General features: G+C 37.9%; 1 protein-coding gene across 2 annotated transcripts; it reads right to left on the bottom strand.

The window, feature by feature from the left end:
• Positions 1-41,325: 41,325 nt before the first annotated feature.
• Positions 41,326-100,680, bottom strand: TFAP2D (transcription factor AP-2 delta). Of its 2 annotated transcripts, XM_090280476.1 has the most exons (8): positions 100,642-100,680; positions 99,120-99,617; positions 95,468-95,528; positions 85,311-85,476; positions 85,014-85,132; positions 67,291-67,432; positions 60,124-60,237; positions 41,326-42,102 (listed from the first exon to the last, which is right to left on the bottom strand). In XM_090280476.1, the coding sequence occupies exons 1-8, from the start codon at positions 100,678-100,680 to the stop codon at positions 41,883-41,885; spliced, it is 1,359 nt and encodes a 452-aa protein (XP_090136602.1). In that variant the 3' UTR covers positions 41,326-41,882. The 2 variants fall into 2 exon arrangements, with proteins under 2 accessions (XP_090136602.1, XP_090136600.1); XM_090280474.1 differs by lacking the exon at positions 100,642-100,680 and having other exon boundaries at positions 99,120-99,668.
• Positions 100,681-110,344: the final 9,664 nt, after the last annotated feature.

The raw sequence follows: 110,344 nt of genomic DNA, 5'->3' as shown, positions 1-110,344 counted from the left end.
AAGCGAATCCACCTAGTATGGAGCCCTCTGCTGGCGGTTTTTGGACGAGGTTTATAACTTAAAAAAAAAAAAAAAAAATGTTACCGAAAAATACAGTATCATCACATTCAATCAAGGTCAGCTATTAGCACTGCCATGTCTTATATCTTCTTTCTTCAAAAAATGTAATTATGAATTATCTAAATTTCTTAGACTTCCTTCCTTGGTACCTATGATTTAAGGCTTTCATAAACTATCTCCTTTTGCGGCTGCCTGATCGACGGCCTTTTATTTTACACATTGAACGAACGGTTTGCCAGGGTCTCCCTTTTTATCTTTCCCAAACAGAAAAATAATAGAATGGAAAAAGACAAGACTTAAAATTATTGTGTCAAGACAGGACCCTGATGCTTCTCATTCTCAGGGATGGGGCAAACTACTTAACAGCGTGAACTTCAGTGTGCTGAGCTAGGAAATGGAAATGGTTGTGAAAATTCATTAAAACAACACTTGTGAAGGAATATTTGATACTGTTACTTTTTACAGCAATTTAATTTCTCAACATTGACTCAAGACACTGGAGCTGGGTGTCAACAAAGTGAAGACTTCCATTAGCCAGGGACTTGCTAAGCTCCTTGTTAGAAAGTGGAGGTTGGAATCCCAACTAAAGTCTTTCCACTAAGTCCACAGAACCTCCCCCACAGCTGTTTTCCTTCCTTTTTTCCTTCTGAAATTAAGAAGATAGTATTTGGGGACTATTAAATTTTTCCAGAGTTATTTTTGTCCTGGATTTATAAATAGGCAAAGGAAGACAGAAAAGGGAACATTGACTTACTTTGATGTACCCAGATACTACCCCCCACTTCTTAACCATCAGAAGCATTATTGTCCACTAACTTGATTAATAAGACATGACAGCTACATTTTTCATTGTGACAACCTGACTCTATTTTTCTTTCATGTTTCTAGCTTCAAGGTTTCTCATGATCCTATTTTGGGGGAATCTTGGTCATGGGTTTTATCATCAATTTGGAGAAAGTATTGTTGAATGTGTGGAACTATAATTCAAGCACCTGCCCTTGGATTTATAAAGCTACCACTGAGGTTTTGGTGACGTGGGTTTGAGGAAACAAAATAGGAGGGACTAATGTTTGTATTAACAGTGTTTAAGAAATTAAACAAGGGCGGAATTAGCTTTAGATCGACTCTTTATGATTATACAGATTGAGGCAAACATTACAAAGGAAATAGTATTTCTTACTTTGACCATAGTATTTAATCAATGAACTTGTACAGCTGAAATCACTTGTGAGAGTGAAAATCATTGGGACTGTAGAAATTCCTACTTTCTCTTGGACTTTGGAGGAACATGGGTAATTTTATTACATATTTTTGGTGTTCTGAAGTCCTTAGGCTTTTCTGTTTAATTGTAGGGTATAAAGTTGCCAAGAGGACAGTTTTTAAATTCCTGTCTCCTGGAGATAAAGCAGTTAAGGAATGGAAGATTGAGGTGGGTGGGGGATGGAGTGAATGATGCAAACAGACATAGCACAGTTGTTTCCAATACCAATGGATATTTGGCATAAAAAATGTGAGAGGTATACTTCTTTCCTGGCATGACTAATGCAGGACAGGTATTTACATCATTGTGGACATTTACTATGTTACTGCTTCGAGAAGGAGCAATCTCAGAGGGTGAGAACACTAAACAACCTGGCTTCAAAATGCAACCAATAGACCAATACATATCTGTGAGGAAAAATTTGCAAATAAAGATGTGGAAAGATGTAGAGCAGAAATATAACCTTTAAAGCATGAATAAACACATACAATGTACAACATCAGAGCTGAAGTATCTCTTAGATACAAGGGACATTTAGAAGAAATTAGCACTATGTTGGAACTACTTCCTAAAGCTCACATTTGTAAATTTTGATAATAATAGAAAATAATATTCACTTTATGACTCCTTTCATTTATTTAACATAGACAATTTCTTCACTTACTGGCTAGGTTATCTTGGGCAAGTCCTTTGGCCTTTCCAGGACTCTTTCTTTTTTTGGTCTTTAAAATGAGTTTAATTTATTGGGTGGTATCCAAGTTTTTTTTCCTTATAAATGGACTTTATGAGATTTATGGAAGTATCAAAAAGAAGTTAATGAAAAGTTTAAAATGAAAATATTCCTTAGGAAACAGGTTGTCACAAAATCTCAGCTTTCTGGGACCCTCTGGGGGACCGTTTAAGAGAACTAACCTGATCTTTTGATAAATGCTAATCACACACTCACACAAAAAGTTTTTAGGAATACCATCTTAGAAGAAAGTAAACACAGAAAAGACTACAATTGAAGGAAGAGGATATGATTTTAATAGTTAGTACCTAATAGGCACTTTGAAAGAAGTTAAGCACTTAAGTCTAGAAGAATGACATCCTAATGTAGTAAAAGAGTTCGTAGTTTTGATCTTGAAATTATGGCCAGTAACCTTTGGTTAAGTATGTGAAAAAGAAGCAATATCTACTGGTAGAAGCTGGAAGACACTTCATTTTCAGAAGGAGGGAAAATGATGGGTACTGGGTACAACAGATGAGGAAGCATGCTAGTGTTTCCCTCCAGAAATGGTAGTGTAGTTGTCAGAATGGTTAGTCCTGCACTCTGGAAGGGAAGGAGATCTCTAGAAACCAGCATGATTCGGGAAGAACAGATCATTCTGTGTTCTCCTTTGCTTTTTTCTTCTTCTTTTTATTTACTAGACAGGGGACAAATGTCCCTGCAGATCACAGAGACATTTCAGAAAGTTCTCATTGGCTCCCCCATCTGAGTTGAGTGATGACACTTGGGGGCAGTCTGCCTTTTGATGAAGGACATGAGCTTTGGAGTGGATCAGATGTGTGTAAGTTCCAGATCTTCCACTTACTCTTCTGGATATTTGGAAAGTTACTTAACCTCCCTGAGCCTCAATTTCCTTATAAGAAGACTTTGAAACATATTTCCATGTATAAGACACATTCATTGTATGAAACATGTACATAGCAATAACCATTGCATGGGCATGGCCATGATAAAGAGATAATACATATAAAATGTTTATCGTTACCTCTAGTGGAAAAAAACCACTGTTACCATCACAAATTTACAACTACTTGAATAATTCTTCCCCAAAGAAGTTGATTGATTAATAAAAACAAATTAGAGACAATTGCTTTAATAGTTTGCCATGGAACTTTGTTCTTATTCTTTCTAATATTAAAAAAAGAAAAAGAAAAGATGACTTGGAAGAATTAGGCAACATTTCATTATTTTGTATGTGGTAAACATTGGAGGGAATAGCCAGTATACTGGATTACAGAATGAGGACTCAAGAATATTTTGACAGGCTAATAGTCTGGAACAAGTCCCAAAAGCTATAATTTAACAAAGATAAAAGCTTTAACAAAAACACAAGTGTAAAAGGGAGGATCAGAGACTGACAGAGAAGGACGTGAAAATACTTCCAGTTTTCCACTGCTCAGGGTTCTTCTCATTGTTTCTGGAATACAATATTCACAGCAGCATCACACTCAACAATTTGTTGAGACTGGTAAATGCAGGTAGTGAGTGAAATCCCATGTTGCAGTAGCAAAGATTATATGTTAAAATTTAGAGAAGTTGCAATCCCACAGCCATGTAAACTGGTCAAACTGGATTTCTGACATTGTGTTCAACTGGGGTGTCCTGCTTTAAGATTGTCCCTGATAAACCGAAGGTCTCTAAAATAGAGCAATAGGATTAAAGAAAGTCTATAAGCCATGTCAAGGGAGGAAAGGTTGAGAAAACTGGGAGTCATCCAAGAACAGAGAAAACTTGGGGATGTGAACTCTGTCTTATACTATTTGGGGTTGCTTTGGGGGAAGACAGAGTAGAGGAAAAATCAGCATTTGTTTTGTTCACTGGTGTATTACACTGGGGAACACAATTTTCGTTGAGTTAAATCTAACACTTGTTTTTGACTAACTTTTGACATCTGAATCGAAAAATGACCCCAGTTTTTCCTCTATCACATCAACTTTTTAAGGTAGAGGATGCCCTCCCTTTGTCCCAAAAATCATACAAAATGTACACACGAAAAAAAAAAAAGAAAACATGACATGATCATACTGTTTATTTAGAGTTATTTTATTCATATAAAGGCTATATATTGTTATTGTAAGTCAAATTGTGTACAAGTAGTAAAGTTCTGCTACCAAACATACATATTAAGGTATTTTATCTTTTCAAACGACAGGCTAGGAAATGCCAAAATGAGATACTTGAAACAGTCTTCTTCAGTTGGCAAAACTTTAACAAATTGCTTCGTGAGACCCAGTTTTATGTGCAGAGGTGGGGATATAACCTTCTTTTTGTCAGCAAGTGGCTCATGTAGAATGTTTGGATCACCAGGTTTGAGGTCAGATTGTGGAGGCCAATTTGACCCCACCCAATGCTTCTCATGAGCTCTGTTGTCCCACATGAACAGAAAACAGGGATACTTGGTATATCCACGTTGCTGACCAAGAAGGAAGCAGACCATTTTAAGGTCAACACAGATGATCCAATTGTGCTCGTGATATTGCAACAGATCAATGACTCTCTTTATGTCTTCATATTCTTCATGAAAGCAAACTGAATGGCCAATTAGGACTGCACAAAATAAACTGCCATTGTGGAGGAGGACACACTTCAAGCTTTGCTTTGAGCTGTTGATGAACAATCACCTTCAGTTGCGTTCTAGATTGAAATTCCAAATTCCTTCATTAAACCATGTATGTTATGGCAATACACAAAGCCACCATCACTTTGAAAGTACTGTAGAAATGCACTTTCTCTTGCTCAAAAGTAGGATACCTCTGCTCCCTTTTCAAGCAAGTTTTTCTTGTGAAATGTTGATGCTAGGAGTTCTGGAGCTTCTTTGGATAGTTCCAAATCTTCTGCCAAATCATTCAACTCATGCTAATCAAGTCTCTTATGAACTGAGTCATCTTCAATTTCAAAATCTTCATCATTGCTGTCACTTAGTTCTTCACCATATTCCTGTTTTTCAAAAGAGGATAGTTCAATGAAAACTGGCACTGGGATTTCAGCTGAATGAGGCACTGGGTGGGTAGCTGATGGTGGACTAGGACACTCTATTTTACATTTATTTTTCTTGTTCTACCCTGACATTTTCACTATACAAAAGTAACAGTCACTTGAATAATCTCTGGGCTCTTGCCAAACCATAGGTATACCAAATGGAAATTTATCACATGTTCCCTTCATCCACATCTGTAAATGCTCAACACACTGCTTGCACTCCTTGTGAGTGTCCCAAGACTTATCTTGATCACCAAGTTTTACTTTAAAATATGCAAAACAGGCTTCCGTGACAAATGTGCTGATGTTTGTCCTTCGACTGGGAATGGTGAAACTGCCACAGATAGAACAAAATAAATCAGGGTTGTTTAGGCACTTACGATGAGAAATAGCAGACGCAGACACGATATGAAGGAAAGGAAATAAGTATGTATGTAAATAAAAAAATAAATTCTGCTAACTCCTTGTATACAGACAAGAACTCGGACTACACTCTGGAATATGATTCACTAGATAGAGCGGCACACGACCTCTCACCACACTGTCTCGTGTGTAACTGAATAGCCTAGACAAGTATGAAACTGGTGTCTGAGGTCATCCCCCACCCCTCCACACTTGAGGAAGGTTTGCTCTCAGCCAATAGGAGAGCACTAGTGCTTCCCTTGACCCACGCTCAATCCAGCCTACAATGGTCACATTAAGAAAAAACTTGATGTGATAGAAGAAAACTAACTGCAGTTTTGAAATCTGCATGCCCATTTAAGTCTAAAACAGCTGAAAAATTGAACTCAACAGGAATTACGTTAAAAATTGTTCCCATATATTATCAGCACAGTTTAGTGGCTGACCCAAATTCACTCTAAAGCATTTTAGGTGAAAAAAAATCTCTTTCCCTCTAAAAAACAGGAAAAAGATCAGTAGAGTGATGTTACTGATAGGCTGATTTAACTCTGTGAAGAGAAAATGATTTCTGAAATTTGAAGGACTGGACAGGGGGGCAGCTTTGATTGGGGTGAACTTTCAGTCCCTGCAGGATGCTAACAGAGACTGGATCACCTTTGTCAGGGGTAGAATGACACTGGGCAGTAGGTCCTTTACAATACCAAAGTATTATGATTCTACTTCACAGGCTCAGCATTGTGAATTTAGCAGATTCATAATTGTAGAGAACTGGGATTGAGATGTGTATTTGGAAGATCCCATGATTTCCATCTGTGTTCAGAGGTCTGTCAGGACAAAGTTGAGCCATTGTTAATATAACAAGAACAGTTTGTGTGACATTGATGTTACCTGGTAGCCAAGGAGAGTGGACTGGAATGCACATGTGTGAACAATGATGACTTCACTGTACTAGCTGGTGGGGGGCAGTAGATGCTGTTGAATGAGCATGTGTACTGTGTGGCCATCATATTCAAAGTGAACAAGGAGAGCAACCAATCTGCATCAAATTCTGCATTAAGCTTGAACATTTCTCTGCAGAAACTATTTGGATGATTCAGGAGGCTTTCATGGACAATGCAATGACTGCAGCACAAATAAAAGTGGGGCACGAATGCATCAGATGTGGTTGAGAACTTGTTGACAGTGATCCACATCCTGAAGGGCCTGCAACAAACAGAACACCTGAGAATGTTGAATGTGTATGGACTGCAATCAACAAAGATCTGTAACTGACAGTGCAAGATCTAGAAGCTGATCTGGGGATTCCTAAAACTACTGTGTCCGAGATTTTGACGCAGAATCCTGGCATGAAACATGTCGTGGCAAAATCTGTTCTGTGGCTTCCACTACCAGAGCAGAAGGAACATCGTGCTGCAGTTGCCAATGACTTGATGCAAACCTCTACCAATGAACTAGATTTCCTCGTGGTCATAACTGGAGATGAATTATGGGTCTATGGCTATGACCCTGAAATGAAGGCCCAGTCATCCCAGTGGAAGTTGCCTGGTTTTGCATGCAGCAAGATCATGTCAAATGTGTTTTTTGATTGGGAAAGTGTTGTCCATCATGAGTATGCCCCTCCAGGCCAAACAATTAATAAGGAGTTCTATGTCAGGATTCTTCATCTGTTGAGAGATACAATACAATGAAAATAGCTGCAGCTATGGGAAACTGGTGATTGGCAGCTTCATCATGACAACACACCAGCTCATGCATCACTACTCATGCAGATTTTTGGAGAAACATCAAATCATCCAGGTGACTCAGCACCCCCCTACAGGCCAGATTTGGCAACCTGTGACTTTTGGCTCTTCCCAAAACTAAAATCACCTTTGAAAGGGAAGAGATTTCAGATGTTGATGAGATCCAGGAAAATATGATGGGGCACCTGATGGCTATTGGGAGAACTATGTGAGGTCCCCAGGTGCCTGCTTTGAAGAGGACTGAGGTGTCATTGTCCCATGCACAATGTTTCTTGTATCTTGTACCTTCTTCAATAAATGTTTCTTGCATAGTGCATGGCTGGATACTTTCTGGACAGTATTATCCTATTGGGCAATTGTTCATTTACTGAGCCTGTGTCTTTATGTACTGTGTATGCTCTCTGATTTCTATTAGTAGAAATAACATCAGACAGTAATTATATACTCAATGGCCTTATGGGTCTATCCGCTTCTGATTGTTTTGCTTCTGTCATTATCACTTTTCCCCATATTTAATAGGATTTCTGTGGGTGGCTTTATAGAATGGAAAAAAAAAAGAACATTTATTTATTTAGGATATGGATAAAGGGCCTTTTAGGCTTTCATTTGCAATCATTTTTAAGGGACATTTGTTTGATTCATAAAAGAAATAAATCCTTTGCTGAAAATTTATCCAGTGATCACACTCCAAGTCAGAGTCCCTTTGAGCAAGTTTTTAAAATCTTTAAGCTATTAGTTAGAGCTTTGTCGCTCTAAACAATGTACAGTAACTTTTATTTCTGGGGTTTTTTTGTGTAAACAAAGCTTTTTGCTCTTTGTACTACAGTAATACTGTGTCACTGTAACTCATCAAAAGTATATAAAATCATTTTAAAACAACAACAAACAATCTTTAGGCAACTTAATAAGCACACAACTAATGGAACAACAATTTTTTGTAAATCTTTTCTTAATTGCAGAGGAATGTAAAGACTCTTTATTAAATATCTACTGTTATTTATAAAGAAAGTATGAAGTATATTCTTTTCCTGCTGTATGTAAAATATTTTTACTAATTCTACCATCATGACCTAAACAAAGTGAAAAACGTTTTAAGACCCAACTAAGCATGGCAGTTAGTTTTTAATCATCTTTCTCTCACCAGCTTCCTTCGGAATTTTGGTCAATACATTAAATGTGGAGTTTTCAGCATGAAAACTATGTGAAAGTTTCCAAGGAATTGAAATAAGAACTTGAGTTATGTCATGTTTATATCTTCTGAAGCCATCTGATGATTTTGTGGGGCTCATTTTTTCAATAAATATGTATTAAGGGCGTATTTTTTGCAATGCACTATGCAGACATGAGGATAATTTAGAGAAGTACATTTTTCGGCAAGATTTTACTATCTTAGTAAAGGAAATGAAATATCAGACGATGACTATGAAACTATATTAAGTGGTATCTTAGTTTCTAAGTTAAAATGTTAAGTAACTTATCACATTCTATCTAGTGTTTAGGTATCCTAATACTGACAATTTTTACTTTTTTGCTTAGCAGTTTTGTTTTATTTTAAATAAAAATCATGATTAGTGTTATTATATGAAATGCATAGGTATGTGGGGGGGGGCCTATTTGTTCACTGTCAGGCTCTAAGATCCCAAACTTTTAAAAAAATTAATTTATTGAGATTACATTGGTTAATGGCAGTATATAAGTTTCAAGTGTATAATTCTAAAATACATCAACTGTATATTGCTTTGTGTGCTCACCACCCCAAGTCTAGTCTCCTTTTGTCACCGTATATTTGACCCTCTTTACCATCTTTAACCTTTCCCCCTCCCCTTTTCCCTCTGATAATGACCATATTGTTGTCTTTGTCTGAATTTGTTTGTTTTGCACTCTGTTTTTTATCCCACATATGAGTGAAATTATATGGTTCTTAGCTTTTTCTGACTGACTTATTTCACTTAGCATGCTATTCTCAAGGTCCATCCATTTTGTGATAAATGGCAGTATTTCATCCTTTTTTATGGCTGAGTAGTATTCCATTGTACATATTACACACATATTCTTTATCCATGTCTTCGCTACTGTGAATAATGCTGCAAAGAACAAAGATGTATATAGATCTTTAGGACTAAGTGTTTTCAATTTTTTGGGGGGTGGGGGTGTAGATATCCAGAAGAGAGATTTCTGGGTCATATGGTAGCTCTGTTCTTAATTTTTTTTTTTTTTTGCGGAACCTCCATACTGTTTTCCATAATGGCTGTACCAATATGCATTCCCACCAGCAGAGCACTAGAGTTCCTTTTTCTCTGCCTCCTCTCCAACACTCGTGATTTCTTCAGATTTCATTTCTCCCATATTCTGCCAGTGGTGACTTTGCATCATAAAAGTCTCACCTAAGCATTCCCAGGTCTTGGTTTACACAGTCACCAGTGAAAGCCTATCTTCAAGGCCACATCTCTTATCATCTTTGTAGTTCTTGGCCATTGCCCCAAGGAAAACAAAGAGCATTCAGTTGTGAACTGATGAGGAGGTTTGTCTTGGCCTGAACACCACTATATTATCCGGCCTTGGCTGGTCTTTTACCCCACTAGGTTTCAAAATCCAGGATTGGGATTCTGTGACTGAGTGTGTCCATGTGTTGAATGACAACACCTGGAGAGAGCTGGATCAGGCAGCAAGCAGTCAGTTACTTAGAGATGCTAGAAAGGATCTGTTCCAGAGCTTATAGTTTTACGTGGCAGAAACTTTTCTGACTGTCACAAATCTGTAATGCATGTATGACCATGATTCGTTCTTAACCTGGTATCTTGGGGCAATGACTTTTTATTGATGTTATTTTTGCAAATACTTTTCATTTTAGTTCTAGTTATGAGGACAGTACTAAAAAATGAGAAACACAAGTTTAGACCATGGATGATGTTGGCTGCAAAGTGACCTTTTGCTTGAGTGACTCCAAAGAAACAGATGACATTGGCTACAAAGACAGACCAGAGATCTAAGGTCTCCCAAGTCATAGCACATATGAAGGGAAGCAGCGTATCAGCTTTAGCCTTTTGAAATCAGTGTGTTTAAAAAGTTTTCTCCAAACATTATTTGTTTCCAGCTAAAACTTCTTTGTCTTCAAAAGAAGAGGGGAGCCATTACTTTTGGAATGATTATTACACAGGTGTGGGCAAAAGTGGGTTTACATTTGTGAGCAAACAAAACAGTTTATTCTTGTATTATTCATTAATTATTGTATTATTTTCCAATGAACAACTGTAAACCTACTTTTGCCCCACCCTGTATTAATATATTCTAGCACGACACACTTACATTTAGGAATAAATGCAGTTGTTCCTATGTGAAAAGTCATATTACAGATACTTTGATTAAATTAGCAATTCTTGGATTTAACTGGGCAGAAAGAGACAAATGATAACCATCATTAACTTTGCATTTTATGTTACATTATTTTCTTTAGACTTAATAGATTCTGCCTGTTTTGACAGCTAACAATAACAATGCTCTAATTTCTATTATGAGCTATTCTTAAAATCTCTTCACTGTTATTAAAGTATAGTTCCTTTTTTTAGTGACCTAATATTATTCAGTAATAGTTGCCACTTATTGAAACCTCACCATGTCCCATGCCCTAAGCTAAGCACATTAAACATTTTTGCTTACTTAATTTAATCTTCAAAAGGTCTATGATACAGGTATTATTCCCCAGTTTTTTTAGATGAAAAAGCAAGGCCTAAAGAGATCAAGCAACTTTCCCAAACTGCCATGGACTAATAAATGACAGAAATTGGATCTGAGCCCGACCTTGATTTTAAAGTTATTCCCTTAGCCTTACAGCCATTTTATGAGTGTTCATCAAGGCCCAGAGTGAACTTGTTTTTCACTGCATGGGCCAGTGGTTAGGACAATGACAAAACTAAATCAAATGTAGTACAGTCAGACAAAAAAATTAAGAGTAACAGGAAGAGATAAAAGAAATCAAGTGGAGGAAAGGAAAAAAAGATGAATGGGGAGAGAAAATGGGTAGAAAAGGTAGAAAGCAGATACAATACGTGGCAGGCTGTTGACGTTCTATCTATGCAGTGGTCCTCAATATGGTATAATCCTGATCTCCAGAAGACATTTAGAAATTTCTGGAGAGATTTTTTAATTGTCACAGTTTTGGGTGTGGGGGATGATACTGGGATCTAGTGGGTAGAAATCATGAATGCTGCTAAACATTAAACAATGCATAGGACAGCTCCTTCAACAAATAATTATCAAAATAGCAGTGGTGCTGAGGTTGGGAAACCCCAGTCTAAGGTTTGCTGGTTCAGCTATTAAGATGGGACATTTGGAATAACTTTGTACTTTTCTAAAATATTTTAAAATATAATTCTCAAACAAATTTAAGTACACAAAACAAAGAAGCTTTAGTATTATTAATCATTTTCTTCTCTGCAAGATTTGAGAGAAAATTATATAATGTTATTTTAGAATGATACATTTTATATAAATTGAGAATATATATTGTTCAATATAAACTTTAATTAAACTAAATTAAGCAGTTCTAAGAAAGCAGAACAGGGTTGAACAATTGGTTCTAATTGTTCTGTGTGAGGAACATAAGGAACTACAATGCCACGCCCATCATTTTACAGAAGAGAAAGGTAGGGCTCAGAGGGTGAAGTGACTTGTCTAAGGTCATATGTAGGTTGAGACAAAACCCCCGTTCTTCTACCATTTAATTCTTAGTACTTTTCCTCCACCAAGTTTGCTTCTGAAATTCACTACTTGAAGTGCCTTAAGTGTCTTTCTCTTTAATTCCTCAGGTCTGTTGGTTTAAAGCATCCAAGGACACAAGTACATATCCTAATACACACTTATTAACATTTACGGACTCTCTTATAAGTTTTGTGATGACCCCTGGCCAAGTAGTTAGGTTGGTTAGAGCGTCATCCTGATATACCAAGGATCCCTGGTCAGGACACACACAAGAATCAACCAACGACTGAATAAATAAGTGGAACAACAAATAAATCTCTCTCTCTCTCTCTCCCCTTTCCTCCTTCTCTCTTTCTCTCTCTCTCACCTTCCCCCTCTCTCTAAAATCAATCAATAAAAAATTTGTAAAAGTTTTTTGATGAGTGATAAAACATTTGCTCTTTCTTCTGAGAAGAGAAATGCAATAATAATGAGGTACTGCATTTGATAGAACAAGATTATAACTTTGCTATGATGGTAGTTTGTGAACTTTTATAACTTACAGTAACTAAAGAAAACACAACTAACTCACCATTTCTCCTCCTTTAATGCTGTTTACAAATGTGTCTAACTTCCTTATCAGTGTAACTTAACCATGGGAGAATGGAGCTCAACAATTAAAATCACATACTTAAATAAGCCGCGCATTAATACACAAACATTCTTTAGATGCCTGTTACTTGTCTTCAGCACCTTAGGTAATGATAGTGAAGCTAGTACTTAATAGGTGCTTCTCTGTGTCAGGCAAAGTTCTAAGTGTATTTGTTGTATGTGTTATTTCATGTATTGCACTAGCCCACTGTACAATCTGAAGATGAGAAGAAGTTGAAATAAGATTTCCTTGTCTTCAGGGACAATGTATATGAGGGAAAAATCCACTTACATATGGAAATACCTGACCCAGTCTGAAAGGGAAACGGATAGGAGGGAAATCCAGTAGTAGTCAGAATATAATTTTATTCAGAGAGGGTTCTTAGAAGGTGGGTACACAGCTAAAATGTAGGAGGAGAAAGAACACAGAGACACAGAAGAAATGGCATTTCAGGCATTGTGAAAATATGAAGAGCTCCCCTCCCAACTGCAACTAGAAAATCATGTTAATGATATTAAAAGGTGCATTTGACTGATAGATGTTTTCCCATGGTTATATTTGAAGATGGAATTCTAAAGCTAATGAAATAACTCAAGATAAATTGTATTCAACTTGGCCCTCTGGAACTTGGTACATGAAGCTTTTGTGCGCTAGCCAGAGAGAAGCCGGCCAGAGCTAGGAGGGGCTCTGAGCAGAGGGACTGAGAATCTTTCCTGGTACATAAATGAATGAAATTTTCTTTCCAGGATGGTGCTAAGGAGTCAGTTCACACCTTCTAGTGCATCTAGAAGTTTGTTTCTTCATCCAGCCAACAATTTCACTCGTGGGAGGAAGAGAAAAAAACTTCCTGGCGACAGAAATGTATTAGGGATGGTGGATAACTTGGCTCACTGATATAGTTAAATATTTTTGTTCAGAGGTATATAATTCACTGAAATATTATATAGAGTGAGATAACTTTAAAAAGCAGCAAAAACACCACCTTTGTTTTACTAACAGTACTTAATTACTTTAAAACAATATTTTAGAGAAATTGTAACAAAATAGTCTACTATGCTACCATAATAATTTATAGGGGTGCTGCCTGTAGTTGAACAAATATAGAGAGGCCTGGTTATTTTCTTTGTTATGTAGAGAAATAGGGTAGAAAGAAAGGTTAAGGGACAATCCTGGGTTTATGCAGTGAGAGAGAGGCATCTTTTGTCTCATTATGGCGTAGACTGTCCTGTTTTGAAAGTAAATTCTGCTCTATTTTCACTTACTGATTTATGTTTGCTTTTACGTCTTTAACTTTTTCCAGTGGTTCTCATTTGCCCCATTCCCTGGATCATTAACTAATGTAATCTTTAAAGGGAAGTTATCTATTAAAAACTGTTGAAACTCCCTGTCCACAGGATTTGAAGTAAGGAATAAATTATATTAAAATCGTATTTAAAAAACTCTGTATAAAGGAGATTTGGAATTAAAATCAGACATTCCCAACTAATTCCTGATATAAAATGAAACAAATTAAAATGAGTGAAAAATGGTAACGGAAGATAAATAACAAATGTTGATAAAGAAAGCATGTTTCTTTTCATTATTATGTAGCTTGGGTTTCATAAGAAATGAAACCCCATATGGGTCTGAAAATTTAAATTTTGGCACTGTTTGCTATTAGACAATAGGAAAAATATAGCTTTCATTCTCTATGCAAATAATTGCAATATTATACTTTGGACATTCATCGAAGAAATACATAAAATTCCTTTCAACAAATATTTTAAATCTTTTTTTGATATTTTGATTTGAGTGAAGAAGCCTAAATCAAGTTTAGGTATTGGTTCAAAAATAACACAATGAGAAATATTGTTCTTTTCAAATTGTGTAACATTAGATGGGAACTAAATTTTTCCTTTAACTTCCCAGATTCTGGGTGTACATATTTACATCAAAGGAACAGTGACATAATTATGTATCTAAGATAATTGGTTAGATACAAAGGTAGAGGAAGTTAGAGGAGCCTGGAAATCCAGATGCATTTATCATGAGCAAAAAATATATACTTGGTATTCTCTTTCAAGCACTCACCCTTCTTTTGCAAACTAGATTTTGAACAAATGAGGTGGATGACCTCAGTACTTGTGATATAAACGCACATGGTAAATCATGCAATTAAAACAGATTGATGAGCGAAGCATGGAAGTCATTTTTGAGTGGTTTTATCATATTACAAGAAGTAAGAGAATTAAATTAGACTCAGGTTATGCATTTTTGGCAGGAATAGCATAGAAATTGTAGGTTCTCATTGTATCATGTCAGAAAGCACATGATGCCAATCTTTGTGAAACTGTTCCATATTAAATAAGATTAAAGAGATATGCCAACTGAATGGAATGCATAATCTGATACCTTTTTTTGTTTTAAAAGATGTCATTAGTATAATTGATGAAGTCTATATAAGGTTATAGATTATAAATAGTGTTCTCTTAATACTAAGTTCCTGGTTTTGAAAACTGTGCTGTGGCTGTGTAAGAGAACATCTTTGCATTTAGGAAACACGAGCTGCAGTATTTCAGATAAAGCAGCACCACTTCTGCAACTTATTCTCAAGCTGATGTATATAAAGCAAGTGAGGTAGAATATTAATAATTACAGTATTTGAGTGAGTCTATATTAACACACACTTTAGTAATCTCTAAGGCAGGAGAAAAGGCTCATCTTTGGCAGCAGATTTTTGTTGTAATTTCTTGTCTAACTCTGGGAAACATACTTAGACATCTTTTTCTTTACTTACCTCAACTATTGCTCTCAATATTTTTCACATTGTTCTGTTTCTATTTGTAAAGACTTTATATTCAGACTTTCAAATGCAGTTTGGTTATAGCCTTAGTGAGCTCAGTTGTATAGACCTTGCTGAAAGGTTGTCTTTTCCAGACTCTGATGGTCATATAGGCATATGGCCAGTGAACCCTAAGTGCAGTGTAGTATGAGGTTTCAGGAAGGGTGCTCAAAGAGAGCAGACTCAGCTGGGAAGGGTATATTTAGAGTTTTCTAAAGTCTCTTCTCCATTCTTCTTGCCTGCATTGTGAGTCTGATGGCATCATCTTGGACCATGAATTGAATCTTAAAGAGGGAAGCCAGGACTTGGATGGGAACAGCCTGAGCCATTGACAACTGGAATCACTACACTAATGCTAGGCTACCTACCTCTGGATTTCTTTTATATAAGAGAAAAACTAACTTTTATCTCACTTAAGCCATTTATACTTTAGATTTTTGGTTAAACCTTTTCCTAACCAATTCACCACATTACCCTGAGATTCTCAACAACACAGTTTCTCCAGGCACTTACTATATTAAAGAATCCAACCTGCAGTAATTAGATTTTTGCTAACCTTTTAAATTTGGCATGCCTTATGGGTATATGACTAAAGACTAAGACATCCATTTTTAATTTGATAGAAGACGGTTGAATCAAAACTTTTGCTTCACCATTTGGATAGTCCCAAATAGGTACAGGTGGAAGACCAGAGGTGTAGTGATGATAGTTTTCTTCTGGGACACAGCGGGTACATATGTTTCTCCCCTTCTTCCAAGACTTCAGAATATTACTAGATCTGGAAAGGGAAGGCTTTTGATCATTGGGAGAGGTGAAAAATGTCAGGACATGCTGATCCTTAAGAGAAACACTGTAAATTCAGCATCCAGCACAGACCCTCCTACAAGAGCACTTTCAGTATCTCTCCTTCATGCTTGAGGATTCAACTGGCTCTCTGTTGCATCAAACCCTCTTCTGGACTTTAAGACTTCCAAAATGTTTTCCACTTAATTTTTTTGGTTGATTATTTTCTCAATCTTTATCAAGCAATTCTCATCATTGTACATCAGTCTCATCATTCCTATTTCTGTCTCTAGACATTTCCCCCTTTCTAATTTTAATATTACTAGGAACCAGTCCAAGTTCCACCTTCTCCTCAAATTACCTGCCAGTTAGTTGATCTCATTGATTTCTCCAAGTACAGTTAGAGTCATCAGCACACAGTTTAGTAATTAATCATCATTATATTTTTCTTAATATAGCCATCTCCTTGGGCAAGATAAACACTTCCTTATGGGTAGACCACATGGCTTACCCCTCAGTATATTCCATAGATATCTCTTAAATTCTTCTGTGTGCATAGCTTTTTGTACCCATGCCATTATATTAAATCTCAAAACATCCAAATGAAGTGGGTAAAAAGTCTTTTAAAAACAATAATTAAATAGGAAGGTTAGCTGTGAGGTTAGGAAAAGTAAAATGTTTAATAGAGAATAAGTTGGAAAATAAGGATTAGAACCCAAATCTCTAATTCTAGGTCATTCTCTTCCATTACACAACACAAGTTAGAATGTAAGCACTACAAGGGCAGGGGCATTAGCTTTTGCTGTTTTTTCAAATTTGTTGATATATCCTCAGTGTCTACAAGAATGTCTGGAACATAGTAGATCTTCAGTAAACATGAATTAACTGAATGGAGCCTCTTGAAACTAGACTATAATCTGGCTCTTTATTAACAAGGACCATAGACATATAGCTGAGAAGTTTAGCCTCTTTGACTGTGGGGAGCAAATAAAATAGTAAGATATTTATAACAAAGAAAAATATGCACAAAATAAATAGCATGAAGCACCTATTTTTTTTCACTTTTTAAAAAAAATATGTTTTATTAACTATACTGTTACAATTGTCCCAATTTCCCTTCCCTTCACTCCCCTCCACCCGGTGGCCCCCTCCCTCCAGTTGTCCCCCCCTTTTAGTCCATGTTCATTGGTTGTGTATATAGTTATTCTAACCTCTTCCTGTGTATTCCATTCCCTCCTACTATGCTTTTTTATTCCTGTACTATCTCTCTTCCTCTCCCCCTTCCCCCTCCCTGCTGACCTCCCCCCAGTATGTTCCCATACCTATAGTTCTTTTTCCACTCTCATTGCCTATTTAGTTTGCCTTTGTTTTGATTCCCTAGCTTCTGTTGTTGGTTGTTGTGATGCAGTTTTCATTTTAATGTTCATAGTTTTGATCCTCCTTCTTCTAAACCAGTCCCTTTAACATCTCATATAATAGTGATTTGGATCTAATGAACTATTTCAGTTTTATTTTGTCCTGGAAGCACTTTCTCTGCCCTTCTATTCTGAATGACAATTTCGCTAGATAGAGTATTCATGGCTATAGGTTTTGGATTTTCATTGCTTTGAATATTTCTTGCCAGTCCCTTCTTGCCTGCAGGGTCTCCCTTGAGAAATCATCTGATAGTCTAATTGGGACCCCTTTGTACATGATTCTTTTCTTCTCTCTTTTTTTAAAGTATATTTTATTGATTATATTGTTACAATAGTTCCAATTTTTCCCCTTTGTCCCCCTCCACCCAGCAACCCACCTCCTAAAGCAATCCCCCCCCAAGTCCATGTCTATGGGTCGTACATGCAAGCTCTCCCGCTTCACCCTTTCATATATTTTTCTTCTTCTTTTTTTTAAATAAATAAATGATTAATTAATTATTTTAGCAGTAAAAAATAACAATCCCTCCCTCTCAGACTTAAGACCCTTTATAATCTTATAAAGGATAATGGGCAAAGGTCTCAAGCTCCTCTAGCTGCTTCAAGCTGAACATGGTCGTCGTCCTACCTACCCCTGGGTCCAGAAATCCCTAATAAGAGTGGGGGTGCGGAGGGGAGGGTGGCCTTCCCACATGGGGAAGGATCGTGCAGACTCCAGGTCAGTTGGCTGTCTCCAGACAATGGTGTGCTTGGTTTAACAGGCTGACATCTTTGTTGTATTCTGGGGGCAACAGATTTGGCAACAGGGTTAAAAGACATCTTTCAGTCCATAACCACTAGTTAACAGAAGGCAGGGATTAATTTTTCAATTTCCCACATTAGAGAAAAAAAGGGCTTCTTTGAAGCCAGGCACATTTCACCTGTCCAAAACCATTTTGCCCATTATACTTAGTTTGGGCTGAAGGAAATACTTTAGGTTTACTCCCTCTCCCTTTTTTTCTCTCTTGTTGCTTTTAAGATTCTCTCTTTATCTTTAATTTTTGACAATTTGATTATAATGTGTCTTGGAGTGTTTCTCCCTGGGTCCAGTTTTTCTGGAACTCTCTATGCTTCCTGGACCTGTAAGTCTATTTCCTTCCCCAAGTTTAGGAAGTTCTGCTTCATTACTTTTTCACATAATTTTTCAATTTCTAGTTCTTCTTCTTTGCCCTCTGGCAATCCTATAATTCGTATGTTCAATCTCTTATAGCTGTCCCAGAGGTTTCTGATCCTCTCATCACTTTCCTTGCTTTCTGTTTCCTCTTTCCACACTGGCTGATTGTTTGTTCCTTCCCTATGTTCCGGTTTGTTAATTTGATCTCTGGATTTTATTTCCTCACCACTTGTCTCGTATGTGTTTTTGTTCTTTTCAGCATGAGTGGCTTTCAATCCTTTCTCATCTTGTTCCAAATCTTTTGTTAATTCTGTAAGCCACCTAATGACTATAGCTCTGAATTGAGCTTATGATATGTTTCTTATTTGTTCATCTGTTAGATTCTTCATCTGCTGTCTGTGAGCTGAGTTGCGGGGATTTCTATAGTTGTCTGCCTCATTTTGACAGATTTGTGTTTTGCTTTGCTTCTTGGGCTGGCTATAGGGGACAGAGCCCGTGTACTTGTCACAACCCAGCGACCGGCAGCAATCTGCAACCTATTTCGAGGCGCTGTGGCGCTTTGTGTGGGGGCGGGGGTCCAAGATGGATTCCTGCAGTTATTCTCCGCTGGGAGACCAGGATCCATCCTCCCGCCCTCTGGGCCTCACCGTCCAAGGCAATGCGGGGGCTGCCTTTTCCAGCATTGGGGTCGGGAGCAGCTGGGGCTCAACTGCAGCTGGGATTGCTCCCCCTGCCACTGTCCCTGGTGCTACCGCAGACAGCACCACCCACTTTCACTCTTCCTACCTGCCCAATGAGCACCGCTGGTTTATAACTTCATACGTTGGGCTTCCATGTAGTTTTGTTTTCTGGAATTTCTAGTTATCTTTTGTTTTGAGGTAGTTGTATTCCTTTCTAGTTGTAGAAGGAGACCGAGCATGTCAGTCTAAGCCTCCATCTTGGCGGGAAGTCCCTCATGGTTTTAATTAACTAATAAAAGAAGCCTTCAAAAACATGTTCCTAAAATTGCTATTTCTTGTGTTTGTGAAACAAAACCTATACTTTTAAATTTTTTAAAGAGATCATTTATAAAAAAGAAAATTGGTCATTTATTTTGAGAAGTTAAGAATTCTCAATAAATTGTGACTTTATTCCTATATAAATTTGCACAGTCACCTGACAGGTTTGCTGGAAGTACGGCAAACTGAAAATGGGGGAATGGAGACCAGATATTTTACCTATCAACCTTCTACAAATATTCTACATATATTAATCATTCCTCATTATTGATAGATGGAAATATCTCCTAGATGGAAATATTTACAGGAGGAAACATTTATGTATTTTTTAAAAAAAAACAGAGATATCACATGCAGCTCAAATTTTTAATTGGCACCATGAAATCTAACCTAAAGTTAAATGGAAACCCCCTCAAATTTTCCAACTTAGAATCATAAAAGCCTATTTTACCAGAGGGTTTATGCATGAACCATATAATTTTGTGGCTCACAAGTAAAGTGTAGTAATGACACCTTCTCATATGTTATTCACTCATACAGGTTGGAGCAGCAGACACAGGAAGAAAGATCAGAAGAATATCATTTCAATCTTTTGGACGAACCACATCAAATAATCAAGGCCACCAGAGAGTATAAACACTCTATACAGGAAGAGACATTATGAACTGGTTAACAGAGTAATCAGGGCTGAAGACATGCTGCAAGGAAACAAACAACATCTCTCCTGAAACCACGGACACTGCAGGGAGGACGCTTGGGTTGCCTAGTAGTGCTCTATGAGTCAGGATGGCAACTTTAAGGTATCAGTACTGTGGTCTCTAGGCCTTACATTGCTTCTTGATAATGACTCATGAGAATAAATAGATTTTCACCCAGTCTATGCATCTGGGACCTGTAGATGCTTATAATAACTTATTAGTTCAAAAAGGGTAGGCTGATCCAGATCTAGGTAATTTATGGGATTGCACCTATAACTTAAGTAAATCATGGGGTAATTAAAGTGTGACTGCTGGAGAAAGAAAAATGTCACCTTCATAGACAGTCTGGTTGTGTACAAAATATCAGTTAGGTAGGAGAAGGACTGTATCTAACTCTCTGGACATGGATAGATGAGGGGAATAGAAGATCTAGGGAAGCCATAGCACATGTGAAGAGAAGGGTATTTTCTTCTCCCTTTTCAATGCCCCATGGGCACTCCATTTTCTCCCAGATAGCTACATTCTCATAGGTCTCCACTGCCCTCTCAATCAACCTACCTCCATCTTTCCTTTAGCATGGCCTCCCTGGAAGTACTTGAGCTACCTGAGGCAAACAGGTGTGCTTTTGTATGCTTCTTTTTGTCCTCTGAGTTATCTTCTCAGCAGACTGGCCAGAGAGAAGTCCTTGAAACCCACAAACCCTACAAAGTCTTGAGATGACCTTATTCTGGGTCATCCAGAGCTGCCTAGTGATTTCCATGGAGATTTTGCCAGTTTTATAAAGAGTTGTAATTTAATTCTCAATATGTTGCAATAAATTAAGAAATGTGATTAAAACCAACAGTCCTTAGCACACACTTATATATATCGGTAAATACTGCTCTGAAATTCATAGGCATATTTTAACATATACAGATCCCATTTTTGTCAAGAAGGGAAAATGCTAAAAGGAGAGAGAGACACACAGAGATAGAGAAAGGGACACTATGGAGGGAGGGGGTGAAGGAATGATAGGAGCAGAGAAGAAAGGGAATCTAGTCTCCTCAGTCCTGGGAATGCAGGCTTCAGGGATGTACTGGGCCACCCCTGCATATGACCTCAGTTCTGTGCTCTGAAGTGGTAGCTTTCAAACCTTCAGGTGCTTTAATGGAGAGAGCACAGTTAACACAAATTCTCAGGATTCACCCTTAAAATACTGAGTCAGCAAATTAGAAGTAGGGCCAAGGAATTTTCCTTTTAAAAAAGACTTCAAATATTTCAGATTCAGGTGGTTCTATGAAAGTTTGTAGGGTGTGTGTATGTGTGTGTAACTTCCTTTCAAATAAATGTGCTCATACTGGAATTCAGGGTTCAGTTATCTTGACAAAGAAGAAAGAAAGGACATTTGCATCAAGGAAGGAGAGGGGAGAGTTTTATCAGATGCCATGAGGTCTAATAATCTAATAGGGAAGATATGCTATAATTATTTTTCTGTTGTGCTTTTTCACTTGACATATGTGATTTGATTAGATTTAAGATCTGGCAAAAAAAAAAAAAGGCAGTCTCAACTTCCTCACAAAGCTTTCAGAGGTGAGGATATTCAGAAAATTATATTGGGCAAAAAAAAGCAGAGTGATAAAAATTGCAAAGCATTGACAATGATGAGTTCTGGGGTCCAGTTTTGGTGCTTCTTGGGACAAAATTTTACATTCTCTAGACATCATTGTTCTAAAATGAAGGCTCTGGGAAAGAAGGTCATTGGTTCTCTTTTAGTGATGCATTCTGCAGGAAGACTTTGTACTGGCCTTATTGACTGACCCCTTGCCATCAAAAACTGGATAAGTGTCACATAGTCTATAAGCACCAAGTTGTCAAGGGACAAAATACTAGCAAAAATTTTATTCAGTACTTACTCAATACAGGATCAGTGCTTCATACTTTACATATATATTTTTCCCAACCTTCCCTCAATTCCAGCAAGCTGAGTTTCTTTACTACCACTTTATAAGTGAGAAAAATATTCAGGGAAGAGTGGTGGCATAATGTTAGGGACTAAGAACAAGGATTGTAGTACCCTGAGCCCTGGGCTTGAGTCCTGACTTCACCATTTCCTAATTCTGTGACTTAGGTATGTGAAAGTTATTTAACACTCTTGTGCCTTAGTTTCTTTATTGGCAAATGAGGATTATGAGTGGTACCTCCCTCATGGGGTTCTTATACATGGTACATATTATGCAAGTGTTTGCTCTAACAGTTATTACATGTTTTTATTCGAGCAGAGATTCAAACCCAAGTTTCTTTGAATCTGAAACCCATGCTAGTTCCTTGCCCAATGATTGGAATAACATTGCTGAGCCAGTGCTCAAGCCCAGACACAACCCCAGTGAGTCAAGAGGCATCATTCAGACATGAAAGCGACCGTCAACAGTACCTGGCAAGGGAAGTTACAACATGTTCCTCAAGTAGGACTTATTAAATTTTAAGCCATTATATTTCACATAAACCTTTGAATGAAATCCATGGTTCAAATAAAATTAGGAGATTAAATATAAAATACGTATTTTTAAAAAATTCATACACACATTGTCACCATCAGTAAGTTTGTAATGTTGAAATAAAAACTTTAAAGGTGGATGAATTAACGTACAGAGCAATGCAATTATTCACTGAATGTTGTTATTAAGTGCTGTCATGGACTTCACAGTCCCATGGGCTTATAATGAGTAGAGAAATGTAATAAAGAATTATACTGCTCTTGTAAGGTCTTTTTTACCCACTAATTTATTCTTTATTGAACAACAATTTTTATGTTTTAACCTAGATCTTTTCCCCTGCTGAGCAGCTTCAGTTCATCATTTATCTGCACATTGTTTAAAATCAACTCTTTCCATGTTCCCTACTTGTCAAATGCTTATAATTTTTAAAGAAGTATACTGGTTTTATTTTGCACGTTTGTTGAAGTTTAATTTATTTCTGTAAATAATCTAATATAATTGCAGTCTTCTGTCTGAATAATATTCTATTATCTATCATCTATATTTACTTGTCATCTATATATCAATCATTATTATCATAATTATCATGTATCTGTCTATCAGCTATATTAAATGGTATATCGGCTGGCAGGTGGTAAATAACTAGTTGTTTAATGAATTATGGGGAGGGCAGCCATTTCCTCCGCTTGTTCTAGCAATCCAGGTGATGGGCGATAACTCTCTCCATTCGCCAGCAGAGGGCAGTAGAATACACTCTCTAGCTTACCAAGGCCTTAGGAGCCATGGCTGATACTTTGTAAGGAAGTGTTGTGTTCAAATATATTTAAAGAAAGAGAAATGTGAGTTTTTAGTGAAAAAAAAATTGGAGGAAAAATGGGGGTTACGTTGATTCCTGATATGAACCAGAATAAAAAATCATTCCTCATTGTGACTTTTTTCTTCAGCAAATTGGTAATTGGTACGTGACTCAAAAGAATTTATCACCATATAATACTGCACTTTTTAAGTATCCTTGTTAATTATCTTCTATATTTAAATAATATTTTATACATACTGTATTTCCTTGTGAAATAGGTTTATAAGACCAATAAGTCTGCCCCTATGTTTACTCATTTATTTAGAAAGGTAAATCTATGCCTTACAGTTACTAAAACATTAAGTAATCAGATAAATATGTGTTCTATAATTATTCATTTATTTATTAGTCAATCAAGAAACATTTAAAAATAAGTTTAAATCATTTTTATGACAGAGATCCTTTTCTAGAGCCTCACCTCCATGGTTAACTTTTTGCAAAACTTGCTCGTTTGTGGCATACCTATAAACATGTTAGGATATGCAGAAAGTTCTCCCAATCCTCACCCTTTGATCTTTCTACCTGTTTGATCATGTTTTCATATCCTGTCACTCACATGTATACATCTCTATTATCCACAAACATCCACACTGTCCCTCCTTCCACTGTGGTTATCACTGTCTATGCCAATTTTCAAGTATGAAGATAGAAAGCCAAGAAAGTGAGAAAATCTAAATATTTCCCTAGATCACAACTCCTCAGGGTATCCTGGTGTTGGAGACACTCAGCTGCTTCTTAATCATGGTGAAGTGGAAATAGGAATTCGGGGAAACAATAGATAGGAGAGAAAAATGGGCCACAACAGAAGAGATAGGAAGAGTTTGCTGAGCAATGACACAAACATGGCATTTTTTAAAATTTCTTTTTTTATTGTTGTTCTATTACAGTTGTCCCACTTTCCCCCCATTGCTATCCATTGCCCCACCGCACCCCACTCCCACAGTCAATCCCCACCCTGTTGTCTATGTCCGTGGGTCATTTATACTAGTTCCTTGACTAGACCCTTCTCCTTCTTTCCCTCCTTCTTACCCCTCCCCCCATAGTCCCTGTCAGTCTGTTCCTTGTTTACATGCCTCTGGTTCTATTGTGATCATTTGTTTGTTTTGTTTATTAGGTTCCTATATTAGGTAAGATCATACGGTATTTGTCTTTCACTACCTGGCTTATTTCACTTAGGATAATACTCTCCAGTTCCATCCATGCTATTGCAAAATGTAGGAGTTCCTTATTTCTGCTGTATCGTATTCCACTGTGTAAATGTACTACAGCTTTTTGATCTGTTCCTCCACTGATGGACACTTAGGCTGTTTCCAGCACTTGGCTATTGTAAATAGTGCTGTTATGAACATAGGGGTGCCTAGGTTCTTTGGAATTGGTGATTCAGGATTCTTCAGGTATAATCCCACCACTGGAATCACTGGATCAAAAAGCAGTTCCAGTTTTCGTTTTTTGATGAAATTCCATACTGTTTTCCATAATGGCTGCACCAGTCTGCATTCCCACCAACAGTGCAGTAGGGTTCCCTTTTCTCCACATCCTGGCCAGCACTTGTTGTTTGTTGGTTTGTTAATGATGGCTATTCTGACTCCTGTGAAGTGGTATCTCTTTGTGATTTTAATTTGCATCTCCCTGATGGCTAGTGATGTTGAGCATACTTTCATATACCTATGGGCCCTCTGTATGTCCTCCAGGGAGAAGTGTCTGTTCAGGTCCTTTGCTCATTTTTTAATTGAATTGTTTGTCTTCCTGGTGTTGAGTCATGTAAGTTCTTTATATATTTTGGAGATCAAACCCTTGTCTGAGTTATCATTGGCAAATATACCTTTTCAAATGTTTGGTTCCCTTTTCATTATGCTGATGTTTTCTTTATCCATGCTGAAGATTTTTAGTTTGATGTAGTCCCATTTGTTTATTCTTTCCTTTATTTCCCTTGCCCTAGGAGCTATATCGGTGAAAATATTGCTGTGGTGACATTTTTAAATAGCTGTCCTGAATAAGATTTAAAGTCTATATCATCTCAAATATTATATTAATTCTTTTGGGGGGCAGGGGAGCTAAGGGACTGGATTTGATTACATCTGTGGTTCATTCCAACTCCAAATTCTTTAAATATCACCTCTTACCTGAGTGTGTAATTGAGTGGTTTGATGTAACAATCTTTATCAACAATTTTTTCTGCTGTCCCAGACATTGTTGGAATTAGATAGATGAGGTCCCTTCTCTTTTGTGGATTTTATAGTCCAGTAAAGTTCAAAAATAAAATGGCTAATGTAATAAAAAGGTATATTGTCCCCCCATTTAGCCTTTGCTTATTTATTTGACTGTTACAATATTTACTGATGATCTACTTTGTGCCAGCTAACCCACTTTCATGGTGACAAGAAATATATCACTAAAGAAATGAACAAGATAATTTCTAACAATGTTATAATAAAAGTAAACAGAGCAATACAGTATGGAGTGAATGGGAGAAGAGTGTGCTCTGATTGCATCTGACCTTAATTAAGATGGTAGTTTTCGTAGTTCTGAGGAATACCGCAGAATGCTTACCAGAGAATGTGATATGTAAAATAAGATCCAAAGATTCATAGGTGTGTGAGGTAAAGGGGAAGGTGGTGGGTGGAGACCATTTCAGTGTGTGCCAGATCTAGATAGTATGACTTGTCCTCTCAGGTTGTTGAAATAGTTCAGAATCTTCCCAGGAGCTCTGAGTAAATATGGTGAGTGGTGGGGCTGGTGAGAGGAATGGGCCAAATATAAATAAATAAATAAATACATACATACATACATATATGCATACATACATACAATTAAAGGGTCCCTATGCCTTGTTAAGGTATTTGGACTTTGTCACAAAAGTAGTGGGAAAATGAATATTTAAATATTCATTAAAATGGAATTGCTTAAAGTTTTAAAAAATGTTTTCTGAATATGCTTTGGTACAGGGTGCCATTTTTTATTTTGTAAATTTCTACTTTGGGGATGACAGGTTTTTGTTTGTTTGTTTTTGGTAAGGATCCTGTATTAAACATGTGTTGTCCAAAGAATGCTTTTAATTTAATTTTTTCATTTATCAATATTTAAGTGAACGCTTTATGTCAGGCAAGGTTTTGCATGTTAGGGATATATCAGTGAACAAAACAGATTAGACTTCCCCACACATGGAAGTTCCTTTCAAGGCATAAATTAGAAGAGAATTCCTTAGGGGATGATTTTGTCAAGAACCGTGAAAGGTCTGAGATTTTACCTTACTTGAACACTAGCAAGTTAGCCTGCCACAGTTTCACCAAAGCTGGTGGAAGAGAGAAGACTACTAGATCAGAGACAAAAGAGTTCATTACTCATGGTAATAGCAGCAGCCAGTGTGTAAACATTTGTGCAGTTCTTGGTTTCCACAAGAAAATGTGAAGAGGACCAGATAACATCTACATATATAGCAGGTTGTATAAGAACAGAGGAAACCTGAGCTCATGAAATACAAATCTTCTATAAGGGGCAATAAACAAACATGACTAGTCCCTGCTCCAGAGGAAGATGTCATCTCTACCTTTCATGACGGTTTACCGTATAAACATCCTTGAAGAGATAATCCACACCCAAGCAGCCAGTGTAAAAGACACGTAGAAACACAAGAGAGCCATGGAGAATTGTCTCCTGACAAGCTGGTCTTTGTTATACTCAAAACATGGGCCACAAAACCATTACATGGCCAAAATGAGACTGACACTTCATTTGCTGCTTTTATTTAGAAACAGTGTATCTGGATATAGCCTTAGTGTGTCTGCATAGGTGAGCTTTTGTAAATAGCTGGCCTCAGTGCATTCAATATGTAAATTTGATCCTGTCTACAGACATGTACTCACAGCAGTTGGGGCTTTGAGGGTATTCTGTACTCCCTTTTATGACTGCTTGACATTTGTTACAGTGTCAAGGCTGTCTTTACTGTTTATGTTGAGCCTATGTAAACATAAAGCATATGAAAACTTACATAAGCATGTGTTAAAAGGTAAGAATGAGGTATGAAAAAAATATAGGCAAAAATACATTTCCAATCAAAAATTAATTTTTAAGACTATCAAGGTGGTAGCACTTAAGGAATTGTCATAGAATTTTTGGCCTAAATTGACGATCCTTTTTGATGGCTACTTGTCAGTGCCCTTAGGGATTTTTTAATCATATAAATAATATTTTAATTATTATTTATTACTTTGAACCTAGAAGTCTAGTTAATTTGAAATTTAATATTTATCTAATTGTTTTCATAGAACATATATTTAGTTCTTTATGCAATAATTACTATGAAATTTAAAAATGAGAAATGCTACACTTATCAAATATACAAAAACATCCAATTTTGGGGTTGCATAATGAAAGGATTTTCAAACTACTAGAGCAGACAAGAACAATGGCTTACTTAGATAGGCATGGGACTATTTAGAAACAAAATCACAATTGAAAAATTTATTTTGTTTAAACCATTGATCAATCCAAAACAACATTCAACTTCACATACTGATTTTTCGTAAAATTCTTGTCTTCTCTTTTTCTGGATAAAAAAGTTACATGGTAAATATATCACTTTTACCTCAAGGATTTAAATGATAGTAGCTTTTTCCTGTTTTGGTCTAAATGACAATAGGGTTGGCATTTCTATACTGATATCATCAATATTTATATTTCTTGATATCACGGGAATATTCATAGTTCTAAAAACTAACATATCTGACCCATGAACATGGACAACTAAATGGGAATGGACTGTGGGAGAGGGGGGCGGTGGGTGGAGCAGGGGAGAGCAAAGGGTGAAAAATGGGACAACTGCAATAAAATAAAAAATAAAAAACTAACATATCATGGACTGGAGTACCTTAGGCCAGTCTCAGAGTTTTCCTGTTTACTTTGTGTGTCAATTGGATGAAGACCTCATCCGTATGAAAACGTTAAACTTCCCCTGAGCTCTGTGTTCTTGGAAATTAGCAACAGTTAAGAAATCCTTGTACTCTTTTGTGATTGACTTACTGCAAAAAGCACTCTTTCCTATATGACCTATGATAATAGTAGATATACACCATCCAAAATCCCATTCCTTGTCTCATAAATGGTTAGTTGACTGGCTTGTACCCACTGACTAATCTGAACCAAATAGCTGACTTGACCAAACTGTACTTAAACTGCTCTCCTTCATCCTCACCCTTGAACTTGAACGTACTCTCATGAGAAGCCAGTGTACACCCCCTCCTTAAAAGACCCTCTGAGAATGGTTGATGAAAAGGAAAGCCATTCCTGAGTTAACTGTCCTGTTACTCCACCCACTCTCCCACACCAGATTCTTTCTAGCTTTGCTTATTATCCATATTAAAGAAAAATCCTTTTCTGCTTGACCTTTGAGACCCTGCAGGTCTTACAGTTAGATTGTTCTCCCTAAAGCAAGAGGCCCCCTTCCCTTCTTGCAATGATACCTTTGAATGGAGTTTCCCCTTAATTAAACCTAGATTAGTTTTTATTGAACACATGTTAACAGCATGTTAACATACTGTTCTCTTCACCACTCTGCAAGAAAATTGTGGATCTTGTCTGTGTGGAAAATTAGGTTCAGTTCACAGACATGTTCGAAACACTTGACTATGTATGGTGATGGGGGTTAAGTACACTTACTGTGGTGATCATTTCTAAATATATACAGCTATCTAATCATTCATTATGTTGTATACCTGAAACAAATAAACTGTTATGTCAATTTTATCTCAATTAAAAAAATTAAAAACCTGACTAATGTTTTGACAAATACTTGAATACACATAAAATGTTAAATTCACTTTCAAAAGAATCCACACTGAAGATAAAACATGACACAGGTGATGCCTGAGAATCCACTGGTTGGGAGATCCACTATCAATAGTCCTCCTCACAGGCAATTAGAAACCTTAGACACTGAAAGGAGCAGCTCTGATGGTCTTTGCCTGAGTGTCAGCACTGAGGGCTTTAGCAACCTTTGTTTTTGAAGATGAGGATTATCTTGCTCATGGCTGTGGCTGAGGGTCAGGATGGGTGCTGGGGGCAGGACAAGTACTAGAGCCTTCCCTCAGGATTTAGCCAGTGCTCCTTAGCTACCTGGTCTCAGAGGCACACAGCTGTTTCTTAAGAAGACTTTTTTCTGATTTGCATTTCCCTTATAGCTAATGAAGTTGGACACCTTCCTAATAAGATTTTAAAACATTTATTCCCAAGCTCCCCAAGTCACCCAACTACTTCTCAACTAGAAGGGAGGCTGAAGGGAAAAAAAACTTCCTATTTAAGGGATATCAGTTTGTTAATCTAAGTACAACCCAGAATTGTTAGACCTGAGTAACAATGGCCGAGTAACCAAAAAAGCCTTGTTTTCACTGAACTGTGTTTTGCTTTGATGTCATTCATCTAAGCAATGGTGCTTCTCCTTGATGGATCTGTTGGCAGCAAAATGGCAGCAGGTGTTAAACCGGGGCACTGAGACCAGACCTCGGTTCAGCAACCTCAGTTTCTTGAGTTCTAGCTATGAAATAGTTTGAGTCTTGGCTCTGAATTCTAAGATAAAGTTTATTTAGAAAGTCACAGAGGTGGGAGAAGTGAGATGTAGAAGAAATGGGCTCAGAAAACAAGTTATAGAGGCAACAGAAGCGTCCTTGGAGCTTGGGCACTGGGTCCTCCATGCTGAGGGCTTTTATCTGGAGTTCTCAGGGGAGGATCCCAATAGAGTTTTCATTAGCTTTCCAGCTATGTCTCCTTAGGGTCATGGTCTCCACTGGTTGGTTGGTGCCAGGGGGTCATTAGTCAATGTAGCTGGTCTTGACATCAGCCATGGCATTGCTCTCCCTGGTTTTGTTGCTTTTCCAGGCCAGAAGGTAAAACACAGCTGAAACCTAGATGTCATCTCCAAGGATTAATTCTTAAGGGAGTGGTTGTGCTAGGGTTTATAATTTTGCCCACTGCTAGGCACTCAGGGTTCTCCACCCTGGTGAACCTCTGCACCTGGCCTGTCATTGCTACCCTGCTCATGCCTGTTTGACTGCCTACTACAGATCTACTACAGTGGTTCTTAATAGGCAGGAAATGAGGCGGGGGGAATTTTAGCCTCAAGGGGACATTTAGCAATGTGTGAAGATATTTTTAGTTGTCACAGCTAGGGGAGGGGTGCAACCATCATCTAGTGCAGAGAGTCCAGAAAGTATTGCTCAATACCTTATAAAGCACAGGACATTCCCCCACAGCAAAGGGTTACCCAGACAGTATGTCAAAGGTGCCGAGGTTGAGAAACTAATCTGCTAAATGTTATTCATAGTTCTTTTTCCAAGGATTTTTTTCCCTAACCTAGGTGTCAGAAATAGTTGTATTTCTGCTGAACAATTGTTTTGGCTTAGTCTTGGCCACAAATACAAAAATAAATAAATGATAATTTTGCGATGGCTATTAGAAAGCTCAGAGTTAAATTTGTTACCCACTTGTATATAGCAAATGCAACTCTATCTTTTATTAGCCTCATTCGTGGCTCTATTTTATAACTTCACCATTAATTTGCCTTTTTATTTCTCAGCTATTTCTCATTTATAGTGTTTTATTATTTGTATAAGTTTCTGAAAGCTGCATTAAATCTAATTTTTGAAAACTCTAGGAACATACATAAATGCATAAAATAAAGTATTTCTAGTCTGTGATGTGGACTTAAAAATAAGTACATAATGAGAATTGCTTCATAGCCACAAGAAATGAACATGAGCTCCCAGACCTAAGACTTGAAATTAAGATAAACTTAAAGAAACAAGACCAATGGAAGCAAATGATTGAATAAAATTTAAAGTTATAGTGATGAACTTATTCAGCATCTTTTATTATATATTTGACCTTGTAACTGACATATACTAAATTCTAAATAAGTATTTTTTAAATAAATGAATAGATTTAATTGGCCTTCATTTGGATAAAGAATGTGAAAACAAACCCTGGCTGGTGTGGCTGAGTGGATTGAGCATCAGCCTGGGAACTAAGTGTCACTGGTTCAATTTCCCAGTCAGGGCACATGACTAGGTTGCATGTCAGGTCCCCAGTTGGGGGCGCCAGTGATAGGCAACCACACAGTGATGTTTCTCTCCCTCTCTTTCTCCTTTCCCCCTCTCTCTAAAGATGGATAAATAAATAAATAAATAGATAGATAGATAAACAAACAAATTATTTTTAAAAAGAATGTGAAAACATTTTATTTTAAAATTTTCTGGGTTCAAGAAAGTCTCTTTTGATTAAATATGATTTGTTGCTGATGGTAAGAATTTTAGATTTACCAATTTGCAAAGAAGTCTGGGATTTCCAAAGTTATCATTATATGTTCTGGGAGTCTAATGTTCATATAACAAGTAAATCCATGCTTTCATACAGAGTAAGTTTAGCAAGGCAGTAGGGGAAAACTATCTGTAATATTCTCTGCACATATTACTACTTTTTCCTCCATGTTCTGTGGAAGTCATAGGCAATCTTCTCCAAAACTCTTTCAATAGAACCATTACAACAGTCTTCTGTCTCAACGTCATTATAATAGCTTTATAACCTCTAGGATGAAAGACTACAATTTCCAGTGGAATCCTGTCATTCATTAAGAAAACAAAAACTTATCTACTATAAAATGGAAGTTAACTAATTAGAGAAAACACTTATGAAGCCAGAAAAGAAATACAGCTTTTCTATACTCTCTCAACCAGCCTCAGAAAGAAAATAATCCATCTTGACTGTGCTAGTAAATAGGCTTCAAATAGATAATTAGGATAATTAGGAGCAATAAGCATTTATACTTAGTTTAGTACTATTTAAGAGTATAATATTTTGTACAAAGAACGCTTTTCTGTAGATGAGACAATAAGTTGTCAGTTTTATTTTCTCTCTTTTATTTAAATCTTAGCTTTAACAATGTACTCACAGAATTTAAGCATTGGAGACTGTGTAAAAATGACTTTTTGTGTTAATGCAGGAGATATTTTATACCTATCACTTTTCATGTGGCACTGTGAATCTGAAAACAGATCTAGGGCTTCCAGTAATTTTTGATTATCTCCATTTATTTCAGAGAATATTACTCTATAGACCTTCGGTTAGCCCTTGAATTCCATATTCATTTGCCTATAATTCATTCCTGACTGATAGGAATATGTCAGGTTGGCACTGGGCTAGATGCTGGGAATAAAATGAATAAGCAAGATACATGGATTCTCTCTTCAAAACCTAGTGATATTTAATTCTAGCAATTCCAATATTTGCAGTAATATAAACAGCTAACATCATTTGGGCCCTTAACTATGTCTCAGGCAATGTTGTCATTGTTTTACATGGAAAAATTCATTTAATTCTTATAGCAATCTATTAATTCAAATGCCATAATTATCCTCATCTTAATTTTGTGGAAACTGGGGATCATCTCTATTAAGCAAATGATTATAAGAATGTCTTTAACAAGTGATACAACTTGGGTAAATGATGGTAGAAGAGCACAAAAGGGAGAAAAGCACCCTGGTTTGGAGACTCAGAGAAGGCCTCTGTGGTAGGCAGGATTCTAAAGATGAACTCCCAAGATTTCCAACCCTAATCTCTGGGAGTTGGATATCACATTTATAATTATGTTACCTTAGGTAACAAAGAAATTTTGCAGATGTAACTATTGTTACTAATATGTTAACTATGAGCTATTTAATCCAAAGGAAGATCATCTGGATGGATATAATCTAATCACGTGAACCTGTTAAAAGCAGAGCATTTTCTCCACTTGGTAGCAGAGGAGAAGTCTGAGAGATACTTACTGGCTTCAATGCACTGTCATAGGCTTTGCACATGTAGAGGGCCATGAGATAAAGACCTGAGAGCTCTAGTCTCCCCTAGCTGGCAGCCAGCAAGGAAATGGGGACCTTAGTTCTACCACCACAATGAAATTTCCCTTGCCAACCACATAAATGAGCTTGGAAAGGGATTCTTCCCTAGAGGGTTCAGACAAGAGCTCAGCTAGTAAATAAGTTTCATATAGATAATTAAAATAATTATCTTATCTTGAGTTCAGCTTTATGAGAGTCTAAGCAGAGATCCTGTCGAGTGTGGCTGGACTTGTGGCCTATAGCAATAGGCACTAATAAATGGTTGCTTACTTAAGCCACTAAATTTGTGGTAATATGTGATGCAGCAACATAAAACTCATAGAGTTGTACTAAATTAGTGACTTTTAAGATGAGTAGGAGCTGGCTTGGTGAAGGAGGTTGCGTAGAACATAATGTTGCTAGCTAAAAGGACTATATAGGCAAAGTCTTAGATCATGGAGAGCTTCAGGAATTCAAAGAAGTTTAGTGTGACTACTCATGGAGTGTGTAGGTGTCGGGAGGAGGGACTTTGATGAGGGAAATGGGGATACATGATAAAGATGAAGGAGGCTGAGGTAGAGAGTCAAGACCAGGTTGGAAGGATATTATAAATCCTCTAGAATAGTTTGACGTTTTTAAGGGCAACAGCCAGCCATGAAGAGTTTTATTTGAGATGTGCAAATCAGGTTTATTTTTCAGAATGGTTCTCTGCAGTGTGAAGAAGGGAATAAAGAAGAGCAGGCCTGGAGGCAGGAAAAGCAGTTAGGAGGCTACTGCAATCATGACTTGATGCTGCCCTAAACTACGGGAATGGCTACCTCATACCGTCAATCACTAAGCTCTAAAAATATGTAATTATAATATTATATTAATTTGTCAGAAACTAGTGATTAACTGTAGGAAGGGGTAGAGAGAGGGAAAAAGAAAGAGCTTGCCAAAGCTGGTATAGACATATACCTAAGACAAAGACCCTAAGTAGACTTTGTGAGATGGCTATTGGTCTTTGCCATAAGAAAAGACATGATAGTTGAAATTATGTTAGAAGATGATATTGCCTAGGGAGAATGCATATGGTGAGAAGAAAAAAGGGTTTCTGTCTTGGGTAACTGTATGAGGGCATCATTAATATGAGAAGAAAACTTGGGAAGGAGAAGAGTTGGTTGAGGAAAGGGATTGCTGAGGAATCCATATTTTGATATATGATCAGTTTGAAGATGCTGTTTTTCATAATGAGCTACCCAAAGGAAATTGATTACATGGATCTAGAGTGCAGAAAAATATTCTGGAATGTAGATATAGATTTGTAATTCATCAGCATTGGGTTGGGCAAGGCAAGTCTAACAAACTGTGACAAATACAACCTCCTGTAACACCACAGTTCCAGTGGTTTGACGTAACAGAAGTTTAGGTCAGAGTCATGCTCACTTCTTTGTGGTCATTTAGGGATCCAGTTACTTTCTATCTTGTATTTATGATGTCTCCAAGACAGTGGTTCTTAACTGGGAGTGATTTTGTCCCCCAGGAGACATTGAGCAATGTCTGGAGACAATTTTGGTTATCACAATTAGGAGAGATGCTACTGGCATCTAGTGCATAGAAGCCAATGAACTGCTACACATCTGACAGCACACAGGACAGCCCCTCACAATAAGAAATTATCTGGCCCAAAATGTCAGTAGTACCAACTTTGAGAATCCTTGACCTAAGGCCTCATCATCTTATGCATCCGGTAGTGGCTGCTTTTTATTGGTAAAATCTGAAAGTGGCAAATATCACTTCCTCTCCCCCACTGAAGAGAACTTAATCACATAGCTACACACAGAAAGACATACTGAGACATTTAATCTAGGGGTAGCAAACTGCAGCTTTTAGGACCAATCCAGCCCAATGCCTATTTTTGTAAATAAAGATTTACTGGAACAATCATGTCCACTTGTTTAAATATTGTCTATGGCTACTTTCATGCTTTCAAAGTCATTATAATAGCTTTATAACCTCTAGGATGAAAGACTATAATTTCCAGTGGAATCCTGTCAATCATTAAGAAGACAAAAACTTATCTACTATAAAATGGAAGTTAACTAATTAGAGAAAACACTTATGAAGCCAGAAAAGAAATCCAGTGGCATCATTGAGTAGTTGCTACATAGACTATACGCATGGCTCATAGAGACTAAAATAATTATTACCCGTCCATTTACAAAAGAAGTTTGCCAAGTCTAATATAGATATACCTAGGACAAAGACCTTACATGGACTTTACAAGATGGCTATTGGTTTTTGCCACAAGAGAAGACATGACAGTTGAAATTATGATAGAAAATGATATTGCCCAGCGAGAATGTATGTAGTGAGAAGATAAAATATTCCAATATTTATGCATAGAGTTAGCTTTTATTTACAGTAAGGACATCATTATTTAACTTGGAATGAAGATTAACATAAATTTAAATATCATCTTAGTGTGTATTCTTCAAATATCTTTTGACATGAAAGAAATAATTAAGGAAACATAATGTTAAAGGAAGAATAGCTTTGAAAACTTAATTAGATTTTGACAATAACTATGTTTACTTATTTTTATTCTTTTCTGCTTTTGTGAGTAATTGTTATTTCAAATTTTCTTAAGTGTCTTGATTTTTTTAATTCTCTTTGATGCAGATGGTAAGTAGCTAAAATATAGTTTTTAAGTGCAGTATGAATGTATGTCTTCCATTTTGGATGTATGAAAAATGTCACTGTATTTTCTATAACCTGACATTATTTATATATTTGACCCTCATTTTAAATGTGGCAGAAATTTAATCAATTCCATTTAGGGTATTCTTGGGTTGTGTCTATGTCCCAGAGTTGGGTGGGGAAGGCTTTATGTAGCACCAAGTTGTGTGGGGGAACATATGGCCTGAATCTTCATCTACTGATGTTGACATTTGTAGAGGTGCCAGGGCTGGAAGCCTGCAAACTATCTTTCTTACAATCGTTTGTCCCCTGGCTCCTAATCAGGTTCTGATATTGGAAGACACTTGTGGGAATTCAAAGGAAGAAGAAAAGGAAAAGGATGCTCCATGTACTTCCAGTTTCTGTCAGCATTCCTTGAGCAGAAGAGGAAGGTTATGACTCCAGCCTCTAGCTTCTTCTGCATTCCCAGCCTTAGTCATGTCTACCTCTTCAGAGGCACCACCAGCACCAGTCTTCAGCAACAACTGTGGGGAGGAAGATGTTCTCCTCCAACATCCCAGATGCATTAATCTCACCTTCTTCCTCTTGTTTTCCCATCCAAAGGGATAGTCACTATTTTTTTCAAATTACTAGTATTTAGGTGATTCAATGTCTCATTTTTGCTCTTTCAATCTCTTAAAACCCGTTTAACCCATTCTTTTTTATCAAGTTTCTTCTCTTTGAAATCCCTAGAGAGGATTCTGTTCTCCTGACTGGACTCTGACACATGGGAATTTCCATCTGGTCTTTGATTGGCACATGTCTTGGGTTTCTCCTGTGTGACTTGAGTCCAACCTGTGAGCCTGCTGCATGCATGTGAGCCTGGGTTACTACTGGATACAATATGCTTTTGCTCCTTCTTTGTTTTCTGCTTGAACCCATGTCACCCTGGTCTCTCTGTGCCATGTTGTGATAAATTCCTTGGGAGAAACCCCATGAGGCTGTCTGAGAACCATCTGCCTAGACACACAGCACATAGTCATCACTTCCGTTTCTTCACTATGCTGGATGTTCTTCCTCCCTGGGCTTTTCTCTGAGATGAGGACATAACTCCCTCTGTCCCCCAACCTTACCCCCAGGACATGGCCCCTTCTCAGAGAGATGCAATGATAGCTAAGATTTCTTTAATTAATCTCTTAGTTTTTTTCTTTTTCCCCCACCTGGGAACGATAGTCTCCAGTGTGTGTGTGTGCGTGTGTGTTTGAAGGATAAAAGTCCTGATAGATATGCTTTTAAACCTCAAATCCTCCTTAGGGCCTAGAATTTTGAAACTGAAACTTGTACAAAAGTTCAGTTCTCGTTGCCTGCATTCCATTGGGTCACATTTCTGCCCTGAGGCAGGCCAGACAAAATGTTAGCTGCCCAAAAATGGAAGAGGAAGGTAGGAATGACCAGAAATACAAGATGCATCTGTTAGTTTTCAAAATACCATCCTGTCCCGTGTGTTTTTAATTCACCCAGAACCATAAAGTCCCTTTTTATTTTTCACTGATTTTCCCCTTCCCATTTCCTGATCACAACCCCTTTCCTTGGTTTTCTATCCTCCTATCTACCCTTCAGACCCTCCCCACGTCCCCAGACCCTGGTCTGGTTAATGTTGGGACAGCTTGTGCACAGTCATCATGGCACTTACCATATGCTAATGTCTGGGATCTTCACAGGCAACTCTGAGAAGCTTGCAAGAAAAATGTTCTAGTCTATGCTGTATCTTTAGGACAGAACCTGTCATATAGATGGGGTTCAAATAACTGAGGACAGATTGATATCTAGACAAAAAAGAATAGTTTGTCTAAGTTTTAAAGTCAATAGCTAACATGCAGTGCTAACCATGCCCCTGTTCTGTTCTCAGCAGTTTATATACATTAACTGCTTGATTCTGACTATAATTTTGTGAGTAGATATCATTATTACTCTCATTTTACAAAAAGAAAAATGGAAGCAAAGAGAAATTCAGCAATATGCCCAAGGTCACACAGTAGGAAGAGAAAGAGCCATGATTTAAACCCAGGTAATTTGTTTCAGAGTGTCTGCTCTTAATCAGTAGGCTATGGCACCTCTCCTGTGTTAACTTGGCTTACAATTTGTAGGGAGATGGCATGCTCATTGTGTAGAACATCCTGATACATTTTTAAAATTGCACTTGTCTAAAATACCTCCAAAGAAGCATAACATGAAAAATATATAGGGAAATGAAATTATATTGTTTTATCCATTATTAACAAAAATAATTCATTGACACATTTACCTTAAAAGCACCAGGTGAAAAAAGGTCAAATTCTTACCACTCTCATACTAGGGTCAGGTTGCTCATAAATACTAAAGGGTCATGTTATGCCCTGGATAGTGAAGTGAACATAACCTTAAAAGATGGGAAAGGCAAAAAGGGAACTGCAAACCCAGAAAGAATTATCCATTTTTTGAACCATCTGAAAAAAGTGAGCAGGAAAATAAATAAGGCATCTTTCCAGGGTTCTCTACTTTCCAGAGAAGTAAAAGTAAATAGCAGTTTTCATTTATTTTTCTAGAACCATCAAACTTAAATGGTTATCCTAATGAAATAGCCATAGAGCTGGTTCTTAGATTGATTATTGAAATAGCCTTAAAACAAACATTTCTTTTTTATAGGAATTTGACCTAATCTTTCACAAATTTAAATATAAAAATTTTACATTAATGTCATTATCAATTATGTGTAATTATGAAGGTTTGCACAATAGTTAATCTGAAAAGCTTTTTCACTGCTTTATTACTTATTATAACACTGAAAATCAGGTAGATTTTTGTGAGCTACCTTCCATTACTATAAAACTATGATACTGATAATAATTGAAACTTAACTTTTGTTGAAATTATGATACATATCTAATTTTCTTTAATGTTCTCTATTAACTATATGTACTCGATATAGTTAATATCCATGAATAGCCATGAATGTGATATAGTGGAAATATTTCCTTATTTAAATAAAAATAATTATCCATAAATTACCATGGAAGAAGCAAGCCAGATTGACACACTGAATATTAAAAAAGAATCAAAAGTAAAAGGTCCTTTGGCCCATTTTGGACAAAGAACACACACACACTCATTTATTCATTTATTTAAAAAGTGTTGAGTACCTATTATATACAAGGCAAAAGTTGGTATGTTAACAATGTCTATTAGAATATGATAATAAATAATGATTCTAAACATGACCAGACCATCAATCCATGTCTGTCCTAATGGCTGGTTAAGTTAAATGTTGGGTGTTGTCCATTTAAGGCTCTTAAGACACCCAAAATCCTGGTAAATAATATGCACTGTAATTACTTATAGTTATACTTTTGTTTCCAAGGCTAATAAATAATAACACCCCATTGAGGTATTAAGAACCCCAACTAGTCACAACTATGGGTGGAAAAATAAGCTGGTACTATAAGTCAGATCTAATTTTTCATCTGATTATTGGCAAACATTTGACATGGTATATAACTACATTAAGTACCTAGCAGATATGCATATCAAAATGCCATATTAAATACTGATGCATTGTTAATAATAAAAGAAATGAAAGAGAGTTAATGTGGAAATTTTATTAAGGAAATATTAGTGGTCCACATTATCTGTATATAGCTCTCCTACTACTTATGAAACTGAAATACTCATCATTTTTCATGTGCATATTTTACAATATGGAAAATTTCATGTAAAATGGAATAATTTATTTTGTGATGAAATTTGGAACTGCAGCAGAATCTCAGCTTTATTCTACTTTATTTAAAATATTTAAGCCTTAAATAATGGTAAAATTTTAAAAATGGATTTAGATAAACATAGGAAATCACAATTCATTTCTTTATTTTAAGCTTTTCTACTGTGTCACTATAAAACCCCTTTATTATAGAATTCCTTAGTAATGTCTTCTGTTAATTGAGTTTAATCTAGAAAATTTAGATTTTTATTGGTTATGTTTCCTCTTTTCTGTACAAGCCTGAAGATAAAGGTCAAATAATTTTAAGAATTACTGTCAGGTAAAAATATTTTTTGTGATCTCTACATAAAAAATCTTGAGCAATTTTCTCCCAATTGAAAATAATACTAATATTCCCCACGGGGTTATGTTATGGCAGACACTTAGCAAAAGTAATTGAAATATGTTAACAATAGGACAATACTTTCATTCTACACTTAGTGTTGGGTGTCCACACATTATTACAATATTTCTTCATAGATGATGACTTACATCTTTATTTGTTTAGAAGTTGGAAAAGATTAACAGTAGAAAGGTTAGAACAATGTGGTACCAATCAGGTTTCTTGGCACTTCCTGGTTTAAATGGTCCTAACTTTCACTCAATTATCCTCTGGCCTTTGCAGCCTAGAACCTCTTGTTTTCAGGGTCTTAAAACTAAAGGACAGTGAAGCTGTAAGAACAAGCCATTTAAAAAAAAGAAAAAAGAAAGGAAGCACCTTAAAAAGTCTTCTCTGATCATTCTGGGTTTTTTGTTTTTGTTTTAATTAAACACAGACCTGAATGCTTCTGTGCTTCTAAACATTTAGAATACGGCTATTGGGCAGACAGAAAAAGCACGAAGGTAGAAAAAGGAGGGCTTTCATTCTAATGATACAATGATTGGCCACCAGCACTTCAGTGGACCTCCAGTGGTCCCCTTGGCTCTTCCCCTGTCTCTTAAGGGCAGGGCTTCCTGGAAAGATTACAGCTCCCATTCCCATGTGTTCCCAGCAAACACAATCCCACTGCTTTCCAAGTGGCGAAGCCGCCTTTTCCGTCATGCCCTGACCATTGGGCATGTGAGGAGAACAGATAGAAGCGTTCATTTATTACTTATCTCTTTAATATTATGCCAACCTTCTTCTTAGCTATTGGGGAAAAATAAAGAAGGACTTAGGGTGAGGTGAAAATAATCATACATAGAGGGGACAGAGTTTTCTGGAATTTTTAAATACCACCAAGGCACTGGTAGTTAAGTGGGCTGGGGGTGACCAGAATTTTGGATTTTCTGTCAATTCATAGGACAAAGATTCATGACTGCCCTTTTGAGTTCCCAAAGTATTTATTGATGGACTGATTGCCAGATTGGTCTAGTTAATGGAAAGAGGCACTCTTGTTACAGGGGACTGAGTCAAGCAAGATTGGAGCTGTCAGCTCTGGTGGTAGATTCCAGTTTGCTCATGCTTTTTGATCCCTACTTCTGGTGCTGGGTAAGAAAGTGCATCAGTCAGCTGTGAAAAAGCATGTGCTGCCTCTCCGAAGTCCAGAAGTGCTTAAAACTGTGATGTATATAATTCAGACAATAAATTACGTGCACAAAGGAGTTTATCATAACATAAAATTTAAAAAGTGACAATTTCATCACACAGTTACACTGCTGTTTTCCTTTTTTTCTCTTTTTTTTGTGGTTTTGTCCTTTTTTGTTTCATTTTTCATTTCCATTTTTGTTTTTTATGACGGTTCAGGGGAGGGTAAAGATTTAGTCCACTGAAGATTAATCACCCTCAATGATATATATATTAGAAAAAATATCAGCAGCAAGACTCTCTGGAAATAGATTCTGTTGGATGCAGCTAGTCTGTCTTTTCTGTTTTGCCCTCTTTCACTGCAGCCTCTGAAGCTTTCCGCAGGGGGGCTTTCTCCGAGTTGGCATGTCCTTGTCCAGAATCTGCCGCTCCGCCGTTTTTGTGGGCAGTGTGTTTTTCCAAGTAGTTCAGCATCTCACTGAGGACCGTTTGGAAAGTGCTTAGGGCTGCGCATATTGCTGGAGTCCCAAAGCCGTGAGTGATCAAACTGAAACGAGAAGTGGAAGGGAAAAAGAGATGAACAACTTACAGTATGATATCGGGTAGCAAATCCCCCATTCATCCACCTCAATCAATTTAACAGGCATTTATTATGTTCCTAAGTGGTGCCAAGCATTGTGGAAAGTAGAACACAAGTCAGTGTGTTGCTTTTAACCATAAGAAATGTGAGATGTATTTAGAAGAAGGTTTATCCTTGACAGATTTAACATGCTTTAATTATTAGCAAGTCTGAGTATTTAATACATGACTGATTCTCTGTCTCATTAAGAAAGTCAGAAAATACAACTTCCCACGAGTGGGAATCATCTCATTTTAAAGGATGATACCCACGCTTGTATGGGTGTACATCATACAAGAAGAAATAAAAATTGGCTGAGAATGCCAATTTTGTTTCTGACTTTATCCTTCCTTTCTTCATAGTAATTGAGTTTTACCTGAGCAGCTAGGTTTGAACATGGGACTAACCCTCCCACCTGCTTAAAAAGAAACCGAGTGTCTTTTATGTCCTCACAAAATAGTTAAGCAGTTATGCAGATAAGAATAATCACTTTGGTGTTGGTAACAAAACAAGATGGAAAGAACCCACTCACCCCCAGTCTCTTTAATGAATAAAATTATATCTTATGTAAACCACTCTGTGCTTGGGTGTTAGCAGTTGACTAATTAACTAATAACCATAATTAAGGAGCAAATTAGGATATCATGGCAACCTCAGGATAGGTAGCCCTTCTAACCATAACAAATATCATTTCTACTTGAACAAGTAACTAAGTGCAGATTCACCTTCTTGTGAAAAAAAGCAACCTGGGACATTCACTTGGTCAGTTATTTCTAAAGTAATGCTGCAGGTTGCTTCCCATAATTCATACTTGTAGTAACACAGAAAAATATTCTGACATATATTATGTGTGTTATAACATATACATGACATGTTATATATATATTGTATATCAAAAAAACCAAACTATTAACTACTTACAAGTCCTAGGTTGTTAATAGTTGTTATGACTTGAGCAGTTTTTAAATCAGATAGAATCATCCTCCATTATATGTTCACTAGTTAGTGACCCCTCTTAGGGTATGTAATCTTTAGGAACAAAGGTAATGAGATTTTAAAACAATGAAAATGAGGGGCTTAGGGTCTTAAACTGCCTATTGCTATGTCTCAGTAGTGATAACAATAGGATGTACCACATGGAATTGCCATTTATCTTAATATATTTAATGGGCTCAGAATACTGCTGGACCTATAGTAAATGTTCAATAAATAATAAATATTGTTGGCTGTGGGGTTTTAAGGGTGAGGGTAGGATTTTATGCATGTCCCTCATTATACTGCACAGGTTGCTAACATCCTTCATGTGAACATTTTACAAAACTTGCTCTATGCCTAGATCATAATTCACATATATTAAAAAGGAAAAAATAAACACTTTAGTTTCCAATTATTAAGAAAACAAAAGTGGTCAGTGCTCATGCAACTATGTACACAAAACTTGTAATGTTAAGACATCAGGCCCTGGCTGCTGTGGCTCAGTGGATTGAGCGTCGGCCTGCGAGCCAAGTGTCGCTGGTTCGATTCCCATTCAGGGCACATGACCAGGTTGCACATCAGGTCCCCAGTTGGGGGCGCGAGTGAGAGGCAACCACACAGTAGAAAAAAAAAAAAAAAAGACATCATCATAGTTCAAGCATATGCATATCTTTGCTGCAGTGTCTTGAACTGCTGAGCAGAAATACTGACTTCCACTCCATCTCTACAATGAAATAACTAGAGAGTAATCCATATGCTTTAGGATCTATCAGGGAGTCTGGACAACAAATGGAATTGATTGGAGTGGTGGAGGAATTATCATGACTGTACTCACAAAAGGAACTAAGTGAAACAATCCATTGATGTCTAGATGCTTGGCTCTGGGTAAAAACTACCTCTTTTCTCATGCTTTATTCCTGTTTTAGGGCTCCTTGTATCATCAGATGAATTTTATTTTCCTCTCTACCATCACATTCTCTTGGCTGTGACTGCCTTCTTCATCTATTGCTGAATATGCAGAATCTAGTTTTACTAGGTTAAATATTAAAGTTAATAGCCATTGTTTGAGTTCTGACCATATGGCAGGCCCTGTTCTGAGTGTGTTAGTCTCTATTGCCTCATATAATCCTGTTATCAACACTAAGTAGGTATTATTATCTCCATTTTATAGAAGAAACTAATGCCAGAGAAGTTAAATAATTTCCCTGAGAAATCTGATATTCTGTATTGCTTTTGTGCTTATGTTCTCCTAGGCTGATGATTTGTTTTATTCGTCTTCTTTGAGAAATCACATTATGTTAGCAGTTTTTGCTTAGTTTCTCTAACTTTGTTCTGTAGGCAGACTTAAGGTCCAGAAGATGTTAATTCTTGCGGCTTTCTTTCCTGTATAAGACCAGGGTTTTAAAAAATCAAGTACAAAGTAGATAGGTCTGTATAAATGCTTGAATTCTCCATGTCCAGAAAAGTTGTCATTATAATGAAAGATTCTTAAGTTGGTATCCTTTTTGGCTGTTGGCCTTTCTTGCTTCTAAAATATGTATCTGCTCATTAGCAGCTTGCATTGTCATCTTTGCCCTGCATTGAGAACCACATGTACCAAGTCTTCACATTGGCTCTGACCTAGTCATTTTCTGATTTGGAGGAAGTTATGTAACCTTGTAAGATGATAATGGTCTAACTAGAACATCTGCAAGGTTCTTTCCAACTCTAAGCTTCAATTCATCATTATTAATGCTTATGGTGCTTTTCTTAAAATGCAGGACATGAGCAGAAGGTGATGGAAGTTGAAAGACCACTGAGGTTAACAGAGAAGTCAAAAGTTGATTGTGGAATATTCAACATAAGAAAAGTAACTACTTGAACTGTTATCTTTCAACATTAAAAACATTATGTAAATTTTGCTAGTTTCCTTAATTTTACATTACCTGCACATCAAAAAATATGCATGGTACACTTCATAGGATGATTCTAAATGCAAAGGATAGCCTCTGTTCTAGCAGTTTTCAGTGAAGTTTCTGAGTCCAAATAATTAAAGTAATCTAATATTTATAGAATAGCACAGAAAAAAGTATAAAATCACAAATGATTAAAAAATTTCTGGGAATATCATGACATTTTGTTAGCCCCAACCACTCCAGAAAGACAGGTGTATATCTTCCTCTTAGTGACGTACAGAGAGGAAAAAAAGAATAATATAGAATATACAGAAAAACAGAAGAAAAACAAAACTGATAATGCTGACTTTCAGTCCTAGACAGAAAATAAACAAGGTTATCTGTCAAGTAACATACTATAGTCAAGTCTCCAGTCTTTAATGACAAAGACTGCTTTTGATTTTAGAAAATATTAGCTTTTAACTATAGACTTAATATTTAAGTTATACTTGGAATTTGCATATATTTTCAAAAGATTAAGAGAGTAGTTCATAAGCAAATATTTCCTAAACAGTAGCCATGATGATTTGAAGTAGGTAGTCAAAATCTAGAAATTCTAAATTCAAATTCATATAAAAATTTATCCTCAATGAGACAAGTGAAAAACATAACTAGCAATGTGTCATCTTCATGACACATTGAAAAAAGTTTTGCTGAATAATGGCAGAGCATACAAATGTTGTATCTGATTTCTTAACACATCTTGCATTTCCCAGGTCTCCTTTCTTCATCCTTTGTAATCATGTGTTCTATTGTTTTACTTCTAAAAGGCTTGTTTCAGGCTTATGTCCTCTCCATCCCCAAACTTATGACGCTCATTCTCAGTTGGGTACCTTTGTTTGTCCTCTCTCATTTTTTTGCCCAAAGTCCACTCACCCTTCAAAACTCCTTGGATGATCTTGGAAAAAAAAAAAAGGAGTTAGTTTCCAGATCCCTTGATCAAAATATTGAAAAATATGTGCTCCTGTCAAAGTGATAAGAAGACTTTAAATAGAATTCTGATGAGAAAGGAGTAACATTCCTCCAAAAATGTGAAATAAGCAGAGAGAAGACAATGGGAAGAAAATAGACTCATGAAGGTAAGAACTCAGTCATCAAAGTGAGGAAGAGGATGGGTGCCTTACAGCATACGTCACCATCAAAGTTCACCAAATTTTAATATAAGTGGCAAATAAGAAGCTATGTATCTAAAAATTTGTGGTTTGGGCTCTTACTATAAACTGGTAATCACAATTGTAGTCTAATCTTAAAAAAATACAAAGAGTGTTAAAACAAACCACAACCCAAAGCAAAAACAAGACTGAGGTGGGCACTACTGTCATCTACACCCTACCTGACCTTGTCTGCTGCCAACATTTGGATAACAGTCACCTCCAGGAGGCAGCAGCCTCAGGGACAAGGGATAAGGACTTCAATGTGTGGAATCATTTGCGTTTACAAAGGCTCAAGTTTCCTTGGTTCCCTTTGGCAGTCTCTGATGCCCAAGCCAGTAGGCTTTAAAGTTCTGTTTCAAGAGTGAGGAAAAGGAATAATGAAGGGATAAGCCCAAGGTTTTGGGGGAGATAGTGCTATGTTTGCATATGAAAGATTAAATGGTAATTAGGATGGTTTGCTTTCTTAAAACTGTCAATAGTATAATTGAGTTGAAATTCTTTTAAAGTGTAGAAAATGCCAATTTCAGGATAAAGAAAACACAGGAATGTGTTTCAGAAACATTGGCGGTGTTAGGTAATCTTTGAAAAATCATGGGACATGAGAGAGGAAGTAATGAGATGGAACAGGGAAACATGCCTACATAACCAAAGCAGGGGAAAAAGAGATAGATTTGAGAAACCCTGGGTTTTTAAATTATGATTAATCGGTCCCTTAACAAACTTCTTATAATGAGGTATTTGTAAAATCAGGTTTATTTAGTTTAAATACTTACTCTTTTTTGGTATATAGTTCACTGACTATCTACAAACTCAAGAGTCATGTAATCACCACCACTATCCAAAAAGTATTCTTGTGCTTCTTTACAGAATTCACTCTCCCTAACCCCAGCTACTGAGAATCAATGCTCTAATTTCTAACCTTAGAGTTTTTACTTTTTCCCATAAATGTCATCTAAAGTGAATCATAAAGTCAATAGAATTTTCTGACTCCCTCTTTTCACTTCACATAATAATTTTGAGGTCCATCCATGTTGTTGTATTTATCCATAGATTCTTTTTACTGCTGTGTTACAGTAAAGGAATTTATCACAATTTGTTCATGAAATAAGTTATTACAAATCTGAAATGCTAATATTTAAAAACATGGAGGTGATCACTAAAATGCTGCCTGGTTCCATAAGGAACCCAATAAAGTAACTGTATTAATTTTTCTATAAAAGTGTTATTAAAGCAATAACAATGCAACTTACTATAGAATTTTAGCAAGGCATCTGACAAATTCTCTCAAAATACTACGTGATAAGTTGGGGGGTGGGGGAGAGATGGCAGCAGAGTAAGGAAGAGTCACAGCTGGTTGGAGAATGAAACCCAAAGTGTGGACTTAAGGGCAGTTGTCAACCTTGAAGGACATCTCCAGTGGATCACTGCAACACTCTCTCATTAATTCCACTCTGCTCAACACGTTAATTGACAATGTGGTTGAAGGCATCATGGATTTGTAACTTAATGGCTGGCATTAAAATAGAGAGGAAAATTCCTGCTTTGGATAGCAGAACCAACGTGCAGAAATACCTTAATGTGGTAAAAAGCTTAGTTGGTGGGCCAAAATCAATGATGTGAAATTTAGGGGAGATTAAGGAAAACATATCCACTTGTAGTACACTGAGAGAGATCTGACTGAAGAATAATTCTTAGGAAAATGTCTTGCCAAATCAGTAAGTCTAAACTAAAGAAGCAAGGGTCAAAATTTGAGGTTTGGATCCTAGCTAGTCAGGCTTAGTAGCTATATTTACTTTGAACTCTTCTTTCTGTCTCTAACTAGATTCCAGCTCATTGATTTCATTTTCCCATTACTAATTTCACACTGAAGAACAGGAAGGTTCTGACAATTGACTGTGAGCAATATAATCACCTGCTGAGAAAATCTAGACTGCTATTGTTATGGCACCTGATGTTAGAGAAAATGTAACTTATATTTAACAATCATCTTCTTAACTTTATTCATGATTTTAAAAACTTATTTTGCTAGCCCTCCCAATTAACATTCTCTAGAGCATCTTTCTGCAACATAAACCATCTCTTCAAGTAGACTGAGTTCAGGAAGGTAGCTGCTATTTGCTCACCCAGAGGTGAAGCTCTATTACAAAATGGGGGGGGGGGGTCTCCAAAAATTCCCAGAACCTGAGGGTTGGGGGATGGGAAAAAGGGAACAGTTTTTAAGATGCCTTTGCATGACTATGGCTAGTAGCTAGTGTCTCAGTTATACAAATGGTTTGGTTCTTCCAAGGCCCCAAGAAGATGGGAGGGGTTTTGACCATAGGATGGTGCGAAAAGAGCACACAGAGCCTGCACAAGTTTCTGCGAATGGTCAGAACTGGTTACCATGCCCACTGCATCACAGGATATAGTCAGGGGTTTAAAAATAGGTGGCAACCATTTTAGAGAGGAGGAGAGGAGATCCACGAGGTTCACAAGGAGAGCAGAAAAGAACTCCATGCAGTTTTGAAAGGGAGAATACCATGTGACTTTGAAAGGGCAAAGCACATGTTTTCCTGGGCTGTTATATGGAGGCTGATGACATCGTACCCCAGATCCTGCAGGAGAGAGCTGACAGATAAAGAATGGGGAACTTATGGGAATGTTTTTGGCTTATAATAGCCTTTTGAGGAGCAAGGGAAGTGCTGGGTCCCGTGGGAGAACAGGGCTCTGAGCTGAAGTGCTCACTGCCCTCCCCAGGTTGGAATATTGTAAATAAAGTCCTGTTTTCCTCAACACTAGTTGTTGGGTTTTACACCAAGGTGCTATGTGAAAGAACCCCCTTTCTCTCTGTAAGAGCTCTACTTTATGACTTCCCTAAGTGTTGGGGTATGTTCACATTTCAGCAATTGAGGCGACACCCCAGGGTAGAGCACCTTTTCTGGAAAGATGGTGTGTGTATGTGTGTGTGTGCATGTGAGCACACCTGCGAACTAATACAATTTTTGTCTTTTTATAAGGTGGCTTCCTAACCTCTTCTTGACCAATGGGCTTGACAAATAAATTCTGATACAGACTTTAACTTTTAAAAGGAAAATATATTGCAACAGTTCAAACTGTATTATCAGTTGGATTAAAATTGAAGAAATCAAGACTCAGAAATGAAAAGGTAATAGAGGATGAAAGAGAAGAGACTATTTGAAAGATAATAAATTATAATTCTTCTTTTTCCAGTGTAGTTTTGTTAGTCAGATGTTAGTAACACCCCATCTTTAACTCAGTGTTTATACTTATAATCTATAGTCACGTGCCACAAAATGATGTTCCAATCAATGAAAGACAACATATGCAAAAGTCCTACACCATCTATGTTTCTGTAAGTACATTCTATGATGTTTGCCCAGTGAGGAAATTGCCTAAGGATGCATTTCTCAGAAAGTATCCCAATCATTAAGGGACACATGACTGCACTTGACATTAATGATAAAGACTATCAAGAAACTTCCATACAATAAAAATTTCACAAACTTTTCTTCACACCTTGTGATCCTTGGTTAGAGGCATTTTTTTTCTTGGAGCCAAGGCTTTATGTGTTTATCTTTAAAATCTCAAAACCTTCATTGCTTGTTTGAGATGGAAGTTATAGGATTCTGAATGTACAATCTACTAAAGGGAAAGGAGCTATTTTACTTTCCTTAATCTGAGTAAATATGGCTTACATTTCATTAGCTTTGTTTTTGTTGTATACTAGAGAAATGTTACAAAGCTGTCCCATATTGCTGTAATTGCCCTTCAGAATGCTTTATCATTAACTGATTTGTCTAAACTAATTTAAATTAAACTGCTAAAGCAATTTTCTAAAACATAGCCTAATGCAAACTCCTATAGAATCTTCCCCTGGATTCTTTTTATCTTGGCAAGAGTTGGGCCTGGGTCCCATCATATTCTTTCTATCTTCTAAGTAAACATTGATTTAATATGTATTGAAAAGGAAATAAAAACCTCATTAGTATTTGTCACTGAAGACTGGGTTACTCCGTTGTGTCTGACAACTGTGGATGGATTTTCCTAGCTTTTATTTTTTGTTATACAAAAAGCTGGAAGTAATAGATACTATTATGTTACAAACTAGAAGACTGAAAATCAAGAGAGAAAACAGCTGGCTATTGTCATCATTTAGGTAATTAGAGTAAAAGCAAATTTTATTTTGTCAAATTTCAACTTTTTACCTGGACAATATTTGACAAGCAAACTTCTCTTCCTCCATTTGTTTTTGTATGTATAAAGGTTGAAATAGTTTGGGCTATTATTCCTATTATTTTGTTATGTTGCATTATTCCAATGGGTGTTTGCTATCGTATATCTTTGATTTTCTGAATTGCATACAGATGCCACTGTCATCAACTTCAGTTTTATTTTTTGGCCTCAGGCAGGCACACAAGCAGCAAGATTTAAAGGAAAGACAAGCGTCCTTTTCCTTTCCTGCTGGATTATTCAGCTACTGCAGGCTTAGGTCCAAATATAGCCCCGGGCTCAGTCTCTATCCCCCGCTATAGTTTTTGGTGGCAGCCAGAAAAATGCCTTCTTGCACTCCTTAGACCAGCGGTGAGGGCAGGAGGCTGGGAAACAGACCCTGGAGAACACCAGCAAAGGATTGTGGGGCTTCTTTACAAAACCTTACTTCTTTTCAGAGCTCTGAGGATGAGGCCCTTCATCTCTCTGAAGCAGCACAACCCCTGAATATAGGCCATGGAGAGAGACCTCACCCTGAGGAGAGTAGCTGGGTCCTCTCTTTCTAGAACTTGACAGTGTCTATCCTTTGCAGCCTAACTGTTGGAGGAAATAGAGGAAAAGGGAAACTGGCTGATTGTACTTATTTTCTACATAGATTATATTATCCCATGGTCCCAAGTGATTTGAAAATGGAGTTTAAGTAAGGTGCATATTTAAGGTATATAGTTCTTTGGTGGCTAGAAATCATTGAATTTAGTCATTAGCAAGGCCCTCACAGCCCACTCACAAATGTTCTGTGGTTCCTTCAGTGGTATGGTTCTCAACCCTAAATATAGATGAGAAACACCTGGGAAGCTTAGTTAAAAAAATACCAATGTGGGTCCCACCGCAAAGACCCTGCTTTGATGGTTTGAGATGGGTTCTAAAACAGTTTAAATGCAGGTAGGGAGTTGGATGTGTTCCCTTAGGGCCAGGAAATAATACCTAACTACCATGTCTGCTATCCTTTTTGGGAAAAGAAGGATGATGAATTTCTTCAGCATTTCCCCCAAGAACTTCTACAGAACTTCAGATCTATGGAATGTTAATAATTATTCTAAGGGGAAAAAAATTTCTGTGATCAAGTTTTGAAAACATAAGACTAAATATTCCTTCCATTCAAAAATGGTTCCATTCAAAAGGTCCTGGAAGCCTTTGACATGCTAATGTGCACTGACAGACTTCAAGAGGAGTATAACAGTCAGAGTTTCTTGATCCAAGAAATACTTGATCATGAGACTAGGGTGCATCTCATGGGACTAGTGCTTTATGAAATGCACTTTGGAGTTATGTGTTTATGACTGTGTTGAATCTCTACCAGATTGGGAGATGTGTTTTCTCTTTACCCCGCTAATGTCACATTCTTCCTGCTCTTCTCAGCTACTAACCCTTAGTTCCCCAAGTGGAATGGGTCCTTGGGATTCCATTTTACTTCAGTCCAGCTCATTAGACAAGGAGGCTAAGGATACAATCATTGCACACACATTAGGAGAGACCAAAGTTAATCACATCCAAGTCAACCTTTTGAAGATAAAGGCATTTTTTTTTTTTTGACATTTGTATCCTTTTTCTTTTCCACATTGGGGATAGAGCTTTTGGGGAGAAATAAACAAGTTCCTTACATTTCTCCCTATTAGACCATTCATATTTTCTATAGTATAGGGGACTTGAGACACTAATCTTAGGACTCTCGTGTTTTTAGCTAACTTTTACTCAACTGTTGACTTTTTTAAATAAATGAGTGGCTAAAACATAAAGAGAAGAAATGAGATTATATGGAAATGCAACAAAAATAAAGATTTAAAGTGGAGCAGTAAACTGACAATGGCGTAAAACCTCCCTGGGCTAGAGGAGCTTTAGAAAGCATCCAGCTTAGCTGCCTCCACTTACAGATGCGCCTGCAGAGCCTGGGCTGGTGAGGTGCCCGCTCGAAACCCACACTTCCAGCTAGTGACCAAGGGAAGACTGAGCTAGGCCCCCGACATCTGTCCAGAGTGGTTTCCACAATCTCATGCTTCTTCCCTATGACTCTTCCCCAAGCTATGGTTCAAAAAAAACAAGTTATTTAAATAAAGACTTATCTAAATTCTTCCCTAATGTATGCATTCCCCAAAATCAGTTAGTCACACATAATTATTGTGGGCCATGTTTACAACTTGTTATAGAAACAGTTGTGCCCTGATGGGTGTGGCTCAATAGCTTAGGTGTTGTCCCAAAAACCAAAAGGTCACTGGTTCAATCCCAAATAAGGGCACATGCCTGGGTTGCAGGCCAGGTCCCTGGTTGGGGGCATGTGACAGGCAGCCATTTGGGTGGGTGTATTAACATTTATGATTCTCTCCCTTTTTCTCCCTCCCTTCCCCTCTCTCTAAAAATAAATAAATAAAATCTTAAAAAAACAAACAAACAGCTGCTTCTGGTCCATTTTATTTGAGTTACTAACCCCTTACATGCTGAACCTAAAAATCCATTAAAATGTCATCAAATGATCTGCTTTTATTTATGTATCTCCTGCAGCATTTGTTATTGTGAAGTACAATAACTATTGGCAACTGATTTAATTCTCTAACTAACTCCCTACTTAATATTAAATGAATGTAAGCATGTGATGTAGATTCATACAAGAAGTGCATCATGGTTCCATTTGTCTGTTAAGGAAGTGAAAACTATTGCCTGTTTTATTTTTAGTAGACATTGTTGCTAGTGAAAGTTTTACTTCAAAGAAGACTTTTCTTCTCTGTAAATACCAACGTTCCTTGCTTACTTAACTGGCGAATAAGACCTAATGAGTATGTTGGGTTTTTGTACCTGAAAACTCACTTTTGGAGTTTAAGTTTTAAAGTTTAGTTTCAACCTTACGTAAAGGAGCTGAAGTTTGGAAAACATAGGATTCTTTTTTTCTTCACAATTTAGGCTCACTATTTCCACTATTCTTAAAGAAAATGGGTTTAGATGTCCCCTTGCCCTGGACAGAATATCCTGAAGGAGGCTTAATAATTTTATTTCTTAAAATGCTATCTTAGTTGTGTAATTTATTTCATGATGTTTTCTTTTGGGATTGGAGAGTTAAGTAAAATTTCTTCATTTTGCTTCTGGCACTGAAAAATAGTTTTGCAAGACTAACAAATTCATCCACTGCAGATGACCTTCCCTGCCACTTTCCATCTGAAGTGGGGGCGAGGGGAACTATGCACACTGTAGGCTTTTTAGAGAAGAGCAGACATGCTCACATTTAAGTAAAAAGAAATATCCTCTCTTCAGCATGTTGCCAAGCACATAGCACTCAGATGACGCTAGCTGAGTTGACTGAAATGCATGACATATGTGAAATGCTAAAGGAAATAGGTATGAATAGCCCAGGAAAACTCGAAACGTGGGAGAGCTGTCCTTAGAAATTGGGAGGAAAACAGGATTGAAGTGACTCTGTAAAGTCCCCAAGGAGGGGGACTTTAGGGAGATGGATGTCGCCTCATTGGAAAAAAAAGGCATTTCTAATAGAGTTGTCGGAGATAGTAGAAACACCGAGGTAAGAAAAGAGTGGTCTATCACTGAACATTTTCAAGCCTGGAGTGGGTGGCAACTTGACAGGGATGTGGAACAGAATATCTAAATATTGGAGGGGAGTGGGAAATGTAAAGGAGCTTTTAAAAGTGAGAATGAATGAAAAAAATTAATCACCAGCAGGCACACAGTTATCTGGGAATGCCTATACATTTCTTATTTTCAGTAGTAGGAGTATCTATTTGTAAGGTGTGATACCAGCACACTTTTTGACTCAAATAGGAGAAGTAAGCACACGTTGATCATTTCACTTCTCCAGCCTGTGGCCTTGGGGCATGAATTCGTGGAGGATTCATCTAAGACCTAATACAGATAGCACCATAATATACTCTTATTAACATGTGTTTATTGGGCATATACAATGTGCTAAGCACTGTGGATATAAAAATGAAAGCCTTTACTGGTTGCTCCAAGTAATTCTCTATTATAAAATCTGTCTCCTTTAAGTCTTTGGAGTGTAACTGTGTTCTACATTAGAACTTTCTAAAGAACGAGGCATTCCTTTAGTTGTCTTTGCAGCACCTGACTTTAGCACATTAAAATATTAGAAACAATAAAATTTCAGGCTCCCAAGTGAGTGTTGAGAAAGAAAACTTCCTCATTTTCCTATTAGGTTGTTCTCTCTGAACTGAGTATTAAAGATAGTCTAACTTCCTCCAGTTATTCACGTTACCAGATGCTTGACTTCAGATTCAATGAGATTCTGAGAACATAAGAGGCAAAGAAATGAAAAGTGAAGATTTCCTGGGATCTTGAAAAGGAGAATTTCTAACATTTCAGAAAAGTAGGGCTCTGGGTTACCATTTCAGCTAAGTCTGTTCTGTCCACGGAACCCCATGCCACCTTTGTCTAATTACAGTCACCATTCCTGGAAATTGTAGCTACGAGGTCTCCCGCAGATTTCCGTCAATTTTCTCCCCCCTTCCAGGAGAAGTTGTGGTGTCTGCTGTGTTCTCTACAGCAAGACTCATTTAGTATGGTACCCAGTGAAGTATAAATAATTAATAAAGCTGCCTCTGGTCATTTTGATGGAAACAGCAGCCTTCCCGGCTGTGAATTGTGAGGAGGGTCACCACACGCGGTGTTCCAGAGCACTCTCATACCTCAACTACTACAGAGAATGGGAAGTAGTTATCCACGCTCTACCAGGCCAGATCATTCCCTAATTTTACCCAGATGAATACAATCTGCTAAAAGTAAGCCACAGTTCTTAAGGTGCCCTACCAGCCATCCTGTGAGGTATAATTCAAGTGCTCTGCACTGGGAAGGAGATTTTGACTAAGTAAAATAGTGGCTCAAGCTGATGTTACTAATTAGAGTATCCTCTATGCCCACCCAATCATACTCTCCTTCTTTCTCAGCCAGCACTCAGCAAAAACTGGGTAATCGGATTCTGTCATTGGACTGTTTTCAAAGGTAGATGTGATATGCTTCCTTTCTAACTAATTTTTCTCTTGAGCTTGTGCTTCTATCAAAATTAAAGTTACCACTCTCACTACGAAATTATGAAAGTGGCATACCCTATGCTAACACTGTTACCCAAATTATTAGCAGAATAAGAAATGTAGAGTCTCTTTAATACATTGATGTACAAGACAAAACTCCAGAATTCTCAGTGTCACTTTAAAAATGAATTAGGGGCTGGTGGGGGGGAGCAATTGGGGAAAATGTGGGACAACTGTAATAGAAAAACAATAAAAATAAATGTAAAAAAGAATTAGAATGCTTTTTCTTCAAAACAAACAAAAAAAGAAGTGCTAATAGCCTAGGAATATCCTAGGACCGTGGTTCTTAAAGTTGACTAAGTATCAGAATCAACTTCAGATCTGCAAATAACAGACGACTGAGTGCAGCCCTAGAACAGTCGAATCAGGTCTTTACAAGGGTACTGCAGGTCCTAAGATTTTTAAAATGCTCCAAGAGAGAGTTTAATGTGAAGCCAGGTTTAAGGGCTACACTTGTAAAGTGTGGAGTCTCAAGGTCAGGCAACGAACTGAATTTTACAGTCTTATTAAGATAATCTATTGAGGCTACTTTTAATAAATGCACAGTAAAAACAAAAAATGCACACATTTAAATTCAGTCTACGTTAGGAGACTTCAATCTGAGTTTTAGCTGGCAATGTTTAATCCATATTTAAACTTTTTGTTTAAAAGAATATACAAGCAGTTCCTTGAATAACAGTAGGTCCTTGAATAACAGTTTTGTTATAATGCTGATGAGATGCCTTAAAAACTTAACTCTTGTTTGTATTAATTAGCTTATGGCAAAATTGTTTTCATTATCCACCGTTTTGCTTAAAGTTGCTGAACCTATGGGTGATGTTAGGTAAGATCTTAATGCAATTTAAGACATGCAAAAGAATGAAATTGGACACATCTTGCACCATATATAAAAATTAACTCAAAAGGATCAAAGACCTAACTATAAGACCTAAAATGTAACACTCTTAGAGGATAACATAGTAGGCCAAAAACCTCATGACAATGAATTTGGCAAGAATTTCCTGGATATGACACAGAAAAAATAGGCAACAAAAGTAGAAATAGGCAAATTGGATTATATGAAAAACATCTGTGCATCAAAGGACACAATCAACAGAATAAAAAGGCAACCTACAGAACGGGAGAAGACATTTACAAATCACATGTCTAATATGAGGTTAATGCCCAGACTATATAAAGAACTCATAAAACTCAACAACAAAAAAGCAAACAAGCAGATTTAAAAAAAGGCAATGGACATTTCTCCAAAGATGACACAGAAATGGCCAACAAGCATTAAAAAAGATGCTTAACATCACTAATCATTAGGGAAATGCAAACCAAAACCATAATGGAGTATCATCTCCCACTAATTAGGATAGTTACTACTAAAAAAAAAAAAAAAAAAAAAAAGTAAATAACAAGTGATGGCCAGGATATGGAGGAATTAAGTAAAATCCTGGACACTATTGGTGAGAATATAAAATGGTGCACCCATTATGAAAAACAGTATGGCAGTTTCTTAAATAGAGTTACAATACGACATAGTCTACTTCTGGGTATATATTCAAAAGAATTGAAAGTAGAATCTTAAAGAGACATTTGCACACCCATGTGCATAGCAGCACTATTCACAATAACCAAGAGGTGGAAGCAACCCAAGTGTCCCTTGGTGGATGAATGGCTAAGTAGAATGTCACATATATATCAATGGAATATTATTCAGTCTTAGAAGGAAGAAAATTTAACACATGCTACAACATAGATGAACCTTAAGGATGTTATGCTAAGTGAAATAAACCAGTGACAAAAAGACAAGTACTGTATGATTCTACTTATATGAAACATCTAAAAAGTAGCCAAATTCATAAACACAGAAAGTCAAATGGTCATTGCCAGGGGCTGGAGAAAGTGAGGAATGGGAAGTTGTTATTTCATGGTTATACAGTAGCCCCTCTCTATATCGCGGTTCACTTATCATGGCCTCACTGTATCGCGGGATTTTTAAAAATATTATATTTAATTATTTATCACGTGCTGTATACATATGTTGTTAAAGTTATGTAGGTTTAAGAGTATAGAATATGTTTAAGAACGTAAGTAGTATTTATAAAAGTGGAAAAGGTTAATAAGGGAGTGGGAAAGGTTAATAATGGAGTGGGAAAGGCTAATAAGGGACTGGGAACAGTTTATAAGTGTGTGGGAAGGGTTTATAAAGCCTTAAAATATATATAAATACTAAAATAAATGTAAGATTCCTACTTCATGGATTTTCACCTATCACAGGATAGGGGGTGCATTTAGAACGTAAAACCCAGGATAAGTGAGGGAATATTGTAGTTTAGATGGTAAATTTTATGTTATGTGGGTTTTTTTACCATAATTTAAAAATATATAATTTAGGAAATTTGCTATAAAATGAGTTTTGGTTAAGTGACATCTACCATCATACTGCCTCCCACTGTAAAATCAAAAGATTTCATCTACACAAATAATCTGGCATGTGGTTAAAAATAAATGAAAAATCAGACAAATATTAAAAGAGCATAATAAATGGGATTCATAACTTTTTGATAACAAAATACTCAACATATAAGTAACACCAAAATTTTATAGATCATACTTTTATAAGTAGATACACTATATAGTGTTAAGTGATTTAAGTTGTGGTTATGAGTTTCAAAAATTATAATTGAGAATATGCAGCCATAGGTAATCTTGAGAGTTTTACAACCTGAAATATGATCTCTCTCTTCCTCTGTCTTTCTTTTTTTGAACTGAGAATTAGAGGGGCAATTTACCATATATTTTGTTCTTCAGGGGACACCAGACTGCCCTGTTACCATATCCTGCATGGGAATGTCAATTATTGAATATAAAACCCATTTGGGAAACATTCAGTTTAAGTTAGAAGCAAAAGTTTTCTTTAAAGAGTTCTGTAGCATCGAGTTGGAAAATGACTAAAGTATCAACACATTAGCAGATTGTAGCTATACTGAGCAAACAAATGATTTGGCTCTTTATTTCACACTGTAGCTGACATCTGATTTACATGTTTATGCTGTGTTTTAGTTTGAACTCTCTGTCTGATGAAGGCTATAGCATCTATAATTGGAAATAACTTATAGACATGATGTAGACTTCCAATTCTCTTTATTTGAACAGTAAGTTCCTCCTTAGAATAAATTTTTGACTTAAGCCTCCTCAAATCCAGAATTGAATTTGTATAAAATTATTAAGTTCTGACTTAAAGATTTGTAAAAATTATAGATGTTTTTAGTATGCATACAAATAAAAATATGTGTACAGATACGATAGTGGAACAATCTATACATTTTAACTTGGATCAATGGTGGAGTAAACATACATCATTTATAGGAATTCTTACTTTATATTTGTTTTCTCATTTTAGCTCACTACCACCATATAATGGAGAAGTTTTTATTTCAATTACAGCTAAGAAAAGAGAGGCTTGGAAAGAGTCTATAGGTTACCCCAAACAATCCAGCTCAGATGTGTAAGGGTCTAAATTTGAAGATGGTTATATTAACTCCAAAGTCTTTTTCTCTATACATCTAGGCATTATATTTTCTTCCAGTTTTAGGACACTCATCTCCACTAACCCAATTGAGTCAGAGGGGAAAAGTCCTGTGAATGTTTTGTGCATTTTTGGAAGAGATAGCCTAAGTTTAGTCTTCAGAGATGTGTCTATTACATTTTGAAGAGCCTTGTAATATTATAGAAAATAAAATATTCTATTTAAAGATCTCCGATGTTGAGGATAAAATTCCAACTTATTTAAGTACCCATTCTTTATTAAAATGGAGTATTCCCCTCAACAGCATCAAAATCATTGAAAAGTATTAAAAACATTTTAAAATTTAATGTATATAACTCTTTCCTTAGAATTTTTAAACTAAATGATACTAATTAAAAGAGAATAAACACTTTTGTATTGGTGAGAAATATCCTGTTGGCATAGTTCTAAATTGGAATGAACCTGAATAGTTACATGTTCTTTTCTACATTGCATCCAGGGCATAAGATAACCAGGAAAAAATATTCTATTCTTTTCCAAGCCCTCTCAAAAATAAAATTCAAAATGCGCTGTTCATAATACATTCCAGGTCCTTTAAGTATGTTTGTGCAGACTAACTTAAGAACCATTTGCAGTTTCTAGTTATGAAGAAATTATACTCCTGAAAAATCAGTCTATAACATCCCATTAATTTTGTTGTATCATATGTTCATTCAAAAATTAAACCAATCAAGATTTTTAAAAACTGTTTAAAAGATTTCAGACTCCTGAACCAAAAGTATGATTATTTAAATAATAAAGTCCACTCTCAAAGTCATAAGTTCTTGATAATCACACAAAGATATTAAATCTTATCTAAAGTGATTCATGCATTATTTATTTTTATTATTTTATCTTAGATGCTTGGAATTGCAAAAACTTCAGTCAGTGACCATATAAATATATGTCATATCTCTAAATGGAATTGTGATAGGAATCCAAAAATGTATGGGTTAGTAAAGACAGTTTTCAAAATATAAAAAGAGAGTTCAAACCAATGAGAAAACCAGTCTTACCTGAAATGTGTTAAGTGTCTCTGGATGTCCAGGTCTAGAATTGGAGTGGGTCTGGAAGATCCCAGTGGTGATCTATCTTGGCTCAAGAGGTCTTGGAATTCTTTACAAATTTGTCTAAAATAAAAGATTCAAAGTGGAAATTGAACTCTTTAAATGGGGCTTTAATTTCATCCCATGGTATTTTATTAAAGGTTTGTTTTCCCATTGAAAGAGCGCTAGATAAAATTTCATAAGGCAACCTGCGAAGTTCCATTCACAACATAGAGATGAGGTGCACAACAGCCACTTTTCTCTAAGCATAGCACTATCATAAACTTTTCCAGTGAGTGAGAGTCCAGGGGCACTGATAAAACCAAGGTTAATTGTAAAATAAATATTCATAGATTAACCTAAAGATAAGGAAAATTCTATATAAAAAGATCACAATTAATAATTTTTTTAAATTAAAATGTGATGTTGAGGTGATATCATACCTATAAGAAAGCTCAAATCAAGTTACAGGCATCTTTCAGAGCCATGATTCAAGTTAACTTTGGAAAATTCTTTTTTTCCAATATTTCATTATAATTGAAACTCTTGTGGACTAAATTAGTATCTTAATATTTGATGTAGATATTACTTATGTGAATGTATTCCACCAGCCTCACAAAAATGGTTGTCATGCTCCATGTAAGAGCATTTTCTTGTTGCTTTTCTTTAAATGATTACGATTTCTGATCATTGGTTTCAGTTTTAACTGACATATTACCATGTATAATGTATAACAGTGAAGTCTTTCTTTGTCTTAAGTAGTCCAAATGATATAATTCTAAAGAAGGAAGACATAACGAAACAATTTTTCAAACAACAAAACACTAGATTAATACAGTAGCTAAAGGGTTAAGTAAAGAACACCCCAGGAATTGCTCAAAATAATTTATCTTCTAAAGTGAAGCCACTCTATAGTCAAGGGATAATATGGATTTATAATGGGCATTCACAAAAATGTAGACATGTAGCCCTGACTATAATTATCAATATAGCCAAGGAAAAGTATAGAAGGATCAATTTATTTCAAGTGAATGTCATTCCATGGACCCAGCCACTGATTCCTCTCCAAAGCACTTATGTCATTAACAAATAACTACTAAAAAATGACAACATGCATTGAAACACAAATAACTTATCACTGAGTTAAAAATCTATGGAGTCTTATTTATTATTAGGTGCTTAAAATTTATTGAAATCTTCCCAAGATCATTTGTGATTTTTCCCTTTTTTATTGAATTTATTGGGGTGATACTGGTTAACAAAATTATACAGATTTCAGGTGCACAATTCCACAATTCATCATCTGCATACTGTATTGTGTGTCCACCATCCCAAGTCAAGTCTCCTTCCATCATTATTTATCCCTCCTATACTCTTCTCCACTTCCTCCCACCCCCTCCCCACTGCAATCACCACACTATTCTCTGTGAATTTTTCCCTTTTTTTTTTTGGCTCAGTCCCTCCATACCCCTTGACCCAGCCCTCTAAATGCCTCCGACCCTTGACACTGTCAGCCTGCCCTCTATGTGAGTCTGTCTGTATTTTGCTTGTTAGTTCATTTTGTTCACTAGAGTCCACATATGAGTGAAATCATATGGTACGCATTTTGTTTTTATTTGTTTATTTATTTTATTTTTAGAGAGAGGGGAAAGGAGAAAGAGAGGGAGAGAAACATCACTGTGTGGTTGCCTCTCACGTGCCCCCAAATGGGGACCTGAAGTGCAACCTAGTCATGTGCCCTGACTGGGAATCGAACCAGCGACACTTAGCTCGCAGGCTGACACTCAATCCACTAAGCCACAGCAGCCAGGGCTGCATTTTGTAATTTTTTAAATGAATAATGACCCTCAGGTTTATTGCCAGTGTTCAAATATTGCTTCAATTCACAGAATTTGCCTTATTCATTTTGAACACAGTTGAAAGTAAAGAGAATCATGGGGATAGGAAAAACAAATGAACAGGGATAAGTACTTATCTGCTCTAAAGCCATTGGAATCCTCCATATCCCCCTGCTAATGTTTGATTGAGTCTCTGAGATACAGCATCTAAATGTGTACTTTCCACAACGACATGTGTGTACTTTAATTGAGTATATTTGATATGAACTCACTTTTTCTGTTCTAAGTTAGACCAGTAATCTGACTTTCAGGTATATAACCCATTTTTAATAGATGAATAGCAACTAAGCTAAGTGTCTGATAGCATCAAATGACAATATTTGTGGGCATCATTATCTGTTGTGCTTTGTATTATTTAATAGTTGGCTATATTATCTTTGCTTTTAGTTAATGTCTAACTAAATTTTTAAATACAGATTGATGTTATCATTTTTCAGACTATCAGAATGAATTACTGTCTGGAAGGCCATCAATGTGATCCATTAGTACAAAGTTTCTTAAAGATGAGTTTTAAAATTTTCTACCAAATTAAAATATATTTAGAAAACTAAAAGGAAGGTTAAAACATTGTCTTAGTTCTTGTGTTATATTAAGGAAATTATTTGGATATTTGAGTAAACTAATTTATATGTTAGCAAATCAACTTCCTTACTGTATAAGTAATACAGTAAGTTACAATGAACTTAAAGTTCATGAAGAAACAAGGAAAAAGCTAATTGTGGGAAAATTTAACTTATGCTAAGCAATTCAACTACACCACACATAAGCTGTATCAAGAGAAGTTTCAGAATTCTCAGTCTTTGATATTTGATTCTGCTGCTTAACTCACTGGCTTAGGGACAGCTTCTAGACTTAAAAACAGATGACAAATCTGTAGATATCCCTTAGGCAATTATCATTATCATTTCATTATGACACAAAGTTATTATTTTCATGCTTAGTTTAATTCTTATTTAAAATTTTATTTAGGAAGCTACAATAAGAAATATTCTTGTTTCTTCAAACAAAATGTCATATTATGAATTATGTAACACAAGATGATCTTCGATGAATCATAAATTCTAACTTTATCACTTACATCATTGTCCTTAAGGACATAATTTTTAGCCGATGCCTGAATTTAAAGTTCTACGTTTCTCCTTTTGATGATTAATGGGTATAGTAACACTCAGTTAAAACTTGCTAACTATCCTGCTTTACCTTTATGTAGTTTAGATGCTAATCATATTTAGTTCTAAATTTAATGAAGATGTTTAAATGTTTCCATAAATCAAATAAATGTTTGTCTGGTACATTTTAGATTTTAAAAGTTGCCTATCTATTCTCATAGCAAATTACACCAAAGTATTTGGTTAATCAACAAAGCACCAGCAATAAAAAGGAATTAGGAGGCTAATGATACTTAATCAATGGGCTTTCATACAATGATATAGTTGGTAATATAATTAAATACAACTGAATCTGTTATTCCCAGAGATAAGAAGGAAATATATAAATCAATATGCTGATTCAGATCAGCAATTGGGTATCTCATACAAAGAATTTTGAACATTGTACATATTTTTGACATAATTATTAGAGCCTTGTGAATCAAGGTGAGCTGTGAGGATGTAATGAATATTTATGTAGGCTACTTAATTTCAGCTCTGATTGTTTTAATTGAAAATAGCCAATGCTTTACCACTGGAAAATTAGAAACCACTTAAAGCACATGTTGGATCCATTGGTAAGTTTCAGAAAAGGTATGTTACTCCTACACATCCCTTACTTTATCTATTTATATTGATGACCACTGGTATTGTGTATGTTTACTATAACTGCATAGTCTCTGGTTCTTAATTCTTACTTCACATCATTTCATAAGAAGATGGAATGAGTATAAATAACCAAAAAGACAAAAAATGTTATGAATGCTATCTCCTGATCTCTACATATTTATGGCCTATATACTTCATGTAAAATGAAGTCATTGAAAGTAGTGAACTCAACTTTTGCTTGATATTTAATGGCCTGCAAATGTTCAGCTATGGGCAGAAGAATCAAAGAAAATTATATGTTCTTACAATATTTTATTAAATCAAAGGTCAAAATGTCACCTGAAATAATATACATGACTTAAATCTTAGGTAAAAGGAAAATACAACTCCCTAGTTGAGTCTTCTAAACTAAAATAAATGTTCTCAGCATAACTTGGATAAATATGGAAGTATTTCTCCTACTTTCATCAAGTTCTTGTAATATTTACTTCTGTGAAAACAAAACCTCAGCATCAGTTTGAATACACTGAGTTCCAAATACATAAACAGAGTGATGGAAGCTCCCCCAAAATGGACTCATGTTTGAATGTTAACAGTGGCTGTCATGGTAGCGGTGACTAGTTATATAACCATTCCTGGGGGAAGGAGGTCCAAAAGAAGGATTTTTCTAGTTGAGGGGTGAAAGCCTTATAGTATGTACAATGAAACCATAACCAAGTGATTTTGAGGTAGAAAATATGAAGGTTATTTTCTCTTGGGTAATTTGTATTTCGGGATAACAGCATCATTCAGCTGTATCACCTGAGTATGTATATTGGGAAATCCATATGATCCTGCCAGCTAGAATTATATTATGTTTTGAGAACATGTGGTGGATACTACCTAATTTCCAGCACTGTGTACTTCTCTTGATCTATAGTGAATCTTTATATTCTCCTGAGATTATATGAAGGATCCCAACTAACTACATGTACTTTCAGTTCCTTCTGAAGAAACTGAAATATGACTGATAAACACCCCTTTGGAAAAGAAACAAAATAGTAATGGACACTACCCCTCTGATGGAAGATAAACATGCATGAAGTCCAGTTTTAGGTCTTTCCACTAGCAACTGTTCAGCGCAAAGTTTATCACCAAATTTTAAATCCAGATGTTGCACCTGCCTTAAAATTTTCTTTCTCTAACTCTTGATCTTCATTCTTCCTGCTATTCCTTTCCCCTTTCTCTTCTTGTTTTGTCTTGTTTTTTTCCTCCTCTCTCTTAGCCACTGCCTTTTATTTACTTTTTCTTTGGGGCAAGATAAGAGAATTTCTGGTACTCTCAGAAGAGAAATGCATAAATATATTATAAACCCATTCAGTCATAGCCATAAGCAGCACAAACCCAAAATGAAGGACTCAAGGGTCTTGGGCAAACCTGTTAGGTAGGAGGTGTCCCATAAAAACCTTTAAATTCAAAAAGAACTTATGCACCCCTAAGGTCATTGCAGCTCTGTTTACAATAGCGAAGTGCTGGAAACAGCCTAAGTGCCCATCAGTAAATGAGTGGATCAAAAAACTATAGAACATTTACACAATGGAATACTATGCAGCAGAAAGAAAGAAGGAACTCCTACCATTTGTGGCAACATGGATGGAACTAGAGAGAATTATGCCCAGCAAAATAAGTCGGGCAATGAAAGAAAAATACCATATGATATCACCTAACACAGGAAACTAATGAACAACACAAACAAATGAGCAAAATTGAACCAGAGGCATGTAAACAAAGAGCAGACTAACAGTGACCAGTGGGGAGGTGAGAGGGGGAAAAGGGGGATAAGAAGGGGAAGGGTCTAGTTGAGGAACTAATATAAATAACCCATCAACATGGACTACAGGATGGGGATTGACTGTGGGTAAAGGGGGAGCGGGGTGGGGGGAACAATGGGGGGAAAATGGGACAACTGTAATAGAAAAACAATAAATAAATTAAAAACATTTTTTAAAAAGCAAGTAAACACACTATTAAACCAGAAAATTTTGCTAAATCTTATAAAAGTCACTGGTCTCTAATTTGAAGAATTTCCTCATGACATAAAATAAAATAGCAACTATCACCCCTGCCCCCTACCCATGCCCAAACGAGTGACTCCTACAGTTTTCCGATATTAAGATATAATGGTTTTGCTGTTGTTTGAACTTGTAAGTATTCTATAATATTGACCAATTAGTACTTTGAGTTGTGTTTTGAGTATTATTTCAAAGTATTATATTATGCATAGGTTCCAAATAGTCAGAAAAACTAAATTATCAAATGAAATATGTATTTTGGAAGAGTTTAGTAAAAAAGTATAAAAATAAAAATTCCAAAAAATAAAAAACAACCCCTTAAATTCATAGAAAGGCCTGTGTTATACTGGAAGTTGGTGGAAGAAGGACTATGTACTTCTGGTTTTATGCATTTTTAGTCAATTTAAGTTCTAGCCAATGTCTTGTAAAGTCATTTTTACATCACTTTATAAGAAGCGGTGTTTCTAACATTATCTACCTTATGCTTTCTCTTTAAAAGTTTTCCCAGGTAAGAAACTAACTTGTAAATTATAATTTAACCACCTGAAACTATTAGTTCTAAATTATCAATGGCCTATGTGTAGCAATAATTTACTTTAATAAAGAGAAGAGAACAAGAATTAGCTACTACCTGAAAGATTTTTCTCTAAAAATCTGAATATGACTTGCAGCAGTACTTACTGTTCTGCTGGGTTTTCATGGAGTAAATGGTAGTTCTTTTATTAATTATCAAAGAACTTTCAAGTTTGAGGAAATTTAAAGTCATCTTATGCAAGCTTCCCTTTTCCTACACTATTTCTCTCATTATTTTAATTCACATTTTAATTGGACTTTTACCACATTTTGGAAACATTCTCATTCATTATACCTTTTGTTTTTTGACAATATCACCATAGGAGATGGGATGATCCATGGATTATTTACTTCATTATACACCAGATAAAGGCACCAATGGCCATCCTTGGTCCCAGAGCTGTCCCTACTACCTCTCATGCTCTTAGGTCCTCAACTTTTTCACATTTTCCAAATACTCCCAGTGTTTTAAGATCTTTGTCCTCACTTATTAAGGCACAATGAGTGATTTATACTAAATTGCATAGGAACCAGAGGCATATTTGCCTGGAATCCACATTTCCTAGACATGTTTTCTCCTACATATTCCTGCATATTCTGGAGAGGTTTTCTAAGAGCTTTCATCTGTGTCAAATATTACCCCAGCATGAATCAAGGGCAGTGTGTAAATCTTGCTATGGGCACCTGAAGAATGGGGAAGGTCCTTGTTTAATACCTCTAGCTCCTGGTGTGTGAGACCCCGGCCCCTTACGCCCATACCTTGTATTAGAGAATGGATGCTTTCTGACTGTTCCTCTCAACAAAGAAAATGGAAACACAGACGATAAAAGCACACAAAGGCTTCCCCATTTGGCTTACTTGGTTGCTAGGATCATCTTTTTTCTTGCTGTCTGTTCTTTCTGTTCCATATGTTGTCTGGCAAGATGTTCTCCTACGGCTTTGGCGGGAAACTCTGTTTCACAAGTGTAGCCAAAATCCCGAGCCAAGTGTAAAGCCTCCCCTGTTGGCAGACAATAAAATTCAGTTTCTCAGTAATGACCAAACTCAATGAGAGTAATAACTTATATTTTCAAGTCTTATTCCTGGCTGTGGTCAGATGGGTCATTTTTCCTATTCATTCTAAACAATCCAAGGGAAAGAACTTTGCGGGTGGAATGGGGTAAGATGAGGAGAAACTGAGAAACAGAAGCTCCTTACCAAAAGGGGTATGTGGAAAATCAAGGGAAAAACCCAGAACCACAGTCTAGGAGTTTTAACTCCCTTCAAGGCTTTGACCATTAGACCAGATGGACAGCTGAGATTCTATACATGAATGCTCTTGAGAAAGAACTCCATGAGTATGCCACTTTGTTGCTGCTCAACCTACAGCCTATTCTCAGTGTATCTGGAATATTTAGATATCTTTTCCATGAGACTTATCAAAATATTGGCAAAGGGTCCAAATAATTTCTTTTTAAGTTGGAACACTTTGGAAAGTGAGCTAAGTGAATTATTATCAATTTTGTATCATTACATTGCTAAAGAGAGTGTATTGCATAATTAGAGTAATAGCATTACAGTATCAAGCTTTAGGGTAAGCTTCAGTGCCTTTTAGCACTAGGAACAATGCATCTTAAATACATTGTAAAATAGATGATACTTCTTAAGTTCAATAACTGTGGTTCTTTCACAATCTTAAACCCAAGTAAATTTTTAAGAAATGGAGTAAAAATGGTTTATTGGTAAAGATTTGGTGATGGGTTTTGATCTGGAAAACAACAGTATTTTTAAGGCTCAATCAAGCCAACTCTTACTCAACCATTAAAAAATTTAAGAGGCAAGCTTTCACTGCATATATACAGAGCACTTACTTTGTTCAAGGTACAGTGCTAGGTAGAAGTAATGGGGGATATAAAAGAACACCAAAGATCATCCTTGTTTCTTGGAAGGTGACAATTATACCAATACCAGTAGCTTCAATAACAATAAACACAAAAATACCTTAGTAGCAATTCGTAATTTATACTGCACTGATAGAAACATTATCTATAATTGGTGCATGTTTATTGACATATGTTGACATTATATATAATACAAGCCATTGTGTTACAAATGTCAAATGCATGTTAGAGATAAAATGCTTCACATAAGTTCAAAGGATAAGAAGGTGGAAATCAAGAAGAGGTGATCCTACAGCCCCAAGGTTAATCAAATTTTGTCATGACAAAAATTTAAAATATCAGACTTAATGACTAAATCATATGATGTTTGTTTGATGATTAGCCAAAGTAACAGTCTAAGATGTAATGGATTTGATCCTGCTTTATACTTATAGAATAACAGAGTAGTGGATGATTTAATACCAGGAAGAAGTAAACCATTACTAAAGAGGTGGAAAAGTTTAGAGTTGTACAAAATGAATCTACAAAATAGGTCAGTTAATATTCACGTTGGGAAACTCACATTTATAAAAAAAAAAAAGAACAAAGAAAATTACCAATGATAAAAAATAGGAAAAAAATTTAGGATAATATAGAGCCTGAGGAACTATAATCTTAAAAGTAATTTTATCTTAAATTATTTTTAGATACCTAGCCTTTCTTACCACTAAAAATCCTGAGGGGAATAAAAGGTAAATTAATTCATAAGGATTTTTTCAAACATTTTAATTATAAAAAATTTCAAACATATAGCAAAGTTGAAAGATTTTGACAGTAAATTCCCACATGTCCACCCTTAATGTTATACTAAATTTGCTTTATAACATATCTGTTCATCTTTCTTCTATTAATCCATCAATCCATATTATTTCTGATGCATTTCAGAGTAAATTATAAACTTCATATACATCTCCCTAAAGACTTCGGCATTATCTAATTAAATAGGTTTAATATTTGTTTATAGTTTTTCCCTAAATGCTTTATCTCAGAATTTTTCCTTGATGTATATTAAGAAGAAGGAACAAGACTAAAAACTCTTTAATGATGGTCTATTTGTATGATTTGTACCTACTGAGTAAATAGAAGCTGGTGGGGCCCTTGCCCTTGTTTATTTGACAGAAAAGTATATTTATATGTAGATATTAATTAATATCCTGATTTGAAGTAATGTGTACAAATATTATACAAGAATTAAAATTAGACTCTTGTATTCATGCAAGTGTGTTTAATTTTTATTTATGTTACTAATAGAAATTAATATTGTCATTTTTTTTTTTATCCATTCACTGAGTCTTTAAAAACTTTTTTTTTTTGATTCCTGAAATGTGAGGAGTCCTGTTCTAGTCCATGGAAGAGTCTAGTTTTATATATAAAGATTATAATGAGGTAAACATATTAGATCAGATCATGTTTGGTGAACTATCCCATCATGATCCTCTGACCCTCCGTGCTCTACTTCAATGCACTGAAGGTCTTTAGTTAAGATTTTATATTCATGTGGCAGAAAACATCATTGTTTTTCCTCCATTTTAAATAGGAAGGTCACATAACTAAATGGAAAGGATATCTGTAATTATTAGTCAGGGTAGTGCTAGTTATTGAAGGGTCACAGTTTTGAGTAAAGCTGTAATGTAGAAGCAAAACTTTAAGCGCTTAATACCAGTAGTTTATCATCCTAACCAAACGGGAGTATGTGTGTGCATATTTGGTCAAAAAAAAAATGGCACAAAGATATTTTTTTAAATGACATTGTACTGTCATATAAAATAGCCACTTTGCTTGAAAAAATGACAATATCAAGATAATTCAAAAAACTTCAAATTGAGATAAAAAGTATCTATCAAATAGTGGCCACAGCACCTCATCAGAAGATAAGCTCATGTGACCTTGACTCACAAATATCTTGCAACTAACATAGTAGCACCATTCACGGTGTCATCTTTGTACAGCAGGTCATTATGTATATTGATGTATCTGCATCTCACAATATTCACACAGAAACAGATATTTAAATAACATTGTAACTGAGACCATTATATATATTCCCCCCTCTATTGTTTGTGCAATAGTGGAATGTAAAACAGTGCAAACAGGAGGATAGCAGCATGCCTCTTAAATTTGGTGCTAAAACCTGATTCTTGTAGATCTGGCCTATTTTATGCAAAGCTCTAACCGTGTGGTCATTTTAAAAACAGTTTGAATGGAACAGCTGCTATTTACATTTACACTGACAGCCAGATCCTTCCTTCCTTAGTTCTGTTTACTGCTTTCTCCTGCATGCAATGTAACATTGTTACTGGATGTATAGCAATGCTACATCAAAAGAAGTGGCAAGTGAAGACACTCTGATATGTAGTTAAAATGTGTACATCATGCCACAAAAGCTTTGTCTGTGAGGACCCAAGAATGAATGAAGAAATGGATCCATGACTTAAAATACACATGGTATTCAGTAACAATCACAAATCTATAGCTAAATCCTGTACAGCAGTTATCTTAGTGTCAGCAGGTTTAAATAAATAGAAATGTCAGGATCAGAAAAACATATGAACACATTGGAAGGGGATATGACTGATTTGTGAAAGTAAAGATCTATGAGTGTCTCTGTCTCTGGGGTGGGTCAAAATGCCCACATGACCAACAAGCAGGTGCAGCAACCTGTGGTGAGAAGTGTGATCCATGAAAGGCCCAGAACATTTTCCCTTCTCTTCCTATATAGCAAATACAGCTGCCCCCCCACCCCTGCCCCCACCCACCACTTATTTCTGTGTGAGTTGAGGTAGGACGCTCTGGTTCTTCTTCTTTGCTTTTTGTTTCAGAACAGATTTAAGCAATTCCTTCATTTCAGTGCATTGTGCCATTTGACAAACCACTCCCCACCCCCTCTTCTTTTATGCAACTGAACAACATACTAACTTGGGCAAGTATACCCATTATATTTCATATCATTTCAAGAATATTTAGAAGAAGGACACACAGATTTTTGGGGGGCTAGTGGTGCTGCTTGGGTGGGAGTATTCCAAGTGCAAGGCTTTAGGTTCTATGTGCCAAGTAGTGTTACCCACCCCCCACTTCTAAAAAATAGTAACAGCATTTGATGGCATGTTTTAACTCTCCCAAAAAGCCAGCACAAATGAAATTATAGAATATGGGAAGAACATAAAAAGACAATTTGCTCCCTGGTTTCAGGGTATTCATATTTCACACTCAGAAGCAAAAAGTGAAAAAAACTAAGGGGAAAAAGTCTGGAAAATTTTAAGTGGTAATAATTGATGCATCCCAGAAATAGAAAGTTAATGGGAAAATGTTTTCTGAGGAAAGTTTATTGCTCATTTTACTGAAATTCTGAGTTCTCAAATTATTTTACCAGAAGCAAATCTATATGCATTTTTAAGTAAAAATAAATACACCTGATTTTCAACATTTTATATGGTCATTAATGCTTTTTCCTTCTTTTTTACATTTTTAAATTTATTTATTTTTTTGAGAGAGAAAGAGAGAGAGAGAGAGATTGATTTGCTGTTTTATTTATTTATGCATTCATTGGTTGATTTTTTAAAAAATATTTATTTACTTGTTTTTAAAGAGAGGGAAAGGGAGGGAGAAAGAGAGGGAGAGAAACATAAATGTGTGGTTGCATCTTGCATGCCCCCAACCAGGGACCTGACCTGCAACCCAGGCATGTGTCCTGATTGGGAATCGAACCGGTGACCCTTTGGTTTACAGGCTGGCACTCAATCCACTGAGCCACACCAGCCAGGGCCATTGATTGATTTTTTTATGTGCACTAACCAGGTATTGAACCTGCAACTTTGGTGTATGAGGATGATGCTCTAACCAACTAAGCTAACCAGCCAGGGCCAAGGCCTTTTCCTTCTATTGGTACTTTAGACGACTAAATATCAATATTTAAAACTAATTTGTACTAAAGGACATTCCTACACTGTTATTCACTAAATAATGCTTACCAACTGTCACTATAAATATTACCTTAAAAATAGTTTAGGACTCTGGCTGAGTATCTCAGTTGGTTGGAGTGCTGTCCTGTACATCAAAAGATTGTGAGTTCAATCCCCAGTCAGGGCATATACAGGAGGCAACAAATTAATGTCTCTCTCTCTCACATCAATGTTTTTCTGTCTGTCTGTCTGTCTCTCTCTCTCTCCTTCTTTTCCTCCCTCCTCTCTCCCTTCCTCCCTCTCTAAAATCAATAAGCATATCCTTAGGTGAGGACTTTTTTTAAAGCAATTTAGGTTTAACTTACTATTGCACTAGCCAATGTTATTAAATAAAAGCAACAATTCATATGTGTTAAATTCCAGTCACATACCTATGATTTCAGCTTTACTTATATGTACTGTGCAAGAGCACATTTAAGTCTATCTTTGGAATTATTCTAAATAATGCCTATTAGAAAGCAAATTTAAAATATTTTCAAAACTGGATATTACATTAAATGAATCACCTTATGATATGCAGCTACAATAAACCCTCAAGCTGCAGGACAAAATAAATATATCTGTTGTAGGTTTCCCAAACTATTCCAAAAGAAGTGTACTCTACACTATATATCATACAATCTGTGATATAGACAGGTGCCTTATTATGTGGTAGTTTCCCTAGCTTAATAGTAATTTTATCTCAACGTGAACACTTTGTTTTTCAAAGTGATAGTTTTGTTCCCCATTCTATACTCTGTTCTTAGCACAGAACCTAATTCATAATAGGTACTCAGTAAATGTTTTTTAAATAAAAGAGCTTTCAATAATAGTTTTGTGAGACACCCTTCCCAAAGCATACAGTGAAAACCTGGAGCAAAAGAGAATTGCTATAAAGGTCAAAATATATAGCAAACTCAGAGAATAAGAGTATATTGTTATATCAGTGGAGCCACTTAATAGAATAGTTGAAGGCAGTGTTTTCCAACCCTTGCTACGTCCATGACTGAGAGTTTATTTTTTAAAAATGTCTGGTTCCCACTCCATTTCAATTAATCTCTGGAGTCAGGGCATCTGCATTTTTTGAAAGCTTCTGCAGTAATCACATGCCAGTGCTGCAAACCACTGTTCTAAGGTGGAGGAAAAGCATTATGTATTTGAGGAAGATGTATATTGGCTTATACAAAGGGATGCCAGTCATTATAGAGTTAATATTAAACTAGAAAGGCCTCTATCTGGGCTCTTGCATGAAAAGTTCTGCCTTATTTGACTGATATAGTACAAACTCTAGAAACAAAAAAGAAAATGTGATTGTAGAAGTGGAGATAGCATTATTGGAGAAACAAAGCCATCAGTCTATTGCAAAAGTATATTTGCATAGGAAATTTTCATGTAAGATGAAGTTTGCTTTTCATACTAGTAGGGAAGAGGTGGAATATTAATAAAATGTTGAGACAATTGGGTGGACATTTGGGGAAAAAACAAATAAAATTGAATCTATAATATATATGCAGCAACAAAACAAAGTCCAGATGAATAAAAGATTTAAACATAAAAATAAAACTGCAAAGTAATTAGAAGATAACATGAGATACATCTTTTATAATCTTGGAATAAAAAGGTATTTAAAAGTATTATAATAAAAGATAAAAGTCATGAAGTAAAATACATGAGAAATGACTATATTAATATCCAAATGTTCTGTAGGACATAGACTTGAACAAATAAGCAAACAACCAAAAAACTCTTAACAGCAAACAGACATACCAAAGCCAAGACTGGAGAAATTATACAATTCATATCAGAGACATACAGACAACTTTTCTGATATATAAAGAGTACTTATAAATAAATAAGAAAAATATACAAAATTACCCTATAAGGACAAAGTAAATGAACATACAGAAAAGATCATAAAATTTTCCTAAGAATTAATTCAATCTCCTTTATAATATAAGTAACCTTTTCTTTCCAATCATATTATCAAAGATCAAAATGTTGATTGTATCCTGCCTTGACTATAGCACAATGGAAGTACTCCATTGCTGATGGAGGTAAATTTACAACCACTGTGATAACAATCTTCCCGTAATCTTCTGAAATTACAAATGTAAATATCTTTGCATCCTGCAACACATCCCTATGAATTTATTGAATAGATGTGCTTGCATATTTGTAGAATTATTTATGTTTAAGCATGAGGTTACTCATTGTACAGTATGATTTGTAATAGCTGAAGATTGAAAACACCTATATGTTATTCAGTAGAGGACTGATTAAAAAATTATAATGCACTTAAACAATGAAATACCATCAGTATTTTAAAGAATGGACAATTTGTAATCACTGAAAAAAAAACCCAATAATATAAGTGAAAAAAACCTCAACATACAGAAAGTGCATAGAGTAAAAAACCCATGCATATACATATATGTCTTTGGAAGGAAATACAGAAAGCAATGATTTTTTTTTTCCACGAGGGGAACTGAATGATTGAGGAACAAAAAGAAAAGGAGATATTTTACACATATTCTTTTATAACATTTAATTTTTTACCATTTCTATAAGTTATCTATTTAAAATTATATAAATTCAAAAGCAAAATTACACTCTGACCCCTTTCTTAGGTTTAATTCTAAACTAAAATATCTGTTGTAAATTAAAACATGAGAAATTTCAGATCATCCACTTCCATTCAGTAGGAGTTAGATATTGATAATAACAATTAGCCTACAATTTTATTAGAATACCTATGAATTTTGATAACTGTAAATGTCAGAAAAAAACAACTAGGTGTTTGAAAAGCATGTTAATTGAGGCATAAAGTTTGAAAGATAATAATAGAAAAAAGAAAATGAAATCACAAATAGAACAATGTAGAGACATGTCTTTAAGTAAGCATTACGATTTACAACAATGTATAATGAGCAGACTGAAGGGTACAAGGCCAGGGCTGAGCCAAATGGGCTTGAATATATTTGTCTTTCTGCCACAGTCACCACAAATAGAAACAGGAATTTAAGGACACTCCAAGCAGGTTGTCAGACAAAGAATCATTGTGTAGTATCCTATTTCCTCTACTTCAACTTTTCCCCCCTAAAAATGAAGGAAATCATAGATGCAGGTAATTTTAGGAAGTTAGCAAATGATTTAAGATATCTTCTAAGAAGGTGTCTATTTGTCTACAATATTATATGATACAATTTCCGTTTCATTGAGACCAGTTATTGAAAATTCTCATAAATACTAGTTCTTAAATATTAGATTAAAATATCTAATTGTAATCTAATTACCAATTATCAAAGCAGGGTCTCTCATACATAAACTATTTCATGACTTAGAATAAGAAATTTACAGATGAGATGGTATCTATTGGTCTGAAAAAAAAAAGTCATTTTCTGAGACCTGCAAATGAATGATCAACACAGGCTCTATTAGTATTTACTTTATTGAGCCCAATTCCACTGGCAACTCAATATTAGAGCATTTGTTTGCAAAAGGGAGCATCAGGGTCCCCTTGTTATTGAAATGTTTTAGGTTATTGTCTAACTGAATAAGCACCAGAGTTATTATGACAAAGAACTGATTTATTACCATTTTATATCACATGCAGTTTTAGAAGAAAGCTGAAAACCTTTATCCCAAAGGAAGGATAATGTGGGAATGTGATGTCTGGAATGGTTAGTGGAAGAATTGTTTTGGGATGACAGTCCTTTCAGACCTATAAATGTCACGAATCCCTGAAAGCTAGCCTTAAGCTACACAGTCCATAAACACCCACTGTGGTACCCATATAAAGGTGATGAGACTACCATCTTTGTCTTTAGTTTCATGAGAAGAGCACTAATGCTGAGCATGCCCTGTGCATGTATTATCACAAATACTTGGCAAAAAGATGTTGGTTTTGAATCCTACAAGCCTCAAGCAGTGACCAATACATCTTCCTAAAATAAAAAGCCATGGACTAATCACATATCAAGCAGGCTTGATACACCTCCACTTGCTATTACCTCTTCTATAGGAATGAATTCATTGCCAAAATATTTTCCCTTGTTTCCTGGAAATACAATTGCATAGGCTCTGTATTTAAGAAAATGGGGAAGTAGCACCAAGTGATAGCATTCCTTTCTCCTATCTTTGGTTGGTTTGGTTGGACTGGAAAGAAAAGAGGGTAATCTTATAACTGATTGACTGACTGACTAGATGGACATCCTATCAAAAGTATAAGCGATGCTATTGCTAATTATTCCAGAGAAGTGGGATGAACCAAGATGTAATGTCATCTTAACTTTGGGCAATTAAGTAGTGGCAGGGGGTCCATCAGGATTTTAAATAAAAACTTGTACTAGAGGATATAAGTAAGCTCAAGAAACTTGCCCAGGATTCCTAGCAGGAGGGACAGCCAATCTACAGTGAAAAACAGGGCCACAAATTGATAACTTCTTTCTAAACCAGTTATACTTTTATTCAACTCAGAATAGTCCAGGGATGCAACGTCAGCATAATCCATGCCAAAAATGGAAATTCAAGTAGAATATAGATGGTAATGCTGCAAACCAGAAGATCTGGGTTCTTATCCTTGTTGTTCCCAATTTTTAAAAAATCCTCACCCAAGAACATGCTTATGGGTTTTAGAGAGAGGGGAAGAGAGGAATAAAGAGAGAAAAACATCAATGTGAGAGGGAAACATTGACTGGTTGCTTTTCATATGCATCTCGATGGGGGACTGAACCTGCAACCTAGGCATGTGTTCTCAGTGGGAATTGAACCTGTGACCTTTCAATTTGTGGGATGATGTCCAACCAACTGAGCCACACTGGCCAGGGCTATGGCTCCCAATTTTATCATCCTTTGCAGAGCAGTTAATCTCACTGTATCTTAGTTTACTCATTCGAGAATAATGGTAACTAAAATTTATTGAGAACCAAGTTAGTGCTAAATACCATGTTAAGTGCTTTACATTCTGATTTACCTCTCTCAACAACCTTATGAACAGGGTGCTATTATTAACACCACTTTATAGACAGACTCTGATGCTTACAGAGGTTGTATGTATTTCCTTATAGCACATAACTAACAAGCGGTGGAAGTGTGTTCAACAAGGTTTTTTGACTTAAGAAGCACACTCTTAACTGCTATGACCTAGTGGCTATAGACTACTCAATCTTTCATTTCCTGCCAGAGCTAACGTTTTATGACTATGAGTAAATTTTGTTATTAAATGATGTTGTTTAGAAAGGAAGAAGGTAGAAGACAGGTATGGATCTTTATTAAGTGCTTCTGTGCCACATGGTACCAAGTGTTAAATCTATGTGAATGTGTTACAGAAACAGGGGTGTCCAAAAACCCCCAGAGTTTGTGGCTGGGGGATGGGGAGAAGGAAGCAGCTTTCAGGATGTCTTCACATGCCTGAGGCTAGGGGCTAGTGTCTTTGTTATGCAAAAATGGCTTTAATGCATCCAAGGCCTCAGGTAGATGGGAGGGGTCTTGGACCCTGGGATACTATGGAAAAAGCACACAGAGTCTGCTTGAGGTTCTGTGAATGGTCAGGATTGAGTGCCATGCCCACTGCATCACAGGACACAGTCAGGGGTTTAAAGATGGGGGGCAGACATTTTAACTGTGTGCTCCATGTGGATTACAAGGAGGGGAACACCGTGCAGTTTTAAGAGGGTACATCATGCTGCTTTGAGAAGGGAAAACTCCATGCAGCTCACAAGGAGGCTGGGAATTCATGCGGTTCTGGATTAAAAGCTGGCGAGCACCTTAACACAGACCTCCCCAATCAGAATTGGATGATTGGCAGCTACTGGTAAAGCTGAACTGTGTTTGGAAAGTAGGGAAACGGTTTCTCTAACTTTTCTAAAACTAGCCTGGTCTGGTAGGGGGGAGGCAAGGATATGTGTTTATGGGTGTTTTAAAGAACATAAGACTTGACAGCAGAAATCCGCAAATAATTAGATCTATATAACTGTTAAATAAACAGTTCTTTTTCTTTTCACTAAACTCTGTTATTGAGAGTTATAATTTTGGCGGCAGGCAATCGGGCCCCTAACTAAACAGCCCATGGGTTTGTTTCAGTTGGAGCAAACCAGAGGTTATGTAACAAATGTACTTATTCCTACAAAAGACACATGCAGATGTTAATGCAGATATCAGTACCAGACTGTCAAACATTTGTCCTTTTCTTACAGACTTTAGAGTTGTTGCTGAGGAGACTGCCCAGCGAGAGACTACTTTTTCTAGTATACCATGTGATTACTTCTTAAGGATTGTGAACAGTAGTAATGTGGGTCACTTCATGGCCAAGTGGGTGAGAAGCGGTGTACCCTCACCATCATGTCTTTCCTTAACATGAGCTGAAGGAATAGGGCCTAGAGAAGAAGGTAGCTCCAGATGGAAGGACTCAGGGATCATGAAAAAGACTGCAAGAGGAAGGAAGGCTTCTGAAGAGGGACATCACATCGGACTGTGATGAGTGAGAAATAAGCTTCTGTTGTGTTAAGTGACTGAAAATTTGGGAATTCACTGTGGTAACAGCTCACATTATCCTAATTATTAGAGATATTATAATCCTTATTTATAAGTTAAGAAAATGAAGCTCAACAGGATAAGTAACTAGCTCAAAATAAGACAAAATTTCAAAAATGATATATTTGGGTTGGAGAGGAATACTAAGCCAAGGGATAATACATTTTGAAAATAATATAACTAGATCACATGAGGTAAGCAGTGCAGGGAAGAATCTGGGAGCTTACTCTTGAAACTAAAGAAGGAAGCAACTCTGACAAAGGTTTTAAACTTGAAAAGAGTGAATAGGGATCACACACAAATTTGTAAACAGTCCCATTCTTTGGCTGATGTATATTTCACCTTTTACTGCTGACACTGTTCTCTAAAAACATATGTAAACAGAATTTGACCACTTATCACGACAAACTGCAAGCCAAGGCATTTGTGTTTAAGGACTCAAACTGTGTTTCAGAATTCCTGGTGTTGCTTGGGAATGTTCTATAAGCTTTTGCAAATTCAGCAGAACTGGTCCAGGAATGCACCCCACTCTCAAGTGAGTAAAACTGTCTCTCACCCTCACAATACTCCTTTCAAATGAGGTGGGCAGAAATGACTACGTAATTGTCTCCTCCAATTTTGCAAACATTATTCTGGAGTAAAATATAAGGTGGAAGCTGCAGAACTTGCCAATTCACATATAATAAAAATATAGCAAGAGTATTAGAACTAGAAGAATAATACTGGTCAAATTCTTTTAATGTTTTCTAGAGATAGAGCTAGTTCCACTCTGAAGGAGTCTGGGGATATCCCAAGATCTCAGGAAGATCAGTTCATTGAGTTAAACAACTCTAATCCACTATATTTTCCAGAGAGTGACATCTCTAATATGTTATAAATATGAGAATGGATAAAGAAGTCATAGCAATGTGATGAACAAGGAGAAATGAAAAGAACTGCAGGCTTATGATAAGGTGGAGGTACAAGAAATGGTATTAACCATAGGTATATACTTAAAACCCATTAAACGAAGACATGGGTAAAAAGGGGGTAAAATCTAGTATTACATTCAGGAGACTTTAGGTTCAAATACTCATCTCTAATTTCTAGGTCAATATACCTATGTTATGTGAACAGAAATATTCCCAACTCTAAATATGGGCCTTAATTTTGAGATGAAGTAAAAGATAGTCAGCTTTGAGTTCTTCATCCCATTGGTTACCAGGGATAATGATATTTGTAACAGAAACACTGGGAATTATTTAAATATATTATAAGTTGACATTAAGTAACCCTCTCTTATAAAACCCTAAAGTGATATACTCTGGTTTCTCTTCAGATTGTAAATCCCTGAAGTGACCCCTAAAATAATGACTGATATGCTGATTTGGGAAAAATTCTAGGAGGAAGCTATTAGTAGAGTGACTCCATTTAAAAGAAATATAGGGGTGGTAAATGCACAATACAATATACAGATGATGTAGTACAGAATTATACACTTGAAACCCATATAATTTTATTAACCAATGTCACCCCAATAAATTCAATTAAAAAGTTAAAAATTTAGATAATTCTAAATAAATCTGCAAAGGACATGATTTTCTATTTCAATATTCCCACTTATATTTGAATAAAACTATGATCTACTCCAAACAAAAAAAGAGAAAGAAATACAGGGGGAAAGGTTATAAAATAATAAGAAACAAAATGACTGAAAATCCAAGGCGAGCATGGAAATTTAGGAATATTATGATGAAACTACTGTTATGTTAGTGACAGGAGTAATTTTTGAAAAACATTTATTCATTTGTTAATTTTAATTCCCATCACAAGGTATCTTACTGTTCAATCATCAGATCATCACAAAGGTTAAATCTTCTCTGCATGTAGAGCTGACATAGTTCCCATACAGTAATCTATCTATGGGATTCCTATCAAAACTGCAGCGATGGCAAAGATGCATTCAAATCTTCAGGAAAGGGCAGAGACAAGTACCATATAAAGTCATAGACAATTGACCTTCATGAGATTTATTTCCAAGTCTAGTCTATGAAGAAAAAGCCAATCAGATATTATCTGCCTTGTGCTCAAATACTGGACCAAATGAGGAGGGAAGTGTGATTAAATCCTCAGCAATGTATTGGGCCATCACAATGTTTGAGAAAGAACTAATTCTGTCATGGCTAGATTATTCTATAAAAGTTTCTTTTTAAAAATATATTTTATTTATTTTTTAGAAAGAGGGGAAGGGAGGAAGAAAGGGAGAGAAATATCACTTGCTTCTCACATGCCCCCAAATGGGGAACTGGCCTGCAACCCAGGCATGTGCACTGGCTGGGAACCAAACTGGTGACCTTTTGGTTTGCAGGCTGATGTTCAACCCACTGAGCCACACCAGCCAGAGCGAAAAGTTTTAAGCAACAGTTTTAACCCTTTGAGTGCCAACATCACTGTGAGCAACACTGACAAATTTTCCCAAAAGTGCCAGCGTTGCTCCCAGCGACTTTTTTTGATGGCTATAAATGTAAATAACAATGGAATACTTTGTATTTTATGTTTTGTTCTCTTTTTTATACCTCAGGTTATATATTGATATAATTTTTTCTCATGTTGATCCAAATTTCAAATTACATATGGTACTCAAAGAGTTAAGAAACATTCAAGAGAAGCTAATTGTGATGAAAAATTATAATGGTGATTAAAATGCATATATAAATTAATGTAGAAAACCCAGGAGAAAAAGGGGCGATATCAATTTTTAAATGATGGAAAAAATAAGAATTCTTTCCCACAAAAACATAGGTTTATAAGAATGCCGATGGACCATTTTTGACAACTAGAAATTTAGTTTTAGATCTTCTGAAAAAAAATTTAATCTAAAATGTTGTCAGCTTTTGCAAAAATGTTTGATTAAGGAAGAAAAATATTACCTAAAGATATTGTTAATTCAAAGCCTTATTTTCACACCAACTAATAGACATGGTGAAGTTTTAATTTACCACCCAAAACTGTACAAACAAAACAAACCCTAAAATAACTAAGTTAGAGTCATGTAAGCCCAGAAAGAATCAAGGTAACAACAGTGCTGAAGAGAAGCATGAACTGTTTCAATATCCCAAGAGGTTGATAAATCAGAGTTGGGTTACCATTATTCTGTTTACACCTGCATCACCTAAAGGACTCCCAAGGACTCTGAGCCTAATGCAGTACATGGCACTTTGTTGTCACTAACCCAACTAAAATATGGGAATATAAATAAATAGAAGAGTTCTAAACAATAAAACGACTCTTCTTGTCATCCAGGGTTACAATGAAGCCTGTTTTAATTTAGGTGGAATGCCCTTATTCTTCAGATATTAAGTTCTCCTCATGTTCTAAGACAACTTGTAGTTTTCTTAAACCATGGGTCATGACCCATGACTCAAGAGAGAGTCTTGAAATAAATTTAGTGGGTATATAATCAGCATTTAAAAAGAATGCAGAAACATACAATAGAATAAAAATATCAGAAAACATAGCAGAGTGATGAAACAAAATGTGTGTCTGTGTGTGTGTGTAAGAGCATTCATTTGTTCATTTGAGGATCATAATGTAATATGTGGGTAGCTGATGGATGGAAAAGATCTCTTTGTCCCTAAATCTCTTTTTTATAGCTCCATTAAAGTGCCTGGAATTCTACAATAAAAGATATATTTCTCTACATCATGCCTATTTTGGGGACATCAAAAGCATCTAATTAAATTAAGTTGTATTTGGAAAGAATAAAATCTTAAGTTTCATCAGCAACAGCTGCTGTGACCCCTCTGTAAGCAGAGAGCAAATGAATAGAACAGAAGTTAGACACCTGTGGTAGGAGAGGTAGCTGACAGAGTAGATGGCAAGACCATGAGACCATCCTAGGATTTCACATATTTAACCTGCATCCTCTCTGTTAGCTCCGATCAATGATTCCCACACAGGATACTCCAGTGCTTTTGGCTACTATAAAAATCAATAAGAAGAATCGTGAATATATCCTTTTATGGTTTTTCTGTTTGTACTGGCCAATACATTCACAGACACCATGGAGAAGTCTTAAGTCCTTTATTTTTCACATCAGTTACAAATTTCATAAGAATTCATACTCAGTCTATCCTATATAGTGGAAAGCAACTCAAGAAACAATTAGATTAATGAGCCTTAAACCTCATTATATATCAGAATCACTGGGGGTGTCAAAAAATATATAGATGCCTGGACCATACCACCAGAGGATGGTTTCTATAAGAGACGGGGCCCAGAAATTTTAAATAAACCTGTCAGTTGGTTCTAATGTGGAGTTAGGTATAAGAACCAATCAAGTTCCACCCACCATATGATTCTAAAATCACCCAGGTTTCTAGTTATATCCTGAACAAGTGTTTTGTCCTATTGTTAAATAGCTATAATTTTAATAATATTTTCACTTAAATTGAGCAGGAATCTGTCTTATTTTAGAATCAAGCATTAATCATTTTTTCTACTTTGCCCTCCCCACCCCAGTCTCTCCCCATCTGTTTTGGATGGGTAACTGGTCAACTCCCTCTGCCGTATGTCAGCTCTCAGTATCGGCACATGCTAACAAAAGCAAACATGGCACAGCCATAGAAGGTAGTAATAGTAATACTTATTACATATTACTGGTAAATAATATTAATATTGTGGTGGTTATTGTTATTACAATTAGGGAACAAAGCAAAGATAACTGTTAATAGCAAAATCAGCAAAGCAATTTTTTCCAAGACAAATGTCAAGAACACGCTACTTCACAAAGTTGTACAGTAAGTCCTATGTATTGACAGTCTGGAAAGATATGAGATGTTTGTTTCTGTGTTTCACTTACTTTTTGCCTCCTATAGCACCTTATAGACAAGTGAGCAACCAATGCAAGAAGAATGTCACAGATGTATTTAAGTGAGTCTTGGCAGAAAGCCTCTGTTCGTTTTTAAAACAATAGTATTCTGAATTATAGTAGAACTCTCCTTTGACATTCAAAATTTCCCCCACAAAGTAAAAAATGAATCCTTAATAATACCTCTTCTTAAAAGAGGATTGAATAAGAACATGTGAAGTTTTGTCCTCAAGGAAAAAACGAAAGGGAAAAGGGAAATGGAAACAACTAACTTCTGGAAATATATTTCCACCACTGTCTCTACCACGCTGGTTTACATTAACCTGAGACTCAGCAAAGCCATGGAACTTCACAGTATTTTAGATGTCTACTAAATTAAAATAATGTGCTTTCAGGTTCAGTATCATGCCTAGGCTATTGTGAACTCTTTATAAACAATTATTACAATATTTAGTCTGTAGATCATGTTGCAATGAATTATAATGAGGTAAGTCAAATTTATCTGAACTCTAAAATAAACAATAATAAAAACGACAATAGTACAGCCATTTTTTGTTGCTTTTATTTAGGGTATACTTGTTAAAGTACCTAATCTTCCATTGTTCTATTTTTCTCTATTATTGCCAAGATCGGTAAATTAAATAATGTTATGAATTATCTGAGCTTCATATAATATTAAATGTAATTTAATACTTGATAAGATTAATTGGGAACTTCACCTGTAAATGTTAACTACCTTGCTTAATAGTAGAGGACAGTGATTTTCAACTGGTGTGCCACAAGAATTTTTAAAACATGTAATACCTGACTATTTAGTCAGGAGCACTGACCCCTTTTCCCTTAAATTGTCAAATAAGAAAAAGACAACAGCCAACACAACAATAGCCGTCTTGTGTGAATGAATCATAATTATACATATTTGTGTCAGATCAGCAAAAATATATATTTTTGGTATGTCACAGAATTTTTTAAAGATTGTATTTAGTTATTTTTTGAGAGAGGGGAAGAGGGGGGGGGAAAGGAGAGAAACATCCATGTGAGAAACATTGATCGGTTGCCTTTCATACATGTTCTGACCGAGAATCAAACTCACAACTCAGGCACGTGTCCTGGCCAGGAATTGAACCAGTGACCCTTCACTTTGTGGGCCAATGCCCAGCCAACTGAGCTATGCTAGTCAGTGCTATGCTGTGGGATTTTAGTAATTTGTTTATGTGTATCATGAAATGAAAAAGGTTCAATATCACTGATATAGACAAAAATTAAACAGCATATTCTAACAATCCTGAGATTTAAAGAATTGCTAACTTTCTATGCTTACTTTGCAAAGCTGAAAAGCCATACCTTCAACTAAGGAAGTAAGGAGGGTAACATTGGCTGCTTTCCGTCTTCCTGCTGGCAAGTTCAGGCCAAGCCGATCCAGCTTCTCTCTCAGACAGCGGCCCCCATTCTTGGACTTTGCTCTGTCCAAAAACAAATAAAAACTAGGTTTTAAGAGTTTACTCTCCGAGGAAAAAGATGAGAAATCTTGACCACTTGGGGAATTCAATGTCAGACAAAAGATGTAAAAGCTGAGGGTTGGAGAGTGTGGTATCAATACAGTCAGGAGACCCACAGTGCCAGAAAACAACCTCATCTTACCTCCTCAAAATGCCTCCCAAGAGTGAAGCATTGAGGCATTCAGGTGGTGAGAGGCGTCTCTTCACCTCAGCAATGGTCACCTTGTATTTGGAAGTAGAACTGAGAAGGGACAAACGGCCAGGGACAGAGCAAAACAAGTCTGTGGGGTTGACCACACAGGTACCACCTTTGGAGGAAAAAAAATATTATGTATTAATGACAGTGAGAGAAGATAGCTGCATGAAAGACAATGAATATCAAGGCATGCCTCGGGATTTGGAAATGCTTGGCACAGCATATACCTATGGCAACTGTATTATTTCAAACAGTTGCTCTGAAGATGTCCTTTAAAATAACACTCAACATTCTGTCTTTCAAAACTCATACAGAAAATATTTATGATAGATTGTTTTAATTGTTCATGATATTAACATCCTGTGGAGTGTTGACTAACCCATTAGTGTTAATTTTAACATCATCCACACCAAGAAACGCTTCAATTAATTAAAGCCCCCAAACCCCACCAGTTAACCAAGCAAAGGGTAGATATTATTTATCCATGGCTGTGTGTATATGTTTGTGTGCATGCACACACACACACATGCACATGCACATGGATTTTTATCCATGATTTGATATATAGATAAAAGTTTTGAAAGCTCTTCCAAAATGTTTGAGAGCTGCCATCTTCTTTCCTGCATACTTCTACCAACTATAGGCACCAGAGTCACCCCGTCACCAGGCGCCACTAAAAATTTTTTGCCCACTGCCAGAAACTTCCAACCCATGTGGGTGGATGAAAAGTCAAATCCCTCTACTATGTGTCATCTGTCAGGATCAGCACACACAGTCAAACACAGCAAATGACTTAGAATATAGTAACAATAACATATTAAATGTTAGTGGTCAATTATTACGATAGGCAACAAAGCAAGGATAACTGCTAGTAGCAAAATCACCAAAGCAATTTTGTTCCTGAAGCAGAAGCTTTCTGCCTCCAAGGTCCAGAAAGCCCTCTGAGCTTTGTTCTCCAGGAACAACAGAGTACATGCCCTAAACTCAGGCAGCTGAAGTAGACTTGAGGACCCAAGATGATCATCACTGGGGAGAGTTTCTTGTTGCTCAGTCCTTCCTTACTGCAAAATTCCTGAGCCAATGTACACATTGCTAACATGCTGGCTACATATCCCTGGAATCCAAGGCTGATATCAGAATATTCTCCTAGTCCCAAGCCACTGAGCAATCTGATGAAAGAACTTCCGAGATTCAGTGGCAAGGTCAAATTCAAAGTTTGCTTTTCTGAGCATACATTGGATTTCTTTAGTTATGGGTTATCTTAAGGTTCAGCTTCTGAAAAGGGCAAAGTTCTATGAGGAAAAAGAAAAAAAAGTAGGTGGAGGAAGAAAAATGGTCAGGAGAGTGTTGTCTAAAATCTTTTTACTGAAAGGGTGATTCTCAACTCACATCTCCTAGGAGCTTGTTAGAAATGCAGAATCTCAGGCCCAACCCCAGACCTTCTGAATCAGAATCTGCATTTTAAAGCCCCTCAGGTGGTTCATGTGTGCATTAAAATGTGAGAAGCACTGGTCTAAGAATCACCACTGGCCTCCTACATAGCTCCTGCCCTCCTTTGCTAAGCAGCTCAAATGGAATGTTATGTCAGTGGAGTCTATGGTATTCAGATTCTGGGCACAGTGGCTAAGGAACCTGGGAGGATATACTAAAAAGCAAAGGGGTCCTGGACCTGGTGGAAAGGCCAGGATAACCTTGCCCTACTCTTAAAGTGTTTCTACCCTCGTACTTTCGGAAATTCCTCTTAGCTGTCTTTCAGTCATCTGAATTTCCTCTGGAGGTGCTGGGACCAATGTCTTTCTCCCTAAGCATTTTGAGGCTGGTGATCACCCTACATGGCCCTCAAAGATAGAAGAGAGGATATTGAGAAATCCGAGGAGCTAGCTGCCCCCATGCTGGAAAATGGATTCTGTACACTTGGCTAAATTGCCAGTGCTAGTGCCTGGAAACCTGTCCTCTGTTAATATCTGAGAGGCCATAATCTCAGTTGTCAAACTGAAATCCTCTTTTTGGTATTAAACTTGGGGCCAACACCAAGGAAAACCATGCAAATGCCTTCCTCAGGAGCTAGAAATACAAATTTGCCTGTGCTTCCCCACCTGGCATTCTCAGAGATGATTTTAAAACAATAATACAATAGTCCCCCCTCCCCATGCACAGGGGATATGTTCCAAGATCCTTGGTGGAAGCCTGAAACCACAGATAATACCGAACCTTATATATACTATGTTTTTTCCTATACATACACACACTTTACTGCTTCTCTTTGGTATATCTGAATTGCCAGCATCACTACTCTTGTGCTTTGGGGCCATTATTAAGCAAAAATAAGGGTTACGTAAACACAAGCACTATGATATAGTAACAACTGATCTGATAACCTAGATGGCTACTAAATAAGTAATGGGCAGATAGCCTATATAGCTTGGATACACTGGACAAAGGGGTGACTCACTTCCAGTGCAGGACTGCACAAGATTTCATCACACTACTCAGAATGGCACATAATTTAAAATTTATGAATTGTTTACTTATGGTATTTTCCATTTAATATTTTCAGACTGCTGTAGACTGTGGGTAATTGAAAATAAAATCTTGGATAAGGGGGATAATAATAATAATAATTTTTCCAAGATTTCTGAGCTCAAAAATACAATCGTACTTTTGTTTATGTTCTCACTTTGTACCTCTAGCATTTAAAAAATAAACTCATGACTTCACAAAAGTTAAGATGTATACTTTTAAAAAAAAAGTTGAGATGGACAGGAAAGTAGGCTAGATATTAGTGAATCTGGATTTTAGTGTCATATTGTGAGAATTGTGAACCTCATAACTTTAGAATTTAGGTCACTGTGAGGTCATCTGAAGCAAAAGCATTAAAGAAAAGAAATAATAATGTCTATAATCAAAATTCACACAGCTCTCTATTGAAAATGGGCCTCCACCGATGATCACTATAAATCATAAGCAAATGTATATTCTTACATAAAGCCCTTCTCTTGCACACTAGCCAGTTTACAACTGAGGGCACAATGGGTTTCAAGTTTATTATGAATGAGAGAAGAGGGTTTGTGCACCTGTTGTTTTCCTGGTTGCTAAGGGAAAGGACACAATTATAGACTTTTCCTATCTTTACTAACCTACAGTGGGTTAAAAACCTAATTTAGAAACTTGCATAATATTACAGTCTTTGTAAAAGGAGTGAAATTAGGCTTTCTCTGATTGGAAGTAGCATCCTTTGGCAAAGAGAAACCCTAGGTGCTAAAAACCAGCTGCTCCCAGGGAAATCACTGATCTGCTACCCAGCTAAGTGCTAACTCTCTGGGCCCAGAGTCTTTCTCACCTGCATCCAGGTTGGACTTCTGGCTTATGCTCAAATAAGCATTTATTAGGCAATTACACAGGCTGCATACTAAGAGTATGCTTTATGCACACACAAATTGCCTGGAGGATTTTTTGTATTCATATTAGCCATCAACTCTAGAGTCTTTTATTTTTGTATGTCATAACATCTTTAAAGGGAATTTCTGTTGCTTTTATAGTTGGCATTGCTGCAGCCTTGGGGAACTCTCTTGTCCTGGCTAAAGATTTGGCAACTTGTAAAGTTTACAGCGGCATGAAGAACCTGAGTTTTCCTTCTCAATTTCTTCTTCTTCTTCTTCTTTTCTTGTTTTCTTTTAAGGGAGGGATTAAAAAGTAGAAGGTCAACATAACCAGAGTTTTGCATTTGGAATGAAGCTTCCAATGAGATGGGAATTCTTAACGGAGATCCAGACTACTCATGGCAATAATGGCAATGATGAAATTTCAAAAAAGGAAAGTCATAAAAGTCAACCATGCCAAGCCATTTACAGCATTCATTCCCAGTGTTACTAGTAGAGATTCCTCATGGTGTTTGTGCTGTACGCCCGCTTTTACTGAAATTAGTAATACTCATTCTACATCTAGCACTCCAGTTAGGGGTGTCTCTGGTGCCACAGCCAGGTCCTCACACGAACTTCTCTAGAGTACATCTCTTTTCCATTCATAGTGCACAGAAGCAATACTTCCACAAACAGCATTACTTTTAAAATTGAAGCCTGAAGATAGGGCTTCCTATTCCCAGCAATGCTGCAAACTTTGATGGGTAGCTATAGTAACAGCATAAGAAATTAGGGACTGTCTACTCAAGGTCACTTGTCTAGGACGTGGCAATCATAAAAAAACACTAACTTTACCATCGCTATAGGAAAAAGTCAGTCAAGGACTTATTGTGTGTTTGACAAAACCATGCACAGTATAGACGCAAATCCTCCAGCCGCCGGAAGGGGCAGGAGATTGGGGCTGGCGCCCTTTTTGGCTTGGCTGGAAACTTCTGGCTCTGTCTACAGACCCAGTGTGAGTGAGTGGAAAGAGAACTGGACTGCAAGTAATAGACTGGCCAACTAGCGATCCGTTCGACTCTAGGCGAGTAACTCTGGAACTCAGTCTGCCAGTCTGAAAAACAGGAACGCTTATAGCTGCTCTGTTTATTTTCCAAGCTCGTGAGAAGGTGCAACAGGAAATGGATGCACGCGTGCTCAGCACCCTGAGCAAAAGCCACCCAACCCCACCATTGTGTTGAACAGTCACTGGGTGCGAGCTGTGAAGCACAACGATATCCCCGCCCACTTTTGCGCTGCTACGGGATAGAAAGCCAAATGCTGACACCTGGACGCGCTTTTACACTTCCCATCCTAGGCAATCAGGGCAGAGGAAACGGCCACGGTCGTTTCTAAGGAACCGCGGCTCCCCTCCCGCCCCCAAAACTGCCTCTAAGCCCCTCGTCCCCTCTGGGTGCCTCCCCCGTCGAAAAACAGGGCGGGTGATGGCCAGAGGCCTGGCGCGTTCTCCAGGTGCGATCGGTACTTCCTGGCGGGCTTCCGAGCGCGGGGCCTGTGCGCTCAGCCTCTCCAAAGCCGCAGCACCGCCCTGCTCGCCGCCGCTTCAGTGTTGACATAATTAGACGAAATCTTGAGAGCAAAATAAATGTTCTGTTCGCCTTACAGCCAAACAGATGTTTACAATTCAAATGAAAGAAATACAAACGGCAGGGATTTTTTTTTCCTCCCCTTCTTCATCTCCAGTGATCGCTCGTTTTTTCCTGACACATTAAAAATGTGTAAGCGATTACAGGAGTTTCCTGTCCCAGTTTGTTCTGCGGGTGCTTTTCTTCGAGATAGGCGAGGTAGGCGTTTAAACTGGGTGGGGCAGGAACATTCTCAGCGGCTTCCCCTCTAGCCTCCTGCCCTTCTGAATCTCAATTCCCCGATGTAATCCCCTCCCCCCAGAGCGGTTGATACTAATTGTAATCAAATAACAAAGGGTGGGAGCTTAATTGTAATCAAATAGGCCTCAGATTCTATTTGAGCAGTGAATTGTTCTACTTGGGGGAGGATAAACCAGGTATAACTGGATTACCAGAACTGAAAGCTCTCCTCTCTTCGCAGATTCCAGGCAGAACAAAAGAAAGGGAGGTCTGCAAGCGGAGACCTACCAGTTTAATGAGGCGGTGGGTGTGTAATAGTGAGTTTGGAGGTGGGTGATTAATCTCCATTTCCCAATGCAGAGAGTGCTTTGGCTTTTGGTGATTTTCAAAGCAATAAGGAAATTAGAGTGAAGGCAGTAGCTATGGAAAAGCAGCTCCTCCACCCCCGCAAAATATATTTCCAACAAACCATGAGTCTAGATCGTTTGGTATATGAATTTTAGACTTATATAAAGGTGACTGAATTCCGAATCTGTAGCACCTGCATTTGGGGACTAACAAGGCAGGTGAGGCTCCAGGTGTACTTCCCACTTTATTTTCACAATGAATAAACCATAGATATTAGTTCTGGGTATTCAAGTAGAGAAAGATTCTAGGAGCTCTGACAATAGAAGAGGCCCGAGTCTTCTCACCCTCCTCCAATCTTACTAAGTCCAGAAACTGCTGAAAGACCCAAAGGCTCTCACTAGCTCTCTCCAAAAGCTCAGGGGCCTGGAGAAACACTAAGAAGCAGAGAAAAGCGCATCTCTCTGCCCAGGCAGCCTGTGGGCAGACGTGAAAGGTGCAGAAGGAAAAAACAGTCAGATCCATCCACCCTGTTATTGGCAGACCAGGCGATTGGTTCTAGGCTTCGTTTCACCGGAGCATTTCTAAAAAAAATTAAATTAGATCTGACAATGTTTGTACAGTAGCATAAATGCCTCCGTCTTGGCGTGCCCGTCACCTCGTAAGAGATCTGACAGACTCCAGCTTTCTTAAAACGTGCAGAGTTCACATCATATTAATTCCCCAAAAATGTTTTGATTCAAAGTAGTTTGTATTTTGTGTAGCCACGGGCAATTCGGAAAGCGCTCCAGCCTGCCGGTGGCCAGGTCCGCTCCCTCTCTGCGTGGCCCAGAGGCTATGGCGGTATTTAAGCTTCGGAAATTAGCCTGGGGCTGCAAGGCAGAGTGATCACAAAGCGAAACAAGGGAGCTTCCCCTCTTCACTTTTTTCATTTTTTCTTTCTTCCTTTTGAGTTTGCCATCTCGGTTTCACAAAAAAAAAAAAAAAAAAAAAAAAAAAAAAAGAAAGAAAAGAAAAGAAAAAAAGAACGAAAGAAAAAACGGGGCCAAAATGTCTTTTTCTGCTCAAATATGGAAAAACTGGTTTTCTCACTTCACCTCAATCCTGTTCTGATGGCCACAGCTCCCTGCCCAATTGAACCCCTGCCCCCGCGATTCCAGTCTGGATCCACTCATTATTAGCTTCATCACCATCGTCGTCGTTGTCATCAACGTTGTTCTTCTACTATTAAATTCTCAGAGCGAGAAATGAAAGGGGCCAGCGCCTTACAAAGGGGCGGGTGCCATAAGGGAGTCTCAGAAGATTCCTGGGGATAAGAGGAGTGGGTTTTCCTTTCTTTTTTTAATGATTAAAAACACAGACGACTCCTGTAAATAGAAGCCTCATTTCTTCAAGAAATGCCTTTTGAAACCCAGTATCTGAATATTCAACGAAGGGAAAGCTCAACTCTGTAAGTACAACATTAATATGATCTCTGCAGAATTTTCTACTCAGAAATATTAACATATCAAAGCCGACGCCGGAGGCGAGAGAAGCTATCGATACCCGAGCACAGGGTAAAGTAAAGATTATTGGTTCTGATGGTTGGAGTGGCGGAGCTGCGGGCAAAATCGCGCACACCATTAACTGAGAGGGAGCGCGCGGGGAGCTGCACCTCAGAGGCAGTGGCAAATATTTTATCTAGGTGGTAATTACCTCGCTGCTGCCCGCACTCCCGCTCTTTCTTTGGCTAGTGGGCCTTCATTATAGGCAAAAACAACGTGACTGTCACTTACCAAAATGAGCTAGGGAAATGGTATTTTGATCTTTACATAAAGAAGTGGCCAAATTAAAAAAACTGAAACTCCACCCCTCAACACACACACACACACACACGCACACACCCCCCACTACAAACTAGGACAGTCTCTCCCTGGGGAACTATGTAGGGCATTTAGGGATCTATCTTTCTTCAGGGAACTTCGGAAGTGAAATCTTTTTTTTTTTTTTTCCCCTACCACAGTAAATTCTGGAAATCATTAAAAATGTAAGTTTATCGAAGAGCTTAGCAGAAGGAAAATGGTGAAAAGTTGTGCTTTTCAAGAAATTATGCTTCATGTGGAGCGTTACTTGTAAAGTATGGATTATAAGAGTAAGAGACACTCCCACCTAAGCTAGTACCCAACATGGTTGTGTACATGGCAGAGAGCTTGAGTTCTTGTCCGCCCATTTTTTTTGAAGAACAAAAGTGACTAGAGCTATTGATATTAGGAATCCTGTGCACTACTGTAATAATAGAGAAAAGAAGCTTCCTCGGTTTTTCTTCAAAAACAGGGAGTGCTGAGATACACCACCTTTTAATGAAAGACTTCCTTGATATCCTTGCTACAATTTGCATATTGTCATGCACGTTGGTCGGTTAGGAGTAAATAGCACACTGATCTCCAGGGCTATCACCAAGTTAATTGCCTTATCTCGAAGACACATAGAAAAGAAACTCAGCAGTTATATTCTGAATTCCTTCGCAGGGTGGGGTTTAGTCAAACGATAGAGACAAAAACCCCAAGTTACCTCCCTTTTCTGTTTGGAGCCACGCTATCTCAAGATCAATATTTGGTTTAAAATAGCAGATTCGGCGCAGAATTTCTTTTGTGTGCCTGTGATGAAGTGAGTTGGCACCGAATCCTACAAGAACAATAAAACATTACCTAAAGAAGACCATTTCCGTGATTCTGATAAGACTCCATTCTTGTAATTACCCAAGAGCGTTGGGGTTTTTGGAGAATGGCGTACGGGGGTGTGCCTTAAGCTCTCTTCGAAAACTCAACTGATTATACACCCATCTCCCATTCAGCTCCCACCTTTGACCTCAAATAATTCCCACCCTCTGTTAGCTAATGTACGATCTGAAGCAATTTCCAAACAATTGAAAAGGTGATCAAGTGCGGAGCTGAACGCAAAAACCGCGAGTGGGAGTCTCGGAGGAGTCGGCTCCCGGAGCTAATTAGTGGCGCTGTCCTTCAGCACCACCGACACCTTTGTGCATCCAGAGGGCTTGTCGTCACCTTCAATGTGAACGCCCCAGCTGACCCGGACCAGCACCTCTTACCTGGCCCCTTTTTTACTTTATATCTTTAACCCCTCTCCCCAACAAGATGTATATTTTGTTTCAATTTTCGTTAGTTTTGGGCCTATTTCATGTCATGTCAATATGGCTGAGTACCCGCTTGGCTGACAAGCTTAAAAGCGCTCATTTAAGAAAATCTTTGTGGAGCAACGTTAGCAGTTCTTCTTCTTCTTTTTTTTAAATAGTCTTCAAATATCAATGGGGTAAAACAACAGAAATAAATATCTTTTTTTTCATGCAATGGAAGTTTCAAATATCAACTATGACAATAGTGAAGTTTCAAAAGGAAAGCACTCTTTGTTTTCTTTCCCCCTCAATTTAAATGGAATTTCACACTGGACATCAGGTTGCCCAAACCTGCAGTTTAAACATGAAAAAATCCACTGCTGTCTATCAGTGCATTTCCTTCTTTGGAATCTTTACAAGAGCTTTGAAAGAGGTGGAGAGGGACTGAAGAACATTTATTTGGTGCCATTGGAAGACTCAGTCTTTAGTGGTTCAGTTACTAAAGACAACTGCAGCCCTGGAGCTGGAATTAGTCCTGGTGAATAGGCCACATCTTATTAATTCATATGAAGTTGGGATAACAGCTGGTCCCCTTTGCCTTGTGTGCTCCTCGGGTTACTCAGCTTGCTAGGAAAATATGCTTCAGAGACTCTGGGTACAGTTAAGTGAGAAGCAAGCAAAACCTGCACTGCCTTGAGGCCTTTAAAATGTTATAGTTCAAAACCTTTTGTCAAAATGGAACATCTGAGATGCAGCTCCCTTCCATGTCTGAGCCAAAATCAACAGCTCTCCACTCTTGCCCCCACCCCCCACCTCCCAATTCCATGGGTAACTCTGGATTCAGATGTTTTCTTCAACAGATGGGAACAAGAAAGCTTTATCCCATACAGTTAACACCACCTCCTCCTACCACCCTCCCTCAAAGAAAGAAATGTTCAGGACACTTAGCAAAATAAGGGCAGCTACAATGTTGGTGTTTCATTAGCCTTCCTTGCAGCCTCAATGAATCTAGCCTTTCACAGAATCCTTCAAAGCCTTAAGCTAACACCATCACTTCAAATACCCAGGCTGTGGCTGGCACATTTAGGACTAAAAAAGACCAGAAATTCTGCTCCAGGATGTGGTGATGAGGGAAGGGGATGTGAGAAAGATTTTTGTGTGTGTGTCTTGAACTTTGTTTCTGTCAGTCTTCTGTGAGAAACTGCCAATCTCTTCTATCATAGGTCTTTTGGGCACAGGCTAAATTCAAGCCTCAGTGAAGAAAGGGAGGCTTTCCTATGTGGGCATGCTTGGGTGGGACAAGAGTAATTAACCAAGAGTAACTGTTTTCTTGAAAAAGCATCTGATATTTAAAAATACCAACAGAGCTTCAAAAATAATAGATGAGAAAAGAATCTCTTGTTTTAACATATTATTACTTACCTCTTCTTATCACTCCACCTTGGCCATTGAGAACAAGCCCACACTGGGCTTCCACAGAGCCCTAAATAAAAGAAAAATAAATAAAATCACTCAAATTGATACTAATAGGTATGCCCACATGAGTTAAGCCTTTCAATCTGCCCCATCCCTGAACCTCATATCCTCATAGCCCTATAGTAGACACTTGCAAGCAACCATTGAGCTGGAGCAAGTTTGGCAGTATGCATGGTTTTAAGGGGGGGGGGGGGATTACCAGAAAACCACAATCTAAAAGTTGCATAAATCTTAAAGTATGCATTTTACTGCACCATAAAATATTACACTTCAAAGGCCTTAGTGCCTTTTATCTTGGTATAAGAGAATGAGAAACCCTTTGAGTCCCCATCAAGGCACAAAGTTCATCTACAGTTTCCATGGTAGTTTCTGCATGAAACAAATTACACCAAAGGTGTCAAGTTTGGCACTGTGGGTTTCTTGGGAGCTCATAGGAACCATTTCAAGCAGAAGATTCAAGTTATCTCATGAAGGTTCTACTTTACCCTAGTTGAAGGAGCATCCTATAATACTCCCGAAAATGGGTCTTACAGAGGAAACACCTTCAGGTTCACTCACTCTAGATCTTCAGGTTCCTAATGGGTTGAGAGGTCATTTGAACTGGGAAGGAGGTAAGAGTTTGCTGAGTTTTGATTAAGAAAAATAAAAATTTCTCTCTCTCTCTGTCTTTTTTTTTTTTCCCGAGTCCAAATGTGTTAAAGGCTCATTTTCCTTTACAAACAAACGAGGTATTGGACATGAAAGAGGCCTTGAAGGGTGTTAACCTACCCAACAGCCCGTGAAGAGTTAAGTAAATGCGGAGAGAGTCGGTGCATAATAAAAACCCACTTTACAAAACAACCTTTACAGCCCTGGCTCCCTCTCGCTTCCCCATTTTCACCATATTGAGGCAGGCCTGTAAGAACCCCCTTTTCAACTGACTCACGAGCTCTTTCTTATTTTAACTGTTCTGCCTTAAAGTGATTATCAAATCAATATGAAAAAGAAAACTTGGAGACTGAGCATAAATTAAAGCAATGATGGGAAAAGGTGTGACAGTTTCCTTTGTTGGCCATAGCAAATCTTTTTAGGAGACTCAAAGATGGAACTGAAGCCACAAGACTGTTTGCATCTGTTAGGCAGACTTAGACCGCCCTCCAAACCATTGGACTTTCACTTAAAATTCTGTGCAGGGAAAAGTATATTTACATTTGTTGCATTTGAAATGAGGCATATGCTGATGAATGTTTTAAAAAGGAAGAAATAAAAGGGGAGAGACGGGTTTCTCCCACACATCCCCCTCCCATTTCTCATTTTAAAAGTACTATGACTTTTTTTTCTTTTTTTCATTCTACTACCTAAGTCCAAGAGGAATGAAAGAAAATAACTTGCCAAATTTACAGCTTCCTTCATATGTACACATATGAAATGATATATATGTATGTATGTCTACAGACATAGGTACATAAATAGATCATACACAATACTCCTCAATTTCTTCTAGTACCTTGAAGTGTTCCTCTCAGGATGAATATTCCCTCAGCATGAGTAATAAATATGAAAAAGGATATAAAAACATTAAAAAACACATAGATGGGGGAAAAAAAGCATTCAAAATATCTGAAATGTAGAAGGTAAATAGCCACAAAGCTCTCTGATGGAGTGAATCCTTTCCCTTCCATTCTCTGGAGCATCGTTAAGATATTTACTTTTGCAGAAAAAAACAAATCTTGGACTCTTCACTTAACAAACTTTACCATCACATAAGTAAAACATGTTGTTTGGTCGGATGACATTGCATAAATGACCAGTTGAATGGCACTAAGTCGAAAATTGGATAAACTACGGTGCTCTTTTGCATGGGATTCGCTCTTTGTCTGGTGCTTGCAAATGTTCTAATCCCTTCTTTTGAAAAATGCCCAGCTTTGTGCCTAGCACAGAAAAAAAATTTGTACAGATACAAAAAAATCAGCAGCAGACGCTGCTATTAAAAGGAGTAAATAGGTTTTAGTTGAGCTAAGCATTGAATGGCAGATTTTCCCCCCCGTGAGGCATAAGGGGATCCTTGTGAAAAATGTAAAAATGCCCTGAGCGTATAAAATTATTTTGTGAATATAAATGTAGAAAGTCAAGGTTTACGGAGCCAAATCTTTTTTCTTGTGTGCTGATCTTGCGGCTACGTCTCTTTGTTGGGACTGTAAGGAATTTCACTTCAATTTTTAAATGATCCCTTGCTTGGAGGTAAGCGAGGGGAAAAGATTTTCTGTGCGCAACAAGGGATCTCTGGCGTCTCCAATATGTGGTGTCCAAGTATCTCGCCTTTCCTTGTGGCAACTGTGGAGAAGGTGGCCCGCTTTGTGCCAACTGAAAAAGTAGGGACTTAGAGGTAAAGCTAGCTGCACTTTCAGGCAAAACAAGTTGCAAATTCATGTCTTTCTTTTTTTGACATCTGTGGGTTTATTTGTTTGAAAAGAGTCTGTGACAATATGCTTACATAATTATAAATCCTATTGTTGCAAAGAATATGCAAAAATGCATTAAGAAAGCAGGAGATACCTGGTTGAGTGGTGACATCCACAGTATCTGAATTCCTTCCTTGCTTCCTTCCTTCCCCTCCCTTTTCTTTTTTTTTCTCTCTTCCTTTACTCCTTTCTTCCTATTTATTTTCTCTCCCTCTCTTCCTCTTTATTTCTTAATTTCCTTCTTCTTAAGGAGTTGCATCTTACATAAAAGTTGATGGATTGAAGAGGGAAAATAAAGTTTTAAATCAGCTGGGTGGCAAGATTGGGCGCTCTCAGGCACAGAGAACTAGGTTCATCAATGGTGAAGTGCCTTGTGCAGACCCTGTCATTGGGGTACACTTTTGAGGATTTTATGTGCGATTCTTTGCTCTCCACATCAATCTAGTATCTTTGGTGAAACTTACGCTAGAGCTCAGGGTCGCAACAATACCCGCAACAAACCAGCCCTCCCAATTCATAGTAAATTCCCCACAGCTCAGTCTGGGACAAACGCCTTAGACACGCTGGTACACCCGGCAAAACGTCAGACTGAGGGTGCGATTGGTCATCAACTTATCCGGTCTTACTTTGAGTCCAGTTGTCTCAACCCCAGCCTCCTTGATATCCCCCACCCTACCCAGTCTTGGACAGAAATGTGCATTCACAAAAGACTTCCTTGCAGACCCACCGAAAGTGGGGACCCGCAGCTAGCCGGACTTTGGAGCGTCCAGGTGAAATGCCTTGATCCAATGAAGGACAGAATGGCACACGCCTCGTCTAACTGTTTTGATAAATTCCCATGAGTGGGGTGTGTGTGTGTGTCTGTGTGTGTGTGTGTGAGAGAGAGAGAGAGAGAGGGAGAGGGGGAGAGAGAGAGAGGGAGAGGGGGAGAGAGAGAGAGGGAGAGGGGGAGAGAGTGAGAGAGTGAGAGAGAGAGAGAGAGAGAGAGAGAGAGAGAGAGAGAGAGAGAGAGAGAGAGAGAGAGACTCAGAGGGAGAGAATTGGAAAGTCGGCTTAGACTCAGATGGAAAGTCGGCTTAGAGTCAGAGAATTAACAGAGCGGAAGGGGGAGGGCGAAGAGGGGAGGGCGCAGACAAATTCACTGCATGCTTATTTACCTGCAAGTCGTCTGCTCCCGCGGCGGCCAGCCCCAGGCTGGGCCCTGGCAGGAGTCTTTGATCTGGGTGCATTCCATACTGAGAGCCATGACTCATGAGGGACAGGTCGTGGCGGCGGTAGGCATCGAGGCAGCCCAGTTCCCGCCTCTGCTCGTCCAGGCAGGACGACTTGAGCGCCCGCGCATTGTGCAAGTTAATAAAGTCGGTGGGCTCCCCGTGGTGGATCTGCTGGTAGTACTGTTGCGAGTGGTGGAGAGAGTTCAGAGAGTAGGCGTCGGGGGTGACGGCCGGGTGGCTGTGCTGAAACTCGTAATGGAAGGACTGGTGGTGGAGCGGGGTGTACTGGTGGTTAGTGGAGAAGTAGGGGGACGCGAACTCGGTGCCAGTGGTGGAGTAAGTTAAAGGAGAGGAGGAGGAATAGGCGACAGTGGAATTGGCTACGGACTCCAGACAGCCAAGCTGCATCAAACGGTAGCTGTTTGATCCGTCGTGACGTATCTGGAAGGAAGAGGGGGAAAAGGGAGAGCAGAAAAACTTGAGGTTTGTCATTTTGCAACCAAAGCGCTGCTCTCCTGGAGCCAGGGGCTTCCTCTGGCTCCCCAAGGAGAGCTAGCGCGCAAGGCTCGGGTCGAGCCGCAGCCGGGGCTCAGTGCCTTTGCCAGACAGCCTTTGCGAGCAGGCGGACTGGGTGGGGGTGGGCGGCCTCGTCCTCACAGTCGAGAGCGGAAAAAAAATCCCCCAACCTATATAGGTGCGGGTGACACCACACACACATACACACACGCGCGCGCACACACACACACACGCACACACACGGCTCCTGCCCAACTTGTGCAGTGACCTGGGCGTTGGGAGCCAGGTTTGCGACTGGCTCCGGGGCCACGCTAGCAGAAAGGAGAGAGTCGACAAGCGCAGAGCGCCTCGCCACTCCGACCGGATCCCAACCCCGAGATTCCGCTGCTGTCCAGGCCGAAATGTTTCGCCAGAGCTGTTCAAAATCATTGTCCATATATTTGCAAATTCCAGTCGGTGCAAATCATTCAACTTGCTCATTTCCTTAACCATTTGGGGCAAGGAATCCGACCCCCACTTTCTACTCCACTCTCCTGGAATAAGTCCATTCCAAAAGGGGTGCGTTGTTCCCCATCCCACCCCCCTTGTCCACCTACCGCCCCCCCATCAATCTCTTTACTTTGCCTTTTTGAGTATCTTTTTTCCATCTCTATCTCTTTCTCCTCACCACCTCCTCCCTTTCTTTTTTCTTAGGATTATGTTTCCCCCTCATTATGGCAAATGTTTCTTAACGTGGCAGAGTTGCCCTTCCTGGCGACAGATGTCATAACGAACTTTTCCCCCTTTCCTTCCTTAACTTCTCCCGAAAGCCAGATTATAATTAAACGTAACGGTCCGATATAGATTAGAGACAGGGGAAGCTGCCACTGCCGCCACCACCGCCGCTGCAGCCACACACACACACACACACGCGCGCGCTCAAAAAAAAAAAAAAAAAAAGTAATAATACCTCGGCATCGTGGACTAGTCCCGGAAAGGTAGTTGACATGTTGGGTTTCTCCGAAAGCTTACGATGCAATTTCCCCCTCCAAAAAAAGAATCGGGGGGAAAAAAAATCCAAACTTCTTGTATTTTCCAATTTTTTTAAGGAAAAAAATGTTCTATAGATAGAGATCTAAATTGTAATGGCTTATCCCGGATCAGCTAGCTCCTTGCCTCTACCCACTTAAAAACCTGTAGGAACAAAATTTTCCCTCTGCACAAAAGCAGCTCCCTGGAACAGATTTTGTACTTGCTGAGTATTTCTTTGGCTGATGTCGTAGGTCCCTTGGTAATATAGAAGTTTTGAAAATTAAGCATCAGCACTGAGAACTGGGAGGACAATAGGCAGAAGAGATTTATCCCAGGAGACAAGGAATAAATATTGTATCTTCGCCTAATAAGGAACTGGAGGTTCTTTCAACATTTTTATCCATTTTTCCAACCTTTATCATGCTTTTCTATACCAACTGAGGTGGGGACTCATCTCTGCAGAGAGAATTTACACACATTTTATTGTGAAGATAAGGATCTAGACCCAATATGTGTATATTAGAAATAGAAATATATATTAATTAAAGCTTCCTTTTACACGAGTAAGTGTTCATCCCTATTGGTTCCACTCCCTGGATGCTGAAAGCTGCTTTTTGCAACAAGCACCCAAATCAATTTCATCCAGATTGCGGTGTCTGTCTTTACCCAAGTGAAAACAATACAGCTTTTTCCATATTTACATCGAATTTGGGTTCTTTTCCCTCTTTTGGGAGGCAACACCCGGTGGTGGCTTATACTTTCTGCAGCTTTTAAAATAAATAACCATGATGGACAGTCCCAATTTCCATCATAAAGAAATGGTGTAACTGGCAATATATTTAAGAAAAATACAAGGGAATAAAGACGTGTGACAAGATTCTACATTTAGGTAAAACATTGTCTTTCAATCCCCAACTCAACCCACTTTCCCAGCCTTTTGTGTTTCCCTTCCCTTACGGAAACTGTGCTGAATAGGGGGTGGGGTGGACCATTTAGCAGTGGCACCAGGTGTTTGAACACCATTAGCCTCAAATAACCCTTAAATATTTGAAAGTTATATTTTACAAAGAGAGGGCAGGAAGAAGGGAGCACACACCTATCTCTAGCTTTCTGTGGGTTTCTCAACTTTCAAGAAGTATTTGAGCTTTATTTCATTCAAAATTTGGCTTTCCTACACCAAGTGGTCTAGCACCTGGAGAGGGTATCAGTGGCTACATGCCGGCAATACTGAGGCTCTGAAAGGTCCTTGCTTCAACCCTGTCAGCCTCGCAAAAACTGTCTGGCCCTGCAGAGTCATCTCAAAGACAGAAGGGGCAATTTAGTCTTAATTGCTATTTCATTTGGTTAGCTTTTAAGTGTTTAAACTGAGAAGGTGTCTTAATAATAAGCCGCAGGCAAACAGGCTGTGGCTTTTTTTTTTTTTTTTTTTTTTTTGGTTGGGGTTTGGGAGGGTTTATTAGGTAGGATCTACTCTTGCAGGCTAACTGGGGCTGTCACTCAGCACTCTTTGCTTTATATAAATGGACAAAGGCACACGACAAGAATTGAAATGCACTGTCTGAAATGGAGATCTGTGATGCTTCAGCCCTGCACAAGGGTCAGCAGCCAACACTTGCTCCCTTTTTAAAGATGCTCAAGTGCCCTCCCCCCCCAAACTTCTTGAAATTCCTAATCTTGGTCTAATGAAGTCAGAAGACTGAGCTCAATGAAGATGAAAAGGAAAAATGCCCAATTTGATCTTTAAGTAGGAGGGTAAGATGAATGTGGTTGGCACTGAGGGGCTGAATCCCAAAATGCTTGCAGCGAAATCTTTTGTTTGCCAGAACTGGGTGAGGCCTCTATATTCTACCCACAGATGAAATAATCATCTGTGGGAGCTCCCACGACCTTACCCTAGGAACCCCTGCCCCTGTGAAGAAACAAACCTTCCCCCCAGAGCAATGTATAGGGCCTGCAGGTTATCATGGGAATTGCCAGAGCACTTTTTTTTTTTTTTTTTTTTTTTTAATGATATGGATTTTCCAGTTAGTCAAACTCAAATAGATAAGGACGGTCTGTTCTCAGACAAGCTGCAATCCCCTCCCTCAACTCCCCTACTGTCAGATACATCTTCATTGAAGGCGAAGGGACCTTCTTCCCTCGGCTTAAGTCCAGGAGGCAGACGAAAAATCCTCTCCCCTGGGAACAACCAGGAGGCTCAGGATGTCATGGCCGCCAGCTCTGCCTGTCCCAGCACATTTGGTCCGTATGCTTGTCCCTATACAGGGGAAGATCCACAGCAGCTTCTGATACTCTCAGTAATGAGCTCTGGATGGAGCTGAGTACAGCCACGAAACGACATCTGGTTGCCTCCTCTGTCTGAATACTTCAGGACATCACCAAAGAACCATCCCACTCCCTAGCCCCACCCCGGCTTTCCCAGTGACTTCTAGGTACCAGGATAAAAGGTGTCCAGGGTTTCATTTACTGTGCTTCTTGAACCCCTGGGATTAGAGAAAACTAAAGATAAGCAGAATGAGAGAAAACAATTGTATTCGGGGGAGATGAAGCAGGGAGGGTAAAGTGCGTTTTTTAAAATTTAGGAACCTATTTTGTCAGAGCACCAAGTCTCCTTTGGAGATAAGCGCTTCCGATCTCATCCTAGTGTCCTGGCTTCCCACACCAGCGTCTGAACTGTAAGGAAACTCCATTCGTCCAACTGCTTCCTGTCATCTCATCCCAACCGAAAGAAAAAAACAAAACAAAACAAAAAACTGCTTGTCCCTGAAAGAAAAGTTGGGGAAATCATCCGTGCCATATGTACAGACTGGTCAGAGCTCCCTTCCATCTGCTCTAGGGTTGCTTAGCGCGCCCCTTCTGTAAAGAAACGCATCGAGGCAGGTGTGTGATGTGCTTGGTGTCTCTGTGTGTGTGTGTGATGTGCGCGCACACGGGATTTGTTTCTGACAGACAGCTCCCTCCTCACCGTCTCCCCTTCTCATCTAATTAATAGTCCTGAGCAATTAATAATTGCCATCCTGCTTGACCCAAAGGCTAATTCCCCTTTCTCTGCTTCGCCCCTTTCCGGGAGAGCGCGATTGGCCACACATTCTCCAGCGGGCGGCGTAATTGAATTAACTGGCCTTGGCGAGTCGGAGACTGGTGACAATCGCCTGGGGCTCCCTCCCTCGGGAAACCGGTAGTGAGCCAGCCCCCAGCCAGACTGGCTCCGGCCCATTCGAGATAGCTCACAAAAGCCAGGGAGCGACTCCGCCAGCCCCGCGCCCGAGAAGCTGGAGACGGTCTCCCTTAGCACCCAGTGTTTCTGTTCCACCTTCTGATTCCATGCTCCACACTCCAGGAGGGATTGTTCTACCGCAGTTGCTTTAGGAATCTGCAGATAAATCTTTGTATTTATCATTATTGTTTTGGTTAGGATCCAGGGCTAGAGAAGAGTATTTCTGAATTGTTTTCTACAGTTCAGATGCTGATGTGAGAGGCTCAGGTCTAGGCTGGTACCATAAAAACCCGTTTTTATCCAATCTTATCTTCAATGAAAGGGTCTGTCACCCATTGCATGTTTGAGTTTGGGGACAATTACCAGCAAACAAGTGTTGATCTCTAATTTTGTATTTCTCCTCCTCTTATTCCTACTTGAAATTCCATTTGCTTCTTTAAGTGGATTAATTTATTTTTATGTAGCCTGAGTAGACATTGCCCACAAACTTGCTTGCATCAGGATAAGTGAAGTAATTAAGGATTGTATTTATTTGGGCATTTTCAACAAAAAATATTTCCTTAAGACATTCACATACATGAATCAACCAGAGTGTCATCTTTCCTTCTTCTCTTCTTCCTTCCTTCCTTCCTTCCTTCCTTCCTTCCTTCCTTTCTTCCTTCCTTCTTATCTTCATTCCTCTTTAGAGGAAGGTAGAGATGAGATTGACTCTATTAAACTCATGCCTTAAGAGAGTGTGTATATTGTCTAAGAGTGAAATGTAGTGTGCTCTGCTCCAGTGAGGCATTCACTTTCCTAACCCAGATAGGCAGTTGCACAATAGGAGACAACTTTCATGGGTGCTTGTAGGGGAGAACAGTGGAGCTCTGAGGAACTACTGTAGTCTAAAGATGTCCTTTGCACAAAGCAAAACAAGAAGTGCAGACACGAATGTCAGTACCCACCCTAAAGCTTCCAAGCCTCTGTCCTCCCACTGCTTATTTGGGACACACAGAGAGAGCAGAGGTACCTTTAGAGAACTCAAAGAAAGCCAATGGCTGTTGTTTCCTCTCTTAATGGTGTTCTGGTTCTGTCTGCCCTCAGGCACCCTTCCACCACTTTGTGAATCTCCTGGCCTTTGAGGCCTTCCCAAGAGCCAATCACACAGGCAGCTCTGAAGATCCTCTCCCAAGGGAACAGTCTCGAAGTCACTTAGGATTTTAAAGACCTGGAAAGGTCCTCTTACCCAAGGACCTACTCTGCTGTGCTTCTTCTAACCTCTTTCAGTTACTGCTGCTTTGAGTGGGTGGGTGAATGGGGTGGTCCTACAGGCAGTGGAAAGGCAAATATGTTGGGTCCATTACACAGTGTTCCAATCCCCAGTTTCATTCATTTTATTCATTAGGCAAAGTGGAGAGAGAAGAGAACTTCAAATACCAGGAAAATTCTGAGCAGGAGCCAGGAATCTATAAAACTTGACCCAGTTAAAAGAACCATATTTGAAGAGAAAAGGCATGGTGGCCTAGGTATTCATGCACAGGCTCTGGAGGTGGGCAGATCCCCTCCACCCACAAATGAATTGCTTGCCTTTCTAACTTCTATCAGCTCAGGCTGATGCTGACTTGAAGTGTCTTTCTAAAGGTCCCTCCCCCTCGCACTTCCAGTTCTGATTTGGATAATTCTTCTATCTGCCTTGCTCTGGGCGATCCATCCCCTACCCCCATTCTACCTTCAGCAACACAAGGGACACTGGCTTAAAACGTTACCTAATTGCAAATGAAGAATAGCATACCATTGTTTAAAAGAGCTTTGGAATATTTAAGAGAAATTAACATTTCTTACAGACTCTCCAGTTATTTCAGTTTAAGGGTTGCCACTGATTTTTTAAACTTCTTTTCTGTCTCCCCTCTCCCTCCTTTTTTGTTATACCTCCTCCTGCACGATCCTACCCCGCCCTCTGGGCTGTTTGTCAAAAGCCTAGCACGGATCTGTATTCTGCCTTAGCTTTGCTGCCGAGAGGCAACACGGATTCCATAATAGTACAGAGAAATGCATTTGCAAGCAATTAAAAAACCTTGTGAACGTATTAGTGGAAAATTAAATGGAAGAACTCTCTCGTCTGAAGTCATCTCTTTGATAACAGTGGAACTTGGAGCTGAGGCCCTCATCTAAGAGGACAGACTCCTCGCCTGTCCGCAACAGCTGCGGAGTTGGACTCAGGCAAGACGCGCACTCGCCCAACCTCTCCCCGCAGCTGGGGCGCAGGCTGAGACGCCTGGCTAGCCCTCTGGCGTCGGAGGCCGCTAACGCAGGAGCCCGGGAAGGCGCGGCACCCTGGTGGCCTCGCGGCCAGCAGTGCTCTCTGCGGCAGAAAGCCGACTCTTTGGCCAAGACCTTGCTGTCCCATGGGAAATTTGCCCCATTTAGCCAAGAAACGCGTGCACTCCCAAAGGGCCGCCCTCTGTCCTCTCTACTGTCCTTCCATTGTCTGACCTTGTGGCGCAATAGAGATTTTTGAAAGTTTACTTGTCGGCTTTCCTATCGTATATGGAGCCTAGGTTTACTAACCACTTTTACAAGTATTGGCTCATTTGCTCTTGACAACACTCCTCCCCACAAGTGAAGTAGGGAGGACATGTGTAAGTATTCTTTTTATAGACCCAAAGTAACAACAAAGTCACAGCAAACAGCTAACATTCATTGATTACCTACATGCGTCAGGCCCTTTTCTGGGCTCTTTACAAGCATTACATCATTTTACCCTCACAACAACCCTACGAGGCATGTATTAATTACGTGGTAGGTGTAGCACATGTTAGTATTGATATGAGGTAGGCATTAGTGCAAACGAGGACACTGAAGCACCTGTGAAAGTGAGGCTCCAAGAAGTATGAGTAATCTCCTAGGTCACGCAGGGCTTTGATATCAATGATTTGAGCTTCAGATTCAATACATTTTTTCCCCTACTACATCTCCTGGCCTCTGCAGCTGCGTATAATTTTCCCTCCTTCAATCCCATGTCCGCATTCTTCTCCAGACTCCTAACAGAAAATACACACAGGGAGGTCTAGTCTAGGTTTCTTTTGCTGTAAAGGACTTGCCTTGAGTGGAAGTTTTCTGGACTTCCGCGGCTGAAAATTCAGCCTCCCCGATCTAATCCCTCTCTTTTTGGGTGAAGGACTGTGTGCGGAGCTCCCAGAGCTTATCCCCTTCCCCCTGGCTTGTCGGTCTCTGGCTCTATCTCCAGGAGTCAGTGGCTCCAGCCAGCCCCTCACAGATCCTCGGAGGTTACAGCACGCACCCGGAGCCAGGCCTTGGGGGCGACCCGCGGTGCCCTCCAGTTTCCTGAACCAGCTCTGCAGCCTGGCGGGGGGTGTCGCTGCTTTGTCACCCAGCGCTGGTCTGTGGGGCCCCGTAGTAGCCGAGGTTGCTGATTGTTCGGCAATAGGCAATAGGGACGCTGGATCTGGAACCACAGGGCCTGCGCTTCAATCCTGATTCTACTGGAGCCAGTTAATTTTCTCACTTGTAAATGGGGAAAACAATACTAACAGCTCCTTTGACTGTCGTAAGGCTTAAGAGATTGTATATATGTATACATGCATCAGCCTGGCCCTGAGGGAAGTGCTTAATAAATGTTGAGTGTTTTTATTTGGAAGGAAGGTGTTGTTAAGGAGGCGATTGAAGAGAGGCTTTATTGGCAGGGCATCCTTGCTTCCCTAGGGTCCATTTTCTCAGCCCTTGGACAGATGGCACCAAAGTAAATAGGGCTGGGAAAGACTTCAGAGGCCATAAGATTCTACCCTTTGCTGAAGTATAAGGTATAAAGTCACTCAACTAAGCAGGAGACAAGGCCAGGGCTGGAGCTAGAACTCCGATGCTTGCATCCACTGGGTTCAAAGCCTCTCATTCAGGACTCAGGGAATTGGCACCTCAGTTTTCCTCCCTCCTCTCATTTCTTTATTTATTTATTTTATTTATTTTTATTTTTTTATTTTTATTTTTTTTATTTTTGGTTTTTCAATTACAGTTGTCCCCTTTTCTTCCAATTTCTCTCCCCCACCCAACCCACCCCCTCTCCTGCAATCATATCCCTCCCTGTTGTCCATGTCCATGAGTCATTTATATATGTTCTTTGACTAAACCCTCCCTTACTTATCCCCCTTCTCTCCCTCCCCCCTCCCCGCTATTGACTGCTATTCTGCTCTTTGTTCTATTTAGTTCTTTTGTTTGTGTTGTCCTTTAGTTTCCTGTATTAGGTGATATCATATGGTATTTTTCTTTCTTTGCCTGGCTTATTTCACTAAGCAAAATTCTTTCTAGTTCCATCAATGTTGTTGCAAATGGCAGGAGTTCCTTCTTTCTTTCTGCTACATAGTATTCCATTGTGTAAATGTACCACAGTTTTTTGACCCACTCATCTACAGATGGGCACTTAGGTTGTTTCCAGCACTTGGCTATTGTAAACAGTGCTGCAATGAACATAGGGGTGCATAAGTTCTTTTGAATTGGTGTTTTAAGATTCTTCGGGTATAATACTAGTAGTGGAGTCGCTGGTTCAAAAGGCAGTTCCATTTTGAATCTTTTGAGGTAATTCCATACTGTTTTCCATCTTCATCTCATTTCTTATGTGGCTAATGAGTACTTCCTCCTGGCTTAATTAATACTTCAGTCTTTTAATTTTTTGAATTTCATTTTTTCTTTTTCTCTTTTTTCCTTCCTCCTTCTTCCCTCTCCCCCCCCTCTGTCTCTCTGTCTTTATCTTCTGCGTTCTATCCCTCAACTTTTGCCTGGATTTCACCCCCTGCCCCATCAGGTATGCCTTTCTAAGATTCTGTAATGATTTTGTTGCCCCTCTTTTATTGTCCAAAGATTTATCTCACTTTCACCTCAATATCCTGGGCATCTTCTCAGTGAAATGGGGTTGGCAGGGTTGGGGGTAGGGGAGATGCTTCTTCAACTGCAATACTTCAAGTTCTGATCACCCTGGTACATATATCCTCCTTTACCTTGAAACCAAACTCTGTGAAACTGTCTTGTTGCCAGCCCCAAGTCCCTGTCACATCTCCTTCCTCTTAACAGTTTTGTGGAGCTTTATGGCAACCAAGTCCTCCAGTGACTTTTTTTTTTTTTAACTAAGAGCTTTGTCTGCCTCTACTGTCAATTACCTGAGCAGCTGCTCAGAGATTTCATTTATTTTCCCATTGACCTTTTCTTCCTTATGAACTGGAACAATGCCTTATAATTTTATTTATCTTAATCTCTGGTGTAATTGGCCTTTTATTCTTCAACTTGTCTGTGCTAGTGTTTGCCTTTACACTTTCTTGACTTCATTATGTAATCTTGCAGAATCTCCTCCCTCTGTGCATGCTGTTTAGACCTCAGACCTGTCTTTTACTTACCCTTGAATCATTTTGTATTGAAACTACTTGTCTATCTATTTTTACCTTATTCCTTTGTTTCCTTGAATCTGTCTGCTGTCTGGAATGCCCAAGGATATTGTCCAGGAAATTGTACAAGTTCTGCTTTATTACACATCTTACCCAAAAGGGTGTTCCATTTAAAGCTTTTTTCTGGCCATTTTTGGCAGCCCCTTCTTCCCAAATCAGTTCTGGTTAGAGTCACCAGATGTGTACCAGACAATTGCAAGGATGAATTTCTCTCTTTTCAATTCTCTTTGATGATGAAGAATGCCACTAATTGGTTTTGTGACTTCAGACAAGCCACTTAACCACTCTGCTCTCTTTCACAGCCAGGTTGGATTAAATGGGGGTAAATATTTTGAAACAACTTGTGATTGATAGCGTGTTTTAGAATGGCTAGGTATGATTTATTTCTGTAAGTTACCTTCCTGTCAGTAGGCCAAGCCTCCTCACTGGGTCTGTAACCCTAATAGTGATGAAAAGTATTGTTTCTCTTCTATGACCTATTCTTTCCAACACTAAATTCTGGTTTGTCTGGCTTCATTATATACATTTCTATTGATTTCCATGTCAGAGGACTGTGTTCTAGAAGTATAGATTCAGAGGGGGACATCTTTTACTCAAGTTTCTTCATTGTGGTGTCATGAAACCCTTAAGGGAACTTATAGGCACTCTCCTGAGTGCCCTCTGTCTCTAAACGATCTATGCAGAAGGTGGAGGCTGAGGTCCCAGAGACAGCATCTGACCTCTCCTGTCCTTTAGCAATCTTCTCTTCATCAATGTCCTCTCCTGCTCTCAGCTACTCATCCCCTTTCTCTGTCTTCACATAGAGTCTTCACTGAAGAAATAACCACAGAAAAGAAGACAACTTATTCTGTCTCTTCCCCCTTAGGGTATCCTGAAAATTTGGCTGCGAGTAGGTCATGCCATGGAATGTTCATTTTAAGAAGTTATATAAAGTGGGACAGTATGAGTTTATGCTTTGGTATCCTCAGATGTAAAAATGAAACCTCTCAAACCCT

Source organism: Furipterus horrens, unplaced genomic scaffold (genome assembly GCF_987537825.1).
Source record: "Furipterus horrens unplaced genomic scaffold, mFurHor1.1.pri manual_scaffold_6, whole genome shotgun sequence".
Lineage (NCBI taxonomy): Eukaryota > Metazoa > Chordata > Mammalia > Chiroptera > Furipteridae > Furipterus > Furipterus horrens.
This window is presented reverse-complemented; position numbering and strand designations above follow the sequence as displayed.

Coding starts and splice junctions, on each gene's coding strand:
- TFAP2D (XM_090280474.1), bottom strand. CDS start 99,668: ATGACAAACCTCAAGTTTTTCTGCTCTCCCTTTTCCCCCTCTTCCTTC. Junction 67,433..85,013: donor CCTTACTTCCTTAGTTGAAG/GTATGGCTTTTC, acceptor GTCTGCCAACAG/GGGAGGCTTTACACTTGGCT. Junction 60,238..67,290: donor AAGATGATCCTAGCAACCAA/GTAAGCCAAATG, acceptor CTTTTATTTTAG/ACAAATTTGTAAAGAATTCC.